The sequence below is a fragment of the Mytilus trossulus genome, chromosome 4 (genome assembly GCF_036588685.1).
Source record: "Mytilus trossulus isolate FHL-02 chromosome 4, PNRI_Mtr1.1.1.hap1, whole genome shotgun sequence".
Lineage (NCBI taxonomy): Eukaryota > Metazoa > Mollusca > Bivalvia > Mytilida > Mytilidae > Mytilus > Mytilus trossulus.
The window spans coordinates 52,334,074-52,478,252 of record NC_086376.1 but is presented as its reverse complement, the minus strand read 5'-3'; the positions used below and the strand labels follow the sequence as shown (position 1 = coordinate 52,478,252).

At 32.0% G+C, this 144,179-nt stretch overlaps 1 protein-coding gene and 1 long non-coding RNA gene across 3 annotated transcripts; one reads left to right on the top strand and one right to left on the bottom strand.

Moving 5' to 3' along the window:
• Positions 1–49,603: 49,603 nt before the first annotated feature.
• On the bottom strand, positions 49,604–110,101 carry LOC134715500 (uncharacterized). Of its 2 annotated transcripts, none has more exons than XM_063577704.1 (15): positions 110,035–110,101; positions 98,053–98,131; positions 93,353–93,438; positions 90,678–90,748; positions 84,539–85,373; positions 82,401–82,504; positions 77,895–77,962; positions 77,251–77,333; positions 76,389–76,455; positions 68,652–68,796; positions 65,147–65,303; positions 62,811–62,874; positions 60,012–60,140; positions 57,800–57,898; positions 49,604–55,315 (listed from the first exon to the last, which is right to left on the bottom strand). In XM_063577704.1, coding segments are annotated over exons 1-15 (2,205 nt in total). In that variant the 5' UTR covers positions 110,037–110,101; the 3' UTR covers positions 49,604–55,099. The 2 variants fall into 2 exon arrangements, with proteins under 2 accessions (XP_063433774.1, XP_063433773.1); XM_063577703.1 differs by lacking the exon at positions 110,035–110,101 and adding an exon at positions 102,714–102,831.
• A 25,119-nt stretch (positions 110,102–135,220) lies between these two features.
• Positions 135,221–138,226, top strand: LOC134713994 (uncharacterized). Its single transcript, XR_010106457.1, has 3 exons — positions 135,221–135,334; positions 136,008–136,085; positions 137,558–138,226. It is a non-coding gene; the product is annotated as an uncharacterized LOC134713994 (long non-coding RNA).
• Positions 138,227–144,179: the final 5,953 nt, after the last annotated feature.

The following is a 144,179-nucleotide window of genomic DNA, read 5'->3' as shown; positions in this document are numbered from 1 at the left end:
AGTGACCATATTTCTATTCCCCAGTCACCCTTGGGGTAAAATTGATAACTTAAAGTAAATGTAGGCTGGTCTTTAGTTTAAATAAATGAGTCACCCTTTTTTACCAGTTCTAACTTCTTGAAAGTTACCAATGAAAACTTTTATTTAGTATTTGACAAAAGAAACTTTAATTCATTACCACTGAATACAGTTCAATTTCATGGTTGCCTATAGTATTTGTGTGGACTCAATGTGGCCTGATGGCAAGTGTAATTCTTTGATGAATATTCTAGTTGATCGGTGAAAAAATTGCTCAAATAATGAGGAATTGAGCACCAAATTTTGCATGAAGGTACATTTTTGTGTACTGAGCAATATTAGCTATGGATCCACCCTCAAAATTCAATATGGTGGCTTATTTCAAGATGGCGGTCATACATTCTAAAATGATTTTCAAGTATTACACAACCCAAAGTTGATTTGATGCTGGAAACACAAAATTCAACATATTTTAATGATTTGGTGTACTTAACAAGATTTTGTTTTAATCTATATTTCAAATTCAAAAAGGTGACTATTTTCAAAATGGCCGCTTTAAAAAAAAATACATAATCATTATTGAGAATTGAACTGAATTTAATCATTTTATTTAAGTAGTGTTATTTAGTCTCTGCTTTCCAGTTCTGTCCTTTTGATTTTACCTGGCTTGTCATTTCATATACAAAGTACTAGCTTTCATAAAAAGCTGTAATATTTTTTGTCTTGGGTCACACATAAAAGCTGTGCTTTGAGATTTATCTGCCATAAGATACTATTCATTGTCTCTTATTTCTTGGTTTACATTATAAGCTGAATAGGAAGATGCAATGAATACTGATAGTGAACTGGTGGGAGCAGTCTAAACACAGGATAGACCACAAGGTGGTAAGTGCTTGGAGGATTTGATGGACAGAACAATGAGAAATTCAATGTTGTGGAGAGACAGTCCCATGTTGTATATACATGTACATGTATATGTTGAGTATAATTTGACACCGGCCATGCCAGGGTTAAAGAGCAACACTTGAAGAAACCATCATATAAGAGGATCTCTGAAAGTTAAGTTAGAGGTGACTTGAGGTAATCATAAAGCACAGTAGTATCCAAGATTACATAGAATGTGTTAGGGCGTCACTTGGCTGATCGTCTCCTGTGTTCCATTCATTATCTCCTGTGTGCTTACATGTCATGTAGGTTTCAAAAGTTATCACTTGGCATCTGTCTATCAATATTGCTTAAGCTGTTATTTTCCTCCATCATGAAAGTATAAAGTGAGGAAAGGATAGACATTGGATTCAATGCAAAATATTATTTGTCGCCAGCTTGGCAATCTGGATGATATATATTCATCCAGCCAAAAAATCTGGTTGCATTAGGTGACCTGGTGACCGTTAAGTTTAGTCCCGCCTCATTGTGACAGCATATGGTTACTAGGATCTAGTATCCTAGCCATAACTGTAGACCCAGATCTGATTAGCAGGGACCTTAGGTGTAGTGTGAGGCCCCTTGCCTGTGGACATGGACTAGCACTCATTAATCTTGCTCCAGTTATAGGTTAGTAGCTAACCAGATGAAAATCATCAGCCTTGGGAGGTAATGCATCTAGGAAAAGACAACTCTTTATAAAATCTGATAAGGTTTGATCAAGTAAGCCTTTGATTGATCTATAGAAAATTCTCCGACTCTTAATTTGTGGATTGAGCAATAAAAAATAAGAATAAAACATTGCGAAATGAGTCATCTTATGACAAGTCATTTTATCAGTCAAAAAAGTCTTCCTTATCATGGGTTTTGCATCCATATATACCAAATGTCATGGTAAAAATCTTTGTGGTTTTAAAAAAAAAGAATATTTTTTAGAACACTAATTCTGTCGAATGATATCATGATGTGATGTTTAACATGTACCCAATTTTCTATAAGGCCAGGCAGTGAAGGATGTACAATTATTTAGCCAAGTCTTGTCAAAATGGGTACCTTAAATCTGAAGCCGTTTGCAAGCATATTTGAAAATCAGGACATTAAAGAAGTATTGCCATACCTGTATCTAGTTTACAAGTTGAAAATCAGCACCATAAAATTTTGGGTTCTGAACTTTGTTTTAGTTGAGTGCATATTGACGCTTATAGAAGCTGAATTTTGTTAATCCTTGAGAACCAGATAATCACTTTTGGGTTTAAGATACCTAGGCAGAATTTTTCTGATTGTGTTGGCAGTCAAACAGAAAAACCCTCTCTGCAGTACCCAATTCCCTGAAGGGATTATCAAATTCTCGAGGATTGTCAAAATTCAGCTTCTGTAACATTCATATGCACTCAACCAAAACAAAGCTCAGAAACCAAAATTTCATGTACCTGATATTCTACTTGTAAACTATAAATATGCCAATACTTCTTGAATTTTCTGATTTTCAAATATATTTACTACAGATCAAAGCATCAAATTTCAGGTCCCCCTTCTGATCAGATTTGGCTGAGTACTTGTACATCCTGGACAGCCTGGCCTGGTCAGGGTTTTACTGCCGGTCAGATGACCAAGTGACCATATTTCTATTCCCCAGTCACCCTTGGGGTAAAATTGATAACTTAAAGTAAATGTAGGCTGGTCTTTAGTTTAAATAAATGAGTCACCCTTTTTTACCAGTTCTAACTTCTTGAAAGTTACCAATGAAAACTTTTATTTAGTATTTGACAAAAGAAACTTTAATTCATTACCACTGAATACAGTTCAATTTCATGGTTGCCTATAGTATTTGTGTGGACTCAATGTGGCCTGATGGCAAGTGTAATTCTTTGATGAATATTCTAGTTGATCGGTGAAAAAATTGCTCAAATAATGAGGAATTGAGCACCAAATTTTGCATGAAGGTACATTTTTGTGTACTGAGCAATATTAGCTATGGATCCACCCTCAAAATTCAATATGGTGGCTTATTTCAAGATGGCGGTCATACATTCTAAAATGATTTTCAAGTATTACACAACCCAAAGTTGATTTGATGCTGGAAACACAAAATTCAACATATTTTAATGATTTGGTGTACTTAACAAGATTTTGTTTTAATCTATATTTCAAATTCAAAAAGGTGACTATTTTCAAAATGGCCGCTTTAAAAAAAAATACATAATCATTATTGAGAATTGAACTGAATTTAATCATTTTATTTAAGTAGTGTTATTTAGTCTCTGCTTTCCAGTTCTGTCCTTTTGATTTTACCTGGCTTGTCATTTCATATACAAAGTACTAGCTTTCATAAAAAGCTGTAATATTTTTTGTCTTGGGTCACACATAAAAGCTGTGCTTTGAGATTTATCTGCCATAAGATACTATTCATTGTCTCTTATTTCTTGGTTTACATTATAAGCTGAATAGGAAGATGCAATGACTACTGATAGTGAACTGGTGGGAGCAGTCTAAACACAGGATAGACCACAAGGTGGTAAGTGCTTGGAGGATTTGATGGACAGAACAATGAGAAATTCAATGTTGTGGAGAGACAGTCCCATGTTGTATATACATGTATATGTTGAGTATAATTTGACACCGGCCATGCCAGGGTTAAAGAGCAACACTTGAAGAAACGATCATATAAGAGGATCTCTGAAAGTTAAGTTAGAGGTGACTTGAGGTAATCATAAAGCACAGTAGTATCCAGGATTTAGGGCGTCACTTGGCTGATCGTCTCCTGTGTTCCATTTATAATCTCCTGTGTGCTTACATGTCATGTAGGTTTCAAAAGTTATCACTTGGCATCTGTCTATCAATATTGCTTAAGCTGTTATTTTCCTCCATCATGAAAGTATAAAGTGAGGAAAGGATAGACATTGGATTCAATGCAAAATATTATTTGTCGCCAGCTTGGCAATCTGGATGATATATATTCATCCAGCCAAAAAATCTGGTTGCATTAGGTGACCTGGTGACCGTTAAGTTTAGTCCCGCCTCATTGTGACAGCATATGGTTACTAGGATCTAGTATCCTAGCCATAACTGTAGACCCAGATCTGATTAGCAGGGACCTTAGGTGTAGTGTGAGGCCCCTTGCCTGTGGACATGGACTAGCACTCATTAATCTTGCTCCAGTTATAGGTTAGTAGCTAACCAGATGAAAATCATCAGCCTTGGGAGGTAATGCATCTAGGAAAAGACAACTCTTTATAAAATCTGATAAGGTTTGATCAAGTAAGCCTTTGATTGATCTATAGAAAATTCTCCGACTCTAATTTGTGGATTGAGCAATAAAAAATAAGAATAAAACATTGCGACATGAGTCATCTTATGACAAGTCATTTTATCAGTCAAAAAAGTCTTCCTTATCATGGGTTTTGCATCCATATATACCAAATGTCATGGTAAAAATCTTTGTGGTTTTAAAAAAAAAAAGATTTTTTAGAACACTAATTCTGTCGAATGATATCATGATGTGATGTTTAACATGTACCCAATTTTCTATAAGGCCAGGCAGTGAAGGATGTACAATTATTTAGCCAAGTCTTGTCCAAATGGGTACCTTAAATCTGAAGCCGTTTGCAAGCATATTTGAAAATCAGGACATTAAAGAAGTATTGCCATACCTGTATCTAGTTTACAAGTTGAAAATCAGCACCATAAAATTTTGGGTTCTGAACTTTGTTTTAGTTGAGTGCATATTGACGCTTATAGAAGCTGAATTTTGTTAATCCTTGAGAACCAGATAATCACTTTTGGGTTTAAGATACCTAGGCAGAATTTTTCTGATTGTGTTGGCGGTCAAACAGAAAAACCCTCTCTGCAGTACCCAATTCCCTGAAGGGATTATCAAATTCTCGAGGATTGTCAAAATTCAGCTTCTGTAACATTCATATGCACTCAACCAAAACAAAGCTCAGAAACCAAAATTTCATGTCTCTGATATTCTACTTGTAAACTATAAATATGCCAATACTTCTTGAATTTTCTGATTTTCAAATATATTTACTACAGATCAAAGCATCAAATTTCAGGTCCCCCTTCTGATCAGATTTGGCTGAGTACTTGTACATCCTGGACAGCCTGGCCTGGTCAGGGTTTTACTGCCGGTCAGATGACCAAGTGACCATATTTCTATTCCCCAGTCACCCTTGGGGTAAAATTGATAACTTAAAGTAAATGTAGGCTGGTCTTTAGTTTAAATAAATGAGTCACCCTTTTTTACCAGTTCTAACTTCTTAAAAGTTACCAATGAAAACTTTCATTTAGTATTTGACAAAAGAAACTTTTAAATTCATTACCACTGAATACGGTTCAATTTCATGGTTGCCTATAGTATTTGTGTGGACTCAATGTGGCCTGATGGCAAGTGTAATTCTTTGATGAATATTCTAGTTGATCAGTGAAAAAATTGCTCAAATAATGAGGAATTGAGCACCAAATTTTGCATGAAGGTACATTTTTGTGTACTGAGCAATATTAGCTATGGATCCACCCTCAAAATTCAATATGAATGCTTATTTCAAGATGGCGGTCATACATTCTAAAATGATTTTCAAGTATTACACAACCCAAAGTTGATTTGATGCTGGAAACACAAAATTCAACATATTTTAATGATTTGGTGTACTTAACAAGATTTTGTTTTGATCTATATTTCAAATTCAAAAAGGTGACTATTTTCAAAATGGCCGCTTTAAAAAACTAGAGGCTCTCAAGAGCCTGTGTCGCTCACCTGTTACTGCATTTACTGATGTCGGTCATCTTGGTTGGTAGATGGGGTCATTAGACACTTTTTTTAAATAGATACCATAGTAATGATTGTGGACACGTTGAGTTTAATATGGCCCATAGTTTTAGAAAAAGAAAATGTTTGTACAAGTTACAAAAATGACGAAAAGTTGTTCAAAATTGACTATAAAGGACAATAACTCCTTAAGGGGTACTCTTACAATTTTTATCATGTTGACTTATTTTTAGATCCTACTTTGCTGAACAAAATTGCTGTTTACAGTTTATCTCTATCTATAATAGTATTCAAGATAATAACCAAAAACTGCAAAATTTCCTTAAAATTACCAATTTTAGGGCAGCAACCCAACAACAAATTGTCAGATTCATCTGAAAATTTGCAAGGTGATAGATCTTATTCTGATGGACATTTAAATCTTAAAAGATTTGCCCTAAATGTCTTAGTTTTAAAGATATAAATCAAAAACTGCATTTTATCACTATGTTCTAATTTTAGCCATGTCGGCCATTTTGTTTGGTAGGAGGTGTCATCAGACACATTTTTTAAACTATATACCACAATGATAATTATGGCCAAGTTTGGTTTAATTTGGCCATGTAGTTTCAGAGAAGAAGATTTTTGTACAAGTTACAAAAACTTGACGAAAATTTGTTAAAATTTGACTATAAAGGGCAATAACTCCTTAAGGGGTTGACTGACAATTTTGGTCATGTTGACTTATTTGTAGGTTTTACTTTGCTGAACATTATTGCTGTTTACAGTTTAACTCTATCTATAATAGTATTCAAGATAATAACCAAAAACAGCAAAATTTCCTCAAAATAACCAATTCAGGGGCAGCAACCTAACAACGAGTTGTCTGATTCATCTGAAAACTTCAGGGCAGATAGATCATGACCTGATCAACAATTTTACCCTTTGTCAGATTTGCTCTAAATGTTTTGGTTTCAAAGATATAAGCCAAAATTTACATTTTACCCCTGTGTTCTATTTTTAGCCATGGCGGCCATCTTGGTTGGATGGCCAGGTCACCAGACACATTTTTTAAACTAGATACCAACTAGCACAAGGTCATGGTTTTCTTCAACGACTAAATCCATTGGTGTAGACTTGTACTGATTGATATTTTAGTCCTAGATGCATATTTCTATTAGTTGTTATTGTCTTTGAAATATGTCACCAGGCTTAATTTGGACTTAATTTTATTTTATAATTTTATTTAGAAATTGGACTTTTAGAAAAGATATTATTTTACAAATTTAAATATTTACATGTATAGACAAATAATGTGTTAATCTTGATTAGTGACATATGATTTTCAAATGTTTGAGACAGATTAATTGAGTTACAGAAATTAATATGAAAGACATTGATCATACTAAAGGTGTGAAAATTATTGTATAGAAAAATGAAAGAATAAGATAATAGAGTATTATAAATTATAATTATCTTTTATATTAATTAATGTGAATGCTGTCACTTATAGCTTAAAGTTATGAAATGTCATTTTAATTTGAGTATTGTCATGTTAATTGAGTATTGTCTATTTTAGATATTTAGTATAAATACTTATTGTAAAACTATGTAAAATTAGTAAGAGAATAGTATAGTATACCTTGAGTACGAGAACATCTGATATAGTACAGTAGGAGTCATATTGTGTTGACGTTAACCTTTGTATATGTTATACTAGTATTTGGCTTGGAATTAAATGTTATAACTTGAATGTGTTGGATTTTCATGAACTGCAACAACTAGTTCCTGATATTGGTGACCGTCAAAGCGTAAATGTTTTTCTAATGATTTTACAAAGAAAATCATGACCCCGTAGCCCGCCCCCGGTTACATTATGGTGGAGGACCCGGGCACGTTGACTTCTATGCTCAACAACGATTCCAGTACCTTTAACAGCAGCAAGTGAGTGTTCCCAGTTTCATCAACAAATTTAACAACATGGATATTAATTTAAGACCTCAATGGAGACTCTGGAACTTTCTCAGTCAGAGACCCGTATGTGGCAAATGTGGAATATTGCACAACAGAATTTGTTCTGCTAATTTTAAAACGTGTTTCAAATGTGGAAAAAAGGGACATTATGCAAGAATGTGTTTTGCTCGTATACCGTCATTGAAAGCAAAAGAACAACAAACAACAATAAAGAAAACAAAAGTGAAAAGTAAAAGGAGAACAGAACGGGACAGATCAAGATGGATTCAACATATGGAAAGAAAACAACCAATGTTCGAATTACCATTTTCTAATATCAGAAATGCAGCCTTCGTAAATGTTTTAGAAACAAATCATTCAGTTAAAGTGGAATTAAAAAGAGTAAAAGAAAAATTAAAGGAGAAAAATATCAATGGTGAAAAATTTAAGGATCAACATAAAATGAAAGATGAGGAAATAAGCAACCTAAAAGAACAATTGCATACAATGTGGGAAAGAGCACAACTGTATGTTAAACAAAATGAGGAATTTCGCGAAGAATTGGATAAATTTAAATCAACACCAGAAAACCTAAATATTAACGATCTTTATTGGCAAAATGAATTCTTAAGGACTGAAAATTTAAGGATAATAACAGTGAGTAATAATTTAAAGAAACAACAACATTTGGAAAAAAGCAAAATTGATGTAGAGTATAATGAAATAGTGAAAAGACATCCGATATATTTAGAACTTCAACTAGATTATGATCAATTACAAAAAACATTAGATTTATTTAAAGAATCAACAATGGGTAGAAAAGAAGAAAGAGAAAAATATGAAATAAAGATAGTACAGCTTGAGATGCAGAATAAACAATATCAACAACAATTACAACAGCAGCAGCAGATGTGGAATCAACCACAGAATGTTTACAATCAAGGACAATCGTTTAATTCAAATTACAACAGTAGGAACAATAGAGGACGATTTTATTAACTTTTATTAACACGAGGACGTGTTATTTGTTGAGGAGGAGCCATTTGTCACCAGGCTTAATTTGGACTTAATTTTATTTTATAATTTTATTTAGAAATTGGACTTTTAGAAAAGATATTATTTTACAAATTTAAATATTTACATGTATAGACAAATAATGTGTTAATCTTGATTAGTGACATATGATTTTCAAATGTTTGAGACAGATTAATTGAGTTACAGAAATTAATATGAAAGACATTGATCATACTAAAGGTGTGAAAATTATTGTATAGAAAAATGAAAGAATAAGATAATAGAGTATTATAAATTATAATTATCTTTTATATTAATTAATGTGAATGCTGTCACTTATAGCTTAAAGTTATGAAATGTCATTTTAATTTGAGTATTGTCATGTTAATTGAGTATTGTCTATTTTAGATATTTAGTATAAATACTTATTGTAAAACTATGTAAAATTAGTAAGAGAATAGTATAGTATACCTTGAGTACGAGAACATCTGATATAGTACAGTAGGAGTCATATTGTGTTGACGTTAACCTTTGTATATGTTATACTAGTATTTGGCTTGGAATTAAATGTTATAACTTGAATGTGTTGGATTTTCATGAACTGCAACAACTAGTTCCTGATATTGGTGACCGTCAAAGCGTAAATGTTTTTCTAATGATTTTACAAATAAAATCATGACCCCGTAACACGCCGCCCCCCGGTTACAAATAGCTATCAGCAACTTCTTACAGCTTGTACTCTTAAGGTCTCTGTTACGACATGGTAGTGTCGTTTTTGTTGTGAGGATTTACTATTAGTATCCTTCCAATTCTTCTTTATTGTTGAAGATATTCACATTTTTAGATAATATTCCAAAATTTAAAATTTGTCAACTTAAAATACAACTTTAATGGCTTTTTTTTTTATCTTGAACTCGTGTACATTGATACAGCTTTCATATTAAGGGGCACAATTCCAAAAAAGTAAAAGTGTTGTTAAAATGTTATAAGATAAAACAGTGTGAACACTAGTCATCTTATTTTATCAGTCAAACAAAAGTCTTCCTAAATCATGGGTTTTACATCCATATACCAAATGTCATGGAAACAATCTTTGTGGTTTAAAAAAAAATGATTAGTAAGAACACTAGTTCTGTCAAATGATATCATAATGTTATGACTAAACAATTGTACTTATTTTCAAAACCGCTCAAGGCAGTGATAAATTTACAATTACTCAGCCAAGTCTTATCAGAATGGGTACCTTAAATCAAATCCAGTCCTGCGATACATTTGAAAATCAGGACATATGAAAAGAATCGCCATATCTAGTTTTCCAAATAGAAATCAGCACCATAAAATTTTAGGTTCTGGACTTTTTTTTAGTTGCATATTTTTCAGGTCAGGTGAGCTAAAAACATGTTTAACCCTGTTGCAATCTTGCGCCTGTCCCAAGTCAGCAGCCTCTGGCTTTGTTAGTCTAGTATGATTTTTAATTTCAGTTTCTCATGTATAATTCAGAATTTAGCATGGCATCCATTATCACGAAACTAGTGTGCAGATTTAGTAAATCAGGTAATTATTGAATTTGGACCAAAAAAAAAGCAAAATATTTGCTTTTGACATGTAGCCTTTTATTTCACAAGTAATAACTTCTTTTTTGGTGATAAATTTAGTTTAAAAAGGAATATTTTTCTAATTATTTGAAATGTCTGTATGTTTGAAGAGTAAAAAAACAAGAAAAACAAATTAATTAACTTTTGATATACCTCACAAAACGACATGCATACAAGTCTTATTTTTAATGAAATGTTCCCTCCTCCCCACCCTCACACAAAAAAAACATGTGCAAGATTTGATTTGCAGCAGGCCAAGTTTACGAGCATTTTCCATCTACGCCAGGGACTTACAACCTTACGACTTTTCACAGTGCGCCAGAGGGTTGCATCCTGTTCTGCAAATCCTTTTCTGCTAAATTAAGATAAATGTATTTATAAATCCATAATGAATTAGTAAATGTTGAAATTCCCATATACACATGTCGTTTGAAAGCATTTATTTATATATTTTTCAAATAAAAACAGGTATAGAATAGAGCATTTAAATTATCACAATAACATACAGAATAGAAATGAGAAAGAAAAACAAATGAATTTACTATTGAAATACCTCACAAAACAACATGCATACAAGTCTAATTTTTAATGAAATGTTCCCTCCTACCCATCCTCACAAAAAAAAACATGTGCATGATTTGATTTGCAGCAGGCCAAGTTTACGAGCATTTTCCATCTACGCCAGGGACTTACAACCTTACGACTTTTCACAGTGCGCCAGAGGGTTGCATCCTGTTCTGCAAATCCTTTTCTGCTAAATTAAGATAAATGTATTTATAAATCCATAATGAAATAGTAAATGTTGAAATTCCCATATACACATGTTGTTTGAAGGCATTTATTTATATATTTTTCAAATAAAAACAGGTGTAGAATAAAGCATTTAAATTATCACAATAACATACAGAATAGAAATGAGAAAGAAAAACAAAAGAATTTACTATTGATATACCTCACAAAACGACATGCATACAAGTCTAATTTTTAATGAAATGTTCCCTCCTCCCCATCCTCACAAAAAAAACATGTGCATGATTTGATTTGCAGCAGGCCAAGTTTACGAGCATTTTCCATCTACGCCAGAGGGTTGCATCCTGTTCTGCAAATCCTTTTCTGCTAAATTAAGATAAATGTATTTATAAATCCATAATGAAATAGTAAATGTTGAAATTCCCATATACACATGTCGAATGAAGGCATTTATTTATTTATTATTCAAATAAAAATAGGTATAGAATAAAGCCTTAAATCACAATAACATACAGAATAGAATTGAGAACGAAAAAAAACATTACATTTTGTAAGCAATAAGTGTTTCAAGTTGATTTGACTTCAATTTCATCAAAAAACTACCTTGACCAAAAACTTTAACCTGAAACTCACACTTTCAATTTCTATGTTTAATGGACCATGAAATTGGGGCCAAAAGTCTAATTTGGCTTTAAAATTAGAAAGATCATATCATAAGCAAAAAGTGTATTTAAAGTTTCAAGTTGATTGAACTTCACCTTCATCAGAATCTACCTTGACCAAAAACTTTAACCTGAAGCAGGATGAACGAACAAACTGACAAACAAACAAACGGACGGACAAACAAACAAACGAACAAACTAACGGACGGACAAACAAACAAACGGATGAATGAACAGACAAACAGAGCCACAGACCAGAAAACATAATGCCCCTCTACTAACGTAGGTGAAACAAGTTGTTTAACAATCTGTGATTGCAGATTATAAATCTTTATCAGTACAGCAAATTCAATTTAACTTTAAAAATGGCACAGTTGCAGTATAAAACTAGAGGCTCTCAAGAGCCTGTGTCGCTCACCTGTTACTGCATTTACTGATGTCGGTCATCTTGGTTGGTAGATGGGGTCATTAGACACTTTTTTAAAATAGATACCATAGTAATGATTGTGGACACGTTGAGTTTAATATGGCCCATAGTTTTAGAAAAAGAAAATGTTTGTACAAGTTACAAAAATGACGAAAAGTTGTTCAAAATTGACTATAAAGGACAATAACTCCTTAAGGGGTACTCTTACAATTTTTATCATGTAGACTTATTTTTAGATCCTACTTTGCTGAACAAAATTGCTGTTTACAGTTTATCTCTATCTATAATAGTATTCAAGATAATAACCAATAACTGCAAAATTTCCTTAAAATTACCAATTTTAGGGCAGCAACCCAACAACGAGTTGTCAGATTCAAGATTTGAAAATTTGCAAGGTGATAGATCTTATTCTGATGGATATTTAAATCTTGAAAGATTTGCCCTAAATGTCTTAGTTTTAAAGATATAAATCAAAAACTGCATTTTATCACTATGTTCTAATTTTAGCCATGTCGGCCATTTTGTTTGGTAGGCGGTGTCATCAGACACATTTTTTAAACTATATACCACAATGATAATTATGGCCAAGTTTGGTTTAATTTGGCCATGTAGTTTCAGAGAAGAAGATTTTTGTACAAGTTACAAAAACTGACGAAAATTTGTTAAAATTTGACTATAAAGGGCAATAACTCCTTAAGGGGTTGACTGACAATTTTGGTCATGTTGACTTATTTGTAGGTTATACTTTGCTGAACATTATTGCTGTTTACAGTTTAACTCTATCTATAATAGTATTCAAGATAATAACCAAAAACAGCAAAATTTCCTCAAAATAACCAATTCAGGGGCAGCAACCTAACAACGAGTTGTCTGATTCATCTGAAAACTTCAGGGCAGATAGATCATGACCTGATCAACAATTTTACCCTTTGATAGATTTGCTCTAAAATTTTTGGTTTCAAAGATATAAGCCAAAATTTACATTTTACCCCTGTGTTCTATTTTTAGCCATGGCGGCCATCTTGGTTGGATGGCCAGGTCACCGGACACATTTTTTAAACTAGATACCCCAAGGATGATTGTGGCCAAGTTTGGTATAATTTGGCCCAGTAGTTTCAGAGGAGAAGATTTTTGTAAAAGTTTACGGACGACGGACGCCAAGTGATGAGAAAAGCTCACTTGACCTTTCAGGTCAGGTGAGCTAAAAATACATAATCATTATTGAGAATTGAACTGAATTTAATCATTTTATTTAAGTTTAGTATTATTTAGTCTCTGCTTTCCAGTTCTGTCCTTTTGATGTTACCTGGCTTGTCATTTCATATACAAAGTACTAGCTTTCATAAAAAGCTGTAATATTTTTTGTCTTGGGTCACACATAAAAGCTGTGCTTTGAGATTTATCTGCCATAAGATATTATTCATTGTCTATCTTATTTCTTGGTTTACATTATAAGCTGAATAGAAAGATGCAATGAATACTGATAGTGAACTGGTGGGAGCAGTCTAAACACAGGATAGACCACAAGGTGGTAAGTGCTTGGAGGATTTGATGGACAGAACAATGAGAAATTCAATGTTGTGGAGAGACAGTCCCATGTTGTATATACATGTACATGTATATGTTGAGTATAATTTGACACCGGCCATGCCAGGGTTAAAGAGCAACACTTGAAGAAACGATCATATAAGAGGATCTCTGAAAGTTAAGTTAAGAGCTGACTTGAGGTAATCATAAAGCACAGTAGTATCCAGGATTACATAGAATGTGTTAGGGGCGTCACTTGGCTGATCGTCTCCTGTGTTCCATTCATTATCTCCTGTGTGCTTACATGTCATGTAGGTTTCAAAAGTTATCACTTGGCATCTGTCTATCAATATTGCTTAAGCTGTTATTTTCCTCCATGATGAAAGTATAAAGTGAGGAAAGGATAGACATTGGATTCAATGCAAAATATTATTTGTCGCCAGCTTGGCAATCTGGATGATATATATTCATCCAGCCAAAAAATCTGGTTGCATTAGGTGACCTGGTGACCGTTAAGTTTAGTCCTGCCTCATTGTGACAGCATATGGTTACTAGGATCTAGTATCCTAGGCATAACTGTAGACCAAGATCTGATTAGCAGGGACCCTAGGTGTAGTGTGAGGCCCCTTGCCTGTGGACATGGACTAGCACTCATTAATCTTGCTCCAGTTATAGGTTAGTAGCTAACCAGATGAAAATCATCAGCCTTGGGAGGTAATGCATCTAGGAAAAGACAACTCTTTATAAAATCTGATAACGTTTGATCAAGTAAGCCTTTGATTGATCTATAGAAAATTCTCCGACTCTAATTTGTGGATTGAGCAATAAAAAAAACACTAAAACATTGCGACATGAGTCATCTTATGACAAGTCATTTTATCAGTCAAAAAAGTCTTCCTTATCATGGGTTTTGCATCCATATATACCAAATGTCATGGTAAAAATCTTTGTGGTTTTAAAAAAAAAAAGATTTTTTAGAACACTAATTCTGTCGAATGATATCATGATGTGATGTTTAACATGTACCCAATTTTCTATAAGGCCAGGCAGTGAAGGATGTACAATTATTTAGCCAAGTCTTGTCCAAATGGGTACCTTAAATCTGAAGCCGTTTGCAAGCATATTTGAAAATCAGGACATTAAAGAAGTATTGCCATACCTGTATCTAGTTTACAAGTTGAAAATCAGCACCATAAAATTTTGGGTTCTGAACTTTGTTTTAGTTGAGTGCATATTGACGCTTATAGAAGCTGAATTTTGTTAATCCTTGAGAACCAGATAATCACTTTTGGGTTTAAGATACCTAGGCAGAATTTTTCTGATTGTGTTGGCGGTCAAACAGAAAAACCCTCTCTGCAGTACCCAATTCCCTGAAGGGATTATCAAATTCTCGAGGATTGTCAAAATTCAGCTTCTGTAACATTCATATGCACTCAACCAAAACAAAGCTCAGAAACCAAAATTTCATGTCTCTGATATTCTACTTGTAAACTATAAATATGCCAATTCTTCTTGAATTTTCTGATTTTCAAATATATTTACTACAGATCAAAGCATCAAATTTCAGGTCCCCCTTCTGATCAGATTTGGCTGAGTACTTGTACATCCTGGACAGCCTGGCCTGGTCAGGGTTTTACTGCCGGTCAGATGACCAAGTGACCATATTTCTATTCCCCAGTCACCCTTGGGGTAAAATTGATAACTTAAAGTAAATGTAGGCTGGTCTTTAGTTTAAATAAATGAGTCACCCTTTTTTACCAGTTCTAACTTCTTAAAAGTTACCAATGAAAACTTTCATTTAGTATTTGACAAAAGAAACTTTTAAATTCATTACCACTGAATACGGTTCAATTTCATGGTTGCCTATAGTATTTGTGTGGACTCAATGTGGCCTGATGGCAAGTGTAATTCTTTGATGAATATTCTAGTTGATCAGTGAAAAAATTGCTCAAATAATGAGGAATTGAGCACCAAATTTTGCATGAAGGTACATTTTTGTGTACTGAGCAATATTAGCTATGGATCCACCCTCAAAATTCAAATGATGGCTTATTTCAAGATGGCGGTCATACATTCTTAAATGATTTTCAAGTATTACACAACCCAAAGTTGATTTGATGCTGGAAACACAAAATTCAACATATTTTAATGATTTGGTGTACTTAACAAGATTTTGTTTTGATCTATATTTCAAATTCAAAAAGGTGACTATTTTCAAAATGGCCGCTTTAAAAAACTAGAGGCTCTCAAGAGCCTGTGTCGCTCACCTGTTACTGCATTTACTGATGTCGGTCATCTTGGTTGGTAGATGGGGTCATTAGATTTTTTAGAACACTAATTCTGTCGAATTATATCATGATGTGATGTTTAACATGTTCCCAATTTTCTATAAGGCCAGGCAGTGAAGGATGTACAATTATTTAGCCAAGTCTTGTCAAAATGGGTACCTTAAATCTGAAGCCGTTTGCAAGCATATTTGAAAATCAGGACATTAAAGAAGTATTGCCATACCTGTATCTAGTTTACAAGTTGAAAATCAGCACCATAAAATTTTGGGTTCTGAACTTTGTTTTAGTTGAGTGCATATTGATGCTTATAAAAGCTGAATTTTGTTAATCCTTGAGAACCAGATAATCACTTTTGGGTTTAAGATACCTAGGCAGAATTTTTCTGATTGTGTTGAATACAGTTCAATTTCATGGTTGCCTATAGTATTTGTGTGGACTCAATGTGGCCTGATGGCAAGTGTAATTCTTTGATGAATATTCTAGTTGATTGGTGAAAAAATTGCTCAAATAATGAGGAATTGCATGAGCACCAAATTTTGCATGAAGGTACATTTTTGTGTATCGAGCAATATTAGCTATGGATCCACCCTCAAAATGCAATATGGTGGCTTATTTCAAGATGGTGGTCATACATTCTAAAATGATTTTCAAGTATTACACAACCCACAGTGGATTTGATGCTGGAAACACAAAATTCAACATATTTTAATGATTTGGTGTACTTAACAAGATTTTGTTTTGATCTATATTTCAAATTCAAAAAGGTGACTATTTTCAAAATGGCCGCTTTGAAAAAAAATACATAATACATAAGTCTCCATTTCAGTTTTTTTTTTACAAATATCTATCTCACAACTCCAAAATAAACGTACATTCATTACTTTTGTACAAGTTAAATGATTTTCAATTTTCATGATAAAACAATGGTGACAACACTTTGATTTAATTGGTTATGAACGGTTTTTGTTTTTCAGGAGTTTTTTTTCTCAACAATCTTTGAAAAAAAAACTATTTTGACACCTATAATTTGACCCAATAATAAAATATCGAATGCATTTGAGGTTTGTAATAACATCTATGAAGCAACTGGGCTAAGAAACAGTTCTAAACGTTAATTTTACTGTTTGCACTGTGACCATCTAAAGATAGAAATCTGTATCCTTAAGGATACATTTGGCATGTGCACGAGGATACGTTCCAAATCAAGGGCCATAACTCGATAATTATTAAAGTGACGCCCCCAAATTCATCTTGATCTGTATTTTGTGGTACGTAAAAAACATTGTGTATAATTTTCATTACATTTGGTTGAGGCATCTCAAGTTAAAAAACAGAAACTTAATATTTTGAAAAGTACAAATGCAACAGCATTTAAAATTAAAATTTACCAACCTTATCTCAAAAAGAGATCTACAGATGTTACAGTACAAAGAATATGTAAAATGGTCGTCACTAGAGATGTTTCAGACGAACTTCCAAATTGTCTGATTTTTCAGCATTGTCAATTGACAGCACAAAGAGATTTATAAACCATGTTAAAGAATATCAGGTACATAGGTTCAATATTGGCCAAGTCTGCAATGGAGAAGAACAGAATCGAGGAGTGAACTGCAATCGGTGTGTAACCCATATGGGCCTGGTCAATTTTATTTTCAGTCTATTCTGCAATCGCCTACAAAATAAAACATACATTAAATAATTTTTCTTTTTCTGCCTTTCTTCCTAATTAAAATTTTATGGGAATATGCTATAGATGTAAAAAAAAAAAATAATCTATTAGTCACTTGGAGATTTGACAGTATCAAACAAGTATTAAAAGCATATGAAAATATATTACAGTTTTAATAATCATAATGGCAATTACAGTATAAGTAACAATGGAGACACTGGCATGCCAGGGATCAAAAGACTTAATTGAGATCTATGTTTTTCCTATAGTAGTTCAAATAACCAGAATATACTGTTAACACAGATATGTCTGTGAGCACCAATCACAAACTTTAACAATGGTTGATGTTGGCAATGCCAAGCCAGTGCCAGACACTGCATACCTATGTCATTCTTTCTGAAACTTGCATTGGAGGAGAGACAAACACTACGAGCAGAGTTTATAAATTTATACTCTGCTCCTCTACATTTGAACAGATATGGCAATGGCTATGGTTTGCTATGCGAACCCCAAAAAAACATGTAAGATTCTCCAATTTCCTTTGAAATTCAGTAGCAAATTCAGGATCTCCTTCATATTAACTTTAGTTACCACATTTGATTTACATTTTGATACCATTTAATTATAGAGAACCTCTTACCGTTTATTTTCCTTAGTGAGGGTATACTGTTGATATCTGAACTTGTAGTTACGACATAACTGTGCTCCATATAGCTGTTCTAATAGGTACAGTACAGTATTGTAGTTCACTCCAAACATATTTACTCCATGCATGTACACCTGAAATAGGATATAATTGTTAGGGCTTTTCCATAATAAAGTAAATGGGAGTGTAGGAAGGGAAGTTTATTTATTGAATGTGGGTCATGGGTGTTTTTTCAGAATGCTTCTATAACCAATATGCTAAATTATCTAAAAAATGGTTCTTGTGGTTCTTGGTTGTAGGGATAATTTATAAGTCCCTTCCTTCCCTCCCACATACATTTCAATTGAATAATCCTTACAAGATTTGACTCCTGTCAACATATACAATATGACTGATGGATAACTTGCAAGTTTATGTCAGTTTTCTCTTCTGAATATAGTGTATGAGTGTTAGGTTTGAACATAAAGTAGAAAAAAACCAATGAACTCAATACAGTAACTTCATATAATTAGATGAGAATGTATCAAGCCAGTCTTGAAAATGTCCAAGAAAAAGCTTGAAATAGATCATTTTTCAAAATTGCTAGAACTTTTAATACCATTTATCCTTAGATAGTACTTTCACCCGAGATACTAGCTGTCAATATTGTTATACTATTAGATTTTAGAATATCTATCGATTTCTATCATACTAATTCAGATATATGAAGCTTTTTCATTGCATTTCCAAACTGTCCAATTCAATAAAGATTCTGTATTTTATTTAAAAATCTTATCTTGTTTTCCTTCAAAAGAATTTTGTTTGAATTGTTTTACATGGTCTTATCGTGGCCTTTTATAGCTGACTATGCGGTATGTGCTTTGCTCATTGTTGAAGGCGGTGTGGTGACCTATAGTTGTTAATGTCTGTGTCATTTTGGTCTCTGTGAATAGTTGTCTCATTGGCAATCATACCACATCTTCTTTTTTATATTTCCCTATACATCTACTTCTGGAAAAGACCAAGACAATTTGTCCTTAACCAATGCACAACTTTAAGTAAATGGTACAGAAATAATGTTATCATGTACCAGAAACATATGAAACCTTACTTACTTGCAGAAGACAAATGTTTCAACCTTGCAGTCTTTCTAGCATCCTGTGTAACTTTTTCTGTAACTTGCTGCCAAGCTTCTGAAAAACATAAAAAACAAATTTCTTAGAACAGATGATAATAATTTAACTTGCATTTATCAGAACTATAAAATGAATTGTACACAGTTTTTTTTTCAATTTAGGGGGATTTAACAGAATCCAATGTCATACATGCAAACACCCTTTTGACACAATCAGTAACAAACTATCAAATTTTCCGTATTTTTAAAAAGTTTTCAGTAATCATTCATAAACTTGCATTTACCAATAAAAAATACAGATGAGTGGTTGCAAAATGATGTGCACTAAAATTGGTCATTCAACATGTTGTCTGTAGTATGAATTCCATTCATTAATTGTTCAGATGTTCTCGACTGGTACATATTCGTTTTGTCAAGGAGAAGTAGAGAAAGGGGGAAAGCTATTTCTTAAAACGCAAGTTCTCTTCTTAGGAAGTCAGTTAGTTTCCAACAATAGGTTGATAACTCCCGAGAAACCAGAATCATTACATTGGCGTATTCTAAATACTGGACCAGGACGGAAAAGTTATGATAAAAATCCGTGTTTTACAAAATTGAATGGCGATGATTGGGAATCCGTAACTATTTGACTTTGACCATAATAACGTAGTTTTTACCACAAAATCGGAAAAACTACGGAAAAATCGTAATGGTTGGCATCTATGCAATGTGATCAACATCATAAAACTAGATGATTTATGCCATTGAAAAACTTTTACATACTAAATTTGATAAAAGAACAGTACCTTACTGCTTGCCCTGCAGCTTTGGGAATCATAGTTGATAAATTATCAAGTTTTGCTTAAAGTTGAGAATGGAAATAGAAAATGTGCAAAAAGACAACAGTTTGACCGAATAGCAGAAAACAGCCCAAGACAAACAATTGGTTTTCAACGGTGAGAAAATCCCACAGCTATCTACATTTTAAAATTCAAAGACAGTCATATGAACTCTCTCCAACTATCTTTGTACTAACCTTCCATGGTTTCTGCTTTACAACTGAATCCATCATCACTGGTGATCTTAAACATAAGGTGGGCTCCATCTTTATCTTTCCTCTCAGCCTTTTCCTGAACTCGCTGTTGGTGTTCCATAAAGCTAGACATTGAGGATTCTGTCACTTCCTCTTCTAAGGCAGGCTGAGGCAAGGATGTCACCTCTTTTGAACCATGGATAATAGGATAGGAGGATCTTCCTGCAAATTATATTGTAGAGCATAAGTATTTGTGTAAGAAAAAAACATATTTCGCGCAGTGATAGATTAAAAATTCCTTCACAAAATATAAAATTGGTTAAGTAGACAAATATTTGAGTTTGTTAGGTCTGAAATGCCTTTACCAAGTCATAGATATTCTATGATTTGTATGATGTGTTTGAGATTTTGATTTTGCCACTTGATATTTAAAGGGACTTTTCTTTCTAAATGTTCTTGGAGTTTGGTATTTTTGTAATTTTACTTGTATTCATTATTAGTATTTCATCAGCATGTCAAACAGGGAAATGTTTGCATATGGTAAATTTTGAAGGACATCCACAAAAATATTCTGATACACAGTAAATGTATGCAAGAAGTTTAATTTTCTCATGGTTATTCCAGGAAAACATGCACAAGTGTGTTGGAAGACACAATATTTTTTTTTTCTTTGTAAATTAACAGGGATGGAGTCAGTGATTATATTACAATTCAAATATAAACTTTGAGTAGAGTATTAAACACAATTTGTCCATATTGCCTAATACATGTTTTCTTGGTGAATATGTAATTAAACTTACCTCCTGCATGTGGTGTGCTGATATTAGATTTTCTAAGTGTTTTCTTCTTCAAATTTTTATCCTTGGGTTTTCTCCCTCTTCGTTTGAAGTATTCATGACCAGTTTGTGTAGTCTGCTGCATGCTGTTGGCCATCTTTGGGTTAGGGGATCCATCTTTCACCAGTTTTCTCATATTAACTTTAGACAGTAGTCCTTGAACAGTCCCATTCTTCTCTTGGAAGGTTGATATCATAGGCTTTTTGAAAGAATTTCCTGACAAGTTGATTGGATTGATGGCAGGTCTTTTGCGATTCACAATCATTGGCTTGACCAATGTCTTTTCCTGAATGGTACCATAAGTTTTTTTCAAAAAAGAGGTCATGACCTTGGGTTGCACCGATATGGAAGATATTGGTCTGTCTGGTAATGGTAACCTTCTAATCAGCTCCTGCATATTTCTAGGCAATATTGAATTTTTAGAACCATTATCCTGTTCTCTGCATGTTAAACCAATTACAGGTTCTCTTTGTTCTGAAAAATAAAAATCAACTGCTTTAATCTAAACATTATACCCCAACTATTCTGCCATTAAATATTAGATCACACTATTCAGGGACAAGTTGAAAAAAGTCGCTTTTCCCAGACCATCAAAAGCAATGTCTAGTTTCATAGGTATTCAAAAAGTTCCTTTCATTGTCAGTGATTTTTCTATTTTTACAAGGTTGATGAAACAAAGTAAAAGCAGTCACTTTTTTTCCCCATTGCAACAACTTTAATGCAAGCAAATTGAAGTATTTTCTTTCACTACGGCACTTGTATCAATTTGAATTGGTTTACAATTTTGTTTTCAGGCCTTTTCTAGCTTGGTATGTGTTATGCGTTTTGCTCATTATAGAAAGCTGTACAAGTCTGTATCGAGGTTATTTGCTTACATCTACATCATTTGGTCTTTGGTGGATAGTTGTCTCTTTGGCATTCACACCACATCTCTTTTATTTTATATTCATACCTTTACATATAACTAAAGCAGAAGTACAAGCCTAACAGAGGGAAATATCCATTCAACAAACATTAATACTAATAATAAAAGACATTTGGATTGGTGATTGCTTTTCACTGCATCAGCAAGATTTTCTTAGTATCAAGTATAAGATTGATATCTTTAAACAATATTTAAAGGCATAGTTTAATATCATCATAATATTTGAATTTAAATGGGTGTTATCCTAATGATTGTACAATATAAAAATAAAGCAAGAAAGCTAACTAAAGTCTTGCTCTACATGCTGTAGGAAATTAGCTGTAATATCAAAATTATCATGATTATGTGACAAGAAAAAGTTACATTCTTTTAGATGATTATAGGACCAAATAAAACTAACCTTTTCAAGATATAATAATTTTCATATTTACTTTTTATCACGGTCATATTTGTACTAGTATTACATTGTATATAGAACTAAATATGAGATAATACTGTGTTGTATTGCTGCATGGTTTGTGTTTAAATAACAAGAGGCTCTCAAGAGCCTGAATCGCTCACCTTAATTTTTTTGGTTAAATCTCTCATCAATGATTATTTTGGCTTTTCAATTTATTTAAATGTTCTTTGAATTGTCTTATTTTCTTCAAAAGCAAAAACAGGTATTGGCTTTGCTCATTGTTGAGGGCCATACAGTGACCTATAGTTGTAATTTCTGTGTCATTCGGTCTCTTGTGGAGAGTTGTCTCATTGGCAATCATACCACATCTTTTTTTCTATATTTATTACATTTACAATCTCAAATTGTTGAGTTAATTCTTCAATAGATTTATACAAATGCATGTTTACTAAAATAACACTTTAGTAATATAACATTGATTCTCTTGTAAGAAAATAAATTGGTCTTAAATTAAGCTTTAAAATCTAAGTTGTTAGATTCACCTATAAGAATGTTGATTTCAGCAGTAGTAAGACCCTTTGTCCAACTTTTCTTTGTGAATTTCATGCCTTCTCTATCAACACAAACTCTTCTCATTACAGCAAACTCATCTTTCATAACAAGCTACAATTAAAATTCAATAAAAATCAATATAAGGTGTCGACAATAATAAAGGAATGATATAGATTGAGTGTTTCAATTAATTCTAATAGTGTAACTAACCATTATGTGGAAAATTTGACCCAAGTCTTCTTTTTCCAAGCACCCAAGTTCTGTCTGCATAAATGTAAATCAATTTTTAGTGTGGTCTGAGTTTAATGTAATGAAGATAGGGATTATTATATCACTGTGAGCTACATCTTTTGGGTTCTAAATGTACTATAAAACACCCATTTGTAGATTAAATTTGTGTATAGACATTTCCCACAAATTTTTGCATATATGTAAAATTCCAGAAGGTCTGTTTGGCAGTTCTTTCTTTTTATATAAATAATTGTATTTTGCATTAAATTAATGGTAAACTTTTCAGGCTTTATTTCAAGTGTCTTGTCCTGAATATGCATGAAATATTTGCCACTGGATGTTAAGCAACCAACAATCAATTAATCAAATAACTAAGTGGTCATCTGGCAAACCTATGGATTTATATTCCAAACCAAGTTTAGTGCAACACAAAAACAAGAATGTGTCCCCAGTACACAGATGCCCCATCCACACTATCATTTTCTATGTTTAGTGGACTGTGAAAATGGGGAAAATCGATATTTGGCATTAAATGAAGAAAGATCATATCACAGGAAACATGTGTACTAGTTTCAAGTTGATTGGACTTCAACTTCATCAAAAACTACCTTGACCAAAAACTTTAACCCGAAGCGGGATGCACAGACGGTCTGACAGACAAACCAGAAAACACAAGTGAAACTGTGAGCTACTGCTCACTGATGATACCCCGCCGCAAGTGGATAATATTAAGTGTAAAAATATGCAAGTGTTCGGTAAACAGGAAGTTGTGTAATTATATTGAAGTTAACATTATTATCAAAATACTGATTGTTTTACCTGTCTGTAAGCAGATGTGAAAGCTCCAAGGTAAGCAATAGTTCCACTAGATACCAAGATATCTCCAGTTAAGTTAGTATACCTTGTAGCCAACATGCTAGTAGCTGCTCCCCATCTAAAATCATATAACAAATTCATCAGTCAAATTCTTACAAAAATAATTAAAATGTCAATTCAATTAAAACTATCAATAATTTTACCCCTATGTTCTATTTTTAGCCATAGCGGCCATCTTGGTTGTTGGCCGGGTCACGCCACACATTTTAAAACTAGATACCCCAATGATGATTGTGGCTAAGTTTGATTAAAGTTGGCCCAGTAGTTTCAGAGAAGATTTTTGTAAAAGTTAACGACGGACGCCAAGTAAAAGAAAAGGTAAGAAACTATTTATTCACCTGTCCTTTTCACCACCAAGACCACTGATCAGTTGCTCGGCTCTTTCCATGGCAATTGCTAATTCTCCCTCTGCCTTCTTCACCATCTTCTCGTTCTTTTCTACAACTTTAGCCACCCTAGAAATAGAAAATTTTTGAAATTTAATGGCATAGCTTTGTATGTTAGTTTTGAATAGAATAAAATTGAGAATGGAAATGGGGAATGTGTCAAAGAGACAACAACCCGACCAAATAAAAAACAACAGCAGAAGGTCACCAACAAGTCTTCAATGTAGCGAGAAATTCCCGCACCCGGAGGCGTCCTTCAGCTGGCCCCTAAACAAATATATACTAGTTCAGTGATAATGAACGCCATACTAATTTCCAAATTGTACACAAGAAACTAATATAAAAATAATACAAGACTAACAAAGGCCAGAGGCTCTTGACTTGGGACAGGCGCAAAGAAACAAATTATATGCATGTTACTTCCTTTTTATTTATTATGTTTGATATGGTCAAGGAAGAAATTATCACAGATTTACTTGCATAGATAGCCGTAGCTAGAACTTTTAGAATATTTGGTTTCAAATGCTCTTCAAATTTGTAACTGATTTAGCCTTCAAACTGTTTTTTGATTGAAAAATAAAATCTTTGAACTAATAGATCATAACATAACAAGAATGTGTCCCAGTGATATTGTTGGCTTTTTTCAAAACTACCTATACCCTGTTTTATTGGGAAAATATGCGTAATTTTCATCAAATTGGGAAATTTAGAATAAATCATGAATTTTGCTGAAACTTCAATTTACAGACCCCTTTCAAAAGTCAGACCCTGCTTTGAAATAAGACAGTGATGATACATAATTAGACCCTCAAATCTGCACATATAGCAATTTTATGCATGAAAAATATATAAATGAGTGTTTTTCAGTTTGAATTCATGCACAATTACTACTGAGACTGCACTGTTTAGGAAAAAAGTTTTCTTTTTGGGAATAATTTTTAGCCATTTTTTTTCAAATTGGGATTCTTCTCCAGGGGAAAAAGCCGTTAATATCCGTTAATTGGAGGCAAACAATATCACTGTGTCCATAGTACACGGATGTCCCATCGGCACTATCATTTTCTATGTTCAGTGGACCATGAAAATGGAGTAAAATCTATAATTTGGCATTTAAATTAGAAAGATCATATCATAGGGAACATATGTACTAAGTTTAAAGTCGATCAGACTTAACTTCATTAAAAACTACCTCAACCAAAAACTTTAATCTGGAGCAGGACGGATGGACAAATGAATGGACGCACATACCAGAAAACATAATGCCCTTCTACTATTGTAGGTGGGATATAAAAATCATAAAACAAATTAGTGTTGAGACCATTTGGCAAATAACTCATAAAATGTGGTATGAATGGCAATGAGACATCTCTCCATAAGAGATCAAAATGACACAGAAATTAACAACTATAGGTCACTGTATGTCCTTCAACAATGAGCAAGGCCCATTATGCCTCTCTTTAAAAACATGGTGACGACACTGTATATATATATATATAACATTACCTGTCATACAAATCCATGGCTCTGACCCATTTACACAGACCCACACAATGACTCGAGGCATAACCAATCTTTTTAGGATCAAATTCTGGATTTGAAATATATTTCTTACGAATCTGTGCCATGTTTTGGACTGGAATGTTGTCCTAAATAAAAGAAGATATTCATTTAATAATGTTTATTTTAATTCTGAGGCATAACAAAAAGAATTAATACATTAGAGATCGGAAAACTGTACAAAATCAAAGCTGAATCCAGCTCTAAATTTGGATTGTGATTAAATAGTTGACACAGCATAGGTTTCTAACACAGAATGAATGTGTTCTAATGAACTTAAATTTTTTGTTTTCTCTTAAAGCAATTCACTATGCTGTTGAATTTTAATCCTCTCAAAAAAATGTTTGAAGAAATTCTTTTTATTTATGAAATTTCAAATAAGAAAAATTGAACCCCCCCCCCCCCCCCCCATTTTTTTTTCACATCCCCCTTTCCCTTATTCCAAAACTGATCTCAATTAAAATTTCTAATGGAGTTTGCAACAATAACTACTCATTTAAATACATCATAAAATATTAAGATGTGAAAAAAATTGCTTGTTATCACTGAATGGTAAAGATTGTTTTAATTTATCCGTTGGTAGTAAAAAGTGAATAAACATTGTATATATTGTATATAACAAAGATTTAAGTTGATTCTGAACAAAGAAAGGTAACTCCAATTACAAAAATTCTTGCTATTTCACAATATTGTGCAATTAGATATTTCTTGCTTACTATTCTGGACAATGAAAGATACCTCTAATAAAAAAAAAATTGCTATTGCACAATATTGTGCAATTAGATATTTCTTGCTTACTATTCTGGACAAATAAAGATAACTCTAATTAAAAAAAAATTGCTATTGCACAATATTGTGCAATTTGATATTTCTTGCTATTGCACAATACTGTGCAATTGAAAAGACTTGCTATTGCACAATACTGTGCAATTGAAGATTTCTTGCTTTTGCTCAATACTATGCAATGGAAAATTTCTGCACAATACTTAATATAATAGTTTTAGATCCTGATTTAGACCAACTTGAAAACTGGGCCCATAATCAAAAATCTAAGTACATGTTTGGATTCAGCATATCAAAGAACCACAAGAATTCAATTTTTGTTAAAATCAAACTTAGTTTAATTTTGGACCCTCTGAACTTCAATGTAGACCATTTGAAAACAGGACCAAAACTTAAGAATCTACATACACAGTTAGATTTGGCATATCAAAGAAATCCATTTATTCAATTTTTGAAGAAATCAAACAAACTTTGATTTTGGACCCCGATTTGGACCAACTTGAAAACTGGGCCAATAATAAAAATCTAATTACATTTTTAGATTCAGCATATCAAAGAACCCAAAGGATTCAATTTTTGTCAAAATCAAACTTAGTTTAATTTTGGACCCTTTGGACCTTAATGTACACCAATTTGAAAACGGGACCAAAACTTAAGAATCTACATACACAGTTAGATTCAGCATATCAAAGAACCCCAATTATTCAATTATTGATCAAATCAAACAAAGTTTAATTTTGGACCCTTTGGGCCCCTTATTCTTAAACTGTTAGGACCAAAACTCCCAAAATCAATACCAACCTTCCTTTTATGCTCATTAACCTTGTGTTTAAATTTCATAGATTTCTATTTACTTATACTAAAGTTATGGTGCGAAAACCAAGAAAATGCTTATTTGGACCCCTTTTTGGCCCCTAATTCCTAAACTATTAAAATAAAAACTCCCAAAATCAATCCCAACCTTCCTTTTGTGGTCATAAACTTTGTGTTAAAATTTCATATATTTCTATTCACTTTTACTTAAGTTGGAGTACGAAAACTAAAAGTATTCTGACGACGACACCGAGGACGCCAAAGTGATAGCAATATACGATGAAAATTTTTCAAATTTTGTGGTCGTATAAAAACATTCAAATGGCAAATGTTGGGTTTGAGAATTTACAGAATCAATCACATTTTTCTAGCAATGATTTAAGAAAGATTCATGCAAGCTACAGATGTATTATTTTTTTTTGTACATTTATCTAACGGTTGTCAAAATAGAACAGCCACAAACAGCATATCCACCCTCGCTTCAGTTTTTTAATGACAGTATTTGTCCTTTTAGAAACAAAACAATTCATGGACTCGGCTCAGGATAAAATTTGATTATCATAGCCCATGCCATTTTTCCAACAAATTTACCGGTATGGCTTCCGTGAATTATTTCTTAATTTTCCTTTGGAAAACTGGTTTAAAACTGCACGAGTAGGCTTTTACTTTTCTTTGTTGTAATATGTAAACATACCTTATCAAAAGTCCTCAGTTGATGAAGAAACTTATAGCTGCTTTGGATAAACTGACACAAAACTTGCAAAAGGATATCACCATTGTCAAGACAATGAAAAAAACCCCAGCACCTGTCAAACTGGTAATGGAAGCTGTGTGTGTGATCAGAGGAATCAAACCAGATCGTGTCCCTGATCCCTCAGGTAGTGGCAAGAAAATAAAGGATTTCTGGGGCCCTGCCAAGAAAATGTTGGGAGATATGAATTAGGGAGACATTCCGTGCATGAATAGCCACGGCCAGGTCAGCGTCACATTCATCTTTGATAGCCTTGGCAGCTTTGGCTTGTTCATTGGCAACTGCCTCATCAGCTTTGATTACCTGTTATTAAACAATTTATTAGTATTACTATTTATAAATATATGTCACTGAAGGGTATTTTGTAATAAACTTGTATATATCTAAGATATTTTCGATGTTTCATCTCTCCTATATACTAGTATGTCCACATTTTGTCACAAATGATTTCATTGAGTAGTTTTTTGTAGAATGTCTTAATAAATGTTATTTATTACGAAAGAAACCAGCTTAAAAAAATCTTGATATACTGATAATAACAACTTACTTCTTCTTGTAGCTGATCATCTTCCATTTTGGCTTTATCTTAATAATATTCTTCACAATTTCCTTTATCTTAATAATATTCTTCACAATTTCCTAAAAAAATAGTTTTTATATCAATATCTTTTCTATTTATTTTAGCATTAAACAATATTTGTCACTTTAAAATGTTGTTTCAAGATCTAATGCATTATGGGTAATATTTTCCAAAGCCTACACCAAAACATTATTTTTTACTAAAATGTATCCTAAACAATAGAAACTCAACCAACTCATGTTTTTTTTTTTTTCATTTGGCATTGAATTAGAAACAGCCAATATTCAAACAGCATTCTTATATATCAAATATGCGACTTGGAGTAAAAGTCATAGGTACTTTGGGACAGGACAAAAGTTTTACTCCCTTTTTTCCGATATTCCCATTTTTTTTTCTTTTAATTTTGACAACACAGGAATAATTTTTGCGCCTATCTATATTAAGTTCATTCAGTCCTATAAATATAATTTTAGCGCCTATCTATATTATGTTCATTCAGTCCTATAAATATAATTTTAGCGCCTATCTATATTATGTTCATTCAGTCCTATAAATAATTCTTGGGAAATCATGGTACCGTAAATAAACTGTATTTGCTTCTTACTATTAATTCTCAGTGACAGTTTACTAATCGATTCATGGCGGTCATTTATATCTTATACAGACCCCCTCTATTTAATAAACTCTGTAACCGCTGTGGATAGTAAACTTGAAAATGATATCCATATACTCTGTATTCTTAGTAAATGTATGTTCAATGTTTACAGAAAACCACAATCCTGAAGTCTAGTCTGACTTAAAGTTATTGTCCGGAAACCAAATGTCTAGAGGACGCTGAAGATGTTATACCAATGTATGATCCAAAATATATTTGCTGTTGTACAAAAACCAGCTTAAATAAGCTTTTGATAAGACAATGACGAACTGATCAATTCATTCAGCATTGGGTGTCGCAGATAAAAAATTATTTTTTTAAATTTTTGCCATGTTGAAAAATCTGCAATTTCAATAACACATGTGGACACAAACATGATGGTAGTCTCACATATCAAAATACCGATGGGGATCTTTCCATGTCTTGATTTGGTTCATGGTTGTTTTATTTCGATGGACACTTAAATTCGTGGATAAAGTCATCCACGAAAACCACGAAAATTGGTATCCCACGAATAAAAGTACTTTCACAGTATATGCCACTGGACTTAAGAGGGGTGCTTCATTTTATATAACAACTAAATTTTCGTCCACAAAAGGTTGGCCGTGAGGGCTGGGCCTCCTGGGCTTAACCCTAAATCCGCCTCTGTGGAGGGAGTTGACTCTTGAAATATCAACTGAAAGTTTTTATTGCATACTAATATAGTGCCTAACAAGATTGTGTGAGGTAGATGAAATTGACTTTAAAACGATCGTATTGACTTTTGATGTCCAAAAATAGAAAGATCAGACATATTTTGACTTCTGTTACTTACTACTTAAGTTTGGGATTAATTGTTAATAACATATTCCAATGAGACTGAAAAAAGCTTTTTTTTGTTATGATAAATAATAACTTTACCTGCCGTAGTCGTGCGTAAAACGTATTTCGGCATTTCTCTCAAGAAAATGATTTCTTTAATGGAACAAAACATCTTATTTGTAATCTTTTTTGTTCATCTATACAATAGGCTTTTAAAAAATAATCAATTGACTGTGTATTCGGAAAATTTGGTGAAAATAGAAGAAGTGGCAATTCTTACCTTTCATACCTTAACTTTCATTGATAAAACATAATATGGACTCGTCCAGTGTCCAGTTTGAAGGTCATTTTAGCTACTGTACACATGCATGCACATTCTTATCATCTATAGCCATGTATGAAAAGCATAAACAAGTTTGAAGGTAAACTAATAGCAAGTTAATCCAATCAAATTGCCTACGAATTAATAACAATGACCAGTCCACCTCATATAAAATAATAGGGGTAAACTGGGTAGGGAGAAAATGTCAGATATTTTAAGGTCATTATTTTGCAATAACAAATAAAAATTTGTAAACCAAAAGATTTGCTAATTACTTCCATAAACATTTCGTTCTGTATTGGTATAGTTTTTGGATCTTTTATCTGCCTATTTAAGGCTGTGGAAAGTTTGGGCTTCAAAAGTCAACACAATTATTGACTTTATACAGAAAATTCGCCTTTTTAAAACATTGAATATTTTACAAATAATACTCGACAACAAAGTAAAATCATTTTTCAAAATACTGCAAAAAAAATCATACAGATTGATGCAGTGGTATTGTCATCAATTGCGTTGGAGTGAACAGTGGTACAGCAAACATTGAATTCCCTCACACAATGTTATCACACACTATAGTACTTAAAGAGGATTATAATGAATATTATTGAATAATTCTTTTTTTGAACATTTTCGATTTTTTTTTTTATGGAAATTAAATGAGCCAAATCCATTCAGTTAAAATTGTTGTGTGCAAGAAAAAAATACTCAAGCACACCCAAATCATCCGTCTTGGTACGGTTTGTTTTATTTGACTGATTTTCACACACATTGAAATTGCCTTTGAATCGAGGCAGTAAAGTTTCACGTTTGGTGCCTTAAACACGTTTTATTCGTATTTAACGATGCATTATGCATGTTTATGATATCTTTGTAATAGAGTCGGCCATTTTATTTTTTCTGACATTGGCATGTTCATGTTTATTCAATCATTTTTTCATGTCGTGATAATTTCCTATATTATTTACAGAGACAGACATCGACAGCAGTATAAAATTCACAGGGAAAAGTTGTATTATATTATTATACTCTTACAATAGAGTAAAGTTGTACTATACATATCTGTCTCCTAGATTGTGATATTTTTACCCACTCATAATTGTACTAAATTTAATTGGTTAGTTTCTGTTTTTGTAAACTGCGTAACTATTTTATTGTCAATAAATGTCAGTATTTGCCATCATCTAAATTCTTCATTTTTTCTTCAAACTTTAAAAACGTCTTACTTACTTTGTAATTCTTGAATTAAGAGAAATTGTTCAGATTGGACATGCGTGACAAAATCATTTCATTAACCAATCAAATTATCGAAAAATATGGGGCGTGTTTTATTGGTCTCTAAAAAGTCTTCTGTAGATTTTCAGAATGGATATTGGTGAAAAGCAAAAAAGATGAATCTGGACCTTTTCTGGAAAAGCAAACCAAAAACAACATCAATTTTTTTTAGATGTCATAATTAAATGGGGGGGGGGGGGACTATTTTCGGGACGCCGGGATCGGCCGATTTTAGAAACGGGAAATCGGGACTGCCTTGTTTTAAGATCGGGATTTCGGGATAGAAAAACATCAGGATACGGGAAAGCCACGTTTTAAGCAACGGGAAATCGGGATTTTTGTGTTGAAATATAACAGGATTGACAAAAAAACTGTACCTTGGTCATATAACAATGCCATTTTCATAATGATTATACTTCAATCAGAATCCGACTATCATGATTTTTTTAATCTTTAAAACATGTTTTCTACATAAGATAAGCTTAACTTTCTACTTTTTAAAATTTTCCCAAGGTCGGTCGATCAGCTTCTTGTTGGTGATCAGTTGTGTAGTTACATACAGCCCTAAGCATAATAATTTATCCTAACTCGTGTCTTAAAATCTGCTATTTTTTCAAATTTATTATCATGGTGATACCACAGTCCCACAGGCGGCCACGATCGAACTACGATTTGTGCAAAAAATGCAATTTTGATGATCGTACAGTATAACCGAATATACACGGAACAGAAATTTAAGGTTTATGTACCCTTCTGTAGCCATTTGTGTACGAACTTTTCAAACTTCAATTGTATCAAAACTTCAGATATAATGAATAATAGAGATAGACTATTTTGTACATATTCCAAGGGGAAACTTGATGCAAAGCATTATTTTTTACTGTTTCATTGCATTTAATAGAAAAAGAGGACTTTGTGGCAAATAAATCAAGATTTTTATAGAAAATCCACAGCCTTTATCCTTGTACTCTCATATTTTGCAATTTGATGACTGATAGATATAGGATTATTGCATGCAGTGCTAGCATTGATTTCCTTAAAACAAGTTTATAAATGTAGTTATTGGTTAAAACAAATATAAATATGGTCAAAATCAAGTGCACCTTTTAGGGTGCGCTCGACTTTAGTGAATCAGCACGAGGTGTTTTGGAATTTACAGGTTGATTAGAACTTTTTGTGAAAAATAAACACTAGCACATCATAGAAAATAATTTATGTTTCAAATTTTAAAACAAAAATCTCGGTATTAAAGGCTGTAGATTTTCTACAAATATCTTGATTTATTTGGCACAAAGTCCTCTTTTTCTATCAAATGCAATGCAACAGTAAAATATAATGCTTTGCATTAAGTTTCCCCTTGGAATATGTACTAAATGGCCTATCTCTATTATTCATTATATCTGTTGATACAATTGAGGTTTGAAAAATTCGTACAAAAATGGCTACAGAAGGGTACATAAACCTTAATACATTTCAGGGCCGTAGCGTAATGGAGGCAAATGCCTCACTTTTGAAACGACGACCAAACTTTAAAGTGTCACTTTTTTAGTTATATTTTACATTATCAATATGCGAGTTTCGCGTTTCAAATTATCTACCAGCACACTACTACATACAATATGTCCAATCTGCAGCAGCGATTGCTGCTTTTATCATGGCGATGACGGTAAAAAAATAAGTGTTCCGAATACAAATCAATATTAATGTCCTTACAAAACTGGTTGAAGATGGGTTCTTTAAGGTAAAAAAATATGAAAAAGGTAACTCATGAGTATAAACACCCCCTTTAAGTATGCTGGCTTATTACTTTCCTTAGTTTTTTTTTAAATCGATAACGCTATAGTTATTAATCTTTACACTGAAATAATTCATTGGCCAAAAATATAATAATTATTCATACTTAATATAAACAAAATCATGAAGCGCCTTTTCTATGGAAGTCTTTAATGTATAAGGCAATTCTTGATTTTTAATTTATCTTTAAGAAAAGTATGAAATATATTTTTGGTATTGTTTGAAAATATCTTTTTTCGTGTTTCTTTTTCTGTTAATGATCAGCATTGTCTGGTTGTATGCAAGCGTGTTCCATTGATTCTAGCGCGGTAGGTCGTGTTCGAACCCCGGTAGGTCAAACCAATTTAATGACTTAAAAATTGATAGAATAATGTGTCCAGGTATAGGTCTTCCAGCAGAATAATGTGTCCAGTCTTCCAGCGGAATGTTTACAGATAACTTGTGATCACTTGTGACAGTAGAACGTAAAAAAATCGGTTAAGTAACAATTAATTAATGTTAGTCTATTTTTCTCTGTACCTATTCTTATGGTTAATAATTATGTACAATAAATATATTTTTATTGATGCTCGTCTTTTAGAAGCTTATCACTTGCTGTTGGACATATATATATATACATAAGAACTTTTGAATAGTGCAGGTCACAGGAGAATCGGAAAGTTTTAGTTGACCAACAGAGATTAACTTTAATATTAAAACTTGATTTGTTACTTACTAGGCCTATTTTTTTTTTTTTTATTATAGATGGTAATGCTGGAAAAAGCTTCTCCCGTTTCAGGCACACGAACCACCCTAAAAAAAAGCCCAAAATTTGTTCGCCTCGCTCCGCTCGGCGAATTACCTCACTTTAAATGAACGTACCCTACGGCCTTGCATTTTATGAACGGAGAACCAGTAATGACCGCAAAAAAACAGAAATCCGGACACAAAATTGTTGTGATTTAGGAAAGTGTAACCCCCATGTGGGTTTATTGGTCAAGTATTTCCAACAACCGCTGACAGTAAGCAAATACACGGAAATAATTCAAAACAGAAACAAAATATCTAATAGCACAAAACATTTGCCAATGAGGAATGTCATGACACACGAAAGTCAGGTGCTCGTTTAGTTCACTCCTTTTTTTTTTTTTTTTACATCAGAGGCCCCTGAGGGGCCTCGGGTGTATTGCCATCGCCTACTTTTCAAAGATCTTCAAAGATCAAAGAAATGCATATATAATTAGTGTTGGGAAAATAACCGACATTATGAAATAGTGCAGAATAAAATTCCTTGTCGCTTCTTTTAAATTCATGTTTTCAATGGATACTAAGATTTTTTGGATTTTTTTAAATGCAAATTATTAATATCAAAATGTTTTGTTGTTAGAAATATTCATATATTAATCAAACGATCTTCAATGTCAATGATATACCGAAAAATTGTTGTTGCGGATGAATATCACGAATGCATATTCATCAAGTGAGCAAGAGCGAGCTTGAAGATAAACGAGAGAAAATCAATTCACGCAATTACACACAGAAAGGTAATTATATTTCATTTTTTTTTTATTTAGAGTAACATCTTTAAACCGTTTGTAGCATATTTGTCTATAATATTAACGTAGCAAAATCAGGAATATTTAATCTGACACAATATTAAAATATTTTTTCAGGCGGCGTCCCCCGCAGTCATTTTGAAAATACCAGCAGATTGGGTAGGAGTAACAAGAACCTGCAAGGCCCTTAAAGATAAGGTTACTTTCTTTGCATTCTTTATTGATACTATTTGTTTTTTTTAAAGATCTCAACAATTTTTTAAGTTAAATTTTTTTTCTTCGTAAATAACAACTCAAGTAGATTGATAACTTGGACGCACACGTGGAACTATTTTCTGTTTTTTAAGGTATTGTTTCGGATTTTCGCTCCTTCTTCGACTTAGTTACTTGCATTAGTATATTTGAATAATTATGTCCCTTGACTAGAAAAAAAGCGGATTTTGTTAATGAATTTGTAAGTAATTATATATAATTATTGGTTGAAATAATTGTATTTTATGTAATATTCAGAGATTCTTCGACTTCTTATTCTTCCAATAGAGATGGACTATTTTTGAGTGTGAATTATGACTCTTGCTCGCTCGTAAAAAGCAAGAGTCTTATTTTACACTGAAAGTCAGAATTTGGGTAAATCACATTTACTGAATTACAATAAGTGGCGTTGTCCGTACCATTTACTAGACTCTAGATATATTTGGAGAATCCTTACAGTTTTAGAGGTATAAATGTAGATTACAAATGTAACTGTTATGTTTTTTAAGTCTTCCTTGTAGTATTGTATAATTTTGGACCATACAATACATGTCACATTACATGTGTATACGTATTGCTAAAATTATTAAGTTGTGTAACCATATCCATGTAAAATTTTAGGTATTTGAATTAGACATTTGTTCACGCATGCATGATAACTTGAGCAAATACAATCAGTTAACTGTCACTACGAGTACCCATGAGATCTTAAATTGCGCAAATATGATCACTTACATTTATGAGTAAAATTTGAGCTAGATCTACTCAATTGAGTTAGATATATCAATTTTGAGACTAATCTAAAAGGTTATTTGAGCACATATGTCCGATTGTGGCTATTTACACTAATGACTGCAAGAGATATTTTAAAAGTTTTCTGGAACCCCAGATTAAAAGTTGAACTGCAACATTGCAAAGTGTTAGTGTATTACTTTATTTTATCAAAATGTTAAAATTGAGAATTGAAATGGGGAATGTGTCAAAAAGACAACAACCTGACCAAAGAAAAAAAACAACAGCAGAAGGTCACCAACAGGTCTTCAAAGTAGTGAGAAATTACCGCAACCGGAGGCGTCCTTCAGCTGGCCCCTAATCAAATGTATAATAGTTCAGTGATAATGAACGCCATACTAATTTCCAAATTGTACTCAAGAAACCAAAATTAAAATAATACGAGACTTACAAAGGCCAGAGGCTCCTGACTTGGGACAGGCGCAAAAATGCGGCGGGGTTATGTTAGTGAGATCTCAACCCTCCCCCTATACCTCTTGCCAATGTAGAAAAGTCAACGCATAACAAGACACACATTAAAATTCAGTTCAAGAGAAGTCCGAGTCTGATGTCAGAAGATGTAACCATAGAAAATAAACAAAATGACAATAATACATAAATAACAACAGACTACTGACATGCAAGCTCCAGACTTCAATAAAACTGACTGAAAGATTATGATTTCATCGTATGAATATCAAGCACAATCCTTCCTGTTAGGGGTTTAATATCATACCAATGATACCATCATAACATATATGAGAAGAACACAACTTGTGTCAGGCCAACAACTGTTTTTTGAATAAATGTGTTCAGTTCCAATGCAAAGACCCGATAAGTGAATCAATATGAACGCCAAAATATGCAATCTTTAATGACCTGATAACAGTATCGTTAATATATCCCTTCTTAATAAGTCTATTCAAAGGTTTTGTTAGTTTCTGAGGTGAATACTGACACCTTTGAGCTATCTATAGATATTTTCATGTATAAATTGATAATTATTTTAACCAATTTATACATTTTTTTTTAATTTTTTTTTGACAAATTTTTGTTCATTTAAAAATATAGGGACAACAGAGTTGGTGTATGTGGGTTCGATTCCCACCCTAGGCATTCATTTATATTGGCTGGTGCAAAGCGGGCAGTTTAGCTTAGTGGCCCCACACTGACTCTGTTGTTCATATGTCACTTAAAAAAATCAGGCGGCCTTCTTCAGGTCTTGCCATCTCTATTTTTCTTTTTGTAAATCATACACAACAAAACTATTGAATAATTGTGAAAATTATACCACAGATAACTATGGTAAAACTTTAATTGTTGTTGGAATAATTAAACTTGGCAGCAATGGCTGCCATCCAAGATCCAAAAAGTTTTTATATTGATGAATTATATATCAGATTTGGATTCTTTTGGTCAAAAAACATTTTGGATGGTACACTGTAGGTGGTGGCCAAACCTTTATTTCTTAAAGCTTTCAGGTCTGAAAATTGCCCAAAATCATCATGTTTTGACAAAATTTGGAAGATAAAATGTACTTTTATGAAAAGAACTGATTTATTGAGCGTTAAAACTTTAGAAATATACCCATTTGAGAAACCAAATTGTGAACTTTTTAGAGCTTTATGTTAAAGTTAATATTTTAGGCCATTTTGGACAAGAAGTGAAACTTGTCCTTTGAATCAGTGGTTTCACACTAATAACCATACTATATACTAAGTATCTGTTAGAAGATAGCTCTTTCACAGTACATTGTTAAACTTAAAGATAAATTTATACCAACAATGACCAATATTAATGATGGAATGAGATTATACATGTATATATACTGTCAGTGGCAGATTCAGAGGGGGCGTACAATGTACATGTATAGCTGCAGATTCTTATTTTTTTTTAAAGATAATGTATTAATGATTGACTGTGTTGCAATAAAACCAAGATAACTCAGTGAAGCTATTTCTGAACATTGAAAAAGTTTTTGTTGACTGCAACAAAAATCTAGAATAAGAGATAGTAATATTGCTGTGTTAACATCCACTCCATTAGTGATTGATCCAAAAGCTAAATGTTCCAGAAAGTAGAAGACCTGGCCATGGATACTACATGAACAAACATAGTTAATAAATGTAATTTGTAGAGCAGGATCTGCTTACCCATCCAGAGCACCTGAGATCACGTCCAAGTTTTGGTGGGGTTCTTGTTGCTCAGTCTTTAGTTTTCTATCTGGTTTTTAGTGTACTTTTATTTGTCTGCTTGTCTTTTTTAGTTTTAGTCATGGAATTGTAAGTTTCGGTTTATGAGTTTGCTGTTCATCTGGTATCTTTAATTTAGCTCCAATATTACAATTTGTCTGTTTTAATATGATTGTCTTAAACCTCTTTATCATAGTTCGGTGTCAGAGCATTGGTGAGTGACTATATAGCTACTCGTAGAATTGTTTGCTATGTTGATTCTCTATTATAAGTTATATGCTAACTATTTTTGTATGTGTGCAAATATATGGCCATAATGCCAATCTAACAGTTCTCATTTGACCACATAATCACTGATAATTCACAAAGTAAAGTATCCTAGTTCAAGTCAGTATCTCAGATATAATATACATATATATATATATATATATAGCATAGCAAATTATATTATTTGTACTATATTGTAAGGTGAACATATCTGTCCGGCAAGTATAACATAAACACCTGTTATTTATCAATAATTCAACACAACTTAGGTCCTCTGATGTTCAGTACTTCAGTACTTTGATTATTGTTTGTTTAATCAATATTTGAAAATATTCGTTCATATTTCAACGTTTCTACATTTATTTTCACCTAATAAAATACGTTTTTTTTTATGTATAACCCTCTGTATATTCCTATGTGTAGAAATAAGAATACCCTTATACAAATAAATAGAGAACAACAAAATTAATATAAATAAGTATGGTTATATCGCCAGAATAAGAGTTATACAAGAAAGAAAAAAATGAAATATGAAAAGAATATTTTCAAATAAAACTTAACCAAAATAAAATCAAAAAAAGGGGGGGGCACTCAATAACAGCCTGTGTGTGAAATACTTTATTTTCAATATAACACTTCCATGATAAGATAAAATAGCAACATATGGTATTAATTTGGGATACAGCACTGGAAAGGATTTGTCGTGGCCCCATGGGACGCTTATATACTTTGTAAATATTGACACATTTGTGTTTATATGTCAGTTTAGATCATGGAAGTACAAAATGTATTATATAATACTTCCCTCTTTTGATCGATTATTATGGAGCTTTTCTTAAAGACGATTTTCGATGTATTTTGTCATTTTCATTCATTGATTATGTTTTGAATAACATTAAAATTTCACGTTGGCATCTATATTCTATTCCAATTTAATTTTTCAGATTATGTAACCATTTTTTTCAACAATACAATCATTGTGTATTCACAATTAATTGATAACAAATTAACGCTATTGTTACTTGCAACTAAATAAGTTTATTTAGACAAAGCCTTTTTTAGAAAAAAAATCCTTTTTCTGTACTTTTCTCAAAGATGTCGACAGAACCACACTACTTAACTTTGATGTACTTTAAAGACGTCTTTGGTATAACAGAAATTAATGTATTGCTTAAAACCTAACTAGATATTTTAAATAATGGATGTCAAAAAAAGGAAATTCACATCATAAAATGGAAAATTCAACTTATAACACCAACCACAATTCATCTTTGAATACGGTCAATCCTAGTTGTCTGAATATACGTTGTATAACAAAAAAATATGAAGTTCCACTTTTAAAAGCATAGGGACACCAGTAAACATTATTTTAAAATGATGATTTTTATACCATTTGATAGGAAAACTTTTTGCCAATATTGTATAACGTATTAATTTAATTTACAATAAAAAATGAATTAAATATGATTTTTTTAGTAGACATGTATACCTCGTATTTGCTATATATTCAACCAGAAGATGACCAAACGTTCAACACTATAAGGACATCAGTAAATTTCAAGATAAAGTGAATTTTATTACACCATTTTAAAGCTAGAAAAATGGTGCAATCTTTATAATTTGTTAATTTTATATGATATCTATAGTATAGGCATAGTATTCGTTTATCTAACTAGTGGTCATAATTCCCCGTAGACAATAACGTTAAAAAAAATCAATAATAACTGCTCTGTGTGGGATAGTTGATAAGGCCATCCAGCTGAGCTGTCCGCAATTCTTGTGTATGAAAATTTTAAACACTTTTACTTTTTACAATAATTTACCTCTGGATACCAACTTAATCTTATCATAAACAAGCTTAGAACTGTCCAAGTTTGGTACAAATAAAAGTTTTCTCGCTTGAATTGCTTTACATTTTCAATTCGGGGCCTTTTATAGCTGACTATAAGGTGACATTGATTTTTTTTTCTTTACAAATATTGAAACATAAAAAAGAAATCAATGCACTGTGTGTTAGGCTCCACAGCAGCCAAAATGGTCTGTAAATTTCAAAAATAGACTTTGAACCATAATGTTCTTGTTTGAAATCAACATAACGATAAAGAATTCCACACATCCATGCATTTTGTAATGTTAAGCAGATTTCCATTACTCATTGGGTGCATGTTTGTCAGTTTGTTTTCTAAAAGGAAAATGTATTTGTTTCAGAATGCGTTAAAGATGAATTAAATAAATTATACGCGGATGCGGTTCTGTACTGTCTATTACCTATGATGAGTACAGTCACATATAAGATATTTTATTTAAACAACTTGCTATATGTACATGTTCATATGTTCAAGAAAATATAGTGTACGCATACGGTCCAGACCGTATAGGTATACGCAAAGGTATGCTACGCCCGTATGCGTACTCGTACGATCTAGGTACGAGCTCGACCATACACGTGTATATGGACCATATGTGGGTTGATTTGTCAAATTTATCAATGGTTAGAAAATATGAAATAAAACTTTAATTGAGAATACAAAAGATACTCTATCAGTTAAGCTACTTTATTAAATTTGAAATTTGAGTTCAAATGCTCACTGAAATTAAAGTTATTGGAAGTACATACATGTATAATGTTGGAAGATACGTATACGTTTTCAGAATATTGAAGAAGTATAGCTACAGTAATCACTAGGATGTCAACACAGAGGTTGTAAATTCGATGAACCGCGCTTGAGGCAAATGCGGTCGACTCCAATCCTTATCCACTATTTCGTTATTGTTCCGCACTCACTTATTTAAAACAACAAATTGTTGTCGAATTCCTTACACTCACTTCATTTGAATCTTGGTGGAGAGTTGTACCATCGACAATCATACCACATCTCCTTATTTTCATATTGACTACTTACTTATGGTATCCGTACTGTGTACTATGTATTTGTTTTCGAGACATACAATAGTTCACTATATATTGAACGTCAAATTAGCGATGCTGTGACATTTTGGAAGACCGCTTCATTTTGATGATTTTTACATTACTCTTCCCTATATAGTTAAATATATCAAAATGTTCATTTTGCAATGGATTTTGACATTATGGTTATATTTTCGAGAAAAAAACTAATCTTGATTTTGCTCTTTTCAAAGTTTTTTAACTACACGTCCTTAATAATAGAGGACATCAATCCAACGCATCGATATCCGATACATTAACGATAACAATATAATTAAAAGCATAGAATACTTTCTTTTTTATTTGAAATTTATCATACTGGCTTCATTGCTATCGCTCAGGGTAAAATAATTGTCATAAAGGGCCAAACCTGTGGTAAAATTACGATATATTTTAAGCCCCAATGAATTATTTCTTAAATAAAAAAAATAAACTAATGAGAGTTATGAGCATTTGAACTCAAATTTCAAATTTAATAAAGGAGCTTAACTGATAAAGTGACAAAGTAGCGTAACTTTTGTATTCAGTTAAAGTTTTATTTCATCTTTTCTCACTATAATCAAAGATTTCACTGAACTTGGTTTATTATTCTATTTAATTTCAAGTCGAAGAGAGTGTTGTTGTTTTTTTCAGCGTTTTTTCAGAGTAGTTTGGTAGGTGGAAATTCTCTGTCAAAATATGTACGGACTGCTCTAGGCGTCATTCCTTTTAACAACAATGCTAATCGGACATAACTATATAGTTCTCCTCTTCCACAGACAAAGTTGCCATTATTTCAAACCCATAATTCTGTTGTACAATGGAAACATATGCTACTGTAGGTTAATCTTGTTAATATGGAAAATGATTCATGCCTTCAATAATTGATTTTAACAAATCAACCCATATGATCCAAATACACGTGTATGGTCGAGCTCGTACCTAGACCGTAGGAGTACCCATACGGGCCGATCATGAATACGTTCGCGTATACTTAATATAAGGTCCATCAACAATTATATCAAAAATATTATTCAAACTGATGTATATAGAAATACTTTACAAGAACAAAAGTCCATGCATTTTTTATCAAAAATATTATTCAAACTGATGTATATAGAAATACTTTACAAGAACAAAAGTCCATGCATTTTTTTAGATCTTTACTATCGGGAATGCAAAAAAGAGGCGAATTGATTTTTATAATAAAAAAAAATATTTGGACTTAACGGTGCTTTTTTGTGGACTTAAGCGGAACTTATTGTTGTGGACTTTATAATTAACGGCGTTTTCTTGTGGACTTTAGCGGAGGTCATTTGTGGACTTTAGCGGAAAGTTTTGGGACTTTAGCGGCGTTGTGCAGTCAAAAGATTGCATACAAGTAAACTCAACCAACTTGTCATTTTTGTGTACATTTTGTTTGTGTAAAATGTGTATAAATTTACTGATGAGAATGTTATATATTTAGATATATAAGTATTATATATGTGTAATTCAGTTTGATATGTTTTACGGAATTGTACAAGTGATGTTCGGAAATGCCTTAAATTCTTGTTTTACGCTCTCTCTTAAAAAATGTCTTTAACGTAAGATGTCACAGTGTTTTTGTTCATGAGCTAGTCGCTAGTCGCCTTTTCATTTTATAGATCGTTTATTGAAGCTAGAAAAAAAATACATCACTGGATTCAGTACTCCAAATCATTTTGTCAGACATGAATTGTTTTTATGATATAAATATAATTTAAAAGTTATACAATGAAAGATACTGACCTTGCACTGATTTTCACGATAACACCTGATTAAGAGACTTTAACCAACCCGATTAACAGACTGACCGCCGATATAGCCGCATACTCAATATAGATTAACCGACCTATCTCTCGGTTAGCCGAGTGTCGCCCGTGTAAATGGCAATTACGATTCAGATGATTTGTTAGAGTGACTGAGTTACTAAGCCGTGAAAATTACACATGTGATTGTGACACTTTTTAATAAAGTTATTCAAATGTTCACGTCTCTTACCTTTTTTATTTAAATTTACAGAAGCCGGTTAGTTTCAGGGTGTAAATACTTTTAAGTCGTTGACAACGACTTAAAATGTAAATTTAAATAAAAAAAGGTAAGAGGCGTGAACATTTGAATAACTTTATTAAAAAGTGTCACAATCACATGTGTAATAAGGTAGATAATGTCTTAACATTTAATTTCCACGGACAAATGACAAGGTTTTTATAATAAGTTAGGTTATAGAGGTTTGTTTTCATTTTAATAAATCTGTTCCTGTATATTTTCAGCACAAATGAAGAAACAGAAAATGTACCAATAAAAATCAAGTACGATATGGGTTGGCAAAAGAGAGAAAGTGGGAGGAAGTATGACTCTATATCAGGTGTTGGGGTGGCTATAGGGAACGAAACCGGTAAAGTGCTGGAACGTGAAATACGGTCAAAGAATTGTAGAACATGTTCATATTGGGAAGGCAAGGGAATAGAGACAGCACATCACGACTGCCCAAGAAATTGGTATGAGACAGCACATCACGACTGCCCAAGAAATTGGTATGGGACATCAAAGGGCATTGAACCTGATGTAGGTGTTTCATTAATTATAAAAATAGAAGAAAAGAAATGTACGGTGTCAACTCTCATAATGGACGACGATGCCACCACAATGTCAAAAATTCGACAGAATATTGACCGTGACATCACTAAATGGAGTGATATTAAGCATGTGCAGAATAGTCTTGGTAAAAAATTGTATGTCTTACCAACATCCTATAGAAAGTCAATAAGAAATGACGATATAGCTCATCTCATGAAATGTTTTACGTATGCAGTTCACAGCAATAAGAACAACAAACAACAAATGCAAAACATATTGTGTTTTTATCAATGAAGTGAAATATGATGCTAATACATCTGTGTAGTGTAGGCTACAAGGTATTTGATTTTTAATGGCCCAAGTGCATCTGGAAGCCTCATTATCTCTGGTGATAATTCAACGTTTTGTCATTCCTCCTGGTGGAAGTTTTTGGGGTTTAAACAAGTGATTTTCTAAATCACTGATTCAAGTGACATTATTTCTATAAAGGTTGTAAGTTAGAGTTGTCTTTCTTTAATAATCACCTATTTAAGTAGTACAAATAAATCACTAGAAGAAGTGATTTAATTTTATTGTAGCTTTAAATATAGAATACTTATGATCCAGGGACTAATTATGTTTCTAAACTTATCAGAACCAACATCTGTGTTGTCTTGGATGACCAGGTCATTTCAGGTGATGACCTTGTACTGAATCTAGGATAATGACGTAAAAATCACTTGTTTAAGTATAAGACCTCAATTTTCTTCCCAAAAATCACTTCTTTTAGTATCATTCTTGTAATAACCCCCACTAATTTCAATACCCCCGAACAGTGAAATGTTTATCGCGAACAGTAGAATTTATTACATAATCTGAAAGATGAAACCTTGAACTTCACAGGAAAAATACTCCCACTGCTGTGAAAGATCTTTTAAGAAAGTATCAGTTCATTATGTAAAGCCATTATTATCTATATAGCATTTTTTCAACTAAAATAGAATTTTCAGCTAAATGATAGCATCAAAGGCATAACCTTGCTACTTACAAGAAGCAAAAAGTTCATATTTTTTTTATTGTACTAATTAACAGATATTATTTAAACCTATATGTGTTTAACATTTTGAAAAAAACTACAAAATCTCAATTTGTGACAAAACCTCGAATTTGCTACTCAAATCACTTATTTCAGTAAGTCCCCTGACTGTTTACTATAAAGATTAAACCGATTTGGTTTTGAAGTTCAAACGGGATAGAACATCCTATTGTTATGGAAATGTAATTTACCGTGCCCGGAAATTCAGAAACGATCCTGGTAAACTTATCGATCATTGAAATAAGCTTATTCTAAAAGGTTACCAATTCAACACTGTATTTAGATCATTGAATATAGTTTTATTGATATTAATATTGATTATGTCAGTAAATTAAAAGCAAACTGAATATTATTTTTATATTCATATACACATTCATGGATCTACAATCTGTCGATATCCGCATCTCGGCATTGCACAAGGTCGTGTTTTTCCTATGACGTGTTTACACTAAATTCATTGGATGCTGGATGTGTACTGATTGATAATTTAGTCTTAGATGCTTGATGATTTTTGATTTGTTGTTAGTGGTTTTGATCTAGCTGTCATTAACTTCGAGTATTCTCAGATCAGTAATTAGTGTCTTTTTGTTGTTGGGATATAAAGTACCCGGCCCCGTCCACTCTGTGTTTTTGTTAGATGTATGTTATTTGTATCTGATGAGTTAAGCCTTTTTCAACTTATTTTTGTAGTTTGTTCTTATGTTGTACTACTACACCACTGTCCCAGGTTGGGGGAGAGGGAGGTTGGGGTTTCACAAACATGTTTAACACCGCCACATTCTGCATGAATGTGCCTGTCCCAAGTCAGGAGCTTGTAATTCAGTGGTTGTAAATTGTTGAAGTGTAACATATTTGTTTTTCGTTCATTTTTTAAATGTAAATTAGGCCGTTAGTTTTCTCGTTTGAAATGTTATAAATACATTTGTCATTTCGGGGCCTTTTATAGCTGACTATGCGGTATGTGCTTTGCTTATGGTTGAAGGCCGTATGGTAACCTATAGTTGTTCATTTCTATGTCATTTGGTCACTTGTGGAGAGTTGCCTCATTGGCAACCATATCACATCTTTTTTATGTTCGCTACACTCGGTGATATCTTTAAAATTTTATATGGAATTACACTCCTTTCAAAATCGAGGGTCCGTCCATAAAGAGTACCTTTGAACGGTGCGGTATATCTGAGATAGTTTATAATGCACACCTTTGCTGTGCATTATCCAGATTATAGCACAGTAAGAACAAAGAGATTTTACCCATGGCATGTGTTAATAAGTTCATGTTCATTGAATCGCAAAGTATGGCTCAAATTCATAATTTGGAATACGTTTCCAACAGAACATGTGTATAGTTTCAATTTGACATGAACACAACTTCATTGTAATCAATCTACCCGGTTAACAAAACAGACTAAACCAAGTTATGGACGGACGTGGTTTATCTATTTGTCCCAGTTTCGGGAACCGGAATTTCTTTTTACGAATTTTCGGATTGTCGGGATTTATTTTTTTTAAATTAAAAAATTCTAACTATACAAATCCTTGGTAGAATCTATGTATAGCATATATGCCAATCTAGTAAGAGGTGTATTATCTATGCCCTGATTTCAAGTAAATATGCTGTGAAGAATATATGTAAATATGACAAACTAGCAAGGAGGGACAGAATCTATGCATTTATTTTAAGCAAGTATATTGGGTAGAATCTGTGCATTTATGACAAACTAGTATGGGCAGAATATATGCATATATAGGACAAAGAAGTATGGGGGCAGAATCTACATTTATTTTTAAGTTGTATACTGGGTAGATCGTACGAGTTGATGACAAACTAGTAAAAAAAAGGGGGGGGGGGTAGGGGGTAGTTAGATTCGATGCATATATTTCAAAGGAGCATTCCAAACTCAATAACCGACATTTTTGTCACAAAAATCCGGTTAATAAGTGTGCTAGGCAGGATCTATGCACTTATAACAAACTAGTATGCCTTGTAGAATCTATGCATTTAGGAAAATATAGTATGGACAGAATCTATGACAAACTAGTATTGAGGCAGAATCTATGACAAACTAGTATTGAGGCAGAATCTATGACAAACTAGTATTGAGGCAGAATCTATGACAAAAAAGTATTGAGGCAGAATCTATGACAAACTGGTATTGAGGCAGAATCTATGACAAACTAGTATTGAGGCAGAATCTATGACAAACTAGTATTGAGGCAGAATCTATGACAAACTGGTATTGAGGCAGAATCTATGACAAAATAGTATTGAGTCAGAATCTATGACAAAATAGTATTGAGGCAGAATCTATGACAAACTAGTATTGAGGCAGAATCTATGACAAACTAGTATTGAGGCAGAATCTATGACAAACTAGTATTGAGGCAGAATCTATGACAAACTAGTATTGAGGCAGAATCTATGACAAAATAGTATTGAGGCAGAATCTATGACAAACTAGTATTGAGGCAGAATCTATGACAAACTAGTATTGAGGCAGAATCTATGCGTTTATTTTCAAAGAAGTATCCTGGGTAGAACATATGCATTTGTGAATCTCTTAAAAAAATTTGGAAAAAAAAATCAGCCTCCACAATTTTTGAATCCCCCTTGGAGAAACAACCCTGAAACTCAATTCCAGCCTTTCCTTTGTAGTACAGAACCTTGTAGTACAATTTTAGAGAGATGTATACACTTAAACACAAGTTATTGTCCAGAAACTAGATAAATGTTTGTTTTTGTCCTTTTTATGACCCACAATTTGTACAGGACAATTAACCCAAAACTCAATCCCAGCCTTCCCTTTGTGTTATGGAACCTTGTGGTACAGTGTCAGAGTGATCCATACACATACACACAATTTATTGTCTGGAAACTAGAAAAATGCTTGTTTTTGGCCATATAAAAACTGTTGGCCCCATGACCCCTTAAATGAATCCCAACCTCCAACCTTCTACTTGTGGTATTAAACGTTGTTGTACAATTTTAGAGAAATCGAGATACTTATACAATAGTAATTATCCTGAAACTAAAAAAAATCTTGTTTTTAGCCCCTTTTCGCCCCTTATTTCCTAAACGGTTGGGACCATCATCCACAACCTTCCTTTTGTGGTATTGAACCTTCTAAAAAATTTCATAGAGATCCATTCACTTAAACTAAAGTTATTGTCTGGAAAACAATGTGTCTTGGGACCAATACAACAACAATATCATACCATTATACCATCCAAAAATTGTTTTTGCGGTCGTATAAAAAGCGTATGAGTCTGGTACAAAGCATCTTCCTGTATGTATGTGTCTGTCCCAAGTCAGGAGCCCGTACTTCAGGGGTTGTCGTTTGTTGATGTGTTACATGTTGTAAATTCAGAAATTATTGCGTGCATTTATCATTACAATTATGTAATTTTAGACTAAAATGTGATTTACAGTATTTGATTTTGGTTCATTTTTTGGTACATAAATAAAGCCGTTAGTTTTCTTGTTTGAATTGTTTAACAATTGTAATTTCACAGCCTTTTATACCTGGTTATGTGATATAGGCTTTGCTCATTGTTGAAGACCGTACAGAGACCTATAGTTGTTAATTTCTGTGTCATTTGGTCTCTTGTGGAGAGTTGTCTCATTGGCAATCATAACACATCTTTTTTTATATTGTGTATGTTTAACCCCGCCACATTATTTATGTATGTGCCTGTCCCAAGTCAGGAGCCTGTAATTCAGTGGTTGTTGTTTGTTTATGTGTTACATATTTGTTTTTCGTTTATTTTTTTACATAAATAAGGCCGTTAGTTTTCTTGTTTTCTTGTTTTACATTGTCTTATCGGGGTCTTTTATAGCTGACTATGTGGTATGGGCTTTGCTCATTCTTGAAGGCCGTACGGTGACCTATAGTTGTTAAAGTATGTGTCATTTTGGTCTTTTGTGGATAGTTGTCTCATTGGCAATCTTACCACATCTTCTTTTTTATGTAAGTTTCATAACATTAGGTTGAGGAAAACACAAGTTAGAGAACAGAAACCAACATAGAGATGGACAAAGGTAACATTTAATGCCCTCTCCACTATGTTATGGGGGGGGGGGGGCCAAAAAAACAACAAACGAAATTAATTCCACATACTGTTTATTATTTAAACAGAACAAAGATTTATTATTAGTTACATTTAATAAACAGATGTGTGTTTTAGACAACAATAAACCAAAAATTAATTTCTAAAAAATATTTTAAAAATCCATATTATGTCCTCAGTTCTATATTACAATTTGCATATATCAACATATGCTTACATATTCACAATTCAAATAAAACAATTAATAAATTGTAAAATAAAGAAAGTAAAGAACATATGTATATAAATTCTATGGCAATAAAAGATTTTTTTTCTATATTATCTGTATTTAGATGGTACCCAACACTTCGACTAATATTAATTTGGCTTGTTTAATTTTCATAAAAAATTGACAAAATGTTAAATTGGAACCCTTGACAAAAATATAAAAAATTTGAACCTACGTCTTTATAAGAAAAAAATCATTGGTTATATAGCAGTTTAACAAACACTATTTTTGATCATTGAGAAGCTTAATATTTCCTTAACAATACAATGTGATTAAAACATTTAGCTGAATTTTACCGAGTTATCTCCCTGTAGTGTTAAACATAAAACCTTAAACTTCACTTATCAAACATGATTTATAAAACCACAAACAAATTTTTCAACAAGCCATTCTATTTTCATTGAAGGTGGTCAACAACCTATGATTGTAATTTTCTGACCTAAAGGTATTCTTCAAGGAAGGAAGATATTTTTATTCATCCTGACACCAGAGTGCACAAGAGGACATAAACAAACATATATAAAACATGGCAGACAATACATTAATAAACTGATGTTGATATTTAGTACACTGTATTTAGTAATTATATATATAAACAGACCCAGGAATTCACCTTTTCAGAATCTAAATAGTTGTGTCATTGAATGGATTTCCATTGTTTATACCGTTTTAAACCAACAACAATGTTTTGGTGAACGCTTTTCAAAATAATACCCAGACTGCATTAGATTCTGAAACAGCGAATTAAAACATAGGTGCATGAGTCTTTTTTTGGTTAGATGAAGAAAAAATTATGAAAAAATGCTATCATAACAGAAGAACCTGAAACGGGACAGACAGATAAACGAACGGACGAACAGACAGACAGACGAAGGGACCCACAGACCAGAAAACAAAATGCCCCTCTACTATCTAAGGTTGGCATTAAAAATCTATATCAGTGATAACAGAACATGTTTCCTCTTCCAGGCAGAAATCCTATATTATAAGGAAATGTGCACCAAGTTTCAAGTTGTTTGGACTTCAGCTTAATCAAAAATTACCTTGACCAAAAACTTTAACCTAAAGCGGGACAGATGGACATACAAACAGACCGACAAACAAACAGACCAGATAACATAATGTCCCTCTACTATCATAGCTGGGGCATAAAAATGATAGGTCAACAAGCTTTTTTTCAAACAACAGGTTTGGAAAATATGGCACATTTTATATGGATTGTCCAATCAAATAGCATAAAGAAATCCCACAAAATTGGAGTAGATTCAGTGACTAGTTTTTTCAAAGACAAATGAACACAATGATTAACGAAAGATATTTATTACATTGGTTGCAATGAATAACATTGATTTCCCAGTTAAATAAAAAAAAACGATAATTTCACATGTGAAATAAACATGGTTATTTCACTCTCTGACATCATACAACAATAGGCGTTGTCAAGATGTCAATAACGGCGGATCAAAACAAATTGTGAATGCATAGAAAAAATATATAGTTCCTTACATGTTTTACATTAATTTCTTTAAAAAAAAAGCCATTTTCCAATGTAATAAAAAGAATAACTAATTAAAGAATTCACATATCAAAAAAATATTCAACTCGTGACTGAACAACACTGATAATTAACTTGTGCGCTATGTGGATTCCTGAATTAATGTTATGTTTGGTCACTCGTTGAATATTTTTCTCTATTTGAATATTTCGATTAGTTATTCTGTAATTAACAACTTTAGAATGAACAATAATCAAAGAAATTACATGAATCTCATAAATCAAACAGACAATAAAATGCTTCACAGAGCGCAGCCAGTTACGCGGCAGAGGTTGAACCCTGAACAGTTGGGGCAAGATTGGACACAATATTCAAGCTTGATAATGTCTGAATTAATATTTTGATAAAATTTTTGACATAAAATAGGTTTCTGACACCATTCAAATGTCAAGACCTAACAAACTATTGTGCAATACTGTGCAATTAAAAACTTTTTCTTGAAACTTTTCAAAAATTTGAAATTTGAAAGAAAAAATATGGAACCCCACCAAACTTTTTGAATCCCCCTTGGAGCAATTAACCCCAAAATCGATCCCATCCTTTCCATTGTAGTATGGAACCATTTCAATATAATTTTAATTTCAGAGAGATCCATAAAATTAAACACAAGTTATTGTCCAGAAACTACAAAAATGCTTGTTTTTGGTCCCTTTTTGGTCCTTAATTTCTAAACTTTTGGCACCATAACCCCCCAAATTAATCCAAACCTTCAATGTGTAGTACTAAACATTGTGGTACTATTATAGATCAATTGAAATACTTATTCACAAGGTATTATCCTGAAAGTAGAAAAAATGCTTGTTTTGGGCCCTTTTTGGGCCCCTAATTTCTAAACAGTTTTGACCACCATTATCAAAATCAATCCCAACCTTCCTTTTGTGGTATTGAACCTTCTTAATAAATTTCAAAGAGATCCATTCACATAAACTAGTTATTGTCCTGAAACCAAATATGTCTTCAGACGACGCAGACAACGACAACATCATACCATTATACAATCCCAAAATATTTTTGCAGTCGTATGAAAAGAGTCATGTGAAAATAATGTTCTTTTAAACCCAGTGTAGCAGAAAATTGTAGTTAGTACTTAACTTCCATAATTACAACTTTCAAACCAATAAAACTGAAAAGTTGCATTTAAATGATTATAATACCTCTTTGATTTTGACATCAAAAATTGTTTGTATTATTTTAAGCTGTAAACATGTTGATTTAATAAAAAAAATAATTAATTAATTGGATTAAGCTTATTCCCATAGCCTTCTTTCTAGAAAAAAAAACCCTAAGCAATAAAGTAGACAATGTTTACAACTAAATTCATGGATTTCAGAATCATACAAAATCAGAAATATAGGAGATATTTGAAGGGAGATGAGGACCTGGGTATGAATATTTACATTATTGAACCTCTCAGACTATGTTTATAAAGTTATTGATTTGGTAAAGAAAATCACTGAAGGAAGACACTAACCTGGGTATATATTAGTGTTGTCAACAGTCAACCGGTTAACTGGTTAACCGTTTGAACGACCAAATACCAAATACCAGAAAACGCTTACCGATTAACCAGACTTTTTTTTCAATTTTGATAGATTTGATATTTTGTAATGAAATCATTAAATAGTTATGTTGTCTTTAAAAATTGCCGACCTGGTAATTAACTTGATAGATCAATTATCCAGTAAATTGATTGCTATTGTTAATAAAAAAAACCCAAAAAAAACCTTATAACTTGTCTCTCAGGTCGGGGCAAGATCTTAAGGAAACATAATTAGTATATATGTTTTGTTAACAGTAACTTAAAATCAGTAATACGATAAAGTTTTACAATTTACTTTATTATTTCATTTTTGTTCTTATATTGTGTAGACCTAAAACTGAATGTGCAATCTCCGTTGTGCAAGGCTTTGTCATACTTTAAACAAAATGCTAACTCAAAAATGGTGAATTGCAAAACTATATGAGAAACAAGTTTTGGCTTAATCATTTCAAATTGAAACACTCCTCATTATTTTCAGAGACAACAAAAGAAAATGAAAGAATCATCAGTTTCAGACATATTAAAATTCTACGAGATCAAGACGGTTTTTAAATTTTTCAATCTGAATTAAGTACAAACCCCATAGTTGATACGGTGAATTTGATTATTTAAAGTCAAACTTCTCCAGGAATCTTCACAAACAAGCCTTATAATACCAAAGGAGACTGAACTTCAATTCAGCGTATTATAAAAACTTAAATGTATGACTTGGATGACCGTAACATTATATATATAACACTCATACCACATCTTCTATATATCTGTGTAGAGTACTATAGATAAGGCCTTCAAACATCAACATAAACTACTGGTTAACCAGTTAATCAGTCAAACAATTATCCAAGTAACCGGTTAGGCAAAAGTGTACGATTTGACAACACTAATAAATATATATTGAAAAAAAATAAAAAATACATTGTGTATAAAATAACAATATAACATCTTCATACGCTTAAACACATGTCTTATGTCTATCTCTAGATTCTCCCTTCCGTGACAAGGTAACACTACGACTATTGAAGTTATATTTTTTATATAGCAGATGTGGTCAAGTGGTCTAGAGCGCTGGACATGACGCTAAGCGATTGGTGCTGTAGTGTATCAAAGGTGTGAGTTCGAATCCCACAGAGGGATGGACAAAAAGTTTTCAAAATACTCATACAGTTGGACCGCACGCGTACAGTCTGATTAATATCATTAAGAAGTTGCTTAAGTTTATAAGTTACAAATGCAGGTAACAGATCAACATAACTTAACTCTCAAATTAATATGGAAAAGTTCAATTGTAATTAAAATAAAAACTTTATTTTTAAACTATTTCAAAAATTCATGCTAATTAAATCTGTTAATATCTTGTTTTTAGCATGTCGATCAGTAATACATTAATTGAATCATGATCATTAAAATTGACGATATCGGAAGATTAACATAATGTGGGAGGACAATTGTTTAGAATATTAGAACGCATAGGGTCCAAATACTCATATGGTCTGGAACATAACTTTATAACTTATCTCAAAGCTAATTGAATTTCCAGTCAACCCCTGCTTAGAACAAGAGATCAACTGTATTTCAATTCAAATATAAACAAAGATTGTTGTTTTAGTTGAAAAATTTTGTGTAAAGATAAAAAAAACAAAAAAAACATGAGTTTTACAAGAAATAATTCAGTAATGATTGTCATCATTTAATATGATTATGAAAGTGTAACTTTGTGCCAAAGCATTTTTTATTACCTTGACACTGTTTCCAAATGCAAAGTAGTAAAGCGTCTCCTTTGGGTTTTGATACTGGAATAGGATATAAAAAATGGAAATACATTGAGTTTTTTTAATAGACTACACAATTAAAATCCCAAAAGTCTTCAATCAAATTTAAAAAAAATTATCTCCTGGTCTAAAGTTACAGCTTTTTTCTTGATTAAATTTCTAGACTTTCTCATAATATGCAAAATCCTCTATCAATTCATACCAATATACACCAAATAATGTGGACAGATGACTGTGTTGTATGTTATTCTTAATTTTTTTTATCCCTCCCCACTCTGAACATCTCTGTATTTATCAGTGATGATGTGATTTATTGTTTGGAGTCAGCTATACTGTAAACCATGCACAATAATAATTTGATAAATTTTCACATAGGAAAGACAGCTTAGTTTCAATGTTTCTATGTTAAACCATATTTATATTTAAAGGTTTCCATCCTTTGCTGTGACTTTTGTAAAGCTTCTTCTTTTTCTTCAGCCGTATAACCACGAAACTCCATCAACGATTGATGTTGTCTCTCTCTCTCACTCTTTGTCATATAAACACCTTTATAAAATTGTTCTTTAGCTTTCGTTCTGCCATAGGATTTCGTTTTAATTAGTGCATATACAATTGCCTGTAAATAAAAGATATATGACTCATTATCAAATAAGAGTTTAGTGGAAAAAAGATTTTGAGATCAAATCATTCAGCATGTTTTAAGAACTTTTGGGATATATCATGTATATGTTTTTTTATGTACAATTCTTTTGACTCACAACTTTCAGGTTTACTTTTTATTACTTTAAACAATTGATAAAGACTGATTTTTGTCGAGCCTTTGACTTTAGTCGAAAAAGCGAGACTAAGTGATCCTACATTCCATCGTCATCAGTGTCTTCGTCGGTGGCATCCACAAATATTCACTCTGTGGTTAAAGTTTTTGAAATTTTAATAACTTTCTTAAAATATACTGGATTTCTACCAAACTTGGACATAAGATAGTAGTATCCTGAAGTAAATTTAAAAAATTTAAATTCCATTTTTTCTGTATTTTATTTATAAATGGACTTTGTTTTTCTGCGGGGAAACATTACATTCACTATGTGGTTAAAGTTTTTAGAACTTTAATAACTTTCTTAAACTATCTTTGGTTTGTACCGAACTTGGACAGAAGCTTATTTATGATCATAAGATAGTATCCAGAAGTAAATTTTGTAAAAAGATGACTCCATTTTTTCTGTATTTTACTTTTAAATGAACTTAGATTTTCTGCCTGGAAACAACACATTCACTCTGCAGTTAAGTTTTCAAAATATTTATTAGATTCACAAACTATCCTAAGATTTTTACCAAACTTGGACAGAAGCTGTTTACAATCAAAAGATAGTATCAAGAGGAATATTTTTATTAATTTTTTTCTTCATTTTTGTTGAGCCTGCGATTTTCAGCAAAAGTAGGTGAGACACTGGGTTTTGCGGAACCCTTACAAATTTTTAACGTCATTTAGCTTACTTTGAAAGTAAGGCAGTGTTGAAAGTTAAGGTCAGCTTATATTTCTACAACTAGTTTCTGGATTTTTGGAATATTTTTTAGATATTGCTTCTTTTTGGAACTGGTTCATAATCCCTGCTAAACATACCAATTCAATATATAGAATTGTCAAAGGCATTTCATTTAAGCACAATATTTGAATTAAATGATTGGTCTTAGTATAAAAAATAAAAGTGTGTTGTAAATATCAAGGATATTTTACCTCAGGAATTTAAACATCCAGTACATAGGAAATAACAATGATATTTTACCTCAGATGTCCAAACATCTAGAACATGGGAAATATCCAGTACATCTTACATAAGTAAACATCCAGAACATGGGAATCATCAGGGATATCTTACCTCAGATGTCCAAACATCTAGAACAAGGGAAATATCAAGGATATCTTACCTCAGGTATCCAAACTTCAGGCCATAGAAATATTCAGATATCTAACCTAAGGTATCCAAAACATCCAAGAGCATATGAAATATTAAGTACATCTTACCTCATGTATGCAAAACTTCTGGACATAGAAATTATCAGATACCTAACCTAAGGTATCCGAAACATCCAGAGCATAGGAATTATCCAGTATATCTTACCTCAGATATCCAAACATCTAGAACATAGGAAATATCAAGTATATCTTACCTCAGATGTCCAAACATCTAGAACATAGGAAATATCAAGTATATCTTACCTCAGATGTTCAAACATCTAGAACATAGGAAATATCAGGGATATCTTACCTCAGATGTCCAAACATCTAGAACATAGGAAATATCAGAGATATCTTACCTCAGATGTCCAAACATCTAGAACATAGGAAATATCAGGGAAATCTTACCTCAGATGTCCAAACATCTAGAACATAGGATATATCAGAGATATCTTACCTCAGATGTCCAAACATCTAGAACATATGAAATATCAAGTATATGTTACCTCAGATGTCAAAACATCTAGAACATAGGAAATATCAAGTACCTTAACCTCAGATGTCCAAACATCCAGAACATGGGAAATATCAGGGAAATCTTACCTCAGATGTCCAAACATCTAGAACATAGGAAATATCAGAGATATCTTACCTCAGATGTCCAAACATCTAGAACATATGAAATATCAAGTATATGTTACCTCAGATGTCAAAACATCTAGAACATAGGAAATATCAAGTACCTTAACCTCAGATGTCCAAACATCCAGAACATGGGAAATATCAAGTATATCTTACCTCAAATGTCCAAACATCTAGAACAAAGGAAATATCAGGGATATCTTACCTCAGATGTCCAAACATCTAGAACATAAAAAAATAACAAGTATATCTTACCTCAAATGTCCAAACATCTAGAACAAAGGAAATATCAGGGATATCTTACCTCAGATGTCCAAACATCTAGAACATAGGAAATATCAGGGATATCTTACCTCAGGTATCCAAACATCTAGAACATAAAAAAATAACAAGTATATCTTACCTCAGATGTCCAAACATCTAGAACATAGGAAATATCAGGGATATCCTACCTCAGATGTCCAAATATCTAGAACATGGGAAATATCAGGGATATCTTACCTCAGGTATCCAAACATCTAGAACATAAGAAATATCTGGGATATCTTTCTTTGGTAATTCATAAAGCCAATCTTTCAATATTTCTACAATTTCTTCTTCCTGAAATACAAATATGTTATAATTTGTTATTAAAGATACTTCAAACTGTTCATCAAATTTATATACTGAATAAAGGCTTGTATGGTTCACCCTTTTATTCTCCTAAATTGAACCTGTCAGACTGCACTATAGAGTACAATAAGAAAGAAATAAGAAAAGAAAACAATTGTATTAAGGAGGTCTGTTTATTTCCAGCCATGTTTGTTATTGAAATTGTAGTGGGGGTGCTTATCAATTTCAAAACTAATAATTTTGACTAATCCATGTTATTATGATATTTGTATTCAATATTAAATATAAACTGATAAATTCAAAAATTAAATTCTTGTGATATCTATTAAGGGCATACGATACAGTTTTGATCCTGTATTTACAAGTTTGTGAAAATTTGCATATAGGCTATTTTTTACCTGATTAAATCAAATATGTAATAAAAAATATACCTTCATGTGCTATTTTTTGAGTAAAATGAGGTCGAAATTTTGTATATTTGCTCAAAATTCAGAATTGTGGCCGTAATTTCTTTTCGAAAGAAAGACATAATTTTTTTGTCATAAAAGATAAACACAATTTTTTTTTCGTTAATTAATCAGTAATTTCTGTATTTTATAAATATCCTAAAAAAATGTGCATTTTTTTTTTCAGAAATAACTCATATTTATCAAATGTTCATGAATTGAGGAAGTCACGTCATTTTTTACTGCATGTTTATCAAAATTAAAAAAAATCCTCTATTTACAGTTTTATAAAATTTGGGTCACATAATCTCCCTGCAAAATGAAACAAAATGCCGTTTGGAAAAATAGGGGTCCATGAACTCGTTTTCAAATTAAATCAGTTTGAATGATAAAAATCGGTCGAAAAATGCATCTTTTCCCAATATGTCACAGTTTGAAGTTGCGAAAATATAAAATTACGTTAGCAACGTCATTACCTTCCCTGTAACTGTATCGTATGCCCTTAAATACAGATTTTCCTCAAGCTCTAAAAGACCCCAACCAAACACAAGAGGCTGTCACAACAACAGCAAACCTGATTTATTAACATTTATTTGTGTCCTGGCAATATCACAAGAACCATTACTAATGATTGGTGAAAGTGAAAATCGTCAATATCAAATTTGACCTTTATTTTGTCATCAGTATCAACATATTAAAATTTGAAAAGCTTAGATTGAATGGTTCGTGAGTAAATGCAACAAGGTGAATGGAAACACCATTTTACGATCTTTCAAGAACCATAACTCCTGAACGGTAATCTTCATTATTGAACTTGACCTCTATTTTGTCATCAGTAACATCATATTAAAATTTGAAAAGCTTTGGTTGAATGGTTCATGAGAAAATGCACGGACACAACTGGAAACACCATTTATCAATCTTTCAAGAACCATAACTCCTGAACGGTAAAAGTCAAAATCGTCATTATTGAACTTGACCTCCATTTTGTCACCAGTAACAACATATTAAAATTTGGGAAGCTTTGGTTGAATGGTTCATGAGAAAATGCACGGACACGACTGAAAAAGCCATTTTTCAATCTTTCAAGAACCATAACTCCTGAACGGTAAGAGTCAAAATCGCCATTATTGAACTTGACCTTCATTTAGTTGTCAGTAACAATACATTAAAATTTTAAAAGCTTTGGTGGAACAGTTCATGAGTTAATGCACGGACAACATTTCATTGCCGCCCGCCTGCCTGGCCGCCCACCGAGCATCCCCAAATCAATAACCAACGTTTTGTCACAAAAATCCGGTTCAAATGTAAAACAATTCAAAAGAGAAAAACAACAACCAAATTTTAGTACAAAAAACCAAAGGCCAAAACCAGTATAATATACAGTTACAAACACTAACCAATTAAACAGGCTGACCTGGGACATACAAATACTGAAAGTGACATGTTTGAGGGCACCTAACCACTTCCCCCAAAATATAAAAAGAAGATATGGTATGATTGCCATTGAGACAACTCTCCACAAATGATCAAATGACACAGAAAGTAAACATTTCAGGTCACTGTATGGCCCTCAGTATTGAGCAAAGCCCTTACCACAAAGTCAGCTATACATTATCATATTTTGTTTTCTATTTTTTGGTACCATAGCATACCTGTTCTTCATTGTAAATTGGACCAAACCCTGCATACCGCAAACTATTTTTCTCCTTCACTGTGCCATGAATAAACTTTTGATGTAATTCACTCTTTCTTCTTTCATGAAAAATATCCAATAGATAATTCTGAAATTTTAAATTGCAAAACAAAGTTAATTCACTAAACATGCTTTCTTATTAGTTAATACAAGTAAAAATAACTGTACAGCCTCAAATTTATATTCTAGTCATTTTCTTCTGATTATTTACTAAATGAAAAATTAGCAACTGTAGAGCATCAAACATGATTTCATTAATATCTGAAATATTCTGTTTTAAAAAATGATTGCTAGCCAAACCTGTTCTGATATTTTAACTAATTTTTCTGGACCATTAGAAAAGGACATTATTGAAAGGCCAGTAGATGATTGATGAATATAAAATAAACAAAGAATGTGTATGTTTGAAAATATACAGATAATTTAGCAATTTTTTCCATTTAAGGAATGACTGTAATATTTTTTTTTATGTCTATGAAGATAAAATGAACCAGATGCTCCGCAGGGCGTAGCTTTATACGACCGCAGAGGTTGAACCCTGAACGGTTGGGGCAAGTATGGACACAAAATTCAAGCTGGATTCCCCTCTAAATTTGGATTGTGATTAAATAGTTGACACAGCATAGGTTTCTGACACAGAATGAATGTATTCAAATGAACTTAAAATTTTTGTTTTCTCTTAGAGCAATTCACTATGCTGTTGAATATTAATCCTCTCAAAAAAATGTTTGAAGAAATTTTCTTTTTATTCAAATGAGAAAAATTGAACCCAATTTTTTAATCACATCCCCCTTTCCCTTATTCCAAAACTAATTTCAATTAAAATATTCTAATGGAGTTTGCAACAATTACTACTCATTTAAATACATCATAAAATATTAAGATGTAAAAAAAACTGCTTGTTATCACTGAATGGTAAAGATTATTTAAATTTACCAGTTGGTAGTAAAAAGTGAATATACATTGTATATTGTATATAACAAAGATTTAAGTTGATTCTGGACAAAGAAAGATAACTCCAATTAAAAAAAATTCTTGCAGATATTTCTTGCTTACTATACTGGACAAAGAAAGATAACTCTTAATTAAAAAAAAATTTGCTATTTCACAATATTGTGAAATTAGATATTTCTTGCCATTGCACAATACTGTGCAATTGAAAAGACTTGCTATTGCACAATACTTAATATAATAATTTTAGATCCTGATTTGGACCAACTTGAAAACTGGGCCCATAATCAAAAATCTGAGTACATGTTTAGATTCAGCATATCAAAGAGGCACAAGAATTTAATTTTTGTTAAAATCAAACTTAGTTTAATTTTGGACCCTTTGCACTTTAATTTAGACCAATTTTAAAACTGGACCTAAAATTAAGAATCTACATACACAGTTAGATTTGGCATATCAAAGAACCCCAATTATTCAATTTTTGATGAAATCAAACAATGTTTAATTTTGGACCTCGATTTGGGCCAACTTAGAAACTGGGCCAATAATCAAAAATCTAAGTACATTTTTAGATTCAGCATATCAAAGAACCCAAAGGTTTCAATTTTTGTTAAAATCAAACTAAGTTTAATTTTGGACCCTTTGGACCTTAATGTAGACCAATTTGAAAACGGGACCAAAAATTAAGAATCTACATACACAGTTAGATTCGGCATATTAAAGAACCCCAATTATTCAATTTTGATGAAATCAAACAAAATTTAATTTTGGACCCTTTGGGCCCCTTTTTCCTTAACTGTTGGGACCAAAACTCCCAAAATCAATACCAACCTTCCTTTTATAGTCATAAACCTTGTGTTTAAATTTCATAGATTTCTATTTACTTATACTAACGCTATGGTGCGAAAACCAAGAATAATGCTTATTTGGGCCCTTTTTTGGCCCCTAATTCCTAAACTGTTGAAACCAAAACTCCCAAAATCAATCCCAACCTTTCTTTTGTGGTCATAAACCTTGTGTCAAAATTTCATAGATTTCTATTAACTTAAACTAAAGTTATAGTGCGAAAACCAAGAAAATGCTTATTTGGGCCCTTTTTGGCCCCTAATTCCTAAAATGTTGGGACCAAAACTCCCAAAATCAATACCAGCCTTCCTTTTATGGTCATAAACCTTGTGTTAAAATTTCATAGATTTCTATTCACTTTTACTAAAGTTAGAGTGCGAAAACTAAAAGTATTCGGACGACGACGACGACGACGACGACGCCAACATGATAGCAATATACGACGAAAATTTTTTCAAAATTTGCGGTCGTATAAAAATGTGGTGCACACTGAATAACACACAACATTTTTTTTATGTTATTTCGAATAGACAGAATTTTTTTTACAATTATTCCTCATCATTTAATTCTAAATTTCGTTTTAAGACTCAGTAAACCATGAATAAATGTTGATGTCACATGACACAATTATGTCCTTGGGATGATAAACAAAACACTGTCAGCCAATCTGAAGACCCATAATATCAAAAATTGAATTATTTATAAAGGGACATTACTCGAGAAGATCAACAGTGATGCCACCCAAATTCAAACTTGGTCTGTATTTGGTGGTAATAAGCATTGTGTATAAGTTTTGTAACATTAGGTTGAGGCAAACAAAGTTAGAGAACTGAACGTTACTTTTTTGGGTTATACAGATGCACAGGGATAAAACCTAATGCTCCCTCTTCCACAGAAAGATCCATGGAAGCTGTGAGACAGCTTATCTAACTTGTTCAATAGAAGCTGTGACTTTACCTACCTTCATTTCTTCTGACTTGACAAATTCCACCAGTTTTGACTGTTTCTCTGTCATTTTTCTTATTCTGCAATAGGATATAAATGATTATATACATTAAACCAGATGCTCGGCAGGGCTCAGCTTTATACTACCGCAGAGGTGAAACCCTGAACAGTTGGGGCAAGTATGGACACAACATTCAAGCTTGATACAGCTCTGAATTTGGATTGTGATTAAATAGTTGACACAGCAAAGGTTTTTGACACAGAATGAATGTGTTCTAATGAACTTTAAAAGATATTGTTTTGCTTTTGAGCAATACACTATGCTGTTGAATATAAATCCCCTAAAAAAAAATTTTTGAAGAAAAATTCTGAAATCAGAAATGAGAAAATTTTTACCCCCTGCCCTCCCTTTTTTTCACCACCCCCAATCCCTTATTCCAAAAATAATCTCAATTAAAATTTCTAATTAAGTTGGCAACAATAACTTCTCATTTAAATACATCATAAAGTATTAAAATATAAAATAACTCAGTCATGGTTAAAATTTATATTAATTAACAGTAACTTTAAAAAATAAATTTACAGCTACACATCTCAAGACAATTATAACTTTCATTTAACATATTTTTCAAGCAGTGTAAGGGAGGTAATCATATTAACTATATTTTAACAGTATTCTTTGAATTTTAATTGGAATTGGATTACCTCCCTTACACTTCATTTAAATTGCCAAAATTGTCCTTTAACCAGAAAACCCCCTTGTTCTCCCCACCTTTTTGCCCCTTATTGCTTAATGATTTGATCGGTTACCCATATAACCATCCCTTTGTAGTATAAAAACTTGTGGTATACTTTCAGAGAGATTTATACACTTAAACTCAAGTTATTGATTGAAAACTACAAAAATGGTTATTTGGCCCCCTTTTTTGGCCCCTCACTTATTAAAACCCCCTCAGAACAAGAACCCAAAACTCAATTCCAGCCTTTCTTTTTAGTAAGAAACCTTGTAGTATAATTTCAGAGAGATCCATACACTTAAACACAAGTTACTGTCTGTAAACTAGAAAAATGCTTCTTTTGGCCCCTTATTCCTAAATGTTCCGGGATATTAACCCCAAACTGACACCAAGCCTTCCCTTCATTACATTAAACCTTGTGGTACAATGTCAGAGAGATCCATACAGTTAAACATAAGTTATTGTCACGAAAATGATTGTTTTTTTTACCCTTTTTTGGCCCTTAAATCCTAGACTATTTGCCCCATAACCCTTAAAATAAATCCCAACCTTCTACTTAATGGTATGAACATTTTGGTACAGTTTCAGAGTAATTGAAATACTTATACACAACTTATTGTCCTGAAACTAGATAAATGTATGTTTTGGGCCCCTAATTCCTAAACCGATGGGACCATAACCCCAAAAATCAATCCAAACCTTCCTTTTGTGGTTATAAACATTGCATTGAAATTTTATTGATTTCTATTAGCTAATACTAAAGTTATTATCCGTAAACCAGCTACGTTATCTTCGGACGACGCTGACGACGAAAACAACGTGATACCATTATATGACTGCAATAAATTTTGCAGTGGTCATATAAAAATTAATCAGACTATTATTTTTTTTTTATTAACATTTATTTAAACCTAAGATAGGATTCATTATCAAGAATTACCATGGTTTAAAATTTGCTGTATCAAATGACCTATTGGTTCACAACAATTTATTTTCCTGTCCTGAAGTACAAGTTTCCTTTAAAAATAAATTCCTCATGAAATTTTCCCATTCAATACAAAAAGAAAATTATGAATTCTACCCAGTGATGAGAACAGCTGCTTTGTCTATTTCACACACACTACAAGTTTTTAGAGAGAAACTTATTCTTTTAATTATTTTTATCATCTGAAATGCGTTAAGAAAATAAGTATGGGTACATAGTACACAGATGCCCCACTTGCACTATCATTTTCTATGTTCAGTGGACTGTGAAATTGTTGTCAAAACTCAAATTTGGCATTACAATTTGACAGATTATATCATATAGAAAATGTGTACTAAGTTTCAAATTCATTGGACTTCAGTTTCATCAAAAACTACCTTGACCAAAAACTTTAACCTGAGGCGGGACAGACAGACGGATGGCCAAAAAGAACAAACGGACACACATACCTAAAAACAGAATGCCCCTAAATAGGGGCATAATAAGTGATTAGAAGGATATAAATTTCATTAAAATTTTACAAGATTGTTACCATTAAGGGGCCTACAAGATTAGACAGACGGACAGACAATCAGTATTTTTATGTCACTCAGTGGCAAAAGCCCTACATGAATTATGATAAAGAAGTACCTTGCTATCTCCTTTGCTGATGGTTCCAAGGAGTTATAATTTGGTGAAGGACTACTAGATAGTACATCTTCAGAGTCACTGAGTCGGTTTTCAGTATCAGATGAGTTTGGTCCACTGTTTATTTGCATATTAGTATCACTGTCTATCTCTTCCTCCTCTATAATTGAAAAGGTTCTTTTTAATTTCAGGACGTTATCAGTCTATTGTTTTTATTGAATGTTATAATAGATGTTTCAAAATCTGTATAACTGTATGCTTTTTTTTTTAGTATCTTTGTACTTATTTTGTTATTTGAATTTGGACCTTCTTGTTTGTATAACTTTATGAAAGGTAACCAGATGCTCCGCAGGGCGTAGCTTTATACGACCGCAGAGGTTGAACCCTGAACGGTTGGGGCAAGTATGGACACAACATTCAAGCTGGATTCCGCTCTAAATTTGGATTGTGATTAAATAGTTGACACAGCATAGGTTTCTGACACAGAATGAATGTATTCAAATGAACTTAAAATTTTTGTTTTCTCTTAGAGCAGTTCATTATGCTGTTGAATATTAATCCTCTAAAAAAAATGTTTGAAGAAATTCTTTTTATTTATGAAATTTCAATTGAGAAAAATTGAACCCAATTTTTTAATCACATCCTCCTTTCCCTTATTCCAAAACTAATTTCAATTAAAATATTCTAATGGAGTTTGCAACAATTACTACTCATTTAAATACATCATAAAATATTAAGATGTAAAAAAACTGCTTGTTATCACTGAATGGTAAAGATTATTTAAATTTATCAGTTGGTAGTAAAAAGTGAATATACATTGTATATTGTATATAACAAAGATTTAAGTTGATTCTGGACAAAGAAAGATAACTCCAATTAAAAAAATTTCTTGCAGATATTTCTTGCTTACTATACTGGACAAAGAAAGATAACTCTTAATTAAAAAAAAAATTTGCTATTTCACAATATTGTGAAATTAGATATTTCTTGCCATTGCACAATACTGTGCAATTGAAAAGACTTGCTATTGAACAATACTTAATATAATAATTTTAGATCCTGATTTGGACCAACTTGAAAAATGGGCCCATAATCAAAAATCTAAGTACATGTTTAGATTCAGCATATCAAAGAGGCCCAAGAATTTAATTTTTGTTAAAATCTAACTAAGTTTAATTTTGGACCCTTTGCACTTTAATTTAGACCAATTTTAAAACTGGACCAAAAATTAAGAATCTACATACACAGTTAGATTTGGCATATCAAAGAACCCCAATTATTCAATTTTTGATGAAATCAAACAATGTTTAATTTTGGACCTCGATTTGGGCCAACTTGAAAACTGGGCCAATAATAAAAAATCTAAGTACATTTTTAGATTCAGCATATCAAAGAACCCAAAGGTTTCAATTTTTGTTAAAATCAAACTAAGTTTAATTTTGGACCCTTTGGACCTTAATGTAGACCAATTTGAAAACGGGACCAAAAATTAAGAATCTACATACACAGTTAGATTCGGCATATTAAAAAACCCAATTATTCAATTTTGATGAAATCAAACAAAATTTAATTTTGGACCCTTTGGGCCCCTTTTCCTTAACTGTTGGGACCAAAACTCCCAAAATCAATACCAACCTTCCTTTAATAGTCATAAACCTTGTGTTTAAATTTCATAGATTTCTATTTACTTATACTAAAGCTATGGTGCGAAAACCAAGAAAAATGCTTATTTGGGTCCCTTTTTGGCCCCTAATTCCTAAACTGTTGGGACCGAAACTCCCAAAATCAATACCAACCTTCCTTTTGTGGTCATAAACATTGTGTTTAAATTTCATTGATTTCTATTTACTTTAACTAAAGTTATTGTGCGAAAACCAAGAATAATGCTTATTTGGGCCCTTTTTTGGCCCCTAATTCCTAAACTGTTGAAACCAAAACTCCCAAAATCAATCCCAACCTTTCTTTTGTGGTCATAAACCTTGTGTCAAAATTTCATAGATTTCAATGAACTTAAACTAAAGTTATAGTGCGAAAACCAAGAAAATGCTTATTTGGGCCCTTTTTGGCCCCTAATTCCTAAAATGTTGGGACCAAAACTCCCAAAATCAATACCAGCCTTCCTTTTATGGTCATAAACCTTGTGTTAAAATTTCATAGATTTCTATTCACTTTTACTAAAGTTAGAGTGCGAAAACTAAAAGTATTCGGACGACGACGACGACGACAACGACGACGACGACGACGCCAACGTGATAGCAATATACGACGAAATTTTTTTCAAAATTTGCGGTCGTATAAAAAGCATTATCCTGTTGTCTAATTATCATTTATATAAACTAGTATCCGGTTTACCAACCCAATATCGAATACAAAAAACGCTAACCGGTTAACTGGACTTTTTTTCAATTTTATAGATTTGATATCGAAATCATTAAATAGTTATGTTTTCTTTTAAAATTGTTGTCATATTAATTGATTTGACAGATCAATTGTCCAGTATATTGATAGCTATTGTTAATCCAAAAATATAGAATTAATTAGACTGGTCTCTCCGCTTGGGGCAAGATCTTAAGGAAACATAACAGTATATTACATGTTTTTTTAACAGTAACTTTAAATCAGTAATACGATTGAATTTTACGATTTACTTCATTATTTCATATTTGTTCCTGAAATATATTGTGTAGACCTACATCTGAATGTGCAATCTCTTTCGTGCAAGGCTTTGTCATTCTTTAAACGAAATGCTAACTAAAAAATTGTGCAATGTAAACCAATGTTAATGTAATCAAAAAGACTTGATAGTACGAGTAACAGGCTTAATCATTTCAAATTGAAACACTCCTCATTATTTTCAGAGACAACAAGAGAAAATGAAAGAATCATCAGTTTCAGACATATTAAAATTCTGCTAGATCAAGACATTTTTTTTTATTTTTCAATTTGAAATTAGTACAAAGGCCATAGTTGATATGGTGTATTTGATTATCAAAAGTCAACCTTCGCCAGGAATTTCACCGACAAGCCTTATAAAACCAAAGGACAAACTTCAATTCATCGTATTATAAAAAACGTAAATGTGTGACTTGGATGGAAGGTTATTACACTGACACTCATACCACATCTTCTTATATCTATGTGTAGGGTACTATAGATAAGGCCTTCAAACATCAACTTAAAACTATCGGTTAACCAGTTAATTGGTCGAATGATTATCCGAGTAACTGGTTTAGCAAAAGTGAATGATTTTACAACACTTATATAAACAAAACAAAGTTTTAGAAATACAGTGAAACATGGCTAAACCGAATCCTGCATGAAAAAACACTATATCAACCAAACATGTTTTTAAGAACTGTCTTATCAAATTGTATGTGTTTTGACCTAATAAAATCGAACATTGGCCAAAACCAAACAAAAGTCCAGAAGAGGTTGGGTTTAAACAGGTTTTACTTTATAACTCTCTTTGTATTAAAATTAAATTTTCAAAATTTTGTTTAATACAAACCATCACTTTCTCTGGAGAAAAAAGAGAATTCCTCTTTGTTTAGAGAAAACAGAGCCCTCTGGTGGAGGAAGCTCTCTGCCTTCTCACATGCTTCCCTGAACTTCCTCCTCATCTCAGGATCATGGATACTACTCTCTCCCTGGTCCTGTAAATTGTAATTCATTGTCTTAACTTTCAATTATGTAACAATTAAGAAAGTTTTGGGAGGAAAAGGTGGGGGTGATCTTAACTTTAATTGGTACAGATAATTCAAGTATTTAGCTTAATATTTTATTGGATAGTATAAATATCTAATTTAGCAGTGAGGGTTAACCATCTATAGATTAAGATGGATAAGAACCTCTAATTTTATCATTGAGACTTAATAACATTCAATTAAAAAATAAGGTATGCATATCTATGTGAGTACTTTTTTCAATCATTATTTTCTTACCACAAGGCCAACCTTAAAAATATGTTTGTTTGCAGTTTTCCGACTGTACCTTCAGACTGAAGGGTCGGTAGGTAGGAAAAATATTTTATTTTATCAGCCAAAATACAGTTTAAACAAGCAGTTACACTAAACCAAGTTTCTTGTGAAGAAAAAAAACATTTTAAAACAACAAACACTGGACATGCTGAAAACCAACATCAAATGAACAGGCATTTTCAGATAAAAAACTTTTTAACCAAAACTGAAACTTTAACATAGTGTCATTATCCAATTTATGACATAAAATATGGTATAATTATTAAATACTGGAACACTTATAAACAAGGAATGTCATTATGACTAGAACTGTTTTAAAGAAATATATTCAGACATGTATGCTTCTTGACTAGAATGTTTTCATGAGTAGAGTATTTTCATCAGAAAAATGTTTATATTATAGATTTATAAGACAATTATTAAAGAGTGTATTTTTAATAAAAAAAAATAACCATTGAATCTTCCTCAATTGAAAACCAGATGCTCCGCAGGGCGTAGCTTTATACGACCGCAGAGGTTGAACCCTGAACGGTTGGGGCAAGTATGGACACAACATTCAAGCTGGATTCCACTCTAAATTTGGATTGTGATTATATAGTTGACACAGCATAGGTTTCTGACACAGAATGAATGTATTCAAATGAACTTAAAATTTTTGTTTTCTCTTAGAGCAATTCACTATGCTGTTGAATATTAATCCTCTCAAAAAAATGTTTGAAGAAATTTTCTTTTTATTTATGAAATTTCAAATGAGAAAAATTGAACCCAATTTTTTATTCACATCCCCCTTTCCCTTATTCCAAAACTAATTTCAATTAAAATATTCTAATGGAGTTTGCAACAATTACTACTCATTTAAATACATCATAAAATATTAAGATGTAAAAAAAACTGCTTGTTATCACTGAATGGTAAAGATTATTTAAATTTACCAGTTGGTAGTAAAAAGTGAATATACATTGTATATTGTATATAACAAAGATTTAAGTTGATTCTGGACAAAGAAAGATAACTCCAATTAAAAAAAATTCTTGCAGATATTTCTTTCTTACTATACTGGACAAAGAAAGATAACTCTTAATTAAAAAAAAATTTGCTATTTCACAATATTGTGAAATTAGATATTTCTTGCCATTGCACAATACTGTGCAATTGAAATGACTTGCTATTGCACAATACTTAATATAATAATTTTAGATCCTGATTTGGACCAACTTGAAAACTGGGCCCATAATCAAAAATCTAAGTACATGTTTAGATTCAGCATATCAAAGAGGCCCAAGAATTTAATTTTTGTTAAAATCAAACTTAGTTTAATTTTGAACCCTTTGCACTTTAATTTAGACCAATTTTAAAACTGGGCCAAAAATAAAGAATCTACATACACAGTTAGATTTGGCATATCAAAGAACCCCAATTATTCAATTTTTGATGAAATCAAACAATGTTTAATTTTGGACCTCGATTTGGGCCAACTTGAAAACTGGGCCAATAATCAAAAATCTAAGTACATTTTTAGATTCAGCATATCAAAGAACCCCAAGGTTTCAATTTTTGTTAAAATCAAACTAAGTTTAATTTTGGACCCTTTGGACCTTAATGTAGACCAATTTGAAAACGGGACCAAAAATTAAGAATCTACATACACAGTTAAGATTCGGCATATTAAAGAACCCCAATTATTCAATTTTTATTCAAAGTTTAATTTTGGACCCTTTGGGCCCCTTTTTCCTTAACTGTTGGGACAAAAACTCCCAAAATCAATACCAACCTTCCTTTTATAGTCATAAACCTTATGTTTAAATTTCATAGATTTCTATTTACTTATACTAACGCTATGGTTCGAAAACCAAGAAAAATGCTTATTTGGGTCCCTTTTTGGCCCCTAATTCCTAAACTGTTGGGACCGAAACTCCCAAAATCAATACCAATCTTCCTTTTGTGGTCATAAACATTGTGTTTAAATTTCATTGATTTCTATTCACTTTAACTAAAGTTATTGTGCGAAAAACTAAGAATAATGCTTATTTGGGCCCTTTTTTGGCCCCTAATTCCTAAACTGTTGAAACCAAAACTCCCAAAATCAATCCCAACCTTTCTTTTGTGGTCATAAACCTTGTGTCAAAATTTCATAGATTTCTATTCACTTAAACTAAAGTTATAGTGCGAAAACCAAGAAAATGCTTATTTGGGCCCTTTTTGGCCCCTAATTCCTAAAATGTTGGGACCAAAACTCCCAAAATCAATACCAGCCTTCCTTTTATGGTCATAAACCTTGTGTTAAAATTTCATAGATTTCTATTCACTTTTACTAAAGTTAGAGTGCGAAAACTAAAAGTATTCGGACGACGACGACGACGCCAACGTGATAGCAATATACGACGAAATTTTTTTCAAAATTTGCGGTCGTATAAAAAGGCAACTTGAAAAAAAAGTATTAAGACATCCGACTGTTTTCATATTTCTAACAATATTTAATTATATGTGATAAGGTTATATTTTTGCCAGGCTTTAATGAAAACCAAAAAAATCTAAAGTTTGGGGTGAAATCCATAGCACCCCATTAAAAGTAAATGGTCTGTACTGAAATGTTTATAATGCATAACAAAAATTGGCAGCATAGCTCCTAAGGACATGTTTAAATTGAATTCACACAGGCCACACAGTTTGGGTATATTTATGTTTGGGTCCTCAATGCTCTTCAACTTTGTATTTGTTTGGCTTTCAAACTATTTTGATCTGAGCGTCACTGATGAGTCTTATGTAGACGAAACGCGCATCTGGCGTATACAATTATAATCCTGGTACTTTTGATAACTATTTACACCATTGGGTCGATGCCACTGCTGGTGGAAGTTTCGTCCCCGAGGGTATCACCAGCCCAGTAGTCAGCACTTCGGTGTTGACATGAATATCAATTATATGGTCATTTTTATAAATTTTCTGTGTACAAAACTTTGAATTTTTCGAAAAACTAAGGATGTTCTTACCCCAGGAGTAGATAACCTTAGCCGTATTTGGCACAACTTTTTGGAATTTTGGGTCCTCAATGCTCTTCAACTTTGTATTTGTTTGGCTTTCAAACTATTTTGATCTGAGCGTCACTGATGAGTCTTATGTAGACGAAACGCGCGTCTGGCGTATACAATTATAATCCTGGCCCCGGCGCCATAAAACTTTTTTTTTGCTGAGTAAAAAAATATTCTCAGAATGAATTATTTTACTCAGCTAAGAATGGGAACTTTTTTATCCGCCATAAAAAAATATTCTCAACGTTGAGAATATTCTCAGCTGAGTATTTTTTTTCTCAGTTGAGAATTTTTTTCTCAGTGATGTAAGGGGTAAAATAGATGTTTGAAAACTAAAAAGTGTACCAAACTTCGCAAAAACGCAGGTTTTATCTCTTTATTAACAATGTAAAACATAAAAAAAAAATCAATGATGGATGAAATGACAAGTAGCATTTTGTACGCATTGGTAAATGGACACCGCACGCTTTGTAAGCATCTGTAAATGGGCAGAAAGTCACAGGATATAAAGTCATAAATAATTTGTGGACAATTGTTTGAAATAAAAGACAAAGATCTCAAAATATTTGAGTTATTTACCCGTATCTTGTTATAAATATATACAACTTTTTAATGAGTTTCATTTTTTTAATTTTTTTTATAAAGATTATGTCTCTGTTAAAACATTACACATTAAGACATAATAATGGTATTCCTTAATTATCATATGTCTCTGATTATACCATAATTTATTCCAAATTATTTCAGTCTGGAAAACTAGACAAAGTTGAAAACTGCATAGATTTGTTAAGCATGTAATATGCGTGGAATGGTCTATTCTAAAATTAAATAAACACCTAGTTTAAAGATAATTTTTACATCCAACAGATTTATATCGGTGCCAACATTTATTTTCATACAACTTCTGTCTAAGATGCACTTTTTAATGATGATGTTTTATTAATAATGGCGAAATCTTCGAAATTTTATCTCCTTGGAATGTAATATGCGTTGACGTTTATGTGAAGGGTGCTTTCTTTCACGTCCGCACTTCTATGGCATGCCAAATAAACATTAAGACGGATCAATAACATACATTATGAATTCAGACGACACATTAGAAGACACAATGTGACATTTTTTAGTTAATTGTTTATAACTTTTTTTCTGAGATCTATAAACAAAAAAAACAAAAAAAAACACAACAAAAAACCAACAAACCGGATATTTTTATAATATGAAAGCAAGTAAATAATTGTAATCAATATTCAAGATACATGTATGTAACTTTTAATATAAATTTGATACAGAATTTAAAGCGATTTAATAACTAATCAAGTAGTCATAAAAATTGCTCAGCAAGCAGCATAATGAGGTGAATATCATATTGCACAGGAAGAGAAATTGAACGTACGACGTCGTGTGAGAAGGCATGACATATATATTGCCCATTTCATTGATTAAAAACACCAAGTGTTCAAACATTCTTTTTCAAAAATAAATACAGTTAAATAGAACAAACTGCAAAACTATCCGCCACAATGATATGTGAGGGTCTTTATGAGGAGTAAGGGGAATTGGGGGTGGTTTTTTTTTTCCTATTTTGTAAGAAATATTTATTCTGTAAAATTCTTCTGTTCTGATCGTGCATATGGGAATTTCCTTCTGTATCATGATTTTCACATGATAGATTTTTCGTCTGTATCTCCCCTGAATCTGTTACTGTACTGCACAAATTAGACATTTATCAATTTCATACCTGTTTAAAACCAAACAGGGGGGGGATTATTTTACATCTTTGTAATAATTTGAATATCTAAGATAATAACAGTAGAAATGGTGACATTAGGTATATTTGATTATACATATATTTGGTTTGTAATTGTAGATATGAGGTACCAATATTGCAATATTATTAAGGTACCTGATGCAGTAGTAAATTGTAAAAAGTAGATATAAGAAAGATTAATCTAAAAAGAAAGAAAAAAACCGACCACATAAACTATACTTTATCCTTGATAGGCCCAACTGTCTAACATAATATCAATTATTGTCTATATCTCAAATACTTTGGAGAATATTAAAATATATTTAACATTTATTTCGTGTGTTAGTGAAGAAAAAAGTTATATGTACCTCTAAAAAGTTCAAATACAATGGTTTCCGTTCTAGAATATCAGTCAAATAGCCCTAACAAAAAAAAATGTTCGCTCAAATATCCGATGCCCTCTAAAATGTGGATAATTTCTTAAAACAAAGGAGCAGTGAAGCTGTTTCACACTAGAATAAAAAAGTATTTCAATCTTTTCTTAAATTCATAGTATCATAGAACTGTATGTACTTTTTTTTGTTTGTTTTAGCAACAGTTTGATTTAATAATTTAAATCAATCAACAAATTATGAACTCTGGAAAAAAGCCTGAAACGTCAATTTTTACAGTTTTTGACAAAATTGAGTAATTATTCTACAAAATATATGAAAAAGACGACGTTAACCAAACAAAAATTTTGGACTTAATAAATATGTGTATGCTCTTTTTGGATACAACTTGGTTTGTGTAGAATAGTGACGTTCTTCAAAATTAAAAAAAAATATTATTAACAATTGTAATTTTATATCAAAAACCCTAAATAGCAACATTTAAGAATTTTTTTTATACTTAAGTATGCTCTTGGCCATACTCAAATATTTAAGAATATTCTTAACTTTGAGTAAAAAAAATCTGAGAATTTTTTTTATGGCGGTGTATTTTGCTGAGAATAAAAAAATTGAGAAAATTCTCAGGCTGAGTAAAAAAACTGTACTCAAATAGTTTTATGGCGCCGGGGCCTGGTACTTTTGATAACTATTTACACCACTGGGTCGATGCCACTGCTGGTGGACGTTTCGTCCCCGAGGGTATCACCAGCCCAGTAGTCAGCACTTCGGTGTTGACATGAATATCAATTATATGGTCATTTTTATAAATTTTCTGTGTACAAAACTTTGAATTTTTCGAAAAACTAAGGATGTTCTTACCCCAGGAGTAGATAACCTTAGCCGTATTTGGCACAACTTTTTGGAATTTTGGGTCCTCAATGCTCTTCAACTTTGTATTTGTTTGGCTTTCAAACTATTTTGATCTGAGCGTCACTGATGAGTCTTATGTAGACGAAACGCGCGTCTGGCGTATACAATTATAATCCTGGTACTTTTGATAACTAATATTGTAAGAAAGAGAATAATTGCAATGAGTGGGGCAGCCCCCCTTATCCTAAAGGAGCATACGCATTGCAATCGAAGATAGATTTATTATAGAGAGAGTATATTTATTTTTCAAGCTAACCATTCATTTTATCTACATCTTTGTGTAGTTAGGGTTGCTTCTGATTGATTTGGCATGATCTATATCCATTAACATTTCAAATGAGCCCTTCCTCCGTACAGGCGTGTTTACAGATATCCATGAAGATTTAAGTCACAAAGGAGTGGTTTCATCTTTGTCGTCTTCACAACGATTTGTAGAAAATATGCCATACTTCAAGCCGCTGTCAAATTATTTAACCACTGAAATTGGTTCCATAAAGTCAGGCTCCACAGATTCTGAACCTGATTTGTTTGAGACAGAATGGTTATCGTGTCAGTTATGAATATCTGCTGCATCATCGTCAATGATATCATCACACATCATTACATGTGCCTGAATCTGTATAAACAGTTTACTAATAAACTTTTTTGTTTGTTATTTGTCTTAAAATTGACACGAGACGACAGCGTAAAGTAACATGTAATTGTTAAATGTGTTACCTTCGTTAAATAAAGAATTTTATTATTATTATTATTACTCCAGTCTCCTCCGTGACTTCATGGATACCTGTAAACAATGTGCTTTATCATTAAATGGTCACATGAACGCTTGACGGGAAGCTAAGAAAAACCGAACTTGAAATGCGTAATCGACCCAGACTTTAAATGATTTCCGGAAAGGACCCAAAGTTCCGGATCGCGTCAATAGAGGTATTAAAAAAAATTTCTTCAAATTTAAAGCAATAAAATTTTCACAGTCGGGAGGATTTTCAAGGGTCGGTCGGTAAACTGCAAACAAACAATATTTTAATTTAAGCCCAAAGTCTCTGATGAAAAACCTTATTTTGCTTTGATGTTCAAAGACAAATATTTCTGAGAACTTACATGTTAACCTTTTACGTATTTTTTTTGTGGCCATACAGCGTAGTACAATAGCAAATTTATTACATATTCTATATGTAAGAAGTTACTTACAATAAACTTTTGTTTCTGTTTATCAATGAATGGAACAACAGTCTTACATCTGTATGTTACTCTCAGTCTAAAAAAGAAAGATCAAATATTTATCTGGAGTTATATAATACATCTTTAAAATTTCAGCCACTTTTTGTGGAGAACTTTATACACTTTCACACAACTTGTTGACTGGATACCACAAAAATGCTTATTTGGGCCCCTTTTTTTGGCCCTTAATTCCTAAACTTTTTTGGACCATAGCCCCCAAAATCAATCCCGACCTTCCTTTTGTGGTTATAAACCTTTAAAATAAAATTTTATTGATTTCTATATACTTATACTAAAGTTATTATCTGCAAACCATCTGTCTTAAAACAACGCTGACAATGATGACAACATGACACCAATATACATTCTTAATTAATATACATAATTTTTATAATTTAGTAGTCGTATAAAAATAGACATAAATGGAAATTTTGTATTAAATAAAATTTGTATTAATAAAACTTAAATTTTAATAAAAATAAAAAGAAATATATTCCCTTGATATTACCTGATGCTGGTGACCAATAAAATAAAATTGAGAATAGAAATGGGGAATGTGTCAAAGAGACAATAACCTGACCAAAGCGCCCAAGAAAGTATTACACAAATGTTCATAATCAATTACAAATACTTCTGTCATAGTTATTTTTAATGGCAATAGGAAGTAGAAACTTAAAAGATCTTTTCATTCTTACTACTACTTCTATGTAAACTATCTCATTAAGCCAGTTAACACTTATAGTTTAAGTACCACTTATTAATTTCAACCACTTTATTTGTTCAATAACCTTACAACATATATTTATAATGTACTTAATAACCAACTAATTACCTATTTGGCATTTTAGTACATCCTTCAATGAAAGTAAGTGACAGCTTATGGATTCTCCGCTTTTTTCTGTAGACACGTCTGACCTGGCAGGAGAAAGAGCATGGATTTCTAGTTTCCACCATATATTAGTAAGAAAACTGCATAAACACAGAATAACAACGAAAAAATAAAAGCAATTAAAACTTATTTATTAAAGTTCTTCTATAAAACAGGACAATGAATATGTATAAGTAGATGTGGTATGATTGCCAATGAGAGTACTCTCAATCTAAGTCACAATTTGTAATGTAAACAGTTATAGGCCAAAATATGGTCTTCAACATGGAGCATTGGCCCACACCTTACCAATGAAGTCTTGGTTATCAGATCTCAGGCTTAAAACATAAACTTAATCAGGGATCATAAATAGCCTTAGAAATGAAGTCTATTACTTAGAAATTTCTTATACCATTCTGATAAATAGGAAATTATGAAATACCATCTTGTTTCTAATACAATAGCAACACATTCATAATATTATCTATAAGAAAAAAAAATCAGATAGCAACACATTTTTGTGGTATAGCATTACATTACCACGATGTTAAAAGGCCCAGGGGAGAACAATAAAATGTTAGAATGACAAATATAAATGAAGTACTTACAAAGGCTGGCCATGCTGGAAATTTCAGCCATATCAACCACACAATGTCCTTCTCAGCTATAGGATATTCTATAGAAACAATATTTATACTTAATGCAATATTATAACATTTATTTAAAGATCTTTTGAAATTAGGCCCACACTTAACAAACAATTTAATAAATAGATCTCATAAACAATTATGAAAATTTACAGTCAGCAAAAAGAATTATCAACTATGGGTCACCATACGTCCTTCAACAATGAGCAAACCCCATACCACATAGACAGTTATAATGTGCATGCATATCATTTTAACATTTACTTTCAAGAGTTGCACACCATGATCATTTTGTTCTCTGGCCATAAGGTGATCACAAATATATATATCAATTTTCAAGAATAAATTTTTCCTTTTGATATTTCATAAATTGAAAACATTTACTTCAACATGTTCAAGCCACTAAGCATTTTTTTGTGTTTTACGCAATTTCAGAGGCCTTGACTTTATCATGGCATTTAGTTTTTATTGGTGAAGTACCCTGAGATAAAGAAACACCAATTTAACATCTATCAGTATAACTAACAACAGTCACTGTAATACAGTGGTCTATTAACTAATTTCAAATCTCAAATGATTTTTTTTATTGTACCGTACTTTGACATGTTGCCAATATTTGCCAAGCTGTGTAATTTTATATGAATAATAATTTTCTCACTTACTTAAACTAAATTAAATAGTGTTAAGCTATATTATGAATGATGCCAATATTATATGAATTCCTAATTTTTACCTATTTTGAAAATTAAGTATTTCATTAGTCTCTTATTTGATTTTTCTTGTATGTGTGCGTTAGTTTGATTAATTTGTAAACTGTTTATTTGTTATATTTCATGGCATTTTATGAGAGTCTCAAGGAAGATAAGTGTTAAAGCTAACAGTGTAACCCTCTTCAAATATAGAACTATAACTTAAGGCCCCTCTTTTAGAGGGAAAAATTTGGTTGATTGTATAGGGAATCACTGAAGCATGACTGAAGCCTTATAAAATGTTTTGGATCCTTCACTGAGATCTATAATCTACTTTTGTAATACATTGTAGTCATGATAGTGGAACGAGTTATTCAGTAAAATGCAAGTCCGGCACATTTTCTATAACTGTAATAGGGGAGTGAGTGAGTCTGCCAGGAAGATCTATAAGTCTAGAGCCTTATAATTACCTATAACTTTAACATGTTAATAGGAGAATGAATCAGTCAGTAAGATGTAAGTCTGGCACACTAACTATAACTGTGATAGGGGAGTGAGTTTGCCAGGAAGATCTATAATCTAGAGCCTTATAATTACCTATAACTTTAACATGTTAATAGGAGAATGAATCAGTCAGTAAGATGTAAGTCTGGCACACTAACTATAACTGTGATAGGGGAGTGAGTCTGCCAGGAAGATCTATAAGTCTAGAGCCTTATAATTACCTATAACTTTAACATGTTAATAGGAGAATGAATCAGTCAGTAAGATGTAAGTCTGGCACACTAACTATAACTGTAATAGGGGAGTGAGTGAGTCTGCCAGGAAGATCTATAAGTCTAGAGCCTTATAATTACCTATAACTTTAACATGTTAATAGGAGAATGAATCAGTCAGTAAGATGTAAGTCTGGCACACTAACTATAACTGTAATAGGGGAGTGAGTGAGTCTGCCAGGAAGATCTATAAATCTAGAGCCTTATAATTACCTATAACTTTAACATGTTAATAGGAGAATGAATCAGTCAGTAAGATGTAAGTCTGGCACACTAACTATAACTGTGATAGGGGAGTGAGTCTGCCAGGAAGATCTATAAGTCTAGAGCCTTATAATTACCTATAACTTTAACATGTTAATAGGAGAATGAATCAGTCAGTAAGATGTAAGTCTGGCACACTAACTATAACTGTGATAGGGGAGTGAGTTTGCCAGGAAGATCTATAATCTAGAGCCTTATAATTACCTATAACTTAAATAGGGGAATGCATCAGTCAGTAAGATGTAAGTCTGGCACCAAACTATAAGACGTATAACTGTGATAGCGGAGTGAGTCTGCCAGAAAGATCTATAAGTCTAGAGCCTTATAACTATGTAAAACTTTAATAGGGGAATGCATCAGTCAGTAAGATATAAGTCTGGCACACTAACTATAACTGTGATAGGGGAGTGAGTCTGCCCGGAAGACCTAGAAGTCTAGAGCCTTATAACTACATATAACTTTAATAGGGGAATGCATCAGTCAGTAAGATGTAAGTCTGGCACCAATCTATAACTGTGATAGGGGAGTGAGTCTGCCAGGAAGACCTATAAGACTACAGCATTATAACTACGTATAACAGTAAACTTTCATAGGGGAATGCATCAGTCAGTAAGATGTAAGTCTGGCACACTAACTATAACTGTAATAGGGGAGTGAATCCTTAAGAAAAATGTGAAACTATGGTTGGGAGTTCAGGAAGAGTATATGAACACTTACCAGCACCAGTTATAGGTGATAGTCCTTCAGGAAGATCTGTTACTATGGGTTGGAGTTCACGAAGAGTATATGAACACTTACCAGCACCAGTTATCGGTGATAGTCCTTCAGGAAGATCTGTAACTATGGGTGGAAGTTACGAAGAGTATATGAACACTTACCAGCACCAGTTAAAGGTGATAGTCCTTCAGGAAGATCTGTAACTATGGGTTGGAGTTCACGAAGAGTATATGAACACTTACCAGCACCAGTTATAGGTGATAGTCCTTCAGGAAGATCGGTTACTATGGGTTGGAGTTCACGAAGAGTATATGAACACTTACCAGCACCATTTATAGGTGATAGTCCTTCAGGAAGATCTGTAACTATGGGTGGAAGTTATGAAGAGTATATGAACACTTACCAGCACCAGTTATAGGTGATAGTCCTTCAGGAAGATCTGTTACTATGGGTTGGAGTTCACGAAGAGTATATGAACACTTACCAGCACCAGTTATAGGTGATAGTCCTTCAGGAAGATCTGTAACTATGGGTGGAAGTTACAAAGAGTATATGAACACTTACCAGCACCAGTTATCGGTGATAGTCCTTCAGGAAGATCTGTAACTATGGGTTGGAGTTCACGAAGAGTATATGAACACTTACCAGCACCAGTTATAGGTGATAGTCCTTCAGGAAGATCGGTTACTATGGGTTGGAGTTCACGAAGAGTATATGAACACTTACCAGCACCAGTTATAGGTGATAGTCCTTCAGGAAGATCGGTTACTATGGGTTGGAGTTCACGAAGAGTATATGAACACTTACCAGCACCATTTATAGGTGATAGTCCTTCAGGAAGATCTGTAACTATGGGTGGAAGTTATGAAGAGTATATGAACACTTACCAGCACCAGTTATAGGTGATAGTCCTTCAGGAAGATCTGTTACTATGGGTTGGAGTTCACGAAGAGTATATGAACACTTACCAGCACCAGTTATAGGTGATAGTCCTTCAGGAAGATCTGTAACTATGGGTGGAAGTTACAAAGAGTATATGAACACTTACCAGCACCAGTTATCGGTGATAGTCCTTCAGGAAGATCTGTAACTATGGGTTGGAGTTCACGAAGAGTATATGAACACTTACCAGCACCAGTTATAGGTGATAGTCCTTCAGGAAGATCGGTTACTATGGGTTGGAGTTCACGAAGAGTATATGAACACTTACCAGCACCAGTTATCGGTGATAGTCCTTCAGGAAGATCTGTAACTATGGGTTGGAGTTCACGAAGAGTATATGAACACTTACCAGCACCAGTTATAGGTGATAGTCATTCAGGAAGATCGGTTACTATGGGTTGGAGTTCACGAAGAGTATATGAACACTTACCAGCACCAGTTATAGGTGATAGTCCTTCAGGAAGATCTGTTACTATGGGTTGGAGTTCACGAAGAGTATATGAACACTTACCAGCACCAGTTATCGGTGATAGTCCTTCAGGAAGATCTGTAACTATGGGTTGGAGTTCACGAAGAGTATATGAACACTTACCAGCACCAGTTATAGGTGATAGTCCTTCAGGAAGATCTGTTACTATGGGTTGGAGTTCACGAAGAGTATATGAACACTTACCAGCACCAGTTATAGGTGATAGTCCTTCAGGAAGATCTGTAACTATGGGTTGGAGTTCATGAAGAGTATATGAACACTTACCAGCACCAGTTATAGGTGATAGTCCTTCAGGAAGATCTGTAACTATGGGTTGGAGTTCACCAAAGAGTATATGAACACTTACCAGCACCAGTTATAGGTGATAGTCCTTCAGGAAGATCTGTAACTAAGGGTTGGAGTTCACGAAGAGTATATGAACACTTACCAGCACCAGTTATCGGTGATAGTCCTTCAGGAAGATCTGTAACTATGGGTGGGAGTTATGAAGAGTATATGAACACTTACCAGCACCAGTTATAGGTGATAGTTCTTCAGGAAGATCTGTAACTATGGGTTGGAGTTCACCAAAGAGTATATGAACACTTACCAGCACCAGTTATAGGTGATAGTCCTTCAGGAAGATCTGTATCAGAGTCTGAACTTGAGTCACATTCCTCTTTATCTAAGTTTGGATCAAATCTAGATGTTGCTCTGTAAAAGAAGATTAAAGATAGACAACAAAATTAGTAAAAAGGGAAGAGAAGAAATATAATGTTCTTAATGAAGCATGTACATGTACTATCTGCCATCTACAATAAAATATAAACTTAATATAAGTAATATAAGTAATAGTTTCTACTGTAAACATGAACTCGTCAGTTAGTGCAATGAAGACACTTTTAAAGATTTAGATTAAAATTGAGAATGGAAATGGGGAATGTGTCAAAGAGACAACAACCCGACCATAGAAAAAACAACAGCAGAAGGTCACTAACAGGTCTTCAATGTAGCGAGAAATTCCCGCACCCGGAGGCGTCTTTCAGCTGGCCCATAAACAAATATATACTAGTTCAGTGATAATGAACGCCATACTAATTTGTTGGTTTATTCTTTACACCTTCGAGGTATTAAAATTATTTCAGTGTTTATTTAAAGTTGAATTTATTTTCTCTTCTGTTTAAAATTGTTGAAACTTCCATTTAAGATTTCTGTGGTAAACTATCTATTCTATAGTTAGGACCATTTTATAATAAATACCCTTTTGTACAAGAATACTTTCTTTATATAAGTGTAGATCTGCTGGTTATAGATTTTTTTATAACTTTCATTATTGTGACGACGCGCTATGAAATTCAGATTAATTTATAAATGAAGTTGTATATAAATTTTTGGTCATAAACACAAATCTTTTAAACAGTTTGACGAGTGCGTCAATGTTACAATAGTCTGTTTACTGTAAGTTACTAAGCTTGGCCTGATTCATCTGTCATTTATGGAAACTAATTCACCACTTTCTGAGACATTCATTTTTATTTTACCATCAGACATGGAGCTACATTTGTAACTAAAGGAAAACTCTCAAATTAAAGAAATTTTACATGACATACTGAAACTTTCTTATAATCAATTAAACAACTGCTTTTCTAAGATATGTGATTTTTCATGGTCAAACTTTTTCATTGTTAACGGACATTTTGAGATTTTTTATTGTAAAAAAATGGTGTTTTTTTTTTTAAAGAAATCAACATTCAAAATTTAGAACTTCATGAACATGTACAGGAAGGTGAATGTACTACTTAAAATTGTACTTCGATTTGTTGCGTCCTTAAAATGTTCTGACCGTCCTAAGATTTAATGTACAGAAATGTTTTGGTAAATTAAATTCAAATCTGAATTGAATGTTTATGACACACAAAAAGAGAAACCAGAATCTATTGATGACCAAACATATGTACACGTTGGGGCGATTTAGAGCTTTTCAGACATGTCAGAAGGAGTGAGATTCCACCCTTGTTCGGTCACTACTCAATTAAGTTTGTCGATAACGTAGCTAATTTTGACGGTAAAGAAACATCAATTCGATCACTTCTCTGTTACGGGCTGTATAAGTGCTCACATTTACATCTCATCACTGTCAAGTCTTAAAGGTGCAGACTATATTAGAAGTCATTCGGTGTGGTACTTTCTGAGAATTACAGCAATTCTAGACAAAGGAAGATAACTCCATTTTTTTTTAAGATGACTTTAACAATGACATCATTTATATATGTGCCTTGAATATCTGAGCATATATTTCATCCTTAAATTTCTGGAAATGTTCAAGGATAGGATGTATAGAATGTTATGATTAAATTAATACACTATATGTATCAAAAAGGTAGTGATAAGCCTTGGAAGATTTAGATTTCAAGTCAGTCCCATAAGGTTTTGATTGCATGCAAACTTTACCTAAAAATTAAATGAGACAAAAATGTAAATGAAGGATGGAAAATGTGATTGCAATGTAGTCCCCACTAATTTGGTGGGAGTATAAGAAGTCAACTATTTCTAGCGGTCGTATGTTCAACCCTTTTTGTGATTTCAAATGAATCAAACCTTTTAATTTGTTTTTTAAATAACCAAAAAACAAACTTCCAAATATCTGTTACAACTTATTATAATACAACCAGTTGAAAATGTAGATGGTGCAAGTATAATGTACCCTAGGAAGCATTCAAATAAATTAAAGCCAAACATAATACTTACAAGAATGACGTACAAGTAGCACTCTGACTAAGGCTTGGTGTAGGCAATTCAAATGAATCCTCCCATTTTAAACATTTAGGCGTCTGTGCATTTTCACTTTTTGTTATGGCATCTGATTTTGGAAGTGACTTAGATTTTGGACGTCCTCTTTTTGGTTTCACATTTTCATTATTCTTCTTCTGGGACAGTTTAGTAAATGTTTTGATGATATTATTTTTTGATTGACTAGTTCCAGTAAAATTCTTTTTAATACTGAGCTTTGGTGTAGAAGTTCTGGACAAATCTGGTGGAAGCTCTGATTTAAGTACTGTCTTCTGCATCACCTTTTTATGCTGCTTTGATTGTTCATTTACATTTTCGTCAAATGTTAATTTACGCTTTTTACAGGAGAAATTTTTCTTCACTTTTATAACATTAGTCTTTGTTTTAGCACCATTTACATTAACACTTTTACTTACAACGTCATTACAATTTTCACTACAATGCAGATTTTCATTGTTAGTAACTCTCACATTTTGGTTTTCCTCACAATCTGGAATAGGTTTGTCCCAGTTAATTCTCTGCTGTAGTTTGGTTGTTTTAAAGGCTTGATAGCAGGACTGATTTGGAATGGATGAATTCTCTGAACTTATTTTATTGTGATTTAAATTTTCGCTGGGAACTACTGGAAGACTTGTTGATAAATTTGTATTAGTCAGTTCACTATTGCTTTCACTAGGTTGATGTTTTGATGGTGACATGACAGACATGTTAGTATTTCCATTGACTGCATTGTTAGCCATTTTCAACGCTTCTGTAAATAATTTCTTCCTTTCTTCATCAGTGATTAAAAGACCTTAATCAGAAATAAAAAGAAAACCTTTGTCATATATGAATACATAATTTTTACTTTAAATAATCTGTAATATTATTTATTTTAAATTAAGGGGTGGGGGGGGGGGGAGAGGGGGTAATTTATGACAGACAAAATACTGCTGGCATACAAGTATTCTTCAATAGAAAAATCTTGCAAGCTTTGACAGCTATTATAACTAAATCAATGCTGAAAACAAATGTGTGTAGTAGATGAATATCAATGTCTATCTAATTCTAAGGAGGAGACTTCCCCCAAAGAGATTTTTTTTTTTTAGAATGATACTGGACCTTAAAAACTGGTATGACATCGAAGATATTATAAATATAAAGTGCCATACCATTACAAAGAAAACAGTACTTCTTGAAGTTCTAAGCAGCTATATTTGAATAATTGAAAAGAATAAGAATTTTGTAAAACATCATCTAAAATTCATTATTCTTCATTTTTCCTATTAAAATGCTTTCCACCTTATCAGAACTCTAAATAATTTAGTGGTAAGATATTTTCAAAGTCATTTTCCAATTAATGTTTTTTTTTAAGGAAAATCAATTATTTTACCATTGTTAAATAATCAAATATTTATAATAACGTAACTATCAGATACCTTTAACTTATACTATCCCTTACTTACACAACAGACAATAGCCACAAAATAAGTTATGCTACAGTACTGATATTAAATCTAAATTTTCTGACAATTTTCCAACAGTGAAATGATCATACCTTTCCGATAAAAACAAACAATACATTGAAACATAGGGGAAAAACATCTGTCACATATTAAAAACTGCTTACAACTCAATATTTTGCTATACACATATATTTCTCTGTATCAATTTTCCATTTTTTTATTTCACCAAATTACACAATCAATATATTACTGAAATTTTGTACAACAATCCATATCTGCGTTAAATCACTGAACATATTAATCAATGATTCAGTTAAACTTATTTTATTGCATTTATATTATAAGCATGATAAGTGCAGAATTCTCAAGGTAATGTGTTTTATTCACAAAAGAAAATCTATTATTTGAACAAATGTTAAATAATCAAATATTATAAAAAAAAAAATCACATTCAATTTCATCTATATCTGAACAATAAAAAGAAGAAACTCACTAATATGATGAACATCCTTTGGTAAATTTAGTCGTATTGTCTTAGTCAACACCTCAACATTAAGGTAGATTTTGTTTTTCAATTATTATTTCTTGATGAAAGGAGACAAATGTTACATAGATCTATATGTGAGGTTAAGTGGGAATTCAATATATATAAAACCAGATGCTCCACAGGGCACAGCTTTATACGACCGCAGAGGTTGAACCCTGAACAGTTGGGGTAAGTATGGACACAACATTCAAGCTGAATACAACTCTGAATTTGGATTGTGATTAAATAGTTGACACAGCATAGGTTTCTGACACAGAATGAATGTGGTCTAATGAACTTAAATTTTTTTTTGCTTTTGAGCAATTCACTTATGCTGTTGAATATTAATCCTTTTTTACCCAACACTCATAAAATTTTGACAAAGTACCGGTATTAACTTTGACCCTTTGACAAAAAAATAAAAATTTCAAAAAAATTGAACCAACCATTTTATCAGAAAAATTACACTGGTTATATAGCAGTTTGACAAACACTAATTTTGATCATTGAGAAGCTTAATAATCCATAAACAATGAAACGCAATTAAAAGTTACAGCTGATTTTACAGAGTTATCTCCACAGGCACTTGTCTCATATTTTTTTTCCCCTATATACCTTATTATAACACAAGGTACTTAACTTGCATTTTAGAAAAATGTTAGGTGGTGACGAAGTTCCGTTATATGCCGCTTTATAGGCTGTCAACCCCACTAAAGCTTGTTATATCGTAAATCTAAATTGATGTATCTATACAATGGTGTATAACATGCCTACATTTGTTGTCGGAGTCATCCGTAGCAATCCTACCAAAGTATGTCAATTGTAATAATTTTGCAATCCGCTGAAGAATTGGCAATAAACGGCCGCAGTAAATGATTTATTATAAAAATCGTTTAAAAAAACCTGTTAGTTTTCGTATGAATAGAACTTATCATACAGTTAGTAAAATTGTATGATATACCGTGAAAAAAATCTAACAAGTGTTGTTTGTGGTATGTCTAATAAGTTACAAATTTTCACATGACGTCAATGTCTTTCAGACTCTCTCTTGACTTTACGTATGAAATGAAACAAGATCAGATAACTCCGAGAATCATTTAGACTTTCCCATAGAATTGACCAATCGAAAACCGAGATATACAAGGAGCATGCCGCGTTTATTGCCAATTCTTCAGCGGATTGCAAAATTATTACGATTGACATACTTTGGTAGGATTGCTTCGGATGATTCCGACAATAAATGTAGGAATGTTATACACCATTGTATAGATAAATCAATTTAGATTTAAGATATAACAAGCTTTAGTGGGGTTGACAGCCTATAAAGCGGCATATAACGGAACTTCGTCACCACCTAACATTTTTCTAAAATGCAAGTAAAGTACCTTGTGTTATAATAAGGTATATAGGGAAAAAAAAATATGAGACAAGTGCCTGTGGTTATCTCCCTGTAGTATTAGGTACTACCTTAATTTCTGAAATCTGAAATGTGAAAAATTGACCCCCCCTCCAAATTTTTTTTCAACACCCCCTTTCCCTCATTCCAAAAACTACTCATTTAAATACATCATAAAATATTGAAATATAAAATGTCATACAGTCATGGTTAAAATAATTATTAATACAGTAACTTCTAAAGAAATAAATCGGAAGTGTGTCCAAAGAGATACAGATGATGCTGCTAGCATATAACGTTATTCAGGGACATAATTTAAGAACTGTAAAAGTGAAGCTGCCAAAAATTGACTTAAACCGAGTTTAGAGGTAATAAGCATTATATACACATTTTGTTTTTTCTACCCTATATACCATGTTGCCTCATATTCTTATTAAGAAAAAATCACATCCCTAATTAAATGAGCATTTAAAAAGTCAGAATGTGAGTACATATGTTCAAAATCTTTTAGGTCATTTTTTAGAAGCAATAAACAAAAGACCTATGTCAATTGGACGTGCTTTGATACTATATCTGCGCTTGAATTTTTACTTGATAACATTTTTGTTTGCTTTGGAGATTCCGTATATCGTCAAGTTATTAGAATTCCAATGGGGACTAACTGTGCACCACTTATTGCGTTCCTGTTTTTGTATTGTTATGAGTTACAATTTATGACTAAAATTAGCCAAGACCCATTGAAACAACATTTGATATAAAAATTTAACAATACTTTTAGATATTTGGATGATATATTGGCTCTCAATAATAACGACTTCAGTATGTATAATAAAGAAATTTATCCTGTTGAACTTACTTTAAATAAAGCTAATACTAACAATGACCACTGCCCTTTCCTGGATCTTGATATATATATCATTTATGGGAAGCTTAATACAAGAATTTATGATAAAAGAGATGATTTTTCATTTCCTATCGTTAATTATTCATTTTTAGATGGTGACGTTCCCTTGTCACCATCTTATGGTGTTTATATGTCTCAACTTGTACGATTCTGCGGAACGTGTATGTAACAACTTAGGTTTAGGGAGAGAAATTTATGAAACTGAAAAATTATTTCACCGGGGTATTCGATATCACAAACAAGTCAAAACTACTAAATTTTATCATCAGTTTAAAGAAATAATTTATATTTTGTTATAGATTTAAATTTATGGTTCACCTGAACCCAAGAAATCAACAAAAATTGGTATCAAACGAACTGTAAATTCATTCTTTTTCAAGCACTGCTAGTTAACTATTAGTCCCTCAGGATATTATCAGTTCAATAGTGCTTCCATACTGACATAATTTATAACATATAATTTCTTTTAATTCTCTGTTAAAAAATAAAGAAAGTATTAGAAGAACCTAAGATTTTAACTTCCTGGGTGAAAGTTGACAATAATAAATTTGCCTATTAAAATTCTTTTTAGTTCTTTTTGATCATACAGTTCGTCATATATTCTGGTATTTTGTCATTATTGGCTTTAAAACTATCAGGTTCTAGTTTTCCTGATAAAAGTTAATAGGAAATTTAAAAAGTGCAGCGATCGAAATAAGCACTGGTCTGAGACCAGTAGAATTTACGTCAGACCAGTAGATTTTGTTACCTGTTGCAGGTCTGACAAACCATTAGAAATTGTTGATAAAAATCACTGATTGCATCACAATTTCAGTTCATAAACAACAAAATCAAATACCTGCGAAACAAATTCCACTGTACAGGGATGTTATTATTTATATTAGTGCTTGTCAAATGAATGTAATTTATTTAGGACCAGAAGATTTGGTGCCGGACCTGTAGGTTTACGGTTCATGGGTCCAGCTGGCAAGTACACAAAAAAGCCTAAATTTCGACCCCTTGAATGTGTCTTTTTTGAATTTTTCAAATTTCTAAGGATTTTCTACCCAAGAAGTAGATTACCGAAGCTGTATTTGGCGAAACCTCTCTGAAATTAGGGCCCTCAATGCTCTTCAGTATCAAGCTTTATGTGGTTTTTTTTACTTTTTGGATTTGAGCATTCCTGATTACTTTTTTTAAACAGAATACACATTTGGGGTACAAATTTTAAGCCCTGCATCTATGATGAGTTTATTTTTATCTGTATATTAGACCACAAGTCTGACATACCTCAAACTGATGAGGACAATGTTAACTTAATTACAACTCAAACATAAACATCTATTTTTTCAGGATACATGTACATAAAGTCTTTAATTTTTCTGAATAAAACATTTTGACATTTCCTGCTTTACAATTTCTGTTTCTAACATTTTTAGAAAGACTGTTACATGTACTTTTAATCAACTTCTTGATTATTTTCTAAATCTCCTATTACATGTTGTTTAAAAGTATCCAATCAGAATGAGGAAAACTGTTGCTGTCTCATATTCTTTTTCCTTGAAACTAATTCATACAAGTTATGGGCAATCTTATTGGTTTATACTGTATTCTATTGTCTGTATTGTATTCAACTTTTCCGTGTTTACTCACTTTCAAAATAAAATTAGCATGCATTAAAATTATCCGTTCTCCTACATTGTCCTACATTTAAATTTAATATAATGCATACTAATTTTCAATAAAAAATCTCTGCTTAATTAACACTTTACCTGTGTGTGAGGTATAAACTTGCTATGAAAACCTACTGGTATACCAAATATTACCAATAAAGAACTTATAATTACCTTTTGAAATGAAGCTATCTTTTTCAATGCATTCAAATCTTTTCATTTTGGATGGATTTTTAACTTCTTCTCTGCAATAACAAAATGCATTTTTTTTTTAAGTATTCTGCACAAATGTATTTGAATTAATATTCTAAAAAGATTCTGACTCCCTTTGTTTAGGTTTGATTATGTAATGATCTATCTGATACAAAACCCAATGCTCCGCAGGGCCCAGCTTTATACGATCGCAGAGGTTGAACCCTGAACAGTTGGGGCAAGTATGGACACAACATTCAAGCTGGATTCAGCTCTAAATTTGGATTGTGATTAAATAGTTGACACAGCATAGGTTTCTGACATAGAATGAATGTGGTCTAATGAACTTAAAATTTTCTTTTTGCCTTTGAGCAATTCACTCTGCTGTTGAATATTAATCCTCTCAAAAAATGTTTGAAGAAATTTTCTTTTTATTTATGAAATCTGAAATGAGAAAAATTCCCCCAACCCCCCAATTTTTTTTTTTCACATCCTCCTGTCCCTTATTCCAAAACTGATCTCAATTCAAATTAACTACTCATAAAATATCAAAATGCAAAACAAGTGCTTGTTATCACTGGAATGGTAAAAATTGTTTTAGTTTATTAGTTGGTAGTAAAAGTGAATATACATTTATATATTGTATGAAACAACGATTTAAGTGGATTCAACTACTATTCTGGACAAAGAAAGATAACTCCAATTGAAAATTTCTTGCTATTGCGCAAAATTGTGCAATTAGATATTTCTTGCTTTTGCACAATACTTTCGAATTGAAAATTTCTTGCTATTGCACAATACTTAATATAATAATTTTTGATCCTGATTTGGACCAACTTGAAAACTTGGCCCATAATCAAAAATCTCAGTACATTTTTAAATTCTGCATATCAAAGAAGCCTAAGAATTCAATTTTTGTTAAAATCAAACTTAGTTTAATTTTGGACCCTCTGGACCTTAATGTAGACCAATTCAAAAACGGAACCAAAAATTAAGAATCTACATACACAGTTAGATTTGGCATATCAAAGAACCCCAATTATTCAATTTTTGATGAAATCAAACAAAGGTTAATTTTGGACCCTAATTCCTAACCAGTTAGAACCAAAACTCCCAAAATCAATCCTAACCTGCCTTTTGTGGTCATAAACCTTGTGTCAAAATTTCATAGATTTCTATTTACTTAAACTAAAGTTATAGTGCGAAAACCAAGAAAATGCTTATTTGGGCCCTTTTTGGCCCCTAATTCCTAAACTGTTGGGACCAAAACTTAAAAAATCAATCCCAACCTTCCTTTTATGGTCATAAGCCTTGTGTTTAAATTTCATAAGATTTCTATTTACTTAAACTAAAGTTATAGTGCGAAAAACCAAAAGTATTCGGACGACGACGAGGACGAAGCAGACGCCAACGTGATACCAATATACGACCCAAAAATATTTTTTTTTAAAACTGCTAAATTTAGATGAAATTGACGGCGGTTGAATTAATATTTGGAATAAGGTTATTATAGCACGTGAATATCCTTGAGGGATGGGAGTTTAGTGTTTACCTTATCATTTTGTAAAATCATGATTATTTAAAGAGTTATGAGAAGATAAAATGAGTCTGAAAGTCATAACATTGAATTAAGAGTTACAGTAACGGAATAAATAAACAAACTATAAAACAGTTGAAGAATTCTTATAAAAACTATATTGAACAGCCCAACAAACAATGACGTCATATAACAGATGACAGACATGTACCAATTATCAGGTTGTCTGCATATTGATATCGTAAAATATCAGCTGCGAGACATAATATGAAGGTTTTTGTCGAGTGAGTGCAGTGAACGAGATCAAAAAGCCTTCATATTATGCCAAGCAGCTGATATTTTACGATATCAATATGCAGATAATCGGATAATTGATTTATCGGGCTATATTTGCGTGTTTTGTAAGTGTTTTCTTTGTTTCACCAGCAACCAAAAGATGACTTGATAAGTTCGGGTCAAAGTTATTAACGTTGGTTCAAACATTATGACGTTGCTGATATGTCCGGGTCAAAGTTATTAAGGCCGGGTCAACGTATTTGACGTCACAAAGCCGTAATACGGAATAATATTAAGAGCTGAACATAGTGATATAGACAGTGGGACGACCGATAAGAAACAAATATAGGTCCGAGAAAACAGTTATGATGTAGTGAATTTATCTATAACAGAAAACAACAAAAATCTTTTAACAAAAATTAGCATGTGCTCAATTCAAAAAACATTTTTAAAGTGTAGTGGATCAATTTTGGGACACATCCTTAAGTTTGTGACCTTTTCAAAACGGACCAGATTACTAATTTATCTTGACATAAAATTACTATAATCTGTTTGGACATGTAATTTCTATTCCATATGACTATATTATGCATTAAATATTATATAAGAAAATAAAATTGAAAGGTGTATGAACCAAATGTAAAACACTGTCCACATTAGGGACTATATTTGTAGACAACGAAAGAACTTCCACTAATATGTTTTCTTATTTTTAAACGTGCATTAAAGGGATGAAAATATCCCCAAATTTCACACACATATAAAAGTAGAGTATAGGCTTTATTGTATGGTCAAAAACATGACTTGCTTTTTAACAGTAGGAATCTATGCAATCTTTACTTACATATACTCTTCATTAAAAAATTTGACAAATAAAACATTCGGCATCTTGTCTTGGTCTGTGCTGTCTGGATTGTCATCTATAACCACCTGCAATATTACAGAGATGATTTTTAAATGACACTTTAAATGTAATGTATATATTAAGAATTATGTTATCCCTACTGTCTAAGATCTAGATCATGTGATCTCTACACTAACCAGAAAACATGAAGTGTAAATTTCTCTTAATTTTGATTGACTATAAAAGAAAGAGTACTGAAAACTGTGGATTCAATGATTTTCCTGAGAACCAATTTTCGTGGATTGTAGAAAAAATTTAATTTTTCATACATATTTCACTGTATTTGATATCGAGGTTTTGTTAAAGTCTGCATATAACACTCAAGAAAATTTGTACATTTCTAAACTCTTCCAACATTGAAATTTGTGGTTCAACTTTGTCCAAGAAATCCATGAAAGTTGGTTTCCCTCGAAAAATGATGCTTCAACAGTAATCTGATTGCAGTGATTCATGGAATTTCATGATACTTTAGGAAGATTTATGCCAAAATCAGGTAACTTGGAAGTAAAATTGGGTTCAGATCTAGATATGTGATAGTTTTAAGAATTCTGCATTTATAATATATTTGATCATGGGGAACAATTAATGTAAATTTAATTTAAGTCATGATATCATGTATTTCTACATCAAATAGCAACAATATTGTATTACACCATATAAACTCTAAATAGGATTTTGTATTGGACTGTATAAAGCTGATATATTTGTCTGTCATTGGAATTAATAAAATTAAGAATTTACAGTGAAAAACATCAGAATCTGTCTATAAAAAAATAAACAATTAGTGTACATTTGCCAATACTTTAATTTTTATTTTTCAATACATTGAAGTATAATATGGACATGCTTATACAAATAAAAAGACGTGGTATGATTACCAATGAGGCAAATCTCAATCAGAGACCAAATGGCTAAACGACTATAGGACATCAGACAGCTTCAACAATGAGTAAAACCCATACTGCATAGTAAGCTATGAAAGGCCCCTACATGACAAATGCAAAACAACTCAAACAGGAAACTTAACTTTCATCCTGAACAAAACAATGAACAAAACATGATGAACAATACCAAAAGACACCATTTAATTACAAGCCCTTTTAACAGCATGTGAACGGGCGTTTTATTGGTTTGGTCTAATTATACATCCAGTTTCATATACAAAAAGAATACAACCAGTTAAACAAACTAACGTGTGACAACTCTGCATCTATTGGTAATATTTTCCCCAAATTTAAACCAAAAACAACACTAATATACTTTTTTGAAATCTTTTTTACAGACTTTTATTGACAGTTTTTTTGCATACACATACAATATTATATGTTTTTAAAATATCAATCAAAATCTTTTTTTATGTACCAATTTTGAGTCCAGAACAGGATGAGACACTCACTTTATTTATCATTTTATTTAGGAATAGGGGTGTAATACGTCCTTATCCACCAATGAGGGTCTCGCACATGCAGTGGGTTTTGTTATTTTATTGATAGTCTGTTAAATGTGGACTTACAATGACAATTCTCCGTAAAATTCAGAGACTGCAAAATGCTAAACAAGAAAAGAAAAAAAAAAGACTCAAACTTAACTATTTTGACTGTGATGTTTTTCAATTCAAGATAGTATAATTTACTTCCAATTCATAATCAATAAATGAAAATAACTGTTCTGGTCATGAAAAATATTCCACAGCTGTACAACACGCCGTAGTAATGACTTTTGTATATGGATTTTAACACCAGACCTGATTCGGCCACCCTATGCGCCATAGATTTTGTTAAATTTTTCTCATTAATCACGGGTTCATATGTTTTCTCATTTCTTCAAGTTTCATTAAAATGACATTTGGATGTCATAAATGTGCAATTAAATATTTGCTGCTAGACATTAAGCAGCTACCAATACTCATAATAAGCTATTGCAGGTTGTTTTGTTCCGAATTGTGTTATTAGTAAAATGTTTTTCAGCATGTTACAGTTTAAGCAAAGAATAGTAAGATAGATGGCAGTTACTCGGTGCCAGACTAAAAAGCTCCACAATTCTTCTTTCGTCTTTCCATGTTGTACTGTCAGTACTCTCTTCTGTTTCTATCCCCATTTCTTCCATTTCGTCATGCAAAATTTTATTTGATTTATTTTTGTACATCTCAAGTATTTCCTTTAATTTCACTGCTTTTCGACGGATTTCTCCGTCTTTCAGAAACAGCATGGCCTCTTTTTTAGCAGGTACTTTTTTTTAATTTGTGCAACCAAAATTAATGACGTCAGTGAATATTCTACCAAATATGACTTCTTTTAAAGTGACGTCGCGAAATGTTAACGTTCTTATTAGAAACATCACGAAATTATGTTACTGCTGTATTGTATTCCCTTAACAGAATAAATGGAAGAATTAATTTCATATATATAAAGAAACAGATTCTTCATTTTCATGATTGTTAATTTTTACCAATCTCAAAACTTTACCAAATATTTTGAACAATGTAAATAGAATTTTACCACAAACAATGTTCAACCAGATGCTTCGCAGGGCGTAGCTTTATACGACCGCAGAGGTTGAACCCTGAACGGTTGGGGCAAGTATGGACACAACATTCAAGCTGGATTCAGCTCTAAATTTGGATTGTGGTTAAATAGTTGACACAGCATAGGTTTCTGACACAGAATGAATGTGTTCTAATGAACTTAAAATTTGTGTTTTCTCTTAGAGCAATTCACTATGCTGTTCAATGTTAATCCTCTCAAAAAAATGTTTGAAGGAATTTTCTTTTTATTTATGAAATTTCAAATGAGAAAAATTGAACCCAATTTTTTAATCACATCCCCCTTTCCCTTATTCCAAAACTTATCTCAATTAAAATATTCTAATGGAGTTTGCAACAATAACTACTCATTTAAATACATCATAAAATAAACTGTAAATAAAATGTAAAAAAACTGCTTGTTATCACTGAATGGTAAAGATTATTTAAATTTATCAGTTGGTAGTAAAAAGTGAATATACATTGTATATTGTATATAACAAAGATTTAAGTTGATTCTGGACAAAGAAAGATAACTCCAATTAAAAAAATTCTTGCAATAAGATATTTTTTGCTTACTATTTTGGACAAAGAAAGATAACTCTAATTGAAAAAAAAATTTGCTATTTCACAATATTGTGAAATTAGATATTTCTTGCCATTGCACAATACTGTGCAATTGAAAAGACTTGCTATTCCACAATACTTAATGTAATAATTTTAGATCCTGATTTGGACCAACTTGAAAACTGGGCCCATAATCAAAAATCTAAGTACATGTTTAGATTCAGCATATCAAAGAGGCCCAAGAATTTAATTTTTGTTAAAATCAAACTTAGTTTAATTTTGGACTCTTTGGACCTTAATGTAGGCCAATTTGAAAACAGGACCAAAAATGAAGAATCTACATACACAGTTAGATTTGGCATATCAAGGAACCCCATTTATTCAATTTTTGATGAAATCAAAAAAGTTAAATTTTGGACCCCGATTTGGGCCAACTTGAAAACTGGGCCAATAATAAAAAATCTAAGTTCATTTTTAGATTCAGCATATCAAAGAACCCCAAGGATTCAATTTTTGTTCAAATCAAACTAAGTTTAATTTTGGACCCTTTGGACCTTAATGTAGACCAATTTGAAAACGGGACCAAAAGTTAAGAATCTACATACACAGTTAGATTCGGCATATCAAAGAACCCCAGTTATTCAATTTTGATGAAATCAAACAAAGTTTAATTTTGGACCCTTTGGGCCCCTTTTTCCTAAACTGTTGGGACCAAAACTCCCAAAATCAATACCAACTTTCCTTTTATGGTCATTAACCTTGTGTTTAAATTTCATAGATTTCTATTCACTTATACTAAAGTTATGGTGAGAAAACCAAGAAAACTGCTTATTTGGGTCCCTTTTTGGCCCCTAATTCCTAAACTGTTCGGACCTAAACTCCCATTATGTTTAAATTTCATTGATTTCTATTTACTTAAACTAAAGTTATTGTGCGAAAACCCAGAATAATGCTTATTTGGGCCCTTTTTTGGCCCCTAATTCCTACACTGTTAAAACCAAACCTCCCAAAATCAATCCCAACCTTTCTATTGTGGTCATCAACCTTGTGTCAAAATTTCATAGATTTCTATTAACTTAAACTAAAGTTATAGTGCGAAAACCAAGAAAATGCTTATTTGGGCCCTTTTTGGCCCCTAATTCCTAAAATGTTGGGACCAAAACTCCCAAAATCAATACCAACTTTCCTTTTATGGTCATTAACCTTGTGTTTAAATTTCATAGATTTCTATTAACTTAAACTAAAGTTATAGTGCGAAAACCAAGAAAATGCTTATTTGGGCCCTTTTTGGCCCCTAATTCCTAAAATGTTGGGACCAAAACTCCCAAAATCAATACCAACCTTTCTTTTATGGTCATAAACCTTGTGTTAAAATTTCATAGATTTCTATTCACTTTTACTAAAGTTAGAGTGCGAAAACTAAAAGTATTCGGACGACGACGACGACGACGACGACGACGCCAACGTGATAGCAATATACGACGAAATTTTTTTCAAAATTTGCGGTCGTATAAAAATTGTTCAATTTAACAGTGTGACAGGTAAAATTTACCTGTGCTGGCCACCATGGGAACCTTGAAAGCTTAATCCAAACCACTTCTTTGTCTTTGTAATCCATTGTGCCATACAGCCTGGAATTACAAAACATGTAAATATAAGTATCGAGCTGATTAATAAAGTAGAAACCTACCATATTCAGCTAAATTAGAGACAATTTAACAAAATTACAAATGAAAATAATTCACACACAAAAATAAAGCAAATGTATGACCAACCTTTTTGTGATTTAATAAAAGAAGAAATCCACAGCATGTATCAAATCACACTGAAAGTTAGAAACTCTGTATAATGTGCCTTCACACTGCCAATTCTATAGTATTGAGTTTTTCATGTAAAATGTACATTTATGGCTATGGCAATGTATGTTTATGTAGCAATCATAAAAAGGTATATATATTTTGTAAATATAAATCTCCTATGAGAGGAACATTGTATGTAAAGTTATATGATGCAGATGTTTATGTCCACTGACCAGTTTGTGTATATAATTATTCATTATGTATTCAAATTATGTATTCAAATATGAAAAATAGATAGATAGATAATTTTATTAACCAATCATGGTGCCCAAAATTTGAGCTATTCAATCAAATGAATGAATTACAAAATAAAGCACAGAAAATGATTAGAATGATTATAAAGTACATTTAAACAAAAAACCACATGAATACTCATTTACACTAATTAACCTGATATAAACCAAGTTATTGACAAAACATAGTTGTTATGGGTGCCACTGTGACCTGGAGAAATTACATAATTCTTTATAGTTCTAGGTCTATGGGAGACAACTCCTGATCAATTTTTTTTCCTATATATATATATCTATATATATTTTTCTTCTATTTTTTTTCTTCTTCAAACAACAACATTTTCTATAATTTTCTTTCGTTCTTATAAAAGGGAGTGCAATAAATTAGATAACAAACATATCTTCAGATGAAAGAATCCAAACAAATATCATTTCATCAGATAATCTTGAAAAAATTTTGAATTTAGAATTTAAATTAGTTAGATGTTGAGAAACAGTATCTTTTAGAACAGGACATTTTAAAAGAAAATGTAGTTCGCCTTCAACTGCGTGGTTACATACAATGTAGCTTACAACTAATATATGCGTTATAATGTATGTACATTCAATCAATGTACACAAGAAATCTACAAACTGACCAATTAAAAATTTCGCAATAAATAAGCAAACTTATTGACCACCCTTGACATTCAACTGCATTTTATGTTTATTTTTAATCCTTGTCTATCATGTCTATACAACACACTATACATTACAAGAATAGACATCAGTATCTCATTTTATCTTTATCTATTATGGGATGTTAAAATATCAATGTTCTTTCAATTTCACATTTTTCTAATAATATCAAACAGTAGGTTAACGTTAAGGTCAATTAACAGTAAATTTTTCAGAGATTTACGCAAAATTTTGCTTACAATTCTGATGAATTTCAACTGAAAATCGAAAAAATATATGCATTTATCTCATTTATTATTTTTAATATTACTGATTGAATTCTTACAAAAAGCTAAATCTGTTACATAGCCTATTTACTGTTCCTTGACCTAAACATTTATGTAACCATAATTTTTAACTTTGTATTTTTTATACATGTAAATTTTTTAAGGAAAATAAGGAATAATGTTCTTTTTTCTTTCGTTAAAGTATAGCCATAAAATTAATGGACAAATCTTCAATTTCATCTACTTATGGAAATAATTTTATTTTTACTTTTGGGTCCATATATAAATCAAATGAACATGATATGTGGCCCAAGAACACAGTTATTTCGTAGTGCATTTCTTTTAGACAATAAATTCAAATTAAAAAAATCGCACCTGCTCTTTCTGAAAAAGAATTCACAGTGTAGTGTACTACCAGTGAGACAAATAATATCAAAATTATAGAAACTTCTACCAGCTCTAACTCAAAATATTGACAATTCTGTGTTAAGGGGGTGTAAAATTCAGTTTGACAGCTTCAGACGTGATAAAATTTGACCTTTTTGAACTGGACCAAATCACTACTTAACATAAAGATTCAGCACCCAAATTTTTTAAACATGTAATTACATCCCCCTACTTAATATTTCATGCATTCAATATCAAGAAATAAATTGGGAAAGTGTATCAAATAAAACATGCAAGTTATACACTGTTTACACTAGGGACTATATTCGTAGACAACGAAAACCAAAGGACGATAACTGTGTCCTTGGACCTAATAGGACAGAAAGACTTGACCAATCTTTATAAAACTTTGCATAACCTAAGCTTAGGCAATTGTGAGATAGGTTGCCACGTTTCATGGCCCTATGGCATATATTAGAGAAACTAGGGTCATTTTAATTTAGACATTTGAATGTTTATTTTTGACGTGTAAATTAAATATCTTCAACTGTCAAGATTTTGGCCTAAAAATTAAAAAATTTGCAAAAATTTGCTTTTTAAATGCTCTTCAATATCAAATATAAAGTATTAAAAGCATCTGAACACTCATTTTATTTATCAGATGTATTGTAATTATTCCAAAGTTAAATTTATATGAGCCTATGCCTGAAAATAGAGATTTTCAAATTTAGGGACGCCTTATATAAATATGCATTTTTCTTAGCCAATTTGAAGTTTTTGAAGTTTTTTTAGCCTAAATTATTCTTTCACATGTATTAAATGTACTTTAAATGCATAGAAAAGTTACAAAAAGCATACCACATGAGTATAAAAAGGTCTTGGGCCATGTAGTACTGAGAACTATTTAGAGTCGAGTTAGGCGGTAGCCCATATTGACATATAAAAATGCACACAGAAGCTATTAGAAATGAAAATATGTTACTTTTTGCTCATTTCTATGCTAAGGTGTTATGATACATAAAGTCTAATTGCAAAAGCACTCTTGCATTTAAATATTTTTAAAGACAATATGGTCTGATGGTCAGTTTTTTCACTTTTCAATGGAAAACTTGCATTTAGTTTTAGTATCAATAGGCATAAATTGGACCACTTACTATCATACAGCGAAAAAAAAATGGTAGCCTATGAAAGGAGTAATACAGTTAATTGCTTCTTTTACAGATTTAGTGAAATATTTGTGATTGACTACAGATTTGATGTACAAAGCTCTTCACATTTTACATACATCTAGTAGGCCGTTTAACTATGGCCGTGAATACAAAATATCTGCACTTTTTTTCTGTGATAATCGTCTTTTCTGTATATCCAGAGTTCACAAATGGTTAATTAAATTTGATTTAATCATAGAAACACAAATATCAGGAACAAAAAAGCTGTCAGATAGAAAGTCAGCATGCCTTTTAGGCATAAAATGTAAACTGCTTTAAAATGCTTATTATAGCCGTAGAATGCAAAAATGACACATTTTAACAGAATTTCTGTAAACCAAAGATGTTAATCTTTTACTTTGATTGGGTTTGACAAATTGAAACCAGCAAATCATTCAAGAAAGTTGCCAAAGTACAGAATCTAGATTTCAGGAATCCATCTCTTAGGCCCGAGAACACAGTTATTTTGTAGTGCATTTCTTTTAGACAATAAATTCAAATTAAAAAAATTGCACCTGCTCTTTCTCAAATAACAAATAATATCGAAATAATAGAAACTTCTACCAGTTCTAACTCAAAATATTGACAATTCTGTGTTAAGGGGGTGTAAAATTCAGTTTGAAAGCTTCAGACGTGATAAAATTTTACCTTTTTGAACTGGACCAAATCACTACTTAACATAAAGATTCAGCACCCAAATTTTTTAAACATGTAATAACATCCCCCTACTTAATATTTCATGCATTCAATATCAAGAAATAAATTGGGAAAGTGTATCAAATAAAACATGCAAGTTATACACTGTTTACACTAGGGACTATATTCGTAGACAACGAAAACCAGAGGACGATAACTGTGTCCTTGGACCATGTACAGTAATAACAGTTTTTTGTACGTTTCAATTGTTCATGTAACAATATAATGGAGTGCTTAGGGCTATTAAGATTTTTTTTTTCAATATATACAATGTAGCTTTTATGGCTCTTAAGTCAATGTTATTTTTATAAGTTAATTGATTTGACAATTTTCATTAATAATTTACATGAAGAGTTAGTAATCTGTTAGTCAATCTCAAATTTCGTAATAAAATAAAAAACAATTTCCCAATAAAATTACACAAATTGTCACAATATAAAATTTTCCTTTTACTTATTTTTAGTATTCAAATATAGAGGTTAAATTCTGAGAGAAATACATATCCATTTATAAATTAAAAAAATGCAAAAATAAACTGACCATAGTCATGATAGTGTTATGAAAACTTTTTTCTATTAGATTAGTTAAAAGGGAAAATCCACAGCAAGCTTTGAAACTCTCTTCAAAATTCCTTTAGACTGTCATTTCCATATCATAGAATTTGCAAAGTATATCTACTGGGAGAGATGACCATATTGCAACCATAATAATTAAGGATAATTTACAAAATATAAACATTAATCTCTCATGTCATGATAAGCATTGCTATAAAGTAAGATAATGTTAACAACCATTTAATATATATGCAAATATGCATTAAAAACTACAAATTACAAATGTCAATGCCACAAATATCACAAAAAATAATGCAAATGTATCGACCAACCTTGACAACAGACTGCATTTTATAGTTATTTTCAATCCTTGTCCATACAACACACTGTACATGACGAGAATGGACATCTGTCAATGTCACTGATATGTGTATAATATAAAAAGAACATCTGATAGATCAGATAATATTATACCAGTAAGTCACATGTGATCATATAAAACTGTATAAAACATGCCTGGAAGCCATGTATTAAGGTAAGTACCTTTATTCTCAAATAATTTTATTTTTGACAGTATTTAGTGTTTTCTTTAATTAATTAATTGAAATTATAAAAGTTGGATGAGTTTAAATGTCTTACTTCAAATCAGGGTTGGCAAAGTATTACCAGTCCGGGAATTCCTGGATGGGAAAATGGGCAATACTCCCAGAAATGAGGAATACTGGGCATTACTAGGCAATATGATTTGTTAAGCTTATTTTAACACAAAATAGTAAAGTCTTGTTGTAGTTTCATAGTATTACAGCTAAAGATATACTTTTTATACAGATAACCATTGACAGTCATTTCTAAAATAATGAAAAATTCAATTTTATTCCCTTCTGTGTAGACAGAATACAAGATTTGCACATTTAAGGAAACCTTGTTAATTACCAAGCATTGTTTCAATATTAAAACATACTTTGATAAACAATATTTATTGCAATATTTAAGTTAATTTTAATTTCAAATGCTATACATTCATAATGCTAAATGAACACCCTAAGGGTCTTATAGAATTGTCTGGTGATAGCCTTTTTATATTTTAAGGTTGACATCAAAAAAATATTATGCAAGAAAACAACATGATTGCTTTAACAGATGGAGAAAAGGAATATTTTTATAAAAAAAAATATAATTAAAGTTTAGAAAAAATAGGTGCCCAATCTGTTGAACAAGGAATTAAACTGGTTTTGCCAAACCAACAACTTGAAAAATAAAAGCTTAGTCCAGTCTTCATGTTCAACCACAGGCCCAGCAGCCCAGGTTTGTAAAATTCCAGTTGACTTGTAGACTCACTGTGTGGCTCTTGCTTTTAGAGCTACAAGTATAACATAGTACAAGCGTGTGTCATTGTATGGCTCTAACTTTTCTGAGTTTTTGAGCTATACATTTCAAGTACAAGTAAAACATAGGGGGTCCGACCCATAATCCGTCAATCCTCTTATCCGACAGACTGATAGTCTGACAGTCCTATTATCCGACAGCCTGATAGTCCACTGGCAAGTCACTTGTCTCTGAAAAGTATGCCTATAAAGAACATGGAACGACTACACAAAAAAATGTCAAATCGATCTTTTTTACGTTGAATGAAAGATTAACAGGGATCAGTCGAGACATCTATTGAATATGCAAATAGGGGAGATAACCATCCAAAAAGAAGGAAAAGTGGAGGGACATGAAAATACATGTAGGCATCAAAGATTGAAACAAAGAATACATGTACATGTATATGAATGGAGCAAGAAATTTGATGGACTTAGTGGGAGGCTGTTTGTCACTATGTTGTCATAATTCTAGGTGTATTGTGTGATGTCCAGCAAATTAGACAAATTAGACAAAGGTTGTTATATATAGGGGTTTGTTCATGATGACGAATAATGGTAAAATACTACATGTGACATATACATGTATACATGTATATCACATTCTATCTCATATGTTACATACACATGCATGCGAAGGAGTGTAAACAAACTAGATTAGATTTCATTATTAACATCTACATATTAACAAGGAATTGTATATTTAAAAGGAATGTAAAGGCAGCTGGAGATCAATAGGGATACCCGCAGCGCACCCGCAGAGCTATAATCCATGTCTGGCTCAGGCGGAAGTATGATGAATAATATAAAAAATCATGACGGAGGTCCATTTCCTGTCATATAGATCGGTCTTTTAATTCATGGGGTCATCTTGCTTGAGACGACATAAACATGATAAATGAGAGATAAAGCCAAAATCTAGAATAAACTTTTATTCCTTGAAAAAGGGAAAAGGTATCATTTTAATGCCTTATTAAATGTAGGTTTGTAATATTGTATTGAGTAAATTCTCATTAGAATAGACCTCTGTCTTGAAACTTGAGGGAGTTATAATCCGGATTATAAAACAAAAAATACTGTGTTTTGATTTTTTTCTAAAAACTCAGCAACAAAGAAGCGCAAAACAAAACAGTTGATATCATTATGAAGCTGGATCCTTTTTATATCGTTTAACCCTTACCATGCGGTGCCCGTCTTTTGACGGGCGGACCCTAATAACCGTGATTTGGCTCCAATGGCGTTCCATACTTTTAGAAGTCCACTGTATGATACTTATTTTGAAAGTTATGTATGTCCCGTCAACCTGAGGCTATCCATATTCACGTTTCTCATGTATAAGTAGCATTTTGAGCACAAATACGGACTTGGAAAATTGAAATTGGCTAAAACTCGGTTTTCTGGAGGGGTAGGCTTCACATCTGTATCTTACACAAGGAGTTCAGAGGCATAACACTGGCAAAGATAGTGCAAACTCACGGCCATATAACTACTGATCATTATTATTATTGAAATACGCATAGGAAACAACTACTTCCGGTTTTGGGTCCATTCGAAGTCCAAAATCAGCAAAAATCGTGAAATTCGGTATTTTGGGTCCAAATGACCTTCTGTAGACTGATGAATCAAGATCAGATTCACTCCGATCTAACAACTGTTGGGGTCAATTTGTTCACTAGGGTCCACTCCACACGCAGGCTACAGCTGGATACCTTAACCAGCAACCCTGGGTCTACTGGGTCAAGAGAAGGGGTGAAAAATCGGCAAAATTGACGCTTTTTGCATCTAATGACCCTCTTTGGGGCAAATTCCCGCAAAAAAAATTCCGCCTCCTCACCACGACCACCCCACCCCGTGATCACCTATATTAGATTTAAAGAATTCAATATGCTACAGCAACAGGGCTCAGCTCATTTGCATATGATTTGCATATTTTTGCAAATAAACGAAAATTAGACATTTTCTAAAAACAATTCCGCATGGTAAGGGTTAAGCTCTTTTTAAAGTTTCTTGTTATTTTTCTGAGTTTCCTACGATTTTTAGAAATTTCAGTTTTGAGTTTCATTATTCTGTCAAAATATGTCTATCAATCTGGGAGTGCTCTACGATTTCTTTATAATATTGAAAAGTAGAAAGAACAAAGTGGGAAAATGGGATATCACTTTAAAGAAGAAATATTTTCCTACAGTTTGGTATAAATTACCAATGCTAAATATAAATGGTACTATGTAAATTATTTTATTTCAAAACATGTTGAAAATTTGAAGTTGTGCATCAACAAAATAATCGACACTTTGTATTTTGGTATGAGTTAAATAACTACTTGAAATAGATGTGACATTGACATACAATTTAAAAGCTTAAAATCTTTTTTCTATCTTATAGTGTTGGTTCTATGAAAATGGTGATAAAAACAAATTTGCTATGAATTTTCAAAATCCCATGTTTACAGTTCACATTGACGCAATTTTGTTTGAAGTAACAGGCAAGAAATATATACAAGACTTATGGTTGGGATTGTTTGTGTCTTTTTATATACCATGTTGATGATATTCATTTATTTTTTTGTCAAACATTTTTTTAGATACTAAATCGTTGTTTGGTAATGCAGTTTGCCATTATTAAGCGTTGTGGCAAATTACCATACGCAACAGCAAAACTGTTCCTTCCTTTTTTCTCGCAGAGCAGTAGTCTATAGGTCGCAAAAGTATTCCTTTGATGTTAAAATAAAGAAAATGTGAATGTGGGAAAGTTTTAACTGTTTCTAATTAGAAAATTTATTGCATCTCTGCATAATTTAGCATTAATTAACAGGTGAGCTCGACATTATTAATTTTTAACATCTGAAAAGTATGTAAGACCAGAGACAAATTAGCTTATCATTGATACATGATATATTATACCTGCAAATTGGAACATCCCGCATGACATTGTTTATTATAACACCTGTAATCTAAGTTCTTTTATCTAGATAATATACTGCAGTTGTTTACTTTTTATTTCCCTTCATAATAATTTATTAACTTCTTTCTTTATCAGTCATTTAGTTACATTTTTAAAATGTTTTTTTTTTTGCATGAAAACTATTTAAAACTCGTAAAATGTCCGATATCATCTGATTGTAACAAACCTTCGAGATATCAAGATAAAAAAAACAAGAATAAAAAGTTTTTTATACATTGTAAGTAACTTTGCATGTGGTTGTATTGTTATATATACTCGCACAATTTAAAGTACCATTACTCTACAATAGAATATGGACCATAATTCGCTATTGGGCTCCGTTTCCTATAACTATAGAAAAGTGATAAAATGTGAATTACTGTAAGAAAAGTTGTAACTACATCTAAAGATGCCATTATTTTTATCAACATACAAGTGTATGCTACTCCTCCCTAGAAAAAAAATTGAAATATACGAATTTCAAAGATTCTACAACCGTCTTTTTGTGTCGTTTCTCGCGTCACTTTTTGCTTCCGAAGAGCATAACGCTGACTGATTTATAGATAATCGTCACCAGCAAATTCGTAACTTTTGCTTTCAAATAACAAAGAACATCGACCAATAAGAAAAGTGAGAAGAAAATGCCGAGAACTATAAGTATTTATGTAGCAGATGTAAGAACAGTGGCGTGATTTTTGTGTCCGATTTCGTACCGCAATTTTTAGATGATGTAATCTGCTTTGTTGTAATAGAATTCTTAAAAACAATATGCAAATATGAATTCTCGCGAGATGTTCAAACAGGTAAATCCGAGATGATTTACATTCTTGTTTTGATCTTCGTAATAATTAAGTAAGAACATGACATCGTCGTTATGCGTTACATTTCACACGAAACAGAAGTCCAGTTGTTTATTAAAATTGTTTTTGTCCTTAAGTTCTTATCATTTCCAGTCATACGTGAAACATGTGACTAACATGTGATCACGCCATTACAGCCGGACATACGATATACTAGTTATAAACATTGTTTTTGTTTCCAACGGGATGTTAGCAAACATAAACTGTAGACTTGTTTCGACTTGTTTAAAAAAGGAAAATACAATTTTCAAAGAGATTGCGCTGGGGGTCTATTATTTTTCCTATGTGCATAATGTTACATACGATCTTGTGTGAAAATAAATGCCCAATGACTTGACAAAATCAATTTCAGATTTGACCGACGTTTAAACACACTACGTTTCCCAATAACGACGTAAAGGGTCCTTGGAAAATTCAATCGAAATTACGTCTCTTATCATGGTGCCGATGTTCGTTGGATTGATTTTGCTTCAGCAGTAAATATTACTGGATATTTTAGGTGAATAAAGATAATTAAATGAAAAATGCATGTTAATATACCGTTACACTTGGAATGTACAAAGTTGGTATCTTGTCAAAATTTTTAATTTTTTTTTTTTATTCATGTTCTGCAAACACTTATCAGAAACGCAATAAACTTGTCAAAGGAGAAGTAAACTTTTACCATGCATGACTTGAAAGGAAGTACTTTATTGATTTTAGCCCACTAAAGTAGGTTAAAATGTGGAAACCATGTAGATGGTGTACAGGTCACAAATATCACATGGTGCCTATTTTAAAGATTTTAATTCCAAGTTAAAAGTTTTTTTCTTTACTGGATTTAAAGAATTTTACATTGCCAATGATTTGGAATAAATTGTATATAACTGAAATTTCAAAACCAAATATAAATACATTTTTTGGCTTAAACATCAAGATACAACGATTGTGGTATCCTGTATCAATGAAGAAAAAGTGGAAATTTCTGAATAAATTGTACTAATTGTTTTCAAAACAAGCACATATTAAGGAGTTTTATAATACTGTTACATTAAAGATAGATTTTAAGAAAAAGTATACTGTTCAGATTATTTTAAGCAGATTTTGCAATAAAATAAAACTTAAAAAATGCTTTTGGTTTCTTATGGTTTCTTATCGTGCTCAAAAAAAACTTTAATTTAACATTGAAAATACATTTTAAATGTTAACATGAAGCAAGTAACACTAGTAATGGTGTTCATTTATGTCTTTTGAAATATATTGGGCCAAATAAAGAAAATAAAGATTGGTTTCCTGTGTGGTTTCCTGTCACGTAAACGGTGAATCAAAATGTATTAATTTTTTCTTGAAAAACTCAATTGATCCATTTATACTATTCTAACACCAACACAACCCACAGAATAAAAGTTAAAGTTTTAGAACTTATAAAAAAAGATACCAAAAGAAACCAAAGGCCGAATACCAAATTATGGTCCATATGTATTTCGAATTATCTTCTAAAAAAAACCAATAATATTATGATTTATTTTACACCAAGCAAATTGAAACAGAAAGCCCCTCAGAAGGATTTTAGTTCATTATTTTTTATTACAGAAACAGAAGCATAGCTTGAAATATCATTGTCAAGTGCGATAACTAGTGTCAGATAAAATGACCACGTTCGATAACTTCTACCAGATAAGTTATGAGCCAGTTAGAGCAATGGGGTGTAATTAACACCCGGTCAAAGCAAGAGATGCATCATAATATTTTCTTTGAAGTCTGTTGCGTTTCCATTCCTTTTAAATATATACAATTCCTTGATATTAACAGAGACATATATATATATGTCTCTGATATTAATAAACAGGAATGAAAACTTATATTAATATCAAGAACAATTTGTTCAAATGGTATTGGATATAATTTTTTATCCAATTATACAGCTCATGTTACAAACTACTTGCGTTTCAGTAGTATTAATAATATGCTTTATATAGGACGATATCCATATCATTTGCAGCAGAAGATTGAGCAAAGCAGAAGGGCTTAGTGTCGGACAGTCAGACTGTTAGATTAATGGATTATCAGATTATAGGAACCTTCAGACTATTGGACTGTCAGAATTTTGGGGTGTTGGATATATCTAAGCTAAGCTCCCAAACATGTTACATGTATAAGATTAAGAGTGTCACTGTGTTGCTCTTACAGTTTGAGCTACAAATGTAACATTGTATAATAGATTCATGAGGCGATCCCTTTTCTGCAGTTTTGCTCTCCCGTAATATAGTAACAACAAAAGCTCAGGAGACTGAACAAGTCAATAGGAAGAAGTTTTGCTGTTAGTGTTAGGGTCACAGTTAAAAGTCAACAGTTAACAGTTTACTGAAAACAGCTTTGTAAAGTTTGGGATTTAGTAGATGGCACGTGCTTTGAAGAATGAAACAAAAATTTCATTCGATGAATGGGCTGTTTATGCAGTAAGTGTGACATGACTTCCTTTTGAAAAACATTCCTACCCATGTACCTACATCAAAGTTTAAGAAGGGTTTTGTTTGGAAACAGTGTCGCCATCTGGTAATCTTATTATTCAGAAAATCAAGAACGAAAACTCTAATCTAGAACTTTCTATAATAATACCAACACAACCCGGAACTTTAAACTTTTAACGTTAGGCACCAGCAACGCAAGTCTGAGATAGCAATTTTTATCATATATTTAGTACAAAATACAGCTATTTTGTATATCTAATAAAGGTTCTTTTTTCCAGTCTGTATCACCTACCCTGTATCGCATACCCCGTATCGCATGGCTAAACCCGTATCGCATGGTAAAACCCGTATCGCATACCTTTTTTTTTTTTTCTTTTTAACTAAAGTCAGTTTTTTAGGTTTTTTTTTTGCTTTAGAATTTTTTTTCTAAAAATAGGTATTTTTTTGGAATGACGTCATTGTTTGGTATGTAACGTCACGTACATCAAGTTTTCATATTGTATGTGACGTCACGAAAATCAAGTTTTTACAACATATTTTTTGGCACTCTCAATGCAACTATAAAAAATACAAAACACTTAAATATATACATTAATAAACAAAATATTTTCAAAACAACAGATTGTAAGGTAACCTAGGTCCTTCGTATAAAAAATTGAGCAGTTATTTTAAAGCTTTGAAACAAGACAAAAGCAGAACTGAAGGTAACCCAGTGCTATGGATAAGAAAACAGTTCATATACTATAATACTCTTCTGTTAAGAAATATATGATAAAGCGTATAATACATGGCAAAATCCGTATCACATGCCGTATCACCCTCGACCAATATCATCCCTCGGGCCTAAAGGCCCTCGGGCTGATATTGATGTCTCGGGATGATACGACATATGATACGGATTATGCCATGTATTATTCTCTATATATTGTTTTTGATTGCTGTTGTGATATAACTAGGAATATGATTAGTTAAGGGCATACGATACAGTTTTGATCTTGTATTTACACTTTCATGAAAATTTGCATATCTAGGCTATTTTTTACCTTATTAAATCAAATATGTAATAAAATATACCTTCATGTGCTACTTTTTGAATAAAATGAGGTCGAAATTTTGTATATTTGCACAAAATTCAGATTTGTGGCCGTAATTTCTTTTTTGAAAGAACTCTTTTGTTATAAAAGACAAACACAAATTGTTTTTTGTTAAATAATCGTTAATTTCTGTATTTTATAAGTATCCTTAAAAAATATGCACTTTTTATTCAGAAATAACTCATATTTATCAAATGTTCATGAATTGAGGAAAAAACGTAATTTTTTGCTGCATTTTTATCAAAATTAAAAAAAATCCTCTATTTACAGTTTTATAAAATTTGGGTAACATAATCAAATAAACAAATTGACGTTTTGAAAAAAAGGGGTCCATGAACTCGTTTTCAAATTGAATCAGTTTGAACTTTGTGTTAATTTCTGCCAAGACTTTTAGTATATACAAACATTTATATTAATGTTGTATTGTATAACTTTATTTGAATTTAGTTTTGAACTTAGCATATTTGTTTGGGAATTCTTTTAACTTTTTTCTGTGTGTGTGTGTGTATTTGATATAACATCTTGTGAATTACACAAGGTTTATTTTATTTTTTTCTCCCAAATTACATGAATATTTTAGTACACATATTAACAACACTATTTCTTAACATAAAGCTAGGTAGATGGGTTGTCTAAATTATAATCCATAGAATTTTTTAATACTTTGCCAAAATGTAGTTTATATAATGCTTTACAAAAAATCATAATAAAAAGAATGGGTCACAGGGCTTATTTTCACGCTACACGGTGTTCAAAATTGACAATTTTGTTTAGATTATGAATGGAAAACCCAATTTTCTGCAATAAAGCATAAACTATACCATAGAATTTTGAGATACGAGAAGATGGCTTTAATAGTATGCTTTCAGTTGAGAAAAAGAAAAAATGGGCTCACCGGACCCGTTTTCTTGCTACATTATAAAATAGGTAAATTCCTAACACATTCTATAGTAAAAGTACTTTAAAATTTGCATTTGAGTTGCCTCTCCTTATGTGGGAAAGTTGGAAAAAAATTGATCCAAAAAATGTTTTCTGTTTTTTGTACAATACAACCATAAATATGATAAGACATGTCATTTTCTATATCGAAATAGAAGTTCTTACACATGATCTGAATTACCTTCTACTCTAAAAATTTGCAGATTCTATTAAAGTTCTTGACCTTGTTTTCTGGTATTTTCAAATCCAAGATGGAGGAAGACACCCTATCTACCTTAAATTGAAGTAATGAATAAGCACAAACATATTCTAATATCTAATTTATCTTTTTGTGTTTGGAATGTTGGGGGCTTAATTTCTAAATCCTACAATAAATTACATGATCCCTCATTTCTAAAACAAATCATTCATTATGATATTATTTTATTGACAGAAACACATTTGGGATATTATAACACCCCTTTGAGTGTTGAGGGAAACAATTTTTTCCCAGTTTGTAGCACTGCATGAAATGATACGTTTACAAAATTTATTCATATATTAAATTTCTAGTTTTGAATTTAAGGTCTGATTTATGAAGAATTATTTTAGTAGTTTATTAAAGTTTCATAATTTTGTTAAATTTCGTATTTTCTTAAGTTTAATTTCGATTTATGGGTTATTGAATTTGTTATTTATTTGAAAAATAATACCAGTTTAAATTTGTTATTTAAAAGGTTTAAATCTAGTTTATCGCCGTTAAAGTTTTCGTTTAAACATACGTTTATTTTTTAACAAACTACTAATATAAGACAATTTAACCGAAATTTAATTTGGAGTAAATAACAAGTTTAAACTAATAAACTTTCGTTCGATAAATTTGTAATTTAATGCCAGTTTTCGTAACGTGTTTAAGTATCTTGTTTTATTTCAATGATTACTTCTTTTTCGCAAGGGTCAACAAATTAAGGCTTCAATACTGTCAGATGAATACATGTTGTACAAAATAAAATGGAGAGTTAGTAAGAACAAAAACGACAAAAGTTACAATCGGGCTTATTATAATTGTCCAAAAAGAAAAAAAAATCTTTCATTGCAAAAATATCGACAACTTACGTAAATAATTATTCAAATTTTGAAAATCCCCAAATCTTAAGAGATTGTCAACCATGTATATGTCTTCGTAAGATTTCCATGGACATTCTGGTTATCTTTCTATCTTTCTCAATAACAGAAAATACAAAACACAACAAATAACAAGAGCTCTATAAATAATGGCTAAATTTCATCGTTTGTTTTTATTGTTTTATAAGGAATAACTAAGAAATAAATAGTTTAAACAACATGTATTTATCGAAGTTCATCAACACAAATAGAAGATATTTTTAGAAACAAGCAGTTTTGGTTATCTCCCTTATTATAGACTAAATATATTTTGCATTTTGACATTCTTCTTCCATTCGATAATAGTTATTATAATCATATGTATACATACGAATATACAGTGCACTTTGTCAGATATTTCTTAAAGATCGTATTACTTTTTTAATAATATTTATAATGGGATGTAACTCATTTTGTCATCAGTCATTATCTGTGTCAGAAGAAAATATTTATTTTTAAAATAAGTTATCTCCCATTACATTTGAAAAGCGTAAATATTAAGATAAAATTTTATAAAAAAATTCCCTTTCTTCTTTTTTTTATATTCAACACTGTTTTACGGATGGATGGATAATCCTTAGAAAAAAAGTGCCGCATACTAGTATAAAAGGGCCCAATAAGAAAAAGTAAGAGCTGTTTTAGCGCAAATTTCAAAATATTCACGAAGTAAACAGGATTTTTTCTTTTTTCCAACTTCAAGTTGTCGTAGTTTGCTACTGACTCTTTCGCAAATAATGTTACCCGTTTGTACAACATAATTCGCTTTTCCGTAAGTGGAAGTTACGCGGGCGCATTTTATTTGTGCGCATTTTGTGATTACATTGGCGCGAACTAGTTTTTCAGAAACACTGTGACAGATAATTCATATTTAAAATGACTGTAGTAATATTGAACTTGAACATGTTCAAAACTAGAATTATATATTTTTTTTCCTAATTCTGTATTTTATTTGTTTATTTAAAGAAAACGAAAAGACTTAAAAGCAGACCGCAATAAGGACCTCAAATTGGATGTATTATTCATTTTATCTATTTGTTTTTATCGTAAACACAATCTTACGTTTTGGGCAGGTTATATGTGCCTTCCTCTTTCTCTTATTTCCTATGAGTTAAAAAACGATTAACATTTTAAAAAAAATGTGCATTATGACGACCTGATTTGAAAAAAATCAGTGAAGATCACTTCTAATCTCCCGATAGAACTGTAAAAATAATCTGTCCTAGGACAGTTCTAGATAGAACTGACCAAATCAGTTCTAGCAGGTAGAATTGAAACGTTCAAACCTATATATATATATATATATAAACCAGTCTAAATTAAATATATTATTCTTTAGACTTATTTATATTTAAGACAAAGAGTTCTTAAAATTGTTCTATGGACAGAACTGACTAAATCAAATCTAGCAAAATCAGTTCTAATCGTAGAACTGTTCTAGTCATAGAACTATTTAAAACTGTTCTATGATAGAACTGTACATCAAGAGCAGTTCTAGGTAGAACTATCTAAATCAGTGATTATAGGTTCGAACTGTTCTAGCTAAATATAGAACTGTCTAAAACGTGTCAGGATGACAGTTCTACATAATATCCTAGAACAATTCTCCTGACAGCTTCTGACAGTTTTGGTGAAAGGTTTGAAGTTATCTCCACTGCAGATGTCTACTGAAGCCAATAATCAATGGCCCTATTCCTTACCGTATATGAAATTCACAGGTTAAACGTTTAAAAAAGAAAGAGCCATTTTTGCCCCTCCCCCTCTCCCCCAAAATTTCCTTAAGAATAGAAAAAAAAATCTAAAAAAATGTATACTCCGTATACTAGTATATGCGCAATGCAAGGCGGTGTTGTCATAGAAGTTAGAAATACAGCGGGGAGGAAGTTATAACCGAGGAAGTCACGAATCAGATCTACTCTAACATAGTAAGGTTGATTATGTAGGCACTTATATATATATCGACCTTATAGATCTACCAATATATTTCCAATGACGTCACATAATCTGTATATATCTGTGTGCACCTTATCTACTATTGTACCTATCTGATCACGTGACAAACAATCCACTTTATATCCCAGTTGTAGGTTCGAGAATGCATTCTAGTAAAGTAACTTTATAAATTTAGGTTAAAGTTAAAGATATCAATATACCAATAAATTCAGCAATTTTAAGGAAACCCCCTTTTTTCTCCTAACTCCTAATTAAACGGTTTAAGCAATAATTCCAACAGAGTCAATCCAATGTGGTATGCATATTTGTAGTACTATTTCATAAAATTATAGTCAATACACTCAGTATTCACAAGTTATTGTCCGGATACCAGAAAAAAACTTGTTTCCACTCCCTCTTTTTTGCCCTAATTCCAACATTGAACCTTTATCACAAAAGTCAATCACAACCTTTCTTGTATGGTATGGAAACTTGTGGTACAAATTCAGAGAGGTTCATTCACTTATATTTTCGAACTAGTCCTAGACATTGCTCATATCAATCTTTGATTTATGCTTTATAAATATCTGTCATTATTTTGTACATGCGTATAAAAGAGCGCTTACAATGCAACATTCCCATAAAACTATTATTTCTGAAGCCTAACACATTTTAAAAACTAGATGTGTCAAAGCGACACAATTGGACCCGTCTCAAAAAAGTTGAAAAATCAGCAATTTCAATGTGGACATTATGGACACATGTGGACATGTTCCGGACCATATTAGTATTTGGACCATACGCGTATGGTCATGACCATATGCGTATACTCATATGGTCCGACCGTACGTATGAGTATAATACTCGTTTGGTTATTAACGGGCCGGACCATAGGAGAATTTGGACCATACAGGTATTTTTTTTGTAAATCACACAATAAAAGTTTCAATAATACAAAAACTTTATCTAAAAAACAATGTATTATTTTTTATAATTCAAATACTACGTAAAAAAGAATATTTATGCCATAGTAAGTTTTCATCGCTAATTACATTCTTGCATGTAGGCTTGAGGGTGACATTTACTTCCACATTGATAATAATTCTTTATTCCGTTAGCAAATATACAGCTCATAGGATTAAATACATACATAAACATATACAGCATTAATATATAGCGGAGTTAGGCATACAATTTACATTTGTAATAAAGGTACAAAACAAAAATCAAGTGTTACGAATTTCTCGTACAGATATTTACCCAGATTATTTAATTAATTAATATTTCTTACAGATAGTAATTGAACTAATTTGAAGGTAGATGGGTTTCTGTAATAATATATCTTTATACTATAATATGAAGATAAGATTAAGGTCCGTGTAACACTTATCAATTCAAAGTTTTAAAAAGTTTTGAAATTTTAGATTTTTGGAATTTTGATCAAAGTTTTAAAATATCAAAATTTCAAATTGTGTTAAAGTTTTGAAATTTTGAAATTTTAACCAAATTATTAAAATATCAAAATTCTAAATATAGTTTATAAATTTGATAGTTTAGAAATTTGATCAAACTTTTGAAATACTAAACCTAACGCGCAATTTTGATTATTTCACTTTTTGAAAGTTTGATTTTTTAAATGTTTGCTTAAAATATCAAAATAGAAAAGGGGCAATAAGAGGGATTCCTGTAAAAAGCAAAACGAAATAAAAGCGGAACGAAACGAAACAATATGAATTAAAAACATATTGATACTTAAAAGTTTATGTATGAAATAAAACGGACATTTGTAAGCGGTGAAAAATTGGATGACAAAATTAATATTTCTTAGAAGATAATCTATTTAAAAACCAGACGTACGGCTCTGATATTGACCATTTTACCTGCTGGTTTTAAGATACTGAATGCATGGTGTTCTAATTAAGGTTGTGCTAGTCCACAGTGTGGGAGGTTTTTAATATAATCTTATTTACGCTGAAATTAAGACGGTACTAAGATCCAATATCAGCAAATTGGAACCAAGATACTGTTACAAGGTATCTACAAAAACTCATCATAGATGGATACCAGAATATACATTTTGCCGGTTTTTGCGCCAGACGCGCGTTTCGTCTACAAAAGACTTATCATTGACACTCGAACCAAATGAAGTTAAAAAGGCAAATAAAGTCAAATAAAATTGAAAAGGCCAAATAAAGTAAAAACTTTTAAATCCAACGTATAGCTCTGGTTTTGTAAAAGTTGAAACCTTTCATATCATATATATATATAAACGTATACCATAAACATTATTTTCACGAGCATTCATATTTATGTAATAGTTACCGCTGTTTTGAAAGTTGAAAATTGTGTTCAAAAGTTTCTATCAGCGATAAATGGTAATCTTCTGGGGAACCAATATTTAGATAGTCCCTGTTTTTTCACTTGATACTACCACTAGGGGCTTCGATAATGGTACATTAAAATATTCTGATCCCTAATTTGATGATATAATATTATGTGCCAGCAGAGGACAAAAGAAAAATTATCCATGCCTTTTAGTGTTAAATTTGAACCAGACAAGTTGATTAATAGCGATGAAAAACTTAATAAAATTGTTAGTGCTTCGACAAAACAACCTCACCCCACTTTTAAAGTTAAATGGTTGCTCCCTTAAAGACAACGTTTGGACTGGTTATCATACACGTAGCTCCATTATAGGTTCTAAATCAACCACTGTTTTATAATAGTAAACAAAAGGAATAGATTTATTTGTATTAAAGGATATTATTGTCCCGTATTTGCATTTTGTTATTTTAGTATTTTTAAGTTATCGTACGACAATCGACTTTGAGCAAACTAAAAGTACACATGTACATCCAGTCAGAATGGGGCGTGCAAAGAGAAGCCAAACTGTCAGCTGCATGATGGATTTTTTCCATTTTTTGCCGTACACCAATGTTGCTCTCGAAAAACTAGTACAATGTAAAACGCTGATTTTTTAAGTAAAGAATTCACCGACGGAACGCTGAAACTGAAATTTGAAATTCAAGAAAAATAAGAACGAAACAATTAAAGAGGTGTTTGACCAATGTGAAGTTAAAACATATTTAAATCCATCTATAAGGGAAACTTTGTCCTCGGAAGTTGAATCTTACGTTTCTTCGTAATTTGTATGTAAACAACCTATTTTAAATTATCGATTTTTTTTGTTGCCAGTGAAAAATATTTCATGAATGTTCCGGAACAAATTAGCAATAAATGCAACAGGGAGAGAGTGTGCATAATGAAGACATATAAAACCTTACAATTAGTTTAGTTGAGGTCTGAAGCTGGCGTATGATAGTAACTGCGAGCCTTATATATATTGTAGTCCTTTGTTATTTTATTATCATTGTCATGTTCATTAGTTTCTTAGTTTGTTTCCTATCTTGACATAGGACTTGTATTTCCTATTAAAGTGCGTTTTACTGTTCGTATTATTGTGTGTTTTTCATTCCTTATTGGCTAGAGGTATAGAAGGAGGGTTGTGATCTCACGAAACATGTTAAACCCCGCCGCATTTGTTCGCCTGTCCCAATCCAGGAGCCTGTGTCCTTCTAAGTCTTGTATGATTTTGATTTTAGTTCATTGTTATATTTCGGAGTTTAGTATTACGTCTATATTCACTGAACCAGTACAATTTTTTGTCTAAGGGCCAGATGAAACACGCCTAGCACAACTTTCATTGCGACGCTATATATTAAGTATTCCTTCCGTATCATTTCTTGGAACTGAAATAAATCATAAAAGGCAATATATTATCATCATACAATCGATAAACAAGAAAGGAAAACGTTTTAAGTTGTATGCGACCGAAGCGATTTTTCTGGATCTGCCTTCATTAGGAACGTCAAAAAGGCGAATAATACTATATGGTTTACTGCGAGTTGGTCATTTTTCACTGATACTTCTAAATGTTGGGCACTGGGAACACAAAATAGCTTTTAATTATTTATCTCAAACGCTAAACCTTATATAAGAGATTTAAATCAACGTAGTTGATTCCGGTTTAAAGAGGTTTAATTATTATTTTTTTTTGATAGATGCACAACCTTAAAATTTCAGGATACTGTTATCCCATGTGATGTCTAATATGTTTCATAAAAAAAACGACTTCTTCTTTTCATTATTTATTTTGTTACTAAGAATGATTTGATGTATGTCATGATATTTATTTATAACTAAGAATAGTTCTTATCAGAGCCGTGTTTACATCATTGATTACAGGTACCCCTCTTGTCGCCCCTTTATATTTTTGATATTTTAAGCAAACATTTAAAAATTAAACTTTCAAAAAGTGAAATAATCAAAATTGCACGTTTCGTCCCCGAGGGTATCACCAGCCCAGTAGTCAGCACTTCGGTCTTGACATGAATATCAATTATATGGTCATTTTTATAAATTTTCTGTTTACAATACTTTGAATTATTCGAAAAACTAAGGATTTTCTTACCCCAGGAGTAGATTACCTTAGCCGTATTTGGCACAACTTTTTGGAATTTTGGGTCCTCAATGCTCTTCAACTTTGTATTTGTTTGGCTTTTTAACTATTTTGATCTGAGCGTCACTGATGAGTCTTATGTAGACGAAACGCGCGTCTGGCGTATAAAATTATAATCCTGGTACTTTTGATAACTATTAGTATTTTAAAAGTTTGATCAAGTTTCTAAAATATCAAATTTATAAACGATATTTAGAATTTTGATATTTTAATAATTTGGTTAAAATTTCAAAATTTCAAAACTTTAACACAATTTGAAATTTTGATATTTTAAAACTTTAATCAAAATTCCAAAAATCTAAAATTTCAAAACTTTTTAAAACTTTGAATTGATAAGTGTTACACGGACCGATTAACTATATGATAGCGTCTTTTTAAAGAACGGTCATACCATATGAAGTATTTAAAGTAATCTGCAACAGATTGTTAATTACATGTACCCCGACCATAAACGTACGGTTGGACCATACGCGTATGGTCGGACCATATGCGTATATTCCCATATGGTCATGACCATACGCGTATGGTCCAAATACTCATATGGTCTGGAACAGACACAAACATAATAGTAGACATAGTAGTCCTACATATAAAAAAATCAGCTCAAAATTTAGAGACATATAGAAAAAAAGTCTGTATAACTGATTTCTAACAATTTCCAAAGTTGTAAAACCTTCATTTTGGCAAATATAAGCGGAGCAAAACAACTTAAACAGGATCTGTAACTCATTGTGGTTAACTTACATACCAAGAATCAGCCCAATAAAGCATTGAAAGCATTTAGAAAAAAAGTCGGTATAAGTGAGATTTTCAAAAAATTATCAAATTCCTAAGCCCGAAATTAAACTAAGCAAAAATTAGCCGAATTGAACAAAACTTATTCTTGATCATCATGGGTAACTCGAGCTCGCATACCAAAAATCAGCCCAATATCTGAAAGCGTTTACAAAAAAGTAGTGTTGTCAAATCTTACACTTTTGCCTAACCGGTTACTTGGATAATTGTTCGACCGATTACCCGGTTAACCGGTAATTTAAGTTGATGTTTGAAAGCCTTATCAAAAGAACCCTACAAATAGATATAAGATATGGTATGAGTGTCAATTTGACAACCTTTCATCCAAGTCATAAATACGCTTTTAGAATTGAAGTTTTTCCTTTAGCATTATAAGGCTTGTCTGTGAGGATTCCTTGCGAAGTTTGACTTTTGATAATCAAAAACACCGTATCGTCTATGGCGTTATTAACAACTTCAGATTAAAAAATACAAAAAAAATCTTAATCTCGTAGAATTGAATATATATCATTTGTCTGAAACCGGTTATTCTTTCATTTCTCTTGTTGTCTCCGAAAATAATGGGGTGTGTTTCAATTTGAAATGATTAATTATAAAACAAGAAGATGTGGTATGATTGCCAATGAGACAATTTCTCACAAGAGACCAAAATGACACAGAAATTAACAACAATAGGTCATTGTGCATGCTGTACAACCTGTTTCTTCACTGTGTTTGCTTTTTTCTTTAAGCATGTTATTCGTACTTTCACGTATACATTGGTTTACATTTCACATTTTTTTAATTTAAAGTAAGACTAACCCTTTCACTACGGAGGTTGCACATTTAAATGTGAGGTTTACACAATGTAAGATCGAAAACGAAATAATGAAGTAATTGGTAGACAATCATGGTAAAATAAAATCTCATTGCTGATTAAATGTTACTGTTACACAAACACGTTTACTAATTATGTTTCTGAAAGATCCTGCCCCGAACTCTAATTAATTCTATGTTTTTAGGATTAACAATATCAATCAATAAATATACTGGACAATTATTGATCTGTCAAACTAATTACCACGACGACAATTTTTAAATAAACATAACTAATTACTGATTTAATTTTCAACACAAATTTATATTAAATCCATCGAAATCGAAAAAAGTCCGGTTAACCGGTTAAGCTAGCGTTTTTGGTATTCGGTATTCGGTCGATCGACCGATTAACCGGTTAACCGTTGACAACACTACAAAAAAGGTATGTATAATTGTGCTTTTCAACAAATATCGAAGTCCAAAGACCGTAATTTCGGTAACAATTAGTAGAGCGGAACCAAACTTAAACTCGATCTGTATCTCATCATGGTTTACTCACCTATATATACAAAAAGCAGTCAAATGTCTGAAGACGTTTAGAAAAAAAAATCCGTTAAATGGTTTGTTGCGGAATTACGGAATTACGGAATTACGGACAAGGGTAAAACTATATGGCACCGACATCCTCGTACGAACCTTTGCTGATGATGTATCTCTGATATACATGTAAGTTTGATAAACATTTGGAAAGAATTAAACATATGAGAGGGCTTTTAAACTGGGTGGCCGGACATATACACGGACACAACCGGACTCCTGGTAATTTTGTGTTGCCCGTAATGCGGGATTCACACAGCTGAACATTGCTCCCGTTTGAGACCAGACACCGTTAGGACACGAAAGGTAAAAAAAGTCGCCTACTATCCGCAATGTCCTGGAATGTCCTATTATTGCCCGATCGCTGTAGTATACATTCGTAACATATTCCTACGGCTTAGAGAGGTCCAAGTGAGGTGACTTTAAGTAGCAATTGGGCAAACTCGATGTTGTCTAGTAGGATTTCAATCGTGATTATGTCGTGACAGATTCTGCTGTAACAGTTACAGTATCGGATCAAAATCGGAACAATGTTTTGTGTTTTCTGGACGGTGTCCTGTGGAACGAGCATGATCTGGATAAATTTGTCATTGGTGGGGTTTTTTTTTGCGAATTGAGTCAAGATTGCATCCCGAATACGAACCGTCTTTGGCGAACCCGTTCCAAAGCAGTCCCGTAATTAATACGACATTCGGCAATAATTCACTCTTCTGAGTCCGGACAATTACTGAACACGAAACGATTGAGTCTAGATTTTTGTTCTGTGACTTTCTGTCCGTTTACCTAAAATATTTGTATGATGACCTATCTTGATCTCTCTATATATATAATAACATTTCCCGACGAATATCTAGCGCATGGATTCTTCTTCTTGATCCCTATTCGAATTTTATTGACTTTCAAAAGTTATCGCATCGAAAGTTGAATCAGTGCCAAGCAAGATAGACATCCGAACATTTTCGTTAAACGAGTCAAATCCGTCTTCTGGTTGCCTTATCGATCTGTGTTGATTGAGTCTGATCGACAATGTGAACCTTACTTTGCTAACTCGATACTTAAACATTTAACTTCTCTTTTCTAACTCGATGCTTGACCTCCATATCGACAAAAAATTTGATGATGGGCTCTCTTTTATGTGAAACCTGCCTGGACTATATGTTTAGAACTTTTTTGGCAGTCAAATTGGCAATTTTTAAATAAAATGTAAGCCCAAATTAGCGACCCAAGAAACCCAAATTAGTAGTTTGAATTAACCACAAAGGTAAAAGAAATATTTATAATGATAATGTTTTTTGCAAAACATAATACCAAGACGGGCTATTAAAATGCAAACATGATTTACACAATTATGCATATACCTAAGATGTTATGTTATGGTATGCTACGGATCGATAACGAAGCCGTACAGCAACATGCATGTATATAGATACATGTAAAAAGGAAGATGTGGTATGATTGCCAATGAGACACTATCCACAAAAGACCAAATGACACAAACATTAACAACTATAGGTCACCGCACGGCCTTCAACAATGCCCATACCGCATAGTCAGCTATAATAGGCCCCGATAAGACAATTGTAAAACAATTCAAATGATAAACCTAACGGCCCTATTTATGTAAAAAAAAAAATGAACGAACAAATAAGTAACACATTAACAAACGACAACCACTGAATAACAGGCTCCTGACTTGGGTCAGGCACATACATAAATAATGAGGCGGGGTTAAACATGTTAGCGGGATCCCAACCCTCCCCCTAACCTGGGACAGTGGTATACCAGTACAACATAAGATCGAACTATAAAATGGAGTTGAAAAAGGCTTAACTCATCAGATAGACAAAAAATACAAGTACAGTTTCGATCAAATTCTGTCGATCTGCCTGCTGTTATTTGAAAGAAAATTCCAATTTATTTATTTTCAAGGAATCCCAAGACCCCCCAAACGGATCCGCCTATGACCTGTCCCTTTTCAAATATTCTTTCTTAAACATGATTTATACCCATTTATATTTCCAGATATTTAAATAACAAAATGAAGACCTACACCTATTTAAATGATCTGATATGCGCTACATTACCACTCCCTCTTAAAACAAAGCTTATCGACAATTGCAAATTCCTACAGTCTATTTTAGATGTCAAAGGGGTGCAAATTTCATAATAATGCCGGAAACATCTGACACATTTACAAATGTGGTTTTAACCGCAACACAATAAATACTAGCATCAGACACTTAATTAGAAATAACCCTGACCGTTTTAAATTTCCCACCCTTTTCATATATTAATGAAGCTTGAAAGACTTATTCAAGCTATTCCTATACATATCCTTTCCCCATAGGGATTAATGGATTAATAAGTTCCATTATAAGAATAGGGAATTTAACTAGCGGATCAAGAAATGTTATAAGTGGGGCCCACTGACTGCCTAAGAGGGGTCTGCCCTGGTCATGCTACAGTGATAATCAACCATTTTTTTCCCAGAAACCCGGGGGGCTCCCTGGTCCCCCTTCTAAATCCGCCTCTGATCCTCTTTTATAATTTTGACGACTCCTCTCCCAAAAACTACAGTTAAATATGCTTTTCGATTGTCTTTATTGTAGCAGGCTATTCTTAATACGACTAAACTTTTATCTTTCAAAGGTAATCATTCAATTTTTAAATGTTGACCTTGCTATAGAAATGTTATAATTTAAAAACACAAGTTGTGTACATTAACAACTCTCCAGTCTGAACAAACTGATAAGGCAACTTATGATATCAGTTACTACATAACTTCAAATTAACATGTCAAAACTCATTTATATCAACCCCATGCAACTAGGTACACAGCTGCATTCAATGAAACATGATCAGAGATAAAAATACATGTATATTCTGAATCAGATCCTTTCTTTTCGATACAACATATAAACGAGAAAAAAAGGGGGGGTATCAGAAGAAAAATTATCTTTATTTTTAAATAAACTGGTGTATGCAAATTGCAAATTCCAATTAAACGCTATCAGTGATTACTGATTATTTGCATCGATCAGATCTGCATTTCTTTTGCACCGATTTTTTTTATTACATTTTCGCCGAATTTGTGTATCATTGCGCTGTTTGTGTACTTGTAAATTACAGGTTCATTTTGATCATTATCAATCTCTTCTGTAGTACAGAAGTTATGAATTGTCAATCATAACATGTATATAACTGTTGTAACATACTCACGGGGGAGGGGAGTGAAAGTGGGCTTCCGAGCAGGATTATAAAAAAAAAAAGATGTGGTATGGTTGCCAATGAAACAACTCTCCACAAAAGACAAAAATTATACAGAAATTAACAACTATGGGTCACCGTACGGCCTTTAACAATGAGCATAATCAGCTATAAAAGGTCCCTATCTGACAATGTAAAACAATTCAAACGAGAAAACTAACGGCTTAATTTGTGTTCAAAAATGAACGAAAAACAAATATGTAACACATAAACAAACAACAACCACTGAATTTCAGACTCCTGACTTGGGACAGGCACATACATACATAATGTTTCGGGGTTAAACATGTTAGCGGGATCTCAACTCTCGCCCTAACCTGGGATAGTGGTATAGCTGTACAAAATAAGAACGAATTTTGTCAATTTAAAATAAAAATAAAAAATTAACATATATAAATTGTCATCAGACGGATTCGAGCGTCAGACATAATGTCAAACGCGAAGCACTCCTCGATTTCATGGGGGAAGGAATGGTCACCAAAAAACTGCGATAACCATTAACCAATTCCACTTGAGTTTTCTCTATACTCTGTGCTAAGCCCATTAGACTGACCCCCCCCCCCCCCCCCCGCCACACACACCAGTTATTTCTGCACCAGATAAAAACCATAACAGCCTATTTGCAGGGAAGAACAATTTAAAACATGCATATAAATGGCGAGCAGAAGAGGTTGATACTAATAATAAAAAAAAAATAACATCCACAAGAAATTTACATGAACACAATCGGCGCAAAAGAAAGATCGAACAACAAAAGGATACTAAGTGCAGATCTAATAGTACTCGCAGTTAATACTAACAACTAGTTCAAACGGCCAGTAACAACTAATTATCTAAGACTAAATATGGACTTGCACATCCCAGTTGCGGAACTAGAAATATTCATATATCACAAACATGTTTAACCCCGCCGCAATTTTGCGCCTGTCTCAAGTCAGGAGCCTCTGGCCTTTGTTAGTCTTGTATTATTTTAACTTTAGTTTCTTGTGTACAATTTGGAAATTAGTATGGCGTTCATTATCACTGAACTAGTATATATTTGTTTAGGGTCCAGCTGAAGGACGCCTCCGGGTGCGGGAATTTCTCGCTACATTGAAGACCTGTGGGTGACCTTCTGCTGCATGTTTTTTTTCTATGGTTGGGTTGTTGTCTCTGTGACACATTCCCCATTTCCATTCTCAATTTTATAAGTGGGGCTCAGTGACTTCCGAGAAAGGGGCTTGTTCCAGTTATGTTTCGGTGCTTCTCTTTATATAAACAACAACAAAAATCCCCAAAAGGGGTAGCAGGCCACCTGCCACCGGATTCCCTTGATCCGCCTCTTCATCCTACAAGATATCAAGGTCGTTGCTTAAAAAATGTAGGAGAAGCTCTAGATGCTTGTAATATACATAATTTGTAAGGTTCAACTCGGTCTTCCTGGCATTTAAGAATATTTGACAAAAATAAAAATGCCGAGGTATACATGCATGCATGGACATCTCAATTGTGTGTTCAGGCAACCTCGAGCTCTGAAATATTAAAACTGTAGTTCAACAAATCTCGGAAGAGGAAGCAGGACAAACCATGATCTCTCACTTTGCATTTTATAATAAAATGTATCCAACTACCTTGCATTTTGAGGATATTTGACTTAAAATGTTTATGTTGCAACTCAAAAACTGGACGAGGTGATAGTCAGACAAACCAATCTATAGCTGGACTAACAGACGAACGGGTAGACGAACGAACATGTAAGCGATAAATTAATATACCCTAGGATGAAAGTGGGGTCATAAAAATCAAAACCTCATAGTGCTCAATTTGCTTAAACAGTTCTCTTCAGTTTTATAACCATGAATTCTGTGGCTGCTTTCTGTCAAATTCGTTTTTTTTTGTTCTCGTTTTCACATACTCTATGCTATTGTTTCACATTTTGTCACATCGTTACATTTTATAAATTATTACGTATATATAGTGTATCGTTTCTTTTGTTGACTAGTATATTAGTACACTTCGCATGTGTTGGTTTATTGTCGAAGGTTGTACTTCGAGCTTTCCGATTTATTCGACGGGAGCATGGATAGTTACAATACATGTGTCAGATCGGCAATTATACAACATTTTCTGTTATTTCCGTATTTTGCGTGGAATTCTCGTCGCGTTGAAGACCCATTAGATGCCTTCGGTTATTGTCTCGTTGTCTCTGTTACATATTCCCCACTTCCATTCCCAATTATGAATTCCAGATTTCAGCAGAACTTGTAACATGATAAGTTACTCTCGTTTTCCTATTTTATTTTCGTCGTAGTTTTTACCCGGCGCTGATTATAGTTGACTTTGTCATAGGCGAATCCAGTGGGGGTGGGGGGGGGGGGGGGGGGTAGGAGGGGTTCCCCTTTCGTGGGATTTTTTTTATTGATTATATAGTATATAGGGAATCACTGAAGCATGACTGGAGAGATCCCAAACTTTAGGTTAGTCACACCCCCCCCCCTTACCTGAAAATTTCTGGATTCGCCACTGTTTGTCTTGTTCGATATTCTATTCTAAGTTTTTAACTGACTAATTGTCAAGACTAACTCTTCCGTTTAAAATTCAAAATACCTGAATCGTCAATCAACGATTTGAAACACTTCAGTTCTTTTTTTTTATGTTTGGGAAAGCCGCTGCATGAGACTTCACGAACCGTTTCCTTTTCATTCAGTGTACACACCAGACCAGAATATATGTACATAGATATAGGAAGATGTGGTGTGAGTGCCATGTATACCCTTTTGTATTAAAATATATATGTCACTGACTCAGACGTACTTATGAATATAATTATTTTCTGTGACTGTATCTTACATTAATTTGTAGGATCCTTTACTATAGATAATTTAGCTGATCTGTAACAATAACATCTTCATATAACAGCCTTATATATCATGTACTGTAGTACGCCGCTAGATTAACACTGACGTGGAAAGGTAACACATGGCCAGCGAAACCTCTTTTTTTTAGAGCCCAGGTGGTCGTGTAGTCTAGCGGGACGGCTGTTGTGCAGGCGATTTGGTGTCAACATATCACAGTAGCATGGGTTCGAATCCCGGCGAGGGAAGAACCAAAAGTTTGCGAAAGCAAATTTACAGATCTAACATTGTTGGGTTGATGTTTAGACGAGTTGTATATATATATTGCCATTCATTCTAAAAACGAAGCTGAACTTTTAAGAATCATTTTTACAATTTATTTTCAATGGCTGCAAATGTTAAATAACACCAAGATTAAAAGCGCCAACAGCTAGTGTACATGTATAGCTCCGTTGGTATATTTAATAGAAAGATAATATATATAGTTGTTAACTTGTTATATTTGCAAATGGGGCAAATAAACTCTTCATAAATACCAGGATTGAAATTTTACATTTACGACAGACCGTTAAGTCGTCTACAAAAGACTCATCAGTGATACTGAAGTAAAAAAAGTGTTAATAAGGTAAAATGAAACTGACCATTTAACTTCAAAAAGGGCAAAGCGCAAACATTTTTTAATCAAAGTTTCAACGCTATCTTCATGACCACAATAAGTGTTCTCATCAAAATTAAAAATGATAATATTTTTCAAAGACAAATATTTACCTACGTATCATTATACTAGTATACTATTAACAAATTCTAAATATACTGCTTAACAAAAAAGTTAAGCAACGGATACATTTAAGTCAAATTTATCTTAATTTCTGTCAAGTTTTTCCATTTTCAAGTAAAGAAAATCACAAAATATGGTTCACTTTCTTTCCTGTATAATAATTAGATCACTTGTATACTTCTAACACACACACAGACAATAGGTGTTGTTTATTTGTTGAAATGTTTGATTAAAATATGCGCTGCTGAACTTATTTGACTCAGTATAGTATATAGACTTGTATTCCAAAGACAAATTTATATACTAGTATTATTTAATTTGCTGTAGTGTTTGATAATGACCCAGTGACCTACAACTTTTATAATGAATAAACCACATGTTGTGCACATTGGCAACGCTTCTGCATGAATCAGTATAAAAAGTATGAATTATTTGTTAAACTAGTGTAAAATGTGGTGTGCAATTATAATTGGTAAAGTCAAAGATGACCCGATGAGCTAACATGCATGATGTTGAATTGATTTTGGAAATAATACACTTAATCCAAGTTTACAAGTTTTCATTATGTTTGTTTTGTATTTGCCGTAATCAAAATTGTCTTTGTTTGTTTTGCAAATAAAGAATTATTATGTTGAATATTTTAATGAGAGAACCTTACATAATCCATTATTTTCATTTTATTTCTTATACTGAAAACAAAATATGGTATTACTAAATCCATCATAGCACAACCAAGTAAACAAGTGTCCATTTATACTAAAATCAAAAGATCATAGAACATTCATATTCCGACAAAATGAAGATAAATAGAAAGGGGTATGCTTTGTTTATGTTGTGCAAATGGAATGAATAATTCCCCTATTCAATCCTTCTTCTGGCAAATTATTTGAAAAAAGGAGGGCTTTGATAACTGTTATCCTAGCTTGCCCCACAACATAATGCATCTCCAAAGAATATAGATTTCAAATTCATATAAGTCTGAAAATTAAACCCAATAGAGTTACGGAATCAGATTTTTAGGCTGACAAATGTCTGTTTACATGTTCACCAGTTTTTCAATCATTTCTCGGGGGGGGGGGGGGGGGGCACTTCAAACTTTTTTGGGTAGGGGTGAGCAGCTGAGACATAAAGTACCCCACCCTTTTCATATATTTTGTTTATCAAAAATATATACCTTGTCATATATTAATGAACAAAAAACAGACCTAAAGATATATTTGGATATTTTTCATCTTTTTGTACATTAGAGTTTACAAAAGTTTTGAAGTCCCGCTCATTGTACGTCTTTGTTTAGAAGCAACGCAGTCGCAATAATAACACCTTGCTTTTCCAATAAATTCTTCACTCCTCTATTTGCCAGTGCTATTTGCCCCTTTTATAACTTCAATTATGAAGAAATTTCAATTTGAAAAGACAATTTATAATGTTTTATCAGAATAAATGTAGTAACACTTCAGATAGTATCACTTTTACTGAGTTTACATTAATTAAAAACTGATTTGTCGTTCCCTTTTGAAGGATGCTGACACTATGCTATGGAATTTCTTTAAATGTTTCATGTAAGCAAACCTTTCAATGTTAATAAGTTGGAAATGTTAAAATGATTGGATTTATTGCATCTATATCTAACCTCAGTGGAAGTACCACATTGAAGAAATAGAGTTTAATTGGTTTGACAAATAGCTGATGCATTTACGACTGTGGTTTAACCGCATCAAAAATAAGTACGAACATTTGATTAGTTTCAGATACTTATAATATATATCCAGCAAGTGATAATATCAACCTATTGATATATTTAATCTGAATTTCTCGCCCTTTTCATATATCATGAAGCATGAAATAGTGACCTATTCCAGCGGCTCATCCCTACCAGTCATTACATAGGAAGTGCCCCCCCCCCCCCGAGAATCATTTACTGGTCTGTTTTTACTTAAACAACTCTCTCTTATAGACCCCTAGTCTGTCCATATGATTTTTTACTACGTTTTCACCGGTCTCTATGTGTCCGTCAGTCTGTCTCCGTGTCTACAAGTCTATCTACATGTTTTCCCGCCAGGTTACGTTTCTAACAGTTTGCCTTCATGTTCTACACGTTCACCAGTCTGCTTATGTATATACCATTCTGGCTACAAGTCTACAAGAATATCATTTCAAATCCTGAAGATGATGATATTTCTCATAGTAAAGTCGTTAATACAATGTATCAGTACTTTAGGGACGACATCAAAAAAGCAATGAAGGATAAAAAAAAACTTAATTCAAATTGCTGCAAGTTTTGTATAAATTGACATCGATTTTTACATATATCGTTATTGGTCAATCAATTTTTCACAAATTAAGTTAAGAAGGGGGAGGTAGGGGAGTCGGTGAAAAAACTATATGAATTAATTTTTTTTTTATCCTTCATTGAACTTTTGATGTCGTCCCTTAGTCTATCAGTTTCCATCTTCATGTAAGACTCGGGGTCTGATGAAGGTTCTTAACAGTTAAATATTCATCAAATCAGTCCTTTTGAAGTCAGTCTTCTCGGTCAGAAGCAAAGAAATGCCCGATTATCGCTGCTTGATTTGCCCGGGGCATGTGGAGGACCAGTAGATATCGACACACCGATTTCAGTTATTCGACGAAGAATTTAAACACATATCTCATTTAACACCAACATTACACAATATATAATGTCAAAATGGAGTCAATAGCTGGGGTAACATAAAGTTAATTTAGAAGTCAATATCTTGGATAACTCTGATTTCTGTATACAGTTTAGAATGCATATATCACTGTCATGAATGAAGGATTTGTATAGTAAGAAGGTTCTTAAATTACTATCATCGGAACTTTGGGATAGGACAATTGTTTTACCCTCCCCCTTTTTTTCAATATCCGTTATTCTTTCGTTTTCTTTTAATTCACTCTCTTTAGTAATATATATATGGATAGTAAACTTGGAATAGATAGTAAATAGCAAAACCAAGTATTTTGTAGTCTATTGTCTTACACTATAGAGTTTGTCTTAATCACCGATTTAGAACAAATTTCAGTATGGTATAAAGATTGGCTTATTAATGTTTACTCTAATAAGACAAAGGCTATGATATTCTCCTGCCATACTTCCCCAGATGATATTGAAATAGAATTTCAAAACCGATTAGTAGAATTTGTCTCCTGTCATAAACACCTAGGGATTACTTTTCATTCCAATGGTAAAATGCATACACATATAAAAAATATTTCAAAGTGTGCAAGCACAAGATTAAATGTTTTTAAAAAATTGAAAAATGTATTGAATAGAAATCATCTTGCTCGTATATATTTAACTTTATAAGACCCGTTATGGAATATGCATGTGAGTTCTGGGATGGTTGTACTCAACAGGGACGTATATAGATCTATATAAGTCCTTGTACTCAACAAGAAGCCGACAATTTAGAACATATTCAGTTAGAAGCAGGGAGGTTAGTAACTGGGTTGCCCGTGTTTGCTAGTCGGGAAGCTATATATTTTGAAACTGGCTGGCAATTGCTTATGGACAGAAGAAAATCCAGAAATCTCAATATGTTATATTCTTTACATAATAGGACTGCCCCTGATAATCTCTGTGGTTTAATGCCCCCGCTTGTTGGTCAAGTATTTAACTACGATTTGCGAAACAGTAATAATCATGTAGTACCCGGTTATAGACTAGACATAACTAGAAAATCTTTTTCCCATCCATTACTATTGAAAGGAATAGCCTTCCCTCCGACATACGTACGCCAAAAAATATATAAATATTTTTAAACGAAAGATGAAGTCCAAATTGATACAGCCACCTTCCTATTTTAGTTGTGGGGATAGAAAACTTAATATCATTCATACACGTTTGATAAATATGTGCAGTTCTTTAAATTCAGATTTACATCGTGTTAATATTAAACCAAGTCCCGCATTCAACTGTGGCTAGCCTACCCTGTTGAGGATAGTATACACTGTTTTTTAGAGTGCGCTTTTCACAACGAAGCAAGAGAAATACTGTTCTCAAAATTAGAAAGTTACGCTATATCCATTAAGCTTCTGTTAGCTGGTGACGGTGACCTTTCCTTTCAGCAAAACAAAGACATTTTTGAGTCCTTACAATCTTATATCAGAATAACACAAAGATTTAAAACAATCAATTAACATTCTAAATTTCTACTTTCAACAACCTTTCACTCCAGTCCAGTTGTTTTATTATTATTCCTTATTATATTGTTTTTTTTTCTAATTTTTGTTTGAAGTATGTAGTTATGTTTTTTTTCCTTTTTCGCCATTATCTAATCAGTGTACTTTGTGTTTATATTTATATATATTGGGAGAGGACGGCTCTAATGTTGTTATTACTTGTGTCCAATCCCTTTTGCTACTTTTGCAAATAAAATATGTTTAAATTAAACTGTAGTGTATTTATGTTTTAATGACACAGACAGACGCAAAAAAAATAATGATAGAAAACGAAAAAATAACAGATTTTGGAAAAAGGCCGGTAGGTTAAAAAAAATGTCCTGTCCCCAAGTACCTATGCTCACTATTAAAGCAATAATTTGAGAAATATATATTAAGTGTTATACAAATGTGTGAATATTATGAGTCCAGGTAATTCGATCAACTTGATTTATGTATGAAAAAATTATATTTGTTATCTGGTCATGTCCCGCGGTTTTTTGTAATGTTGTTATAATAACAGTGTAAGTTAAGACCAAAAAGTATACCAGGAAAATACTTTATTATCTGTACATGTACTATTTAATTTCTGAAGATCATATGTCAGTCATTTATTCTGTAATTCACATCCTTTAAACAATTATAACAGCATATATTATCTCAATCTATCAATTAGGATACATTATTTTATTTGGTTTAATAATATATTACTGGTATTTAGTGCGATCGTGCACCTTTCGGTGCCTCGAGTGTTTTCTATGTAGCAATCTTTAACTCGTCATGTTGCGGGATTTTCAAATTCGAAAAGAAGAAGAACAGCATGATTTTCGACTTGGTAGCTGTATTACTTATAGATAATTATACATTACATCACCTTACACAATCAATTTACTTTTTATGATTATTCTGATATACATGCCCCATATATTTTATTCACAAAACCTTAATATAAAAAGGAGATGTCCGGGTCAGGTCTAGACCGAATAATCTGTCTCTAGTGTGGGTTCATTTGTCATTCCATATTTTCTTTTCATCATTTGGCTATTTTATATTTTTTATTTTTTTTTTGTGTCCACACGGAGACAGAAAGTGCTACTATCAAAAAGTAGTAGAAAGCCTACAATTTGTATGCACAAAAAAAAAAAAAAAAAATATAAAATAGCCAAATGATGAAAAGAAAATATGGAATGACAAATGAACCCACACTAGAGACAGATTATTCGGTCTAGGTCAGGTCGTGCAACCCAATTATTCATTTATTGTTTATTGTGAATAATTACAAACTGCGCTGAAGTTTTAAAGATTATTGGATAATTGACTTGATCTATAGGTACATGTACCTAACTTACCGGGTGACAATACAAGTTGTACCCTTAATATTGCCTATTGGTATAAATAGACGTATTTACACTTGTATGCAAATTTGTCCGCCATTACTTAAAGTCACACAGGTTCCCGTAAACTTTGACATCATAATTTAAAATATTTGATGTCACAATTTAAAATTGTTTGTTGCTTGACGTCAAAAGGTGATTTGGAGTCGATCTAAGGTCATTTGGAGGCAGGATACAGCTAAATACCTAAAGTGTAAATACGTTTATTTAAATGCTTAGTGATATATAAAAAAGAAGATGTGGTATGATTGCCATTATGGACTTTGCTCATTGTTGAAGGGTTGTACACTGACCTATAGTTGTTAATGTCTGTGTCATTTAAGTCTCTTGTGGATAGTTGTCTCATTGGGCCAATGGGCCAACTGTCCACAAGAGACCAAAATGGCCAATGAGACAAGAGACCAAAATGACTCGGACATTAAATAACAACTATATAGGTCACCATACAGCCTTCAACAATGAGCAAAGCCCATACCGCATAGTCAGCTATAACAGGCCCTGATAAGACAATGTAAAACAATTCAAACGAGAAAACTTAAGATATGTGCATTGTTCATATTATTGTATATATGAAGATAAATAAGATTCAAGTAAACAATGTGGTATGTTTCCAAAACAAAAGCTATCCACCAATGACAAACTGATGTCGATGCAATTACTAGCCATACAAATGATACATACATTTTGGTCACCATACTTCCTTCATTTATATTATGACTATTGAGTAAATTTTTGCAAACATTTCAAACCTGTACATGTACATGCTGTTTATGTACATAGTACTACAGTTCAGTGACTCAAGTTTAAAATGCATAAGCTTAAGGTCATAACAGAATTTCAACTTACTATCATATTTGTATGAACATCATGATGAATATTTACATTCTCTAAAAGAGTTTTAATTTTACTTAGCTAATACAGAAGATGATGGATTCCCCAACAGAAATCTTGACGGATCAAGGTGAAAAAATTGAAGAATTGCATCAATAGTTACAGAGAATCGATTTGCACGCAGAAACAGGTGCTCAAAGATAAGGGAATACAACAGCCATCCATGCTCCTTCCATGTAAAGGTATTATATTGTATATCATGTGTAATATATATATTGTCTACATTTTTCTGAATTTATGATTTTTAAAAATCTTTCAAAAGATATAAATGTACATAGTCATGTCAAATGTGTCATGTCATTCAAATAGAGACGTGCCGTTGTCTTTGATAAAATACACATTATGCAGAGGTACATGTTTGCCTTTTTAGTGTTATCAGCTTATATACATGTACTTGCTTAGTCTTGTTAAAATCTATAAATGTACCTTATATGTACATGTATGTTGAAATGTCTGTCAGAATATATATACATATACATGTAATCATAAAGTTTCATAGAGCTAAACATTGTAATTAATTTGTGGGGCCCATTATAGCCTTTTGTTCGGTGTGAGCCAAGGCTCCATGTTGAAGGCCGTACATTGACCTATAATTGTTTAATTTTATAAATTGTCATTTGGATGGAGAGTTGTCTTATTGGCACTCACACCACATCTGCCGGTCTATTTCTATAATATATATATATTAAGTATTGCGAAACCTGTACACCCTTTCATTTGCTTAGACTAAGTTTAACAAATATAATATGCAATGTTCATGATATATACTAGACTTGCTTGAAATTTTTTAAATTCAACTAATTATCTCCTGGCAATGCACATTTAGTTAAGGAATTTTTCTGTTTTATTTTGCAGTTAGCAGCTGTTCGTGATGCTTATAGGCATACACAATCTAGTCTGGGCATGTAAAACAGCAGCTGGTTCTATTTTGAAGTAAGCTATTTAGTAATTACATCAATTTGACATTGATTAGACCAAGTCTTGGGATAAATTAATAGTCTCATTGTCATGATTGTACTAGCTTGTTATTGTTTATATATTTTATGGAAAATACTGTTAGTTGAGGCCTGCAAAAATAAATTTATAAGGTGATGAAGTGTGGTTGCAAATGAGAGTACAGACATCTAACAAATAGCACGAATAGAGTCATGGGGGATTGAATTCATACTCTTTTTACTATTAAGTGTCACAAAAAAATTGCAGGAAAAAAATACAACAAAAAAAAAAAAAATTGTGTATTTAGTACAATAAGCCAAATGAAACAATGACTGACTTTAAATCTTGTTTGAAATTTTTCACATAAATTACTATTGATTAAATATTACTTTATAAATCAAATAATAAATACATATAAGGTTAAGTTGAAGGGGCAGTAATCCAGTTTCTGATTTTTGTTGTTGGTTATATTGTATACAGCTGATTGTACTATTTACAAATACTTCTCATATGTCAAAAGAAAACAAAATTGCTGTACCTAATCTTGTGATTTATATTGAAATTGATAAAGACAACAAACTCAATAATGAGTTATTCCAATAACAATCTCCCAAGGGGAAAAGGGAGTGTTACATAATTTTAGACCTCCATAGTGTGCCCAAAGACACATCAAACACTCACTAAAATATAAGTCTGAACCCCTCAGGGGATCACACATCAAATGATAAAAGTTGTATATTATATTGTACACATTAAGACCAAACAATGAAAGTAGGAGTTTTTAAATATAAACTGATACAAATCAATAAATGTTTTAATGTTGATGAATAAATCACAATGTGTAATAGGTGTAATAAATTATTGCTCTTTAATTTCAACATTTGCATTTTACTATTAAAATTATTTACAAGTGCAGCATATCGGTGACATCAGATTATGGTATTGTGTTTGGTTAAGCTACATATTTCTTTTTACTTAAACTTTCTGTTGCCTTTACTGGTTAATAAAATGCTGAATAATAATTTGAGTGTGGCTCATTTCAGTGTCAGCCAACAATAGTAGAAGGGTTTTATGTTTAATGATTCATGCCTTTTTTTGTTCATCTTTATATCTGTTCTGGTCAGGATAGTTGTTAATGAAGTTAATGACCAATCAACTCAAAAATAGATACACATGTGCCTTATGTTATAATCTTTCTAATGATAGATTAATGGTTTTGACACCAATTTCATGGTCCATTGAAAATACAAAATTTATCACAACTTCTAACTATTCTTTTAATAGAGTTATTCCACAAGATATTTTTGGGTCACTCTGACATTAGAATATTTTTTAAATACAATTGTATATGATTCGATTACAACTGCATTAAGATAGAATAATTGCATGCAGAATATTATTTCTTTTGTCACATAGATATCACTAGTCAATTTAATAAAACTAAACATTTTTTAATTACTTTATTACAGAATCTACAAAATAGAGCTAAGGTCCTTTAAGCCAAGAAACTGCTAGTATCTGAAGAGGACAATTTAAGACAGGCCATGAAAATTGATTAAATGTCAAGTGGGGACAGTGATTCTGTAAATAAACTCGCCTGAACACAAAACCTCAGATTTGACTGTCACAAGATTTTAAATCTTACATGGTTAGACTAAAGTCATTTACTAGACTGTAAATACTAGAGACAGCTGAATGCACAAGGACAAAAGCTGAGGTCTAAGTGAATCAGAGAGGCCTTGTCACAAGAAATGTTCAGAACTTGCATGGTTTTTTTCCTTTAGGGCATATGACAAAAAAATTGAGAGATGTCAATGAAAATTTCTTTGAATTTAAAAAAGGGCCAATTCAAAGGTACACTTTTGGAATTTGCAAGAACAAAAATACCTTCATGTTTACTTTTGAATTATAGTTGACAATCTTCACTTTGCGGGGAACCTCTGAAAATAAGTCAAATGGAGGGGTTTGGTTTATTGAAATCGATTATTTTTTAAAGTAAAACAGATGAATTATTGCTCTTTAATTTCAACATTTGCATTTTACTATTAAAATTATTTACAAGTGCAGCATATCGGTGACATCAGATTATGGTATTATGTTTGGTTAAGCTACATATTTCTTTTTACTTAAACTTTCTGTTGCCTTTAAATTTACTGGTTAATAAAATTAATAGACATTTCAGTTTCTAGTATTTGCTGTCAATTTTTGTGATGATTTTACCATATTATTTATAATGGCTTGGCCAAAGGGAGATAACTTTTTATATTTTCACATTAAAATGCTGAATAATAATTTGAGTGTGGCTCATTTCAGTGTCTAGTATTTGCTGTCAATTTTTGTGATGATTTTACCATATTATTTATAATGGCTTGGCCAAAGGGAGATAACTTTTCATATTTTCACATTAAAATGCTGAATAATAATTTGAGTGTGGCTCATTTCAGTGTCTAGTATTTGCTGTCAATTTTTGTGATGATTTTACCATATTATTTATAATGGCTTGGCCAAAGGGAGATAACTTTTTATATTTTCACATTAAAATGCTGAATAATAATTTGAGTGTGGCTCATTTCAGTGTCTAGTATTTGCTGTCACTTTTTTCCTGTAAGATTTCACCATATTATTTATAATCGCTTGGTCAAAGGGAGATAACTATTTGTATTTTCACATTAAATCATCTGCGAAGAGGATTATGTAAAATGTGAATTTTATGGTTCAATAAAAGCAAAATAAGTTACTGCCATTCATTATCAATCAATTTCAATCAAAAATAAGGCTCAAAGAACTTTTTATATTATTTATATTAACAATAACAATGTACACATGTGTTGACGTGTTAATACACAACATCAGAGTGGATGTGTCACCATAAAATGTAAACATTGAAAATAAAACTGATACTTTTAACTAATCAGGAAACAGTTAATACACCAAATATATTTTTAAACCTATAAACTTATTATTTTCTTCAATTGTTCAAGTTCATTCAATATTGATAAATTTTTGATTGACATTACATAATTTTGTTAATAAAAGTTTATTTGTGTGCTATTTTATTTAATTGTACATATTTGAAATATAACATTACACCTTATTATTTTTATTCTTGCATACAGCACTTGGAATGAAATCTCATACCATTTTAATTAAAATGTTCCAGCAGCAGGATTGTTTTTGAATTTAGCAATTATGTTAATTATGTAAATAACGTAATGTTTTTTGCTTTTTGAAGTTTTTAAAATTGACAAATAATGCTAGCAAGGGACATTATTATTATTTATCTTTTTATGATGCCAAACTTGAAATTTTAAGGTGGCTATGTTTGCTATTTGTTATAACCCTATTGTTATGATTCTTAAATCATCTATACAAGTAAGCATTTTGATTTGTCACTTACCATTATTTTATTGATTAGTTTGAATTTGATGAGGTTCTTCGATGTAGAACTGGACTTATTTAAACAAAAAATGTTTTTTTTTAATTGTTTGATAGTAAAATTGTATTTCAAACATTTGACATTTTATTTAATTTATCATCAAAACAACTCTTATTTGTCAGTATCTGAATAAAATTAATTTGTAAGATACTTAGTTTCTTTTATTGAAGTATATACAAAGGGAGATAATTCAAAATGATTTTTTATTATTCTGACCTGATGAGAAGACATGAAAATAACTAGGCCCAAGACAGGATGACAATTAGAAAATGCTGGAAATTGTTGTGTTTGTGTTTTTTGTATGTCTTAGATTCTAACCCTTCAAGTTCTTATACACATTCAGATGCAGTGCCATTCTTTACATATAGGTAAAAGCATACTTACAAAATGGTATTGAGCTTTGCAAATGAATGACAGTCTTCAATGTTACTGACAAATTATACATTTGCACATTGCCATTTGAAACCACAAATATTATTCTACTGTAAATAAACAGATCAGCAATCCATGCCCTTTAAGTCTTATACTTTGTAGATATGGATCAGAAAAGTTGGAGGATCAATTTTATTTGTTCAGTAGCTACACAGTTATAATTATTGACACTTCCTGTTTTTCCTAATTTTCGTTTTATGCTTAATTAGATATTTCTAAACCAGATATTTGGGTTAAATTAAAAAAAAATCCCCTACATCCCTTTTCCAAAAAAAAAGCAGAGGGAAAAATTCTTCCTTTTCTGCACTATTGTTTTGTAAGTACATCAGTTATACAGGATTATATTGACTTTAAATTGCATTAAATTTGATGGAAGTTCTAATTTAAATAAGTCAAAAACAAGAAATTTATTTGAATTTACATGAAATTAAATTACATAATTATTCAAATTTAGTTCATATTTAAATTTGAAATTTATTCAAATTTAATTTACGTTCAATGATCTTTAAATCTGAAATTTATTCAAATTTAAATCATATTTAAACTTCTCTAAATTTGAAATTTATTCAAATTTAATTTATATTAAAATTTCTTTAAATCTGAAATTTGATCAAATTTAATATACATAAAAAAATCTTTAAATTACAAATTTATTCAAATTTATTTTATATTTAAATTTTTTAAATTTGAAATTTATTTAGATTTTAAAATACCTTTAAACTAGGTTGAAATTTGGGAATTTATTTGCAATATTAAATTTAGTTTAAATCTATATTAAATTAGAAATTTTCCAGCGAAGTAAATGCATAATATTTTTTGTAATTTGAAATTTAATATGCATAATATATGCATTTAATTTTATATTAAATGCATCATTTCATGCAGTGTAGAGTACAGTCCTCAAATTCAAGATTTTCTGGGGGCCTTGGTATACGAATAAAGAATATTATCCGTCCATGCTTAAACATTTTACAAAATACCAGTAAAGATTATCAATGGATTAAACTGAATAAGAACTTTTTTAATCTAACAAATCATATATATCTATGTCTAGCCTATATAATTCCAAGTATGTCAAGTTATTTGCATCAGTCTGATGATGATGTATTGGACAGTATTGAAAGGGATATGACATGCACTTATAAACCGTTAGGAGATATTATATTATGTGGTGATTTGAATGCTAGGTCAGGATCTGAGCCAGATTTTATACAAAATGATGTTTATGATACTCATTTACCTATATAAAATGATTATGATTGTGATACTGTTCAAGATGTAAGACATAGTTATGATAGTAAGGTTGATGTTAGAGGTAAACAGTTATTAGATTTATGTATATCTACAAAAATGAGAATTTTAAATGGAGGAGTATTGGGAGATTTGTATGGTAAATTTACATGCCATAAACCCACAGGATCTAGTGTTGTAGATTATGTTATTGTTCTTTCTCTTAAGAGGAAAATTCTAGTATCTAAAGGAGAATTATTGTCAAAATTTTCATATGATCCTTTTGTCAGAGGTTCATATTATAAATGCTACAGAGAATATAATCAATTGCGTAAATATAAAATGCGTACATTTAAACAGTCCATCCTGAATAGCCTTGACAATTTAAGAGATTCTGATCCAAAACAATACTGGAAACTTATCAATTCTTCAAAGGAGTCTACAGATGATAGTAAAGGAAAGTCAGTAGAACCAGAAGTCTGGTTTAATCATTTTTCAGATTTGAATAAATCTCCTTCAATAAGTGAGACAAGAATTAAAGAAATTAATTATAAAATAGAAAATATGGAAAAATTAAAACTTTCTGTGAATTAGATTATAGATTCTCTACTAAAGAAATATTTGAATCACTATCTAAACTCAAAACCTGGTATATATCCAATGTATGGGTCATCAGTTTATTTATCTGGTGTTTTTAAGTCTGGTGATCCAAGTAAAACAGATAATCATCGTAATCCATCGTGGCATTGCCATTAATTCCTGTGTTGGTAAATTGTTTAACTCTGTTTTGAATAACAGACTAGATCAATTTTTGGTAAAAGAATCAGTGATTAATCCATGTCAAATTGGATTTTCTTAACTAGAGGCTCTGAAGAGCCGGTGTCGCTCACCTTGGTCTATGTGAATATTAAACAAAGGACGCAGATGGATTCATCACAAAATTGTGTTTTGATGATGGTGATGTGTTTGTACATCTTACTTTACTGAACATTCTTGCTTCTTACAATTATCTCTATCTAAAATGAACTTAGCCCAGTAGTTTCAGTGGGAAATTGTTAAAAATTGACTAAAGGACAATAACTCCTAAGGGGGTCAATTGACCATTTCGGTCATGTTTACTTATTTGTAAATCTTACTTTGCTGAACATTATTGCTATATCCAGTCTATCTCTATCTATAATAATATTCAAGATAATAACCAAAAACAGCAAAATTTTCTTAAAATTACAAATTCAAGTGCAGCAACCCAACATTGGGTTGTCCGATTTATCTGAAAATTTCAGGGCAGATAGATGTTGACCAGGATAACAATTTTTCTCCATGTAAGATTTGCTCTAAATGCTTTGGTTTTTGAGTTATAAGCCAAAAACTGCATTTTACCCCTATGTTCTATTTTGAGCCGTGGCGGCCATCTTGGTTGGTTGGCCGGGTCACCGGACACATTTTATAAACTAGATACCCCAATGATGATTGTGGCCAAGTTTTTGTAAAAGTGAACGACGACGGACGACGACGGACGACGCCAAGTGATCGGAAAAGCTCACTTGGCCCTTTAGGCCAGATGAGCTAAAAATGTAGACCATCTGATCATGTTTTTGACTCCGGCTAATTTAAGGGGTGGTTGGAGGTGTTTTGATCCCGAAATCCCGGGCTTAAAAGCATGATTAATTTATCGTGGAAAGAAGAGAGGCGACACACAAAATGAGGTCTTCTCGTCTAGTAGTATAGATAGGCAATTGGTATGACCCCTTAGATAGTAAATATTTCAGAAAAAATTAGACATAGAATCATATTCAAAACAGTGTGGTCCTGGCCATTGATTGACAACCTAAATTATCCCATTGACTGGGACAGATTAGGTGAACGTTTGTCTGTAACGACAATTGCTCACTTCTTACTTATTATAGAATTTAAACTGTGGGGTCACCAAAGGTTCTTAACGCCTTTAATAATAAAATAATTCGAAAAATTATTTAAGAATAACCTTTATGTTTTGATTTATATTATTAATATAAATCAACACATCGTATTATTCCGGATTCGTTTTTCGAATTGCTTTATTTAGGTGTTGAGAACCTTTGGAGACCCCACAGATTCAGTGTCTTTAACAAGTACATAGTGAGCAGTGATTGTTACCGACAAACGTTCACCTAATCGGTCCCAGTCAATGGGATAATTTAGGTCGTCAATCAATGGCCAGGACCACACTGTTTAAACTTTTGAATATGATTCTAATACAGACAGTCTCTGAATGTATATTATAGTACCGGTAAAAACTTTCAAATATTGATAACAGTTCAAAACTTTATCTTTATAGTAAACTTAAAAATGAAATTAAATTTGAGGACTACCTGCACAATCTAAACAATTTTAATAGTCGTCAGCGTTTAACAAAATTACGTGTAAGTGATCATAATTTGGAAATTGAATTAGGTCGTTATAAAAAAATTCAAAGAGAACACAGACTGCAAAGTTTGTAAAATTTTAGATGATGAGGAACACTTTTTCCTTCATTGCCAAATTAACAGTAATGTAAGACATTCCCTTATAAATGCAATTAAAACCCATTATCCTAATTTTAACCAGAGATGTATATATGTCTCTGTTTTAACCAGCTTGACTCAAACTCTAAACTTAAAACTATTCTAGATCCCAATAAAGATATTTTGTCTAGTGTTGTAGAGTATATAAAGCAATCTATGGAATTGTGAAAATAAGGTCCACATTGGTCAATTATTATATACATCTATACAGAGACATATAATACAAGAGATTGGCAACTCGTATTAGAGTCTATATAACGGCCAATGAAATCACTTGGCCACCGGAAGTGCTTGGGATTATGATGTGACCTGGGATGAAGGAGGATCGAGATGAGAAAATTTCGCCATTGTTGTAAAGAGAGACGATACGCTTACAGATTTGTTTTCTCGTTTATGTCAATTGCTTTCACAGCTAAAGCATGTATAAGTATATTCAAAAGATACATCTAA

Bases quoted from the DNA above. Each gene is read 5' to 3' on its own strand.
- LOC134715500 (XM_063577703.1), bottom strand. From the start codon at position 102,790: ATGTCCATTCTCGTCATGTACAGTGTGTTGTATGGACAAGGATTGAAA. The intron at 93,439-98,052 runs GTAAATTTTACC...GTAATATTGCAG, and splicing joins TCCCATGGTGGCCAGCACAG to GTGGTTATAGATGACAATCC. The intron at 85,374-90,677 runs GTAATTATAAGT...TTTCTGATTAAG, and splicing joins AGATAGCTTCATTTCAAAAG to GTCTTTTAATCACTGATGAA.